Source organism: Pristiophorus japonicus, chromosome 2 (assembly GCF_044704955.1).
Source record: "Pristiophorus japonicus isolate sPriJap1 chromosome 2, sPriJap1.hap1, whole genome shotgun sequence".
Taxonomy (NCBI): Eukaryota; Metazoa; Chordata; class Chondrichthyes; family Pristiophoridae; genus Pristiophorus; species Pristiophorus japonicus.
In genome coordinates, this window is record NC_091978.1 from 350,375,067 (window position 1) to 350,519,245 (window position 144,179).

At 44.3% G+C, this 144,179-nt stretch overlaps 2 protein-coding genes across 2 annotated transcripts; one reads left to right on the forward strand and one right to left on the reverse strand.

Moving 5' to 3' along the window:
- Window positions 1-14,498: 14,498 nt before the first annotated feature.
- Window positions 14,499-81,373, forward strand: polr2b (RNA polymerase II subunit B). The gene is made up of 25 exons (XM_070872315.1): window positions 14,499-14,669; window positions 37,371-37,443; window positions 43,237-43,387; window positions 43,483-43,595; window positions 43,696-43,915; window positions 46,041-46,199; window positions 46,483-46,647; window positions 50,936-51,132; window positions 51,702-51,821; window positions 52,373-52,559; window positions 54,099-54,242; window positions 56,734-56,873; window positions 57,570-57,681; window positions 58,457-58,611; window positions 61,710-61,908; window positions 63,620-63,788; window positions 65,129-65,225; window positions 65,328-65,422; window positions 68,846-69,096; window positions 72,903-72,992; window positions 73,836-73,943; window positions 74,026-74,139; window positions 78,273-78,433; window positions 79,222-79,417; window positions 81,053-81,373. Exons 1-25 carry the CDS (start codon window positions 14,645-14,647, stop codon window positions 81,140-81,142), a joined length of 3,531 nt encoding a protein of 1,176 aa, XP_070728416.1. The 5' UTR covers window positions 14,499-14,644; the 3' UTR covers window positions 81,143-81,373.
- A 2-nt stretch (window positions 81,374-81,375) lies between these two features.
- igfbp7 (insulin-like growth factor binding protein 7) lies at window positions 81,376-115,165 on the reverse strand. Its single transcript, XM_070872323.1, has 5 exons — window positions 114,709-115,165; window positions 91,428-91,537; window positions 86,296-86,412; window positions 84,653-84,761; window positions 81,376-81,724 (listed from the first exon to the last, which is right to left on the reverse strand). Exons 1-5 carry the CDS (start codon window positions 115,148-115,150, stop codon window positions 81,708-81,710), a joined length of 795 nt encoding a protein of 264 aa, XP_070728424.1. The 5' UTR covers window positions 115,151-115,165; the 3' UTR covers window positions 81,376-81,707.
- Window positions 115,166-144,179: the final 29,014 nt, after the last annotated feature.

Consider the following 144,179-nt stretch of genomic DNA (forward strand, 5'->3'; position numbering starts at 1 on the left):
GATTCGGGAAAAAAAAAACACAAGGATTGATTAAGAAAAGAAACAGTAACTGATTGATCAACTACGGTTGGTTCGTGCCAACATACCTCACACACCCAGACTGAGCCCGAATTAAGAGCCTTTTCAGGCCACGTAACGGCCAGGAGAAGTGGGCGTAGAGAACTTGGTTGGCCGAAAGGATTGTGAGATCAGAAACTGTGGAAAATCTTAATCATCCAGAATGGGTGCCGGAGCAAGTTAAAACACCACAAAAGGCACACCAGCCTATGTCATGCTCCAGAATTGTGGTCAGTCTTCAATTGACCAAAGAAACAAAAACCGGTAAAGTGGACTAAGGGTGAAAACAGGCCATTTCCATCCGATGGTTCATTTAATTTAGAGAGAACAACATGTCTAGAGGAGTGTCTTATAAACAGAGATCCAGGTAGAAGAAAAGAAAAGAAAAGTAATAGAAAAGGCCTGGGTTCCGATTCTTCAAGCCCATGTAAAATTAACAGAGGAAGTAAATCAAATGTAAAAAAAAAGAGAACCTGATAGTGACTTATGGATTCAAAAAAAAATAAAGCTAGCCAAAAAAAAAAGCTTTATTGAATGGAGAGAGACTTTTGTGAATGTCTTGTCTTTGAATGAGAGTGCTTCTGTGTTTCTTCCTTGTGTCTGGAAACCTGTTTGGAAAGGTTATGGAGCTGCCTGTTTGTTTTAGCTCCACCCACTTTTTCAAACAAAGTGAAGTTTTTTAACCCTTCATAGTGTTGTCCTGCATGTGGGAAGTTTAAGACATTTTAAGTTAGAAGCGCAGGTGTGGATTTATTCGGATGAGAGGTTACGGAGCTAGGAAATGCACAAAGGATAGGTTTGTTGAGACATGGTCCCGGTGGTTAAAAGTTGTAATGCCTTTTTTTTAAAAGAAAGCCTTTGTGGGTCTCTCGAGGTGCAGGCTGGGGGAATACACTCTCATTGTCCTTGGTGTAAAATCTTGGTACAAAAGCTTCTAGCTCAGTAAGAGGATTTGTTTTTGATAAAGAGTGGCAGTACAATAGTTGAATTGGGATTTTGAGATATTTCAGGTGATCTCCTTGATCAACATTTTGGGTGTATTGGAAAAATCTTGGGTTTGGAAGCCTTTTAATAAGATTAGAAAACAAGTACTTTACATTCTGTGATCTGTGAATCACTATAAGCATAAATGAGAAGTCCGTGTAACACACAGATTCGTCCGGTTCAGAAGCCCACACAAATGGAGGTTTGTCCATGACCTACGAGCTGTGAATGAATCTACTATATTCTCACAATGCTTAAAGGATGTGGAATGATGTATCCCGGAATGCTTTCCAGAGTCTTAAGCAGTCCCTCACTTCAGCACCAGCCTTGGGATTACCAGATTACACTAAGCTATTCAACTTATTTGTGCATCACAAGTCGGGTTTTGCACAATCTGTTTTGACTCAGTTACATGGGGACAGGCAGCAACCGGTAGCATATTTAAGTACCCAACTAGACCCAGTGGCACGCGGACTACCAGGATGTCTTCCTTCATTGGCAGCAGCTTATTATGCTATGCAACAGGCTCAGACAATAACTCTAAATCATCAGACCATTTTGTATATCCCACACTCTGTCGAGATTTTACTTACTAAGTGTGCCACTCAACACCTAACCTCCGCAAGAACCACTAAATACGAGGTCGAACTGTTATCAAACCCGAACCTTATCATCAAAAGATGCACTACCTTAAATCCAGCCACTCTACTCCCCACGGAAGACGACGGCGAACCCCATTCATGTGAAATGGTAACCGAATTAGTGATTAAACCACGTATCAATTTAACAGATGTACCAATGTGTAACCCTGATCTCGTGTACTATGTTGACGGATCAGCCCTACGAAATGATAGGGGCCAACCTAGAGCGGCTTATGCAATTGTAACTCAGTTTAATGTTGTCGAAACAGCCTCTCTTCCAGACTCCTTTTCAGCCCAACAAGTCGAATTGTTTGCATTAACTCGAGCCTGTATTCTGGCTGAAGGACACACAGTTAATATCTACACTGACTCCAGGTATGCTTTTGGGGTATCACATGACTATGGACAAATTTGGAAGATTCGCGGGTACCTGACTTCTTCAGGAACCCCGATCAAAAATGCAGAACAAGTGGAAAATCTCCTGCGAGCCATTCAATGCCCCTTGAAACTTGCCATTATCAAATGCCAGTCGAATGAGGTGGCACTTGGGAATGCCAGAGCTGATAATGCAGCTAAGTCAGCAGCTCTGTCAAAAGGGGGGATGCAGGTGTCATTGAAAAGGGGGGATGCAGGTGTCATTGAAAAGGGGGGATGCAGGTGTCATTGTTCCCACTAAGGAAAAATAATTGCTCAGACCCGCCACCCACTATTAATGACATGCTGGCCTTTCAGACACAGGTCAGTACGGAGGAGGTGGTGACCTGAACGAAGGATCAATGTTATAAAAATCCAGAAGGAATATGGGTTCACCACGACGGCCGTGTGGTGGCGCCCAGATCCTTACTTCCATGGATTGCCCAATGTGTTCATACATTCACACATGCAGGCAAAGGGGGATTGGCAGATTATATTTTGGCAACTTGGTATGCACCAGGTATTTCGGCAATTGCAAAACAAATCTGTGAAAATTGTGTTACCTGTCAGACAATGAATCCGGGTAAGACGGAAAAAGTAGAATCTGCCTCCCACCCAAATCCAGTGGGGCCTTTTGTACATTTACAAATGGATTTTATTGAATTACCTATGTGTATGGGATTCAAGTATGTATTAGTTATTGTAGATGTGTTCTCTAGATGGATTGAAGCCTTTCCATGTAAAAAGGCCGATGCCACTACTGTTGCTAAATGTTTGTTAAAAGAAATCGTACCACGCTTCGGAATTCCTGCTAAGCTTTCTAGTGATAACGGGTCACATTTCACGGGAACTGTTTTAAGAGAAATGTGTAAAGCTTTGCAGATTAATCAACGTTTTCATTGCAGTTATCATCCACAATCAGCTGGACTTGTTGAAAGATATAATGGAATGCTTAAAAATAAGCTGGCAAAACTATGCAATGACACTGGACTGAAATGGACAGAACTGCTGCCCTTAGCTTTGATGGTAATGCGATCTACAACCAACAGAACACCAGGCCTGTCACCGCATGAGATAGTTATGGGACGTCCCAAACGACTACCTTTTACAGCACCATTTACTGCAAAACAGATGGACATCCACAAAATGGAAGAAAATATGTTGAATTATTGTATTGCACTAACCAAATGTATTTCCAGCTTTCATTCACAGGTAAAGGAAGCCCAAGTCAAGCCAGCGGAAGGGAAGTGTCATAACCTGGAGCCAGGGGAATTCGTTTACATCAAGATTTTTAAAAGAAAAAGCAGTCTACAGCCAAGATTCAAAGGACCATACCAGGTCTTGCTGGCGACCAATACTGCAATCAAGGTAAAGGAAAGACCAACATGGATCCACGCATCCCATTGCAAACGGGCACCCGACCAGGAGGAAGGGACGAAGGAATCAGAGAAACAGAAAAATGAAGACTGAATAAGGAACTGTATGGACTATGGGGACTGATGGTGCTGGGCTTGACAGGGTTTTTCTTCGCATTATTGATTACACCAGGGGTATAGACCCGCCACCGAAGGGAATTGCACGTAAACGTATTTATGGCACTGAGTCATAAGTATGCTTAAGAAAGAAACTTGTCGAGTTGTTGGATATGTTCCCATGTACCTGTCCACTCCGAAGGGGGTATTCCCCTGAGATCTGTCCCCTTTAACGAATCAGAAATGGTAGAATGGTTGACAGTGCAAAATAGGACAAACCTAACTAAAGGGCCAGAAACGAAGGAGCAAACAGAATGGAGGTCGGCAGGGTATAAACTTACAGCCTTCCAGGGATGGTACCAGCCCAATTATGATAATAACCATCAGCCTCCCTTCCTAAGCATTACTCCCAGAATAGGAAATCCTGAAGGTATAATATGCCTAGTGAGTAATGAGACTAAAGGACCAGAAATGAGACGCAGCAAGTGTTCCCAAATGATTAAATGGCAAGCCACAACTAATCCCACTGAGAGAAAGATAGCAACCGTTGGCTGGACAACGGTCCATAACAAAGCCCCAGGTAAAGGGTGGGAAGGTGAGACCACTCGAGTAGGGATAGTGCGAAAGGACCAGGAGCTGACGCCCTATAATTGCTTTATTTGTGGCCATAAAGCCTACCCATGGTTACCAGCCAACTGGACAGGGTCCTGTTACTTAGGATATGTGGTACCCCTTATCAAATCAGTAAAGACTCTAAGGGAGGCCTATGGAAGTCACAGATTTAAACGGGATTTGACGTGGCTAAACGGAATATTCAAGGTAATGGTGCCACCCTATGGAATAGCATCGACCGAATGGCAGTTACGGGAACTGGCTAATTTAGTCGAATCAGTAGCCAACGCAACTTCCCAAGCCTTTGAAGGGATAAATGACGAAATGGTAGCTATTCGAACAGTGGCTCTCCAAAATCGTATGGCCTTAGATTATCTCCTAGCCAAGGAGGGAGGGACATGCGCATTAATAGGTGAAGAATGCTATACGTATATCCCAGATAAATCAGAAGATATCAGCAGTCTAGCTGAAAACATCAGGAAAAAGGTAATAGAGTATAAACAGACAGTTGGCCAGGATGGTATCACCTTGTGGGGTTGGGCATCGGGATGGTTGGGAGCCCTTGGGAAATCTGTGGTAAAGGGTTTGACCATATTCCTGCTGATAGCCTTCGCCCTGTATCTATTATTTGTCGTCATTAAGTGTTGCTGTGCCAGGGTGGGAGAAACTATGTTACCTATCGAGACCACGGCTAGAGTTATGGTAGCAACAACTGCTGAAGGCTCTTGTGTGGAAATGGAAATGGAGAGACTGTACAAGATCAGAATGGATTGAGTTGTCCTTGTGAAGGACAAAATGGGGGAATGTGGAAATGTATTTTTATCTAAGCTGATACCATACGGTATTTGTGTGCCCCTTGCAATATATATCAAAATGGAGTCCTGGTCTTTCCAGGACTTTCTGCATTTTAGCAGTCAGCTTGCACAAACAGCTAAACCTGGTTTGAGATGGCTGATGGCCATCAGACAGCTAGGAGACAAGTCATGCTGAGACAAGTACCCCCTCATGGTGCTCTCCTATTGTCTACACTACAAGAGTTCCATGTCACCCCACCCTTTTCTATGTACTCCATTCCACCAGCCACTATCTCTTGTAGAGACCTCATCCTTTTGATGTAAACGATAAACTGACCAGGAAATTGAACAATCCTGACACAATACAAGATAGGTGATAGCCCATTACCTATGACTCATGGAGTAATGGCCGGCTGGCCAACTGATAACCCTGACAAAAGGAAATATCTGTAAACCATGTCAGGACCAGGATATAGTAATTAACTCTTTATCTGTATTCACTGACTGTGAGACAGAGCAATACACAGGGAGAGGCCATAACTTGGGTTTTACTGTATAAATATCTTGTGAAACTGTACCATTTTGGAGGTGTTCACTTAGCCCTTTACTGAGTGTAACCTGCCCCTTGCTAGCAAGCGAATTAAAGAAACTTCTGCCGGAGCTGTAAGTGTCGGAGTCATTCTTTTCGGAGGTCGAGATTTCGACATGTGGGTGCTATCTCATCATGCTCTTCTTCCGCTTCCTCCATGTCTGCACTGAACCTTGTCTTTACTTGGTCCAAGTGTTTGCGGCATATCTGCCCATTGTTTAGTCTGACCACCATGATCCTGTTTCCTTCTTTGCCAATTACGGTGCCCTCAAGCCATTTGGGTCCCAAAGCATGGTTAAGAACAAATACCGGGTCATCTATTTCTATACACCTCCCCCTTGAGCCTCGATCATGGAGCTCGGTTTGGGACTGGCACTTGCCCTCAACAATGTCTGCCAGGGCTGGGCGAATGAGGGACAGCCACGTCTTCAGCGTGTGTTTCATGAGGAGTTCCGCTGGCGGGACTTCCGTGAGCAAGTGCGGCCGGGACCTGTAGGCCAGCAGGAGGCGTGATAGGCAGTACTGAAGGGAGGGTCTTTGGCTTTGTAGCATGCCCTGCTTTATGACTTGGACCGCCCGTTCCGCCTGGCCATTGGAGGCCGGCTTGAACGGCACTGTCTGGACGTACTTGATCCCATTGCCCGATGTAAACTCCTGGAATTCATGGCTGGTAAAACACGGGCCATTATCGCTGACCAGGATGTCCGGCAAGCCATGGGTCGCGAAAACTGTACGCAGACTCTCCACAGTGATGGATATCGTGCACGAGTTTAATATGATGCACTCGATCCACTTCGAGTAAGCATCAACAACGATCAGGAACATTTTTCCCATGAACGGGCCCGCATAGTTCACGTGAATACGTGATCATGGCCTGCTGAGCCAGGGCCATGGGCTGAGTGGGGCCTCCCTGGGGGCACTGCCCAGCTGGGCACACGTCGTGCACCTGCGAACCCAGTGTTCCAGGTCTGAGTCAATCCCCGGCCACCACACGTGTGACCGGGCAATGGCCTTCATTAACACGATGCCAGGGTGCTCGCTGTGGAGTTCCCTGATGAACGCTTCCCTTCCTTTCTGGGGCATGACTACCCGGCTGTCCCATAACAGGCAGTCGGCTTGGACAGAGAGTTCATCCATCCGTCTCTGAAACGGCCTGACTTCCTCGGGGCACGCCCTGTGTGCGGGCGCCCAGTCCCCAGTCAGGACACATTTCTTTATCATGGATAGGAGGGGGTCCCTGTTGGTCCAGAGTTTGATCTGGCGGGCTGTGATGGGGGAGCCCGCAGTGTCAAAAGCCTCAATGGTCATGACAATCTCGGCGCTCTGCTCCGACGCCCCCTCGGTGGTGACCAGTGGGAGCCTGCTGAGCGCGTCAGCGCAATTTTCGGTGCCTGGCCGGTGCCGTATGGTGTAGCCATACGCAACCAGTGTGAGGGCCCATCGCTGTATGCGAGCTGACGCATTAGCGTTGACAGCCTTGCTGTCGGACACCAGGGATGTTAACGGCTTGTGGTCCGTCTCTAGTTTGAACCGTCTACCGAAAAGGTACTGGTGCATCTTTTTCACACCGTACACACACGCGAGTGCCTCCTTCTCGACCATGCCGTATCCACGCTCTGCCTGGGAGAGCGACCTGGAGGCGTAAGCCACCGGTTGGAGTCGGCCGTCATCGTTACCCTGCTGCAAAACACACCCAACCCCGTAGGATGATGCATCGCATGTTAAAACCAGTTTTTTATAGGGGTCATACAAAGTCAACAGTTTGTTGGAACACAGCAGGTTCCTCGCCTTATTGAAAACCCTTTCTTGACAATCCCCCCAAGACCATTCACAACCTTTACGGAGGAGCATGTGTAACGGCTCCAACAATGTGCTTAAATTCAGCAGGAAGTTCCCAAAATAGTTCAAGAGTCACAGGAATGATCGCAACTTCGACGTGTTGCCTGGCCTGGGCGCCCGGCAAATCGCCTCAGTTTTTGATTCAGTGGGCCGGATCCCGTCTGCAGCAACCTTCCTGCCCAGGAACTCGACCCTGGGGCCAAAAACACACACTTGGCCTTTTTCAGCCGCAGGCCTACCCGATCAAATCGGCTTAGCACCTCCTCCAGGTTGCGGAGGTGTTCCTCAGTGTCTCGACCCATTAAAAAGATATCGTCTTGGAACACGATCGTTCCAGGAATGGACTTGAGCAAGCTTTCCATGTTTTGCTGAAAGATAGCCGCTGCTGAACGAATGCCAAACGGACACCTAATGTAAACAAATAATCCTTTGTGTGTCGTAATGGTGGTCAGAAACTTGGATTCTTCAGCCAGTTCCTGAGTCATGTAGGCCGAAATGAGGTCCAGCTTCGTGAACAGCTTACCACCTGCCAGCGTGGTAAAAAGGTCCTCCGCTCTCGGGAACGGGTATTGGTCTTGTAGCGACACTCGGTTGATGGTGGCTTTGTAGTCGCCACAAATCCTAACCCAGCCATCTGCTTTGAGGACAGGAACAATGGGACTTGCCCAGTTGCTGAATTCAACGGGCGAAATTATGCCCTCTCTGAACAGCCTGTCCAGTTCACTTTCAATTTTTTCACGCATCACGTATGGCACCACTCTGGCTTTGTGTTGCATTAGTCTGGCGTCCGGAATGATGTGTATCACTACTTTGGTGCCCTTGAACGTTCCGACACCGGGTTGACAGAATGACTCGAATTTTTGCAATACCTGCGAGCATGAACTTCGCTCCACGGATGAAATGGTGTGCACATCTCCCCATTTCTAATTCATCTCAGCTAGCTAACTCCTCCCCAAGAGCGCGGGGCCATTTCCCGGAACAATCCAGAGTGGCAGCCGGTTCTGTGATCCATTATGCATTACCACCAAGTTTGCACTGCCCAGCACTGGGATGATCTCTTTGGTGTACGTACGTAGCTGTGTCTCAATGCGTTCCAGTTTGGGCCTGCTAACTCTGTGTGGCCATAGTCTCCCAAATTGTTGGGACTGGCTAGCTCCGATATCCAGCTCCATGTGCACCGGGATGCCATTCAGTAAGACTTTCATTATCATGGGTGGCGTTTTGGTGTATGAGCTGTGGACGTCGGTCACATGAACTCTCTGAACTTCAGCATCCATGGTTGTTCCCCAGGCCTCACCCTGCATTACAGACCCCTCGTCTGGTTCCTCTGACTCGCAGACTAGCCTCGCTACTGCCTTTTTGCACATCCTGGCCAGGTGTCCCTTCACATTACAAATCCTACAGGTGTAAAGTTGGAACCTGCAGATTTTTGCAGTGTGTCTGCTCCCACATCTCCAACATGAGCTGAGATTGCTGTTAACAATAGGACTATTCCCAGGCATTCCTCTCTGATGGCCCTTTTGGCTGTTTTTGAGCACTCTGATGGGGGGGTGTTAATTGTCCCATCACAGGGTGTATTGTTCCTCGTGATGGCGTGAATTGCCGCTCCCCTTTCCATTGTCCCTGTTGCCAGGTTGCTGCCTTGGTAGTGTCGAATTGCCCTTGCCTACCTGCCTGGACGGTGTCGAATTGCCCTTGCCTGCCTGTGGGGTTCTGTGTCATTTTTATAACATTGATTCCCTGGTTCAACGCAACTTTAAAACCAGGGCTGTGTGCGTAGATTAGCTTGGTCTCTTCATCCCCTGCCATAAAGGTCTGAGCTATCAACGCTGCCCCTTCTAAAGTCAAATCCTTCGTCTTTATGAGCTTCCTGAAAATGCCGGCATGATTAATGCCCTCGATTAAAAAGTCCCTCAACATCTCCCCCTGCAGGCATCGGAGAACTTACAGAGACTGGCCAAACGCCGCAGTTCCGTCACGAAGTCCGAGATGTTTTGACCCTCCCAACGCCGGTGAGAATATAACCGGTGCCGGGCCATGTGTACGCTACTTGCCGGCTTGAGATGCTCACTGATCAGCTGGCTGAGCTCTTCGAAGGACTTGTCCGCTGGCTTTTGGGGTGCGAGCAGATCTTTCATTAGCGCATACGTCTGTGGACCACAGCTGGTCAATAGATGCGCCCTCCGCTTGTCAGCCGCTGCCTCTTCCAGCCAGTCCTTTGTGACAAAGCTCTGCTGGAGTCTTTCCACAAAGTCGTCCCAGTCCTCACCCACACAGTCGCGTTCCTCTGTGCCACCAGTGGCCATCCTCGTGGTTCGGTGATTCCCGTTTCTCGTCGCCAGATGTGGTGTCTCTGCACCTTGTTACAAACTCACATGAGGCATGGATATATCAGACACGGTCACTCTGTGACCTTCACTTTATTCCCAGGACTAAAGAGTGCTGATCCTGGGTGGGATCTCCACTTTTATACCTGGAAGCCCAGGTGAGGAGCTCACTCCCTGTGGTCAGTATGCATGAGTTACAGTTACATACTTATAGTCATTGCAAGATGGTGAAATACATGACAGGGGCGAAGTTGCGTATCCACTTGGTCCCAGAGGCACGACCCATTCACCACAAGGTGCGAGCGGTACCTCACATGATGAGGGAGAGAGTGGAAATTGAGCTGGACTGGCTGCAACGCGTGGGCATCATCTCCCCAGTGGAATTCAGCGAGTGGGCCAGCCCGATTGTTCCAGTACTCAAAAGTGATGGCACGGTCAGGATTTGCGGCGATTATAAAGTAACTATTAATCGTTTCTCACGACAGGACCAATACCCGCGACCTAAGGCAGACGACCTATTTGCGACGCTGGCAGGAGGCAAGACGTTCACCAAGCTCGACTTGACTTCGGCCTACATGACGCAGGAGCTGGAGGAGTCTTCAAAGGGCCTCACCTGCATCAACATGCACAAGAGACTGTTATTCGACAACAGATGCTCGTTTGGAATTTGGTCGGCTGCAGCGATCTTCTAGAGAAACATGGAGAGCCTACTCAAGTCGATACCACACGTGGTGGTCTTTCAGGACGACATATTGGTGACGGGTCGGAACACCGCCGAGCACCTTCAAAGCCTGGAGGAGGTCCTCCAGCGACTGGATCGCGTAGGGCTGCGGCTGAAGAGGTCGAAATGCGTCTTCATGGCAACAGAAATGGAGTTTTTGGGGAGAAAGATCGCGGTGGACGGCATTCGGCCCACAGACGCCAAGACAGAGGAACGCGTCCAGGCTACAGAACGTCACGGAGCTGCGCTCGTTCCTGGGACTCCTCAACTATTTTGGTAACTTCCTACCGAGGTTATGCACTCTTTTAGAACCCCTACATGTGTTATTGCACAAAGGTGAGAACTCGGTATGGAAAAAAACAAGTAATTGCTTTTAAGAAAGCCAGAAACATTTTATGCTCCAACAAGCTGTTTGTATTGTATAACCCGTGTAAAAGACTTGTGCTAACATGTGACACGTCGTCGTACGGAGTCGGGTGTGTATTACAACAAGCTAACGTTGCAGGGAAGTTGCAACCTGTCGCCTATGCTTCCAGGAGCTTGTCTAAGGCCAAGAGGGCCTACAGTATATTGAGAAAGAGGCATTAGCGTGTGTGTTCGGGGTAAAGAAAATGCATCAGTACCTGCTTGGCATCAAATTTGAGATGAAAACCGATCACAAGCCCCTCACATCCCTGTTCGCTGAAAACAAAGGGATAAATACTATTGCCTCAGCTCGCATACAAAGGTGGGCACTCGCGCTATCAGCATATAACTATACCATCCGCCACAGGCCAGGCACCGAGAACTGTGTGGATGCTCTCAGTCGGCTACCATTGCCCACCACGGGGGTGGAAATGACGCAGCCTGCAAACTTGTTGATGGTGGCGCAGCCCGCAGACTTGTTGATGGTCATGGAAGCATTTGAAAATGATAAATCACCTGTCACGGCCCGCCAGATTAGGACTTGGACCAGCCAAGATCCTCTGCTGTCCCTAGTAAAAAACTGTGTACTGCATGGGAGCTGGGCCAGTATCCCCGTTGAAATGCAAGAGCCAATCAAGCCGTTCCAGCGGCGAAAGGATGAGCTGTCCATTCAGGCAGACTGCCTGTTGTGGGGTAACCGAGTAGTGCTACCAAAAAAGGGCAGGGAGACGTTCATCTCGGATCTCCACAGCACACACCCGGGTATAGTAATGATGAAAGCGATAGCCAGATTCCATGTGTGTTGGCCCGGTATCGACTATGACTTAGGGCCCTGTGTACGGCAATGCAGCGTATGTGCTCAGTTGAGCAACGCACCCAGAGAGGCACCACTAAGTTTGTGGTCCTGGCCCTCCAGACCATGGTCGAGGATCCATGTCGACTATGCGGACCCGTTTCTCGGTAAAATGTTCCTGGTGGTGGTGGATGCTTTTTCAAAATGGATTGAATGTGAAATAATGTCGGGAAGCACCGCCACTGCCACCATTGAAAGCCTGAGGGCCATGTTTGCCACCCATGGCCTGCCTGACATACTGGTTAGTGACAACGGGCCATGTTTCACCAGTGCTGGATTTAAAGAATTCATGACCCGCAATGGGATCAAACATGTCACCTCGGCCCCGTTTAAACCAGTCTGCAATGGGCAGGCAGAGCCGGCAGTACAAACCATCAAACAGAGCCTTAAACGAGTCACAGAAGGCTCACTCCAAACCCGCCTGTCCCGAGTACTGCTCGAGACCCCACTCGCTCACAGGGGTGCCCCCGGCTGAGCTACTCATGAAAAGGACACTTAAAACCAGACTCTCACTGGTTCACCCCAACCTGCATGATCAGGTAGAGAGCAGGCGGCAGCAACAAAATCTAAATGATGGTCGTGCCACTGTGTCACGGGAAATTGATCTGAATGACCCTGTGTATGTGCTAAACTATGGACAAGGTCCCAAGTGGATCGCAGGCACGGTGATAACTAAAGAAGGGAATAGGGTGTTTGTAGTCAAGCTAGACAACTCTTTTAGTGTAAACAAATAAACATGAGGTCAAGTGCCCCCCGATCTGGGGGACACTCCAAATATTTTGCAAGGTCAAACTAGACAATGGATAAATTTGCAGAAAGCACCTGGACCAAACGAGGCTGCGGTTCACAGACTGCCCTGAACAACCCACAGCAGACACCATCTTTTTCGAGCTCACAACACACACTCAAAGGATCAACGACATCACGCCGGACCAGGAAATCGAACTCATCACGTCCAACAGCCCAGCAAGGCCAGGCTCACCTAGCAGCCCTTCAGGGCCAACAACATGCCAGCCCAACGAGGGCACAGCCAACACACCAGAACAGACATTTGTACCGAGGCGGTCCACCAGGAAAAGAAAGGCTCCCGACTGCCTCACTTTGTAAATAGTTTTCACTTTGACTTTGTGGGGGGAGTGATGTTGTGTATCTGTAAAGCATGCACACCCATGTTCCGCCACCAGAGAGCTCATCCCCTGAAGTCCCAAGGGATGCTAGCACTGTATATAAGCCGGCCCCTAAGGCCTGTTCCTCACTCTGGAGTGTCTTAATAAAGACTGAGGTCACTGTTACTTTAACCTCCCTGTGTGCAGCCTCACCTGTGTTGGGAACACAATAACATCAACAATGAGGTCCAACACCGCCTCCAGTATGCCAACGCAGCCTTCGGTCGCTTGAGGAAGAGAGTGTTTGAAGACCAGGACCCCAAATCTGGCACCAAGCTTATGGTCTACTGGGCAGTAGTGATACTCGCCCTCCTATATGGCTCAGAGACGTGTACCATATACAGTAGATACTTCAAAGCGCTGGAGAAATACCACCAGCGCTGCCTCCACAAGATTCTGCAAATCCACTGGGAGGATAGACGCACCAATATCAGTATTCTCAATCAGGCCAACATCCCCAGCATCAAAGCACTGATCACACTCGACCAGCTCCATTGGGCGGGCCACATCGTCCACATGCCCGGCACCAGACTCCCAAAGCAAGCCCTCTACTCAGAATTCCTACATGGCAAGCGAGCCCCTGTTGGGCAAAGGAAACATTTCAAGGACACCCTCAAAGCCTCCTTGTTAAAGTGCAACATCCCCACCGGCACCTGGCAATCCCTGGCCTAAGACCGCCCTAAGTGGAGGAAGAGCATCCGGGAGGGCGCTAAGTACCTCGAGTCTCGTCGCCGAAAGCATGCAGAAACCAAACACAGACAGCGGAGAACCAGACTCCCCACCCACCCTTTCCTTCAACCACTGTCTGTCCCACCTGTGACAGACTGTAATTCCCGTATTGGAACTGTACATCATCATCACATGCAGTCCCTCGGAATTGAGGAAGACTTGTTTCCACTCCCTGAAGTGAGTTCTTTGGTGGCTGAACATTCCAATACGAGAGCCACAGACTCTGTCACAGGTGAGACAGATAGTCATTGAGGGAAGGGGTGGGTGGGACTGGTTTGTCGCATGCTCTATCCGTTGCCTGCACTTGATTTCTGCATGCTCTCAGCATTGAGACTCGAGATGGTCAGCGCCCTCTCGGATGCACTTCCTCCACTTAGGTACGGTCTTGGGCCAGGGACTCCCAGGTGTCAGTGGGGATGTCGCACTTTATCAGGGAGGCTTTGAGGGTGTCGTTGTAATGTTTCCACTGCCCACCTGTACAGTCACCTGAGAACTCACTTTTAGAGTGGAGGCAAGTCTTCCTCGAGTTCGAGGGACTGCCTATGATAATGACGGGGCCCTCCCCCTCTGTGTGTCTGTGTATATATCCCACATACAGGGCCCTACCCCTCTGTGTTTATATCCCTGGTACAGAGACCTACCCCTATGTGTATATATCCACATACAGGGCCCTACTTCTCTGTCTGTCTGTGTATATATGTACCTACCCCTCTGTGTGTCTGTGTATATATCCCACATACAGGGCCCTACCCCTCTGTGTTTATATCCCTGGTACAGAGACCTACCCCTATGTGTATATATCCACATACAGGGCCCTACTTCTCTGTCTGTCTGTCTGTGTATATATGTACCTACCCCTCTGTGTGTCTGTGTTTATATCCCAGATACAGTGGGTTGGAAGCGGCGGCGCATGCGCATTGCTCAGTGAAGCGGGTCGGCAGCTGGGGCCTGCGGATTCAATCTGAGTCCATCCGCACGGTTAGCCCATCGGTTTCAGCCGCTTTCTAGCCGAGCCCCGCTCACTCGCAACAGGGCATCAATATGTATGATCCGGACGAGGGCGAGGGTGAGTCTTGTTCTTGAACTTTAATCCGTGGATTTGTGATGTTGGATAAAGAAAATGGCGGCGGCCAAACCGTCCGGCCCCCGGGACCGCTGGCGGGTCGGAAACCCAGCTCAGCCCGGGGCCCAGCAACCGGTGCAAGCCCAGCCCAGCCCGGCTCTCACTCACTGTTGAGCCTGCAGGCGCTGTCAGTGGGATTGTTTTCCCACGGGGACCAGGAAGGCCACACAAACTGGCAGCCGCCATCGTCACTGAGCTAAGTGCTCACTGACCAGAGAAACCAGGCTATTTGCACGGTTTCGTTGATGACATTTGTAGTTAATTGCATTTTTGGTGGAGTGCAGATCTGCAGAATGGCGTCCAACGCACCCCCTTTTTTGTTGAATGCAAATTTGTAAACTTCCCCCATACAAACATAATCAGCCGTGGCTCAGTGGATAGCATTCTGAGGCAGGAGATTGTCGGTTCAAGTCCCACTCCAGAGACTTGAGCACATAATCCAGGTTGACATTTCAGCCCATCATCATCATAGGCAGTCCCTCGGAATCGAGGAAGACTTGCTTCTACTCCTAAAGAGTTCTTTGATGGCTGAACAGTCCGATACGAGAGCCACAGACCCTGTTACAGGTGGGACAGACGTTCGTCGAGGGAAGGGGTCGGTGGGGCTGGATTGCCGCGCGCTCCTTCCGCTGCCTGCGCTTGGCCGCTTCGCTCTTTGCGTTGAGACTCGAAGAGCTCGGCGCCCTCCCGGTGCACTTTCTCCACCTCTGGCCGTCTTCAGCCAGGGTCTCCCAGGTGTCAGTGGCGATGTCGCATTTTACCAGGGAGGCTTTGAGGGTGTCCTTATAACGTTTCCGCTGTCCTCCTTTGGCTCGTTTACCATGAAGGAGCTCCGCATAAAGCATTTGCTTAGGGAGTCTCGTATCTGGCATGCGAACTATGTGGCCTGCCCAGCGAAGCTGATCGAGTGTGGTCAGTGCTTCAATACTGGGGATGTTAGCCTGATCGAGGACACTGATGTTGGTGCGCCTGTCCTCCCACGGGATTTGCAGGATCTTGCGGAGACATCGTTGGTGATATATCTCTCCAGCGACTTGAGGTGCCTTCTATACATGTCGTCCATGCCTCTGATCCATACAGGAGGGTGGGTATTACTATGGCCCTGTAGACCACGAGCTTGGTGGTAGATTTGAGGGCCTGGTCTTCAAACACTCTTTTCCTCAGACGGCCGAAGGCTGCACTGGCGCACCTGGAGGCGATGTGGAATCTCCGCATCAATGTCTGCCTTTGTTGATAAGAGGCTCCCGAGATATGGGAAATGGTCCACGTTGTCGAGGGCAGCACCGTGAATCTTGATGATTGGAGGGCAGTGCTGTGCGGCGGTGACACCGGCGGTGACTTAAGCCTACCACTGAGAGAGTGCTGCATTGTCAGGGGTGCCGTCTTTCGGAGGAGATGTTAAACCCGAGAGTCCGTCTGCCCTCTCGGGGTGGCCGTAAAAGCCCAAGCCGCACTATTTGAAAAAGAGCAGGAGAGTTCTCCTCTGTGTACTAGCCAATATTTATCCCTCATCCCTCATCACTAAAACAGATTATGTGGTCATTATCACATTACTGTTGATAATGCTACTATTTGTGGGATCTGGCTTCCTGCATTACAATACTCAGCCATGATCTTTTTGAATGGCGGAGCAGGCTCGAGGGGCTAGATGGCCTGCTCCTGTTCCTAATTCTTATGTTCAAAGTACTTGGTTGTAAAGTACTTTGGGACACCCTAAGGCTGTGAAAGGTGCTATATAAATAAAGTATTTTTCCAGATGTATGTGAAGGACCTGTGTGGTTACAGTCAAAATATGTGCCTTATTAGTCAGGTTTTGTTTGCTGTGGTGGCCTGTTTGTTATGGTGCTCTACCACAGGAGCAGACCATTCAGCTCATCATGCCTCGCAACCATCTACCCTTTCGCCCTCCATTCATCATGATACTTCTGCAGCTGCTGATCTGCTCAATCATACACTTACCTCCACCTTTCATGCCCTTGTTCTCAGTAAAACCCTTATCTCTCCCACCCTGGTTGTTCCACTTAGTAAGGCCCCTATCTTTGCTTTCTAAAGTCCAAGGAAATCAGATTTGAACATTTATGGTGCTCAACTGGTTTAGCCATTCACGCCAGATCAGGGTGGACCACATCAAGCACTATCGGGCCAAACTGCAAAAACGTCTTACTGGATCATCCTGAAATGCTCTACTATAAACTGACCATTCAGCTGCCTCTGCCACATTCAGGTGCCTCTGTCATTGAATTACTGTATACAGTATACAGATGGCGCTTGCGTTTGTGCAAACTCGGAGGCCGAACTCCAAACCATCGTTGACACCGTCACTGAAGTGTATGAGAGACTGGGCCTTGCACTAAACATCCGTAATGCAAAGGTCCGCTATCAACCTGCCCCCGCTACACAGTACTGCCTCGTGATTATCAAGATCCATGACGAGACCTTGGACAACGTGGACCACTTTGGGAAGCATTCTGTCAGCGAGGACCGACATTGATGACTAAATCCAACACCGCCTTCAGTATGCCAGCGCAGCCTTCGGTCACCTGAGGAAAAGGGTGTTTGAAGATCAAGCTCATGGTCTATCGAGCAGTAGTGAAACCTATCCTATATGCTTCAGAGACATGGACATCATCATCATAGGCAGTCCCTTGGAATCGAGGAAAACTTGCTTCCACTCCTAAAGTAAGTCCTTTGGTGGCTGAACGGTCCAATACGAGAGCCACAGACCCTGTCACAGGTGGGACAGACATTCGTCGGGGTGGGGGGGGGGTCTGATTTGACGCACACTCCTTCCGCTGCCTGCGCCTGACCACTTCACGCTCGCGGCGTTGAGATTCGAAGAGCTCAACGCCCTCCCGGATGCATTTCCTCCACCTAGGGCAGTCTTCGGCCAGGGACTCCCAGGTGTCAGTGGTGATGTCGCAGTACAGTGGGCACCTCAAAGCTTGGGGAGAAGTACCACCGACGCTGCCTCCGTAAAATCCTGCAAATCCTTTGGCAGGATAGGCGTAACAACATCAATTTTCTCTCGGGCCAACATCCCCGGCATTGATCACACTCAATTAGCCCCGATGGATGGGTCACGTCCGCATGCCTGATACAAGACTCCCGAAACAAGCACTCTACTCCGTTATGGCAAGCGAGTCCCAGGAGGGCAGAGAAAATGTATCAAGGATGCCCTCAAAGCCTCCTTGGAAAAAATGTAATATCCCCACCGACTCTTGGGAATCACTGGCCCAAGACTGCTCAAAGTAGAGGAGAAGCATCTGAGAAGGTGAACACTTTGTTTGAGTTTCTCTGTTGAGAACATGTGGAAGCCAAGTACAAGCAGTGGAAGGAGCGTACGACAATCCAAGCACCTGCCCCACATGTGACAGAGTCCCGTATTAGTCACCTTAGCACTCGTATTAGTGTGGAAGCAAGTCATCCTCAACTCTAGAGGACTGCCTAAGAAGACGACTCCCTTCACCTTGCCCACCAACCCAAGCTTCCCTCAAGGTTTCCCCTGTCCTTGCCCTGAATGTGCATCATTCTCCAGTTTACTCCTATCTCCCCACATGACCTCTCTGAGCTCACCTTGTCCATAAAACCCACCTCCTGCTCTCCCGACCTTATTCCCACTAAACTGCTGACCATGCAACTTTCCTTCCTGACTCCCATGCTAGCTGGTATTGTAAATGATTCCCTCTCCTTGGGTAATGTCCCCTTCCCTTGTAAGTCTATCATCCTCACTATTATTCCCTCTAATTATTTTTCGCGCGCCATCCTTTTAAACTTGCTGCAACGGCCGTGCATGGAGAAACAGTTAATGTTTCAGGTCGGTGACCTTTCATCGACCTGAAGCGTTAACTGGTTCTTCGCAGATGCTGCCTGACCTGTTGAGTATTTCTAGCATTTTCTGTTTTATTCAAGGAAATCTATTGATCATTTAGTCAATGTGCACCACGGTGATACCTCTGCTGACCAAGTCCTGTAGGACATAACATAAAAAATAGGAGCAGGAGTAGGCCATTTAGCTCCTCCAGCCTGCTCCGCTATTTAAGATCATGGCTGATCTAATCTTGGGCTCAGCTCCACTTCCCTGCCTGCTCCCCATAACACTTCACTCCCTTATCGCTCAAAAATATGTGTCTCCGTCTTAAATATATTCAGTGACCCAGCCTCCATAGCTCTCTGGGGCAGAGATTTTACAGATTTATAACCCTCTGAGAAGAAATTCCTCCTCATCTACGTTCTAAATGGATGACCCCCTATTCTGAAACTATGCCCCCTAGTTCTGGATTCCCCATGAGGGGAAACATTCTCTCTGCATCTACCTTGTCGAGCCCCCTCAGTATCTTATGTTTCAGTAAGATCACTTCTCATTCTTCTAAACTCCAATGAGTATAGGCCCAACCTGCTCAACCTTTCTTCATAAGTCGACCCCTTAATCTCAAATTAACCGAGTGAACCTTCTCTGAACTGCCTCCAATGCAAATATATCCCACCTTGAATAAGGAGACCAAAACTGTATGCAGTACTCTAGGTGCAGCCTCACCAATACCCTGTACAGTTAAAGCAGGACTTCCCTGCTTTTATGCTCTGTCCCCCTTGTAATAAAGGCTAACATTTCATTTGCCTTCTTGATTACTTGCTGTACCTGCATACTAACTTTTTGTGTTTCATGCACAAGGACCCCCAGGTCCCTCTGTACTGCACCATTTTGTAATTCCTCTCCATTTAAATAATAATTTGCTTTTTATTTTTCCTGCTAAAGTGGATAACTCACACTTTCCCACATTATATTCCATCTGCCAAATATTTGCCCAATCACTCAGCCTGTTTATATCCTTTGCAGATTTTTTGTAACCTCCTCACATAAGACATAGGTTGCCATAGTGGACCTGAGTCAGGTGGTAAGGGGGCCAGCACAAAGAATGATCCTCACCAACCTAACCTATCACAGGTATATTTGTCCACGATAATACTGGTGGGTGTGATGACTGTACAGTCCTGGTGATGACTCACTCGTCATCAAGGACATCCTTGAACATGTAGTGTACCTAAAATTATGAAGGTTTTGATAGGGTGAATAGGGAAAGACTTTGTTCTCTAAATGGGGCATCATCAATTTGCAATTGTCACTGAGTGTGAGGAGAGGGATTAGGAGAAATGTCTTCACACAAAGGGTCGTGGAGGAAGAGCATCCGGGAGGGCGCTGAGCACCTCGAGTCTTGTCACCGAGAGCATGCAGAAAACAAGCGCAGGCAGCGGAAGGAGCGTGCGGCAAACCAAACTCCCCCACCCGCCATTTCCTTCAACGACTGTCTATCCCACCTGTGACAGAGACTGTAATTCCCGTATTGGATTGTACAGTTACCCGAGAACTCAGAGTGGAATTGCTTCCTCAATTTCGAGGGATTGCCTATGATGATGTTGTATTGTAGACTGATTTTGCTATGGGGTGGGGTGAAATTGGATATATATTTGACTCAGGTGATGGTGCAAGGCTATGGGGTGAGATTAGATTTGGATTGTCCCAGCAATGAGCCAAATGACGACCTCTGTGCTGTAAATTTCTATAGGTTGCTGGACCAGTGCATTTCACAACCTGCTAACCTGGGATCTGTGCTCTATCCCTGGTTAGCTTCCCTCACTGTTGCATACTGTACTGGTTTCAGTGACCTAACCACCAATATTACAGATTCCCCATTTGTGTTATGTCATATAGCCTAAAAACGATTAGTTTGCATTCTTACTGAATAACATTATCGACCAAGAAATTGTCTCGCTCTCAAATTTGCACTCTCTATTTGCACTACCTTCCTAGTAGGTTATTCTGAATATTCACCACCCTCTGTGAAATTATATCTTAAAATGAGAAATGGAGAACACATAGTTAAGCTTGAAGCCATGTCCCCTTGTTCTAGAGCTTTTGTTAATAATGAATATTGCTCTGGGATCCAGTTTAGCGATCTATATATAGTCTTAAGTACCTCGTGTCTGAACCACCTTTTTTCCAGTGTAAGCATCCATAGTAGCAGCAGTCTGTCCTGTTGGTACAGATACCCAATCCCCATTTATCGACTTAGCTGCCCTTGTACTCCCTCCTACACAACAACTTGTATTTATATAGCGCCTTTAAAGTAGTAAACGTCCCAAGGCGCTTCACAGGAGTGTTATAAGGTTATTTAAAAAAAAAAAAAAAAATTTGACACCGAGCCAGATAAGTAGTTGTTACGGCAGATGACCAAAAGCTTGGTCAAAGATTTTAAGGAGCGTCTTGAAGGAGGAAAGAGAGGCGGACAAATTTAGGGAGGGAGTTCCAGAGCTTGGGGCCGAGGCAGCTGAAGGCACGGCTGAGCAATAGTTGAGCAGTTATAATTGGGGATGCTCAAGAGGGCAGAATTTGAGCAGCGCCGATATCTTGTGGTGGGGGTATGGTGGTGGGGTGGGGTGGGTTTGTAAGGCTGAGGGAGATTAGAGATATAGAGAGGGGCGAGGTCATGGATGGATTTGTAAACAAGGATGAGAATTTTGAAATCGAGGCGTTGCTTAACTGTGAGCCACTGTAGGTCAGCAAGCATAGGGGTGAGCGGGACTTGGTGTGAGTTAGGATATGGGCTGCCGAGTTTTGGATGACCTGTAGTAGAATGTGGGAGGCCAGCCAGGAGTGCGTTGGAGTAGCCAAGTCAAGAGGTAACAAAGGCATGGATAAGGGCTTCAGCAACAGATGAACTGAAGCAGGGGCAGAGATGGGCAATGTTACGGAGGTGGAAATAGGCGGTTTTAGTTATGCCGCTGATATGTGACCGGTAGTTCATTTCAGGGTCTGGCCACATATGACACCTAGGTTGTGAACAGTCCCCAGATTCTGGGGAGAGGGATGTAGTTGGTGGCTAGGGAACGCAGTTTGTGGCGGGGACCAAAGACAATGGCTTCGTTCTTCCCAATATTTAATTGGGAAGGTTGATGTCCTGTGCTCACAACTACACATATAGTTCTCTGCTCACCAACATGCCAGTTAGGTAATATTTCTATTGGTGACGAGCCAGCAGAAGAGTTGGCTCTGTAGTAATGCAAACTAGACTTCCTTTTTGTATTTAATTTGTGGTGCAAGGCATTCAGCCTCAAACATGGGAACTGAAATTAGAATTCATAGTAGTTTGATTACAGTTATAATGCATTTTATGTCACTATACATCAATACAAAGTGAGATCTTTGCAATGTGCAATAAACATGTCAAACACACATTTCATAACCCACAGAGTAACCTTCCAAACGTCCTTTCACTCAAAATCTAAGCCTTTTTGATGCGTTCATAATTTTAAAATCAACAAAACTGTGTTTAAATAGATTTGCAATCTGTCATCCTGATCAATTTCCACTCATTTCTCCAGCATTGACGGTCCCCAAAGTTGCACCAAACCTGGGGGTGAGTGTATAGAAAGGCTAGAACAAAAGTGAAGTTTTAAAGAGGTATATATATCATCAATGTAGGAGAGAATGATACAGAAGAATATTGATAATTATAAAAGTATAAAAGGAATCAAAACAACTACGAAGGTTAAGAGGTGTTTCTGCGGCTGCAGACGTGACACCAGGATGGCATGTTGCCTCCTGGTGCCAGGGTCAAGGATGTCACCGAGTGGCTGCAAGACATTCTGGGGGGGGAGAAGGAGAACAGCCAGAAGTCATGGTCCATATAGGTACCAATGACATAGGTAGAAAGAGGGATGAGGTCCTGCAGGCAGAGTTTAGGGAGCTAGGAGAGAGATTAAAAAGCAGGACCTCGAAGGTAGTAATCTCTGGATTGCTGCCGGTGCCATGTGCTAGTGAGTACAGAAATAGGAGGATAGAGAAGATGAATACATGGCTGGAGAGATGGTGCAGGCAGGAGGGCTTTAGATTCCTGAGGTATTGGGACCGTTTCTGGGGAGGTGGGGCCTGTACAAGCCGGATGGGTTGCACCTCAACAGAGCCGGGACCATGATCCTAATGAGAGGTTTTGCTAATGCTGTTGGGGAGGCTTTAACCTAGCTTGGCAGGGGGGTGGGAACTGGAGAATAGATTCAGTGGGGAGAGAAGCAAAGCTGGAATTGGGCAGCGTAGAAGTAGAAAGTGAATTTGGAACACAGAGGAAACGAGGACTAGAATATAGACAACAGGGGAGTTTGGCAATACTAAATGGTATATACTTCAATGCAAGGAATATAGGAAATAAGGCAGATGAGCTGAGAGCACAGATTGACATTTGGGAGTACAATCTAGCTATTACTGAGACATGACTGAAAGGAGGGCAGGTATGGCAGCTCAACATTCCTGGTTACACGGTTTTCAGACGATATAGAGAAGGGGGTAAAAAAGGAGTGGGGGTCGCAGTATTGATTAAAGAAACAATTACAGCTGTGAGAAAGGATGATATGTTAGAGAGGTCATCAAAGGAGGCCATATGGGTTAAATGAAAGAACAAAAATGGGGCGATCACACTACTGGGAGTGTACTATAGACCCCCCAAGCAGTCAGAGAGAGCTAGAAGAACAAATATGTGGGAAAATTGCTGCAAAGTGCAAAAACTATAGAGCTGTAATAGTGGGGGATTTCAACTACCCTAATATTAACTGGGAAAAAGGTAGTGAGGTATAGAGGGTGTGGAGTTCCTGAAATACATTCAGGAGAACTTCTTTAGCTAGTATGTAACAAGCCCAACAAGGGAGGGGCAGTTCTGTACTTGGTTTTGGGGAATGAAGAGGGACAGATAGAAGGGGTATCAGTGGGAGAGCATTTTGGTGCTACTGATCATAATTCAGTAAGATTTAGGGTAGTCATGGAAAAGGACAAAGATGGACCAGGAATAAAATTTCTCAATTGGGGTAAAGCCAATTTTGCTGAGCTGAGATGGGATTTGACCAAAGTGGATGGGAAACGGCTACTTGATGGTAAATGTGTCGGAGCAGTGGAAGGCATTCAAGAAGGAGATCCTGAGGGTACAGAGCAAGTATGTTCCCTTAAAAGAAGGGTAGGGCTAACAAATCTAGAGCCCCCTGGCTGTCCAGGGACATGCAGGGTAAGATAAAGAGAAGCTTATGACAGATACTGGGAATTCAACACTCTAGAGGAGTATAAGAAGTGCAGGGATGCAATTAAAAAAGATATCAGGAAAGCAAAGCGCGAGCATGAAAGAATGTTGGCAAGTAAAATCAGGGAAAACCCAAATATGTTTTATAAATACATTAAGAGCAAGAGGTTCACTAGAGAAAGAGTGGAGCCTATTGGAGACCATAAAGGAAATCTGTGTGTGAAGGTGGAAGACATGGATAGGATTTTTAATGAATACTTTGCATCCATTTTCACAAAAGAGAGGGGCGATGCAGACTTTGCAATGAGGGAGGAGGAATGTGAAATATTAGACGAGATAAACAGAGTGCGAGAGGAAGCAGCTTTGAACGTGGATAAATCCCCAGGCCCGGATTAAATGCATCCAGACTAAGAGAAGCAAAAGGGGAAATAGCAGAGGCTCTGACCATCATTTTCCAACTCTCTCTGGCTACAGGTGTGGTGCCAGAGGACTGGAGAACTGCTAATGTTGTACCTTTGTTTAAAAAGTGAGAAAGGGATAGACAGAGTAATTACAGGCCAGTCAGCCTAACCTCAGTGGTGGAAAATTATTGGAAATAATCCTGAAGGACAGGATAAGTCTTCATTTGGAAAATCAAGGATTAATCAAGGGCAATCAACATGGATTTGTCAAGGGAAGGTCTTGTCTGACTAACTTGATTGACTGTTTCGAGGCGGTAACCAGGAGAGTCGATGAGGGCAGTGCGTATGATGTAGTGTATATGGATTTTAGCAAAGCTTTTGATAATGCCCCACATGGAAGACTAGTCACAAAAGTAATAGCTCATGGGATCCAGGGCAAAGTGGCAAGTTGGATCTAAAATTGGCTCAGAGGCAGGAAGCAAAGGGTAATGGGTGTTTTTGTGACTGGAAGGCTGTATCCATTGGGGTTCCGCAGGGCTCAGTGCTGGGTCCCTTGCTTTTTGTGGTATATATCAATGACTTGGACTCAAATGTTGGGGCCACGATTAAGAAGTTTGCAGATGATACAAAAATTGGCCGTATTGTTGATACGAGGAAGAAAGCTATAGACTGCAGGAAGATATCAATAGACTGGTCAGGTGGGCAGAATAGTGGCAAATGGAATTCAATCTGGATAAGTGTGAGGTAAAACATTTGGGGAGGTCTAACAAGGTCAGGGAAAACATGTTGAATGGTACGACACTGAAAAGTGTAGAAGAACAAAGGGACCTTGGAGTGCAGGTACACAGATCCCTGAAGGTAGCAGGCCAGGTAGATAAGGTGGTTAAGAAGGCATATGGAATACTTGCCTTTATTAGTTGAGGCATGGAATACAAGAACAAGGAGGTTATGCTTGAACTGAATAAAACACTGGTTAGGCTGCAGCTGGAGCTGCGGGTGGATTCACTCTGGAGCGTGCACGATGCTGAGAATGACGTGAATAGCACGTTTAGTGAGTTGGTCTTACCGCAGGAAAAGGATACACAGTCAGATAGGGAATGGATGACCAACAGGAAGAGAAGTGCAGGGGTCCTCTGCGGTCATCCCCCTGCAAAACAGATACACCGCTTTGGGTACTGTTGAGGGGGATGACTCATCAGAGGAGGGCAGTAGCAGCCAAGTTCATGGCACCGTGGATGGCTCTGCTGCATAGGAGGGCAGGAAAAAGAGTGGGAGAGCTATAGTGATAGGGGATTCAATTGTAAGGGGAATAGATAGATGTTTCTGCGGCCGCAACCGTGACTGGTATGTTGCCTCCCTGATGCAAGGGTCAAGGACATCTCGGAGCGGGTGCAGGGCATTCTGAAAAGGGAGGGTGAACAGCTAGTTGTCATGGTGCATATAAGGTACCAACGATATAGGTTTTTAAAAAAAAAAAAGGGATGAGGTCCTAAAAGAGGAATTTAGGGAGCTAGGAGCTAAATTTAAAAAGTAGGACCTCAAAAGTAGTAATCTCAGGATTGCTACCAGTGCCACGTGCTAGTCAGAGTAGGAATCACAGGATAGCTCAGATGAATATGTGGCTTGAGGAGTGGTGCAGCAGGGAGGGATTCAAATTCCTGGGACATTGGAATCGGTTCTGGGGGAGGTGGGACCAGTACAAACCGGACGGTCTGCACCTGGGCAGGATCGGAACCAATGTCCCAGGGGGAGTGTTTGCTAGTGCTGTTGGGGAGGAGTTAAACTAATATGGCAGGGGGATGGGAACCTATGCAGGGAGACAGAGGGAAGTAGAATGGGGGCAGAAGCAAAAGATAGAAAGAAGAAAAGCAAAAGTGGGAGGGCAGAGAAAACTAAGGCAAAAAGCAAAAAGGGCCACATTGCAGCAAAACTCTAAAGGGGCAAAGTGTGTTAGAAAGACAAGCCTGAAGGCTCTGTGCCTCAATGCGAGGAGTATTCGGAATAAGATGGACGAATTAACTGCACCGATAGCAGTTAACGGGTATGATGTAATTGACATCACGGAGACATGGCTCCAGGGTGACCAAGGCTGGGAACTCAACATTCAGGGATATTCAACATTTAGGAAGGATAGACAGAAAGGAAAAGGAGGCAGGGTGGCATTGCTGGTTAAGGAGGAAATTAATGCAATAATAAGAAAGAACATTAGCTTGGATGATGTGGAATTGATCTGGGTGGAGCTGCGGAATACCAAGGGGCAGAAAACGCTAGTGGGAGTTGTGTACAGACCACTAAACAGTAGTAGTAAGGTTGGGGACAGCATCAAACAAGAAATTAGGGATGCATGCAATAAAGGTACAGCAGTTATCATGGGTGACTTTAATCTACATATTGATTGAGCTAACCAAACTGGTAGCAGTGCGGTGGAGGAGGATTTCCTGGAGTATATTAGGGATGGTTTTCTAGACCAAGATGTCGAGGAACGAACCAGGGAGCTGGCCATCCTAGACTGGGTGATGTGTAATGAGAAAGGACTAATTAGCAATCTTGTTATGCGAGACCCCTTGGGGAAGAGTGACCATAATATGGTAGAATTCTTTATTAGGATGGAGAGTGACACAGTTAATTCAGAAACTAGGGTCCTGAACTTAAGGAATGGTAACTTCGATGGTTTGAGGCGTGAATTGGCTAGAGTAGACTGGCAAATGATACTTAAAGGGTTGATGGTGGATAGGCAATGGCAAACATTTAAAGATCACATGGATGAACTCCAGCAACTGTACATCCCTGTCTGGAGTAAAAAATAAAAAGGGGAAGCTGGCTCAACCGTGGCTAACAAGGGAAATTAAATCCAAGGAAGAGGTATATAAATTGGCCAGAAAATGCAGCAGATCTGAGGACTGGGAGAAATTTAGAATTCAGCAGAGGACGACAAAGGGTTTAATCAAGAGTTGGTAAATAGAGTACGAGAAGAAGCTTGCCGGGAACATAAAAACTGACTGCAAAAGCTTCTATAGGTATGTGAAGACAAAAGTAGGTCCCTTGCAGTCGGATTCAGGTGAATTTATAATGGGGAACAAAGAAATGGCAGACCAATTGAACAAATACTTTGGTTCGGTTTTCACGAAGGAAGACACAAATAACCTTCCGGAAGTACTAGTGGACCGAGGGTCTAGTGAGAAGGAGGAACTGAAGGATATCCTTATCAGGCGGGAAGTTGTGTTAGGGAAATTGATGGGATTGAAGGCCGATAAATCCCAGGGGCCTGACCGTCTGCATCCCAGAGTACTTAAGGAAGTGGCCCTAGAAATAGTGGATGCATTGGTGATCATTTTCCAACAGTCTATTGACTCTGGATCAGTTCCTATGGACTGGAGGCTAGCTATAATGTACACCACTTTTTAAAAAGGGAGGGAGAGAGAAAGCGGGTAATTATAGACCGGTTAGCCTGACATCAGTGGTGGGGAAAATGTTGGAAACAATTATTAAGGATGAAATAGCAGCGCATTTGGAAAGCAGTGACAGGATCGGTCCAAGTCAGCATGGAGTTATGAAGGGGAAACCATGCTTGACAAATTTTCTGGAATTTTTTGAAGATGTAACTGGTGGAGTGGACAAGGGAGAACCAGTGGATGTGGTGTATTTGGACTTTCAAAAGGTTTTGACAAGGTCCCACACAAGAGATTGTTGTGCAAAATCAAAGCACATGGTATTGGGGGTACGATACTAACGTGGATAGAGAACTGGTTGGCAGACAGGAAGCAGAAAGTCAGGATAAACGGATCCTTTTCAGAATGGCAGACAGTGACTAGTGGAGTGCCACAGGGCTCAGTGCTAGGACCCCAGCTCTTTACAATATACATCAATGATTTGGATGAAGGAATTGAGTGTAATATCTCCAAGTTTGCAGATGACACTGAACTGGGTGGTGGTGTGAGCTGTGAGGAGAACACTAAGAGGCTGCAGGGTGACTTAGACAGGTTAGATGAGTGGGCAAATGCATGGCAGATGCAGTATAATGTGGATAAATGTGAGGTTATCCACTTTGGGGGCAAAAATGCAAAGACAGAATATTATCTGAATAAGGGGAGGTGCAACGAGACCTGGGTGTCATGGTTCATCAGTCATTGAAAGTTGCCATACAGGTACAGCAGGCGGTAAAGAAGGCAAATGGTATGTTGGCCTTCATAGCTAGGGGATTTGAGTATAGGAGCAGGGAAGTCTTACTGCAGTTGTACAGGGCCTTGGTGAGGCCTCACCTGGAATATTGTGTTCAGTTTTGGTCTCCTAATCTGAGGAAGGACATTCTTGCTATTGAGGGAGTGCAGCGAAGGTTCACCAGACTGATTCCTGGGATGGCTGGACTGACATATGAGGAGAGACTGGATCAACTGGGCCTTTATACATTGGAGTTTAGAAGAATGAGAGGCGATCTCGTAGAAACATACAAGATTCTGACTGGACGGGACAGGTTAGATGTGGGTAGATTGTTCCCGATGTTGGGGAAGTCCAGAACCAGGAGAGACAGTCTTAAGATAAGGGGTAGGTCATTTAGGACTGAGATGAGGAGAAACTTCTTCACTCAGAGTTGTTAACCTGTGGAATTTCCTACCGCAGAGAGTTGTTGATATCAGTTCATTAGATATATTCAAGAGGGAGTTAGATGTTGCCCTTACGGCTAAGGGGATCAAGGGGTATGGAGGGAAAGCAGGAAAGGGGTACTGAGGGAATGATCAGCCATGATCTTATTGAATGGTGCAGGCTTGAAGGGCCGAATGGCCTACTCCTGCACCTATTTTCTATGTTTCTATGTACTGTGTGCAGTTCTGGTCACCACATTACAGGAATCATGTGATTGCACTGGAAAGGGTGCCTGGAATGGAGAATTTTGGCTGAGGAAAGATTGGAGATGCTAGGTCTGGTTTCTTTGTAACAGAGAAGGCTAAGGGGAGACCTGATTGAGGTATATAACATTATGAGGGGTCTGGATAGAGTAGATAGGAAGGACCTGTTGCCCTTGACAGAGGGGTCAACAACCAGAGGGCATAGATTTCAAGTAATTGGGGGGAGGTTTAGAGGAGATACGAGGGGAAATTTCTTCACCCAGAGGGTGGTGGGGAGGTCTGGAACTCACTGCCTGAAAGGGTGGTAGAGGCAGAAACCCTCACCACATTTAAAAGATACTTAGATACGCACTTAAAGTGCGGTAACCTACAGGGCTATGGACCAGAACTGGAAAGTGGGATTAGACTGGATAGATCTTGGTGGGCCGAAATGACCTTCCGTGCTGTAAGTTTCTATGCTTCTATGATAAATACAAAGGGATGGCACCACTAAAAGACACCTTGAGGTAGTGAATGGCAGAGCTGCTTAATAAGCATTTCCTCAGTTTTTACAGAGGAAGGTGACTGTAGGAATACTTGAAGAGGAAGTGGAAGATCCAGTAATGAAGATAAATATTCAAAAGGAAGCTTACTGGGATTATAAGTAGAAAAGTACCCAAGCTCAAATGTGGTATGGAGGGTTGCAAACATTAAACCCGTGTTCAAGGAATGGGATAATCCTAGAGACCATAGATCTGCTGAAGAGAGAAAGACTTGCATTTATAATATTCTTACCTTGCACTCTGAGAAGCCAGTGGACAGAGAGGATAGAGGATTGGAGTTTAACCTCAGCCAGAGTTAGGCATTAGAGGGAGTTCAGTTATGTGGTACCATTAGACAGATTTATTTATTTTTTCTTCCTAAAATTAGTACCTGTGTGAAGTGAAGGAGAGAACTTTTGATTCTTGTGAATTGGTGCTACTGGGTGTTCAGATTAACATTGTTTCCAAATTTAAAATGTAAAGAGATGGCACGGGAGTGTTACATTTGGGCCATCATGGATCCTCAGTGTATGCTTGGAACAGCTCGTTTGCACTATGTGACGGAAAAATGAGTCTTTGGAGCAGAGGATCTCTATTTGAGCAAGATTTTTAAATATTTGTTCTCGTCCCTAATTGCACTTGTGATGGAGCTCATACAATGGCATTAGGTAGCAATTTCCAGGATATTGGCCCAATGACAATGAAAAAAGGGTGATATATGCCCAAGTTAGGATTGTCTTACATTTGGAAGGAAACTTTGAGGTAATTGTGTACCCACATCATTGCTACTGATGTCCTTCTTGATGGTAGAGGTGGCAGGGGAGGATGTGCTGTCGAAATAACCTTTGAACATAAGAAAATAAGAAATAGGAGCAGGAGTAGCCCATTTGGCTACTCGAGCCTAGTCCGCCATTTGCTGTAGTGCATCATCTAGATAGCCACAAACAGCAGCCAAATAGTGCTGGTGATGGAGGGAGTGTACATTGAGTCCAGTGGCAGGGCACTGACCAAGTGAATATTTATATTGTATTCATCCTGTTTTTTTGTGGATAGGGCATATGAGCAATCTTCTGCGTTGTTGGATAGATGCCAGTGTCATAGCTATAGTGGAATGGTTGGCTCTGGCACACGAATGGTCAGCACTAATGCTGAGATATTGGCAGGGCACATAGCCTTTGTTCTGTCCACTGCACTCAGCTGTTTATTAAAATCATGTGGGAGTTGAGTATAGACCACTAAATAATAGTAGTGGTCGCTGGGGCGTGAGTCCGGGGATCAGCAGAGGCCTATAAAGGCTGCGAGAGGCAGTGGGAGTTCGTGGTCGCTGAGGCGTGAGTCCGGGGATTGGCAGAGGCCTATAAAGGCCGCGAGAGGCAGCGGGAGTTCGTGGTCGCTGAGGCGTGAGTCCGGGGATCGGCAGAGGCCTATAAAGGCCGCGAGAGGCAGCGGGAGTTCGTGGTTGCTGAGGCGTGAGTCCGGGGATCGGCAGTGGCCTATAAAGGCCGCGGGAGTTCGTGGTCACTGAGGCGTGCTTGTGCAGTTACAGGGAGAAGGCAAAAAAGTAGAAAGAAAACGAAAGGTGACGTCACAGCCAAGGGGGTAAGTGATTGGCTGGTGATTGGTAAGTAGTTTTTCTTTTTTTATATCAGTAAGTAACCTTTTAACATTGTTGTTGCTAATTTAAGTGTATCCAAGGATTAAGTCATGGCAGGACAGCTCGGCCACATGTTATGCTCCTCCTGTACTATGTGGGAAGTCAGGGACGCTTCCGGTGTCCCTGACGACTGTGTGCGGGAAGTGCATCCGCCTGCAGATCCTGACGGACCGCATTGCGGCACTGGAGCTGCGGGTGGACGAACTCTGGAGCATCCACGATGCTGAAAATTACGTGAATAGCACGTTTAGTGAATTGGTCATACCGCAGGTAAAGGATACACAGCCAGATAGGGGATGGAAGACCAACAGGAAGAGCAGTACAAGGACGGTAGTGCAGGGGTCCCCTGCGGTCATCCCCCTGCAAAACAGATACGCCGTTTTGGGTACTGTTGAGGGGGATGACTCATTAGGGGAGGGCAGCGGCAGCCAAGTTCATGGCACCATGACTGGCTCTGCTGCACAGGAGGGCAGGAAAAAGAGTGGGAGAGCGATAGTGATAGGGGATTCGATTGTATGGGGAATAGATAGACGTTTCTGCGGCAGCAACTGAGACTCCAGGATGGTATGTTGCCTCCCTGGTGCAAGGGTCAAGGATGTCTCGGAGCAGGTGCAGGACGTTCTGAAAAGCGAGGGTGAACAGCCAGTTGTCGTGGTGCATATAGGTACCAATGACATAGGTAAAAAAACGAGATGTGGTCCTACGAGACTAATTTAGGGAGCTAGGAGTTAAATTAAAAAGTAGGACCTCAAAATTGCTCAGGATTGCTACCAGTACCGCATGCTAATCAGAGTAGGAATCGCAGGATCGCTCAGATGAATACGTGGCTCGAGGTGTGGTGCAGAAGGGAGGGATTCAAATTCCTGGGACATTGGAACCGATTCTGGGGGAGGTGGGACCAGTACAAACCGGACGGTCTGCACCTGGGCAGGACCGGAACCAATGTCCTAGGGGGAGTGTTTGCGAGTGCTGTTAGGGAGGAGTTAAACTAATATGGCAGGGGGATGGGAACCTATGCAGGGAGACAAAGGGAAATAAAATGGAGTCAGAAGCAAAATATAGAAAGGAGAATAGTAAAAGTGGAGGGCAGAGAACAAAGAGGGCCACATTACCGCAAAATTCTAAAGGGGCAAAGTGTGTTTTAAAAAAAACAAGCCTGAAGGCTCTGTGCCTCATTGCGAGGAGTATTCGAAATAAGGTGGATGAATTAACTACGCAGATAGCAGTTAATGGATACGATGTGATTGGCATCACGGAGACATGGCTCCAGGGTGACCAAGGCTGGTAACTCAACATTCAAGGGTATTCAGCATTTAGGAAGGATAGACAGAAAGGAAAAGGAGGCGGGGTGGCGTTGCTGGTTAAAGAAGAAATCAATGCAATAGTAAGGAAGGATATTAGCCTGGATGATGTGGAATCGGTATGGGTGGAGCTGCGGAATTCCAAAGGGCAGAAAACGCTAGTGGGAGTTGTGTATAGACCACCAAACAGTAGTATGAGGTTGGGGACAGCATCAAACAAGAAATAAGGGATGTGTGCAATAAAGGTACAGCAGTAATCATGGGCGACTTTAATCTACATATTGATTGGGCTAACCTAACTGGTCGCAATGTTGTGGAGGAGGATTTCCTGGAGTGTATTAGGGATGGTTTTCCAGACCAATATGTCGAGGAACCAACCAGGGAGCTGGCCATCCTAGGTTGGGTGATGTGTAATGAGAAGGGACTAATTAGCAATCTTGTTGTGCAAGGCCCTTTGCGGAGAAGGTGACCATAATATGGTAGAATTCCTTATTAAGATGGAAAGTGACAAAGGGAGAAATTTAGAATTCAACAGAGAAGGACTAAGGATTTAATTAGGAGGGGGAAAATAGAGTATGAGAGGAAGCTTGCAGGGAATATAAAAACTGACTGCAAAAGCTTCTATAAATATGTGAAGAGAAATAGATTAGTGAAGACAAACATAGGTCCCTTGCATTCGGATTAAGGTGAATTTATAATGGGGAACAAAGAAATGGCAGACCAATTGAATCAATACTTCGGTTCTGTCTTCACGAAGGAAGATACAAATAACCTTCCGAAGGTACTAGGGGACAGTGGGTCTAATGAGAAGGAGGAACTGAAGGATATCCTTATTAGGCAGGAAATTGTGTTGGGGAAATTGATGGGATTGAAGGCCGATAAATCCCTGGGGCCTGATAGTCTGCATCCCAGAGTAATCCAGGAAGTGGCCCTAGAAATAGTGGATGCATTGGTGATCATTTTCCAACAGTCTTATCGACTCTGGATCAGTTCCTATGGACTGGAGGGTAGCTAATATAACACCACTTTTTAAAAAAGGAGGGAAAGAGAAAACGGGTAATTATAGACCGGTTAGCCTGACATCAGTAGTGGGGAAAATGTTGGAATCAATTATTAAAGATGAAATAGCAGCGCATTTGGAAAGCAGTGACAGGATCGGACCAAGTCAGCATGGATTTATGAAAGGGAATCTTCTGGAATTTTTTGAGGATGTAACTAGCAGAGTGGACAAGGGAGAACCAGTGGATGTGGTGTATTTGGACTTTCAAAAGGCTTTTGACAAGGTCCCGCACAAGAGATTGGTGTGCAAAATCAAAGCACATGGTATTGGGGGTAATATACTGATGTGGATAGGGAACTGGTTGGCAGCAGGAAGCAGAGAGTCGGGATAAACGGGTCCTTTTCAGAATGGCAGGCAGTGACTAGTGGAGTGCCGCAGGGCTCAGTGCTGGGACCCTAGCTCTTTACAATGTACATTAACGATTTAGATGAAGGAATAGAGTGTAATATCTCCAAGTTTGTGGATGACACTAAACTGGGTGGCGGTGTGAGCTGTGAGGAGGACGCTAAGAGGCTGCAGGGTGACTTGGACAGGTTAGGTGAGTGGGCAAATACATGGCAGATGCAGTATAATGTGGATAAATGTGAGGTTATCCATTTTGGGGGCAAAAACACGAAGACAGAATATTATCTGAATGGCAGCAGACTAGGAAAAGGGGAGGTGCAATGAAACCTGGGTGTCATGGTCCATCAGTCACTGAAATTGGGCATGCAGGTACAGCAGGCGGTAAAGAAGGCAAATGGTATGTTGGCCTTCATAGCTAGGGGATTTGAATATAGAAGCAGGGAAGTCTTAATGCAGCTGTACAGGGCCTTAGTGAGGCCTCACCTGGAATATTGTGTTCAGTTTTGATCTCCTAGTCTGAGGAAGGATGTTCTTGCTATTGAGGGAGTGCAGCGAAGGTTCACCAGACTGATTCCAGGGATGGCTGGGCTGTCATATGAGGAGAGACTGGATCAACTGGGCCTTTATTCACTGGCGTTTAGAAGGATGAGAGGGGATCTCATAGAAACATATAAGATTCTGAAGGGACTGGACAGGATAGCTGCGGAAAGAATGTTCCCGATGTTGGGGAAGTCCAGAACCAGGGGACATAGTCTTAGGATAAGAGGTAGGCCATTTAGGACTGAGATGAGGAGAAACTTCTTCACTCAAGAGTTGTTAACCTGTGGAATTCCCTGCCGCAGAGAGTTGTTGATGCCAGTTCACTGGATATATTCAAGCGGGAGTTAGATATGGCCCTTACGGCTAAGGGGATCAAGGGATATGGAGAGAAAGCAGGAAAGGGTTACTGAAGGAATGATCAGCCATAATCTTATTGAATGGTGGTGCAGGCTTGAAGGGCCGAATGGCCTACTCCTGCACCTATTTTCTATGTTTCTATGAACCAAATCGGTTGAACACTGGTATTTATGATGATGGGGATCCCGGGAAGAGGTTAGATAAGATCATCCACTCAGTATTTTTGGCTGAGGATTCTTAGAAACCCTTCATCCTTGTCTCTTACACTTAAGCGCTGGGCTCCATCATAGTTGAGGATAGGGATGTTCATGAAGCCTCCTCCTTGCATTAGTTGCCTGGTTATCTATCTGGAATGTTATTGGGCTAGAGGAGCTCTGTTGATTATGGGACTGCTAGCTCTCTCTGTAGCTTTTTATTTAGCATGCAGATAGCCCCATGAAATAACTTCTCTAGGTTGGTAACTCATTCTAATTTGCCTGGTACATGCACCTATCTTCTCCCAATTGAACCATGGTTGGCCTCATTTGATGGTGATCAAGGAGAGAGGGATGTGTCAGGCCATGAGGTTAAAGATTGTGGTAGTATTCAATTCTGTTGATGAACATCCCTGTGATGATGTGAGACAGTTTTGGGCTGCTAGATTTGTCCTTAGTCTGTCCCTAATTTTAAGCATCCCCATTAAACCTATTCATCTTTCTTTGTTTCAATAGCAATTGTTATAGTATGTGAAGTCTCTCTTGATAACTATAGTTTCCTCTCCTGGGCATTATCCTGGTGAATCTATTCTGTATGCTGTGGCTTTAATGACTTTTCTATGATTTTCTTTTATAATGGGATTCCCAAAACTGCCTTGGGCCTAACAAATATTTTGTACAAATTTATAATTACTCTTTTTATTTTTATTATTTTGCTCTGTACTTTTATTTATAAAATAGATTTTTGTGGCTTCGTCTACCCGTACTCGTTCTTTCAAGGAATTGTATTTGAACCCCATGGTCTCTTTGTTCATCCATACGCTTCAGCATTTTTCCATTGTGTTTACTCCCATTCCGTGTTTTTCCTCCCAAATGTCTAAGATTATATTTATCCATTTTAACTAGCATGTACCACCTGTTTGTCCATCTCGCTAAGCTATCTGTATTTTCCTGCAGTCTTATCGATCCTCCTTGCAATTTGCCAAAACAACTACTTTTGTGCCATCAGCAAATTTTGAGATTGTGTTCCATATACCCAAGTCCAAATCATCTCTGTACCGAGTGCAAAAGTGGACCCAGCACTGACCCATAGTCTAGGTCACTTCTAATCCTCTCCAATTCAAGCAAAAGGCTACTCTCTGCAGCCAATACTGATAAAACCCCCCCACAGCAGTGGAGTGCTAGTACAGGGTGGTGGCACTGACCTCGCAGGTATCTGCAACACACCATAGGGTTGCTGAAGCAATATTTCTGTTATTTAGACCACTCTGGTGAGTTGCTGCTCCATGGTCCAACTGAAGTCTCTGGTCATTCTGTGCACGGCATTTCGCAGTTTTGCCATCTGACCAAGGATTCAGCAGTCAGTTGAGGAGGGGAGAGCGATACAGCCTTACACTGTCCGCACAAAAGCTAATTGGAGATCAATATTTTTTGAGTGCTATCTACAGTGCAGATGTGCTCAAAACCCTGAATCCCTTTGTGCTTTGAGTGGGAGGAGCAACTGTAGTGGCAGGATACCTTTGGGTCTGTTGGGATGATTGTGGCATTGAACCTCTGGGTGCAGGGTCACAATTACTTTGCAACAATTGGAGCCATTTCCAGCTCACTGACTGTCGGCGTCTGCCCACTCTCTGGCACGGCCACAATCCTTTGAAGAGGTTGGCTGGAATGGGATATATATGAATACTTAAGAGGAAGCCATCTCATCTGCTATACCTCCCCCTCCTGCTATACCTTCTCCTCTTCCCCTCTCGCTTTACCCCCTCCTCACCCTCACGCTTTACTTCTCTCCCCCATCTTGTGCCCGTTTCTCATTCTTTGCTCCCCTCTCGTCTCTTGTTCAAATTACATCACTTAATACATGGCATTTTGTGTTTTACCACTGATTCCGATGCTAACTATGAAATTGTGGAAGGCATCGAATGGTTATGATTTCTGGTTTTGCAATCCCTTTTGTTGGTAATAAATGGAGTACTTTCATCATCATAGGCAGTCCCTCAAAATCGAGGAAGACTTGCTTTCACTCTCAAAGTGAGTTCTCTGGTGACTGCACAGTCCAATGCAAGAATTACAGTCTTTGTCACAGGCGGGGCAGACAGTGGTTGAAGGAAAGGGTGGATGGGGAGTCTGGTTTGCCGCACACTCCTTTCGCTGTCTGTGCTTGATTTCTGCATGCTCTTGCCGACGAGACTCGAGATGCTCAGCTCCCTCCCGGATGCTCGTCCTCCACTTTGGGCGGATTTGGGCCAGGGATTCCCAATTGCCGGTGGGGATGTTGCACTTTATCAAGGTTGCACAATGTTACACAGTATGCTGAATTGATGCAATCTGGTTCCTAGAATCTTGCTAACTGCTTTTACTTGATTTCTAGACACGCAATATGACGAAGATGATGATGAAATCACTCCAGATTTGTGGCAGGAGGCATGTTGGATTGTTATCAGGTAAAGAAAGAGTCTGTTGGACTTGGACCAAAAGAATCAAATGTCAACATAAATGCATTTTGGAAAATGATCTGCTGTAGCAAACTGTTTACATCATATCCTGATGATATTGGCAAGAACTGGCATTCCAAACTATCCTTTGGTCAGAGTGGCTTTACACTTAATTTTTGACTGTTTGAATGAATCTCTTCAGGCACAACTTGTAGTTGCTAGTCAGTCAGCTGCGTGGAGTAGGTTGGCGCAATCATGGGTACTCAGCGATGTAGGTTGTCAAGGATGAGTCTTGCATCCCCTGCTCTAGTGGTTTGGTTGTCACCTGTATTGCCTCAACTCGAACCTGCTTCAAACTCCAAAAGTGGAACACAAGAATCGGGAGGAAGCAGAGAGAAAATACAATCTTGATTTATAAGAACATAAAAAATAGGAGCAGGAGTAGGCCATATGGCCCCTCGAGCCTGCTCCGCCATTTAATACGATCATGGCTGATCTGATCATGTACTCAGCTCCACTTCCCTGCCCGCTCCCCATGAACCCTTATTCCTTATCATTTAAGAAACTGTCTATTTCTGTCTTAAATTTATTCAATGTCCCAGCTTCCTTCCACAGCTCTCTGGCAGCGAGTTCCACAGATCCACAACCCTCTGAGAAGAAATGTCTCCTCATCTCAATTTTAAATGAGCAGCCCCTTATTCTAAGATTTTGCCCTCTAGTTCTAGTCTCTCCTATCAGTGGAAACATCCTCTCTGCATCCACCTTGTCAAGCTTCCTCATAATCTTATACGTTTCAATAAGATCACCTCTCATTCTTCTGAATTCCAATGAGTAGAGGCCCAACCTACTCAACCTTTCCTCATAAGACAACCCCCTCATCCCTGGAATCAACCTAATGAACCTTCTCTGAACTGCCTCCAAAGCAAGTATATCCTTTTGTAAATATGGAAACCAAAACTGCACACACTATTCCAGATGTGGCCTCACCAATACCCTGTATAGCTGTAGCAAAACTTCCCTGCTTTTATACTCCATCCCCTTTGCAGTAAAGGCCAAGATTCCATTGGCCTTCCTGATCACTTGCTGTACCTGCATACTAACCTTTTGTGTTTTATGCACAAGTACCCCCAGGTCCAGCTGTACTGCAGTACTTTGCAATCTCTCTCCATTTAAATAATAACCTGCTCTTTGATTTTTTTCTGCCAAAGTGCATGACCTCACACTTTCCAACATAATACTCTATCTGCCAAATTTTTGCCCACTCACTTAGCCTGTCTCTGTCCTTTTGCAGATTTTTTGTGTCCACCTCACTCATTGCTTTTCCTCCCAGCTTTGTATCGTCAGCAAACTTGGCTACATTACACTCGGTCCCTTCTTCCAAGTCGTTAATATAGATTGTAAATAGTTGGGGTCCCAGCACTGATCCCGGCGGCCCACCACTAGTTACTGATTGCCAACCCGAGAATGAATCATTTATCCCGACTCTCTGTTTTTTGTTAGTTAGCCAATCCTCTATCCATGCTAATACATTACCCCCAACCCCGTGAATTTTTATCTTGTGCAGTAACCTTTTATGTGGCAGCTTGTCAAATGCTTTCAGAAAGTCCAAATACACCACATCCACTGGTTCCCCTTTATCCACCCTGTTCGTTACATCCTCAAAGAACGCCAGCAAATTTGTCAAATAGGACTTCCCCTTCATAAATCCATACTGACTCTGCCTGATGGAATTTTGCTTTTCCAAATGTCCTGCTACTGCTTTAATAATGGACTCCAACATTTTCCCAACCACAGATTTGTGTTGCTTTCCACTTCATAGAAGTTCCTGTTTTATCACAATTTGCAAGGTTATCCTGAGCGGTTGTAGTTACACGGGGTTCCACTGTAAGTCTAAAGTTTTAAGATTAGAATCAAGTTAGAATAGATTGATTTGATCATTTGAAGTTAAAATATTTAAAATACAAATGAGGCAGAAGGAAGGAATGGGAATTAGTGTTTACAACTTTTTCTGTAATAGTATATCTTCTGTATTGTTACTTGCAGCTAGTCTGGGAACACACATGTAGCTTTCTGTGGTTACTGTGGTCCCACAGTGACAAGTTTCCTGAGCAAGTCGAGCAAACTTACTGAAGTAACAACTGACAGCTAAAAATATTCCACACTTTACTGATACTGATTGATGCAGACCTCATAGACAGAATATTTGTAATACTGTTTACCAAACACTTCAAACCTTTGCTTAAGATACAAGCAAATTTGTTATTCGCTCCCCGAAACCTGTCATTCTCTATTACACTATATATTTTTTGCCTGCCATGGGGCATTTGCTTAAAATGTACTACACTACTGATTCCCTCTTTCCAAACGTTATTTTGCTTCCCAGGTTGGACTTGTAGTTCTTGCTGAAGTCAATCAAAAAGATTTTCTGACAAAGTTGAGTTTTCAGTGACCAGGATCTTGAGCATGTGATTATTTGTCATAGTCCTGGCCGAGCTGAATCTGGCTTCAATGGCTGCGCTCCAATCATTGTGCTCCCCAACCTCCGTGCAAACATCAGTCCCCTCAGTCCATCATCATCATAGGCAATCCCTCGGAATCGAGGAGGACTTGCTTCCACTCCCAAAGTAAGTTCTTTGGTGGCTGAACAGTCCGATACAAAAGCCACAGACCCTGTTACAGGTGGGACAGACATTCGTCGAAGGAAGGGGTCGGTGGTGCTGGTTTGCCGCGCGCTCCTTCCGCTGCCTGCGCTTGGCCTGCTCTTTGCGTTGAGACTCGAAGAGCTCAACGCCCTCCCGGATGGACTTTCTCCACCTCGGGCGGTCTGCGGCCAGGGTCTTCCAGGTGTCAGGGAGGCTTTGAGGGTGTTCTAGAAATGTTTCCGCTGTCCTCCTTTGGCTCGTTTACCATGAAGGAGCTCCGCATAAAGCATTTGCTTAGGGAGTCTCGCATCTGGCATGCGTACTATGTGGCCTGCCCAGCGAAGCTGATCGAGTGTGGTCAGTGTTTCAATACTGGGGATGTTGGCCTGATCGAGGGCACTGATGTTGGTGCGCCTGTCCTCCCAGGGGATTTGCGGGATTTCCGTGATCTTGCGGAGACATCGTTGGTGATACATCTCCAGCGACTTGAGGTGCCTTCTATATATCATTTATGCCTCAGATCCATATAGGAGGGCGGGTATTACTACAGCGCTGTAGACTGAGTTTAGTGGTAGATTTGAGGCTGGTCTTCAAACACTCTTTTCCTCAGATGGCCGAAGGCTGCACTGACGCACTGGAGGCGATGCTGAATCTCCGCATCATTGTCTGCCTTTGTTGATGAGAGGCTCCCAAGATATGAGAAATTGTCATTAGCATGGATAGAGGATTGGCTAACTAACAAAAAACAGAGAGTTGGGATAAATGGGTCATTTTCTGGTTGGCAAACTGTAACTAGTGGGGTGCCACAGGGATTGATGCTGGGGCCTCAACTATTCACAATCTATGTTAATGACTTGGATGAGTGTAATGTAGCCAAGTTTGCTGATACATAGATGGGTGGGAAAGCAAGTTTTGAGGAGAACACAAAGAATCTGCAAAGAGATATAGAGTGAGTGGGAAACCATTTGGTAGATGGAATATAATGTGGGAAAGTGTGAGGTTATCCACTTTGGCAGGGAAACTAAAAAAGCAAATTATTATTTAAATGGAGAGCGATTACAGATTGCTGCAGTACAGACCTGGGGCCCTTGTGCATGCAAGTACAGCAAGTAATTAGGAAGGCAAATAGAATGTTGGCCTTTATTGCAAAGAGGATGGAGTATAAAAGCAGGGAAGTCCTGCTTCAACTGTACAGGGTATTGGTAAGACCACACCTGGAGTACTGCATAAGTTTTGGTCTCCTTATTTAAGGAGGAATATACTTGCATTGGAGGCAGTTCAGAGAAGGTTCACTAGGTTGATTCCTGAGATGAAGGGGTTGACCTATGAAGAAAGGATGAGCAGGTTGGGCCTATACTCATTGGAGTTTAGAAGAATATGAGGTGATCTTATTGAAACATGCAAGATACTGAGGGGGCTCGACAAGGTAGATGCAGAGAGGATGTTTTCCCTCGTGGGGGAATCTAAAACTAGGGGACATAGTTTCAGAATAAGGGTTCGCCCGTTTAGAATTGAGATGAGACGGAATTTCTTCTGAGGGTTGTAAATCTGTGGAATTCTCTGCCGCAGAGAGCTGTGGAGGCTCATTGAATATATTTAAGGTGGAGATAGACAGATTTTTGAACGATAAGGGATATATGATTATGGGGATCAGGCAGGTAAGTGGAGCTAAGCACAAGATCAAATCAACCATGATATGAAATGGTGGAGCAGGCTCGAGAGGCCAAATGGCCTACTCCTGCTCCTATTTCTTATGTTCTTGTAGGGACTTACAAGTGGATAAGTTTAAGTATTTGTTTCTTGTAGAAACATTTAAGAAAAACTTTCAATTAATGCAGACTTTTAAGAAAGTGTTAATGCAGCATTTAATAATTTAGTTTTTTAAAAAAATGTGAGGGTTTTCTAAAAGTATGAAGCAGTCCTTTGTCAAACTACAGTTCTTCACAGTCTAAAACTGCAAACTTTACAAAAATGTGCAAGTTTAATTTTTTTGAATATATATTGCAGGTACTGGCTTGAGACAGTTAGTAACTTTATGGTGTTTTTGCATTTGAAGCTCTTCTAGTTCTGTCAAGAACAATGCCCGTGTGTCAACTTCTTGCATTTAAATTGTTAAAATCAGTTTCCTTATCCCAACTGTTGCACTATAGACTCATTGAGCTTCGGGTGGGATGTAAAAAATGTCAAAAATCTCAAACCCAACCCCAACCCACCTCGAACCTGCCCACTTCTGGTTTTAATGGAGGTGGGATGGGGTACGGGCGACAAACCCGCTCCCGGGAGGCAGGTTGGTCATTTAAATATTATAATGAGGCTGCGTGCCTGAGATTTAATCTACCTTTTAAATTTAACCCTGCAGCTAACGGAGGTGAGAACTGCTTAATCCAACAGTCTTTCCACTTACCTGCTTCCGCGCACCTCCCCCCACTCCTCCTGAGTCATGATCTCCCCTCCGGCCTTTCCGATCCCTGGCTGTGGCCTATTGCCGAAGGCTTACCAGCTTCTCAATCTGGCTGGCTGCTGCTGGTAAACCGAGACAAAAAATGTTAGTCATGTCCTGCTGTTGAATTCGGCAGGACCTGAGGGAACAAGTTCTTCCGGGTCTCCCGACTGCAAAACAGCTCCCCGCCTCCGAGCTAATATCGAGGCCAATGTTTCTAAGGGTGACTATAGGCACCACTTTTTAGCAAGTTATACTTTCAATCGACAGCAGCCAACGTGGAAAATGTTCTTTAGGAGAACATTATCTTACTCCACTTTTTGCTAAGAATGACTGCATACTGTGGTGTAGTTAACCTTGAGGTGAGCTATAAAATTCTGTGACCATATGATGCCGAAGCTTGTGCCTGCTGTCCTCTTTGTATATTTTAACCCCATGTCTTCTTAAAAGTGCTTTTAATTCTCACTTCAACTATTTTGCCTCCATGTTGCAATAACTAGGAGAAAGTCTGTCGAGCACATCGGTTGGAAGAAGAATTCTGGGTTGCATTAGCTAGCTGGTGGGAAGATCAGTCGTAGAATGGAAAATGGACTGCATGGTGGATGAAGGAAGGATGTAATTGAATTGGGGGGGGGAGAGAGCGAAAAACAATGTTCTGTGTTTTCCCCATAAATAAATGAATATGTTTTTAGACCATAATTTTGACACTTTGTTTTTCAGCTCCTATTTTGATGAGAAAGGTTTGGTTCGACAGCAGTTGGATTCATTTGATGAATTCATACAAATGTCAGTGCAGAGAATTGTGGAAGATGCACCTCCAATAGATCTCCAAGCTGAAGCTCAACATACAACTGGGGAAGTAGAAGAGCCGGTAAGAAAACTGCCCCAAAAGAGAAAATTTGATTGCATTTTTAGCAGTTAAATTGTGTACGCGTATCATACATATTTGTTTTTCCCCTATTCCAGCCCAGGTTCTTACTAAAATTTGAACAGATCTATTTATCCAAGCCAACACATTGGGAAAGGGATGGGGCACCATCTCCAATGATGCCGAATGAAGCTAGATTGCGAAACCTGACGTAAGCTTCCCTGGGTGCATTGCAGCGCCAAAGTCAATTTTTATTTCAACTTTCTGAAAATGAGAGTGGATTTGGTATGTTGCATTTTACTGTTTTACAGGTATTCAGCCCCTCTCTATGTAGATATAACCAAGACAGTGATTAAGGAGGGAGAGGAGCAAATGCAGACGCAGCATCAGAAGACGTTTATAGGAAAAATTCCCATCATGCTTCGATCCACCTATTGTCTTCTTAGTGGTCTGACGGATCGTGATCTCTGTGAGCTCAATGAGTGCCCACTGGACCCCGGTGGTTATTTCATCATCAATGGATCAGAAAAGGTACTGAATATGCAGTTGTCTCAAAATATTTAGAAAAGTAAGAAAATTGCAAGATGATAATTGATCTAATGAAAACTAAATAAATTGTTTTGAGACATTCAATATCTTGTCAGCTAGATTAATGTGATCCACATGAGGACCAATGGACGAGTTAATTGCAGTACTTTTCATACAATTTCTTTATAATTGTCTGTGATGAATATGCAGGCACATTATAGATGTTTGGTTTATAGGTTCCCTTAATACAAGTTTGAGGACCAGGAAGCACTGGTTAATGTCTGATTAATATCTTTTATTCATCAAAACATTGATACATGCAGTTCCCATCAGACTGGTTCCGAAATAACTCGTGATTCATCGGGTGTCATAAGTGTCATCTTGACTGCTGATGCTAGCCTCATCAAGACTAGGTAAAATACCCCAAGGAGGGTTTCAGTGCACGGTATCTTTATAGGTTTAATTACGTCGCGACATGAGGCTATTAAATCAGCATGTCTTATCTACATCTAAAGAATGTGTAAGTACATCAAGTGATGTTCCTGTGGTCTTCTCTTAACTCGCCTGTGCAACAACATCGATCTGTTCATTGTTCTTTCATGCTTCACACTCCCTTCCAATGCCTAAGCTATCTGGCACCATACCTATTTGTTAATATTTCTTTCTCATCTCTTCATACAGACTGTTACTCAGTCCTGCCTGTCGCAACATTCAGACACTGACTTCATCCTGCTTAATCTCTACAACCACTATAGTATTAGTATAAGGTGTTTTTAAATGGCTATTTTACCTGATGTGCCTACTATTACAATAGGCCAGTGGTTGTGTATTTAGGTCTGTGCTTAATTTGGCAAGCGAATTTGAAAAGGTGATATGTCCTCATTTTCAGCATTGTCTGGCAATCAGACCAACAGCCCATAGACTGCCATTAGAATGGCACTTGTTTACTCTTCGGCCGCCTGAGGAAAAGAGTGTTCGAAGACCAGGCCCTCAAATCTGCCACCAAGCTCATGGTCTACAGGGCTGTAGTAATACCCGCCCTCATGTATGGCTCAGAGACATGGACAGTGTACAGTAGACACCTCAAGTCGCTGGAGAAATACCACCAACGATGTCTCTGCAAGATCCTGCAAATCCCCTGGGAGGACAGGCACACCAACGTTGGCGTCCTCGACCAGGCCAACATCCCCAGCATTGAAGCACTGACCACACTTGACCAGCTCCGCTGGGCAGGCCACACTGTTCGCATGCCAGACACGAGACTCCCAAAGCAAGCACTGTACTTGGAACTCCGTCACGGCAAACGAGCCAAAGGTGGGCAGAGGAAACATTACAAGGACACTCTCAAATCCTCCCTGATAAAATGCAACATCCCCACTGACACCTGGGAGTCCCTGGCCAAAGACTGCCCCAAGTGGAGGAAGTGCATCCGGGAGGGCGCCGAGCACCTTGAGTCTCATCACCGAGAGCATGCAGAAATCAAGCGCAGGCAGCGGAAAGAGCGTGCGGCAAACCAGTCTCACCCTCAACGACTATCTGCCCCACCTGTGACGGGTTTGTGGTTCTCGTATTGGACTGTTCAGCCACCTAAGGACTCATGTATAGAGTGGAAGCAAGTCTTCCTCGATTCCGAGGGACTGCCTATGATGATGATTACTCTCTCAGCCAATCGATATATTAAAGTCGTTATTTTCATAAGATTTTTTCAGATAGTATTTAAAATTAACTTCCTATAATGCACTCTGGTCAAATTTACTCAATTTTTAAACTTACTTTCTGTCCGCAACCCCTTTGTATCTAGTTGCAAGTAAAAACAAGTCATAAATTTTCAGGATTTGGCTGTTTCACTGAAAAAGAATTCTTGTCAATTTTCTTCCACCCCCTCAGCATGAACTTGTTGACTCCATGCTTGGGTAGAATTCCACAAGCCCAAATATGCACTTTTTTTTTGCTGCTTTATTGCCCCTTTTATTTTCATAACTCATTGTATATTTTGTGGCATTGCTGTAGCCTATAACTTTTTGTCATTAGATATGATACTTCAACAAATGGTGCCGGTGTAACTATGAGTGGCAGTAAAATAAATTGCTTGAGTTAATAATAATTGAGTCATTTGGAACTGTTCCAGGTTCTGATTGCACAGGAAAAGATGGCGACAAACACAGTGTATGTGTTCGCAAAGAAAGACTCCAAATATGCATACACAGGAGAGTGTCGGTCCTGTTTAGAGAATTCTTCTCGTCCTACAAGTACCATCTGGGTCAGCATGCTGGCAAGAGGAGGACAAGTAGGACATTTGACGATTATATTCATTATATGCATTTGAACACTGCTCTTAACTGAAAATGCTGGTAACATCCAACTTGTCTTCTCTGTCATCCAAAGTTCTGGGTGCAGACCCTTTCTCAGAAACATTACGGATCCAACCCCAAAACAGTAACTTGTCTATTCTCTCCACAGATGCTGCTTGACCTGCTGAATGTTACCAGCTTTTTCTGTGTTTATTTCAGATTTCTAGCATCTGCATTTTTTTTGCTTTCTGCTCTTAATTGTTTCTGTTTTCTCGTTAGGGTGTTAGAAAAAGTGCAATCGGTCAAAGAATAGTTGCCACTCTACCATACATCAGACAGGAAGTTCCTATAATTATTGTGTTTCGTGCTTTGGGATTTGTGTCTGATAGAGACATTCTGGAGCACATTATCTATGATTTTGATGACCCTGAAATGATGGAAATGGTGAGTTTCGATGTAATAATTCAGATTTTTTTTTAAAACCACTTTCTCGTGCAATTCATTTTAATGCCCTGTTATGGTGGAAGGTCAGTTTATTTCTTGTGGCTAACACCCATTGTTAATAACATTTAAAGCAAATTCTGTTGTCAATGCCATTTCTTATAGTGGTCCATTAGAAATTTGAACATGTGAGAACCCCATTTCAAACTAAACACCAATTTGAGGTTAGACTAAATCGTGCTACTTCTGATTCCATTACCCATTTAATTATGTTCTCAATGCATTGGTTAGATGGTTTATTCAACAACAACACAAAATGATCCACATCAGTGTCTGTTCCTTTTACTTATTTATGGGATTTACTCAGTAAATTCTACTCCTCTGGCACCTTCTCCATCAAGTACCTCACCTTGTTCCACCCCTCGTGCCTCCTTTAAAATGCTCTTACTCTACCGCCTCCGCTCCCCCAGCCCCATCCTGAATTTCTCCCAAAGGTATTCTTCCCTCAGCCTCTGCACTGAGCGACATCTCATCCTCGGTGATTTCAATCTCCATCTCAACGCACCTTGCCCTCACTCTCCTGATTCCACTGCCACCCTGTCCTCCCTATACCTCAACCTCCAAATAAACTCTCCTACCCATATTCACAGCCACCCCCTCGATCTTGCCATCTCACGGGCCTCTCCATTCCTACGTCTATTACAGACAAGGTCATCTCTGACCACTTATTAATATCCATCACCACTCGCATCTTTCCAAGCCCACTTCTTCCGTGTCCGCTCTGAGAAAGAACTCGTGTCAAAGTCACGCAGAATTATATATTCAAACTTCCAATTCCCTAATCTTTGGCCTTCCATTTGCCACAATATTTCTGCAACTGTCGATCAGCTCAGCCACTCCCACACATCTACCTTTGATGCCTTTGTCGCCGCTAAAACCTTTACTCTCGCATCCTGGAATGGCCCCTATCTTTGCTCCCTCAAGTCCAAGAGGTGCAGACTTGAGCATATCTGGCGCACAACTGGTTTAGCCATCCATTGCCAGTTCTGGCTAGATCACATCAAGCGCCTCTTTTTTTTTTTGCCAAAACTGCCCACTACAAGATCATTCTGGAGAGTAAAGGATAACCTCCAGCATCTTTTCTCTGATAACTGAAACCTCTTTTCCCCTGGCTCTTCTACCCTCGACTCCAACAACAATGGAACAAGTTAATGGATTTTTTGGTCACTAACATTGCGATGCCTCTGCTACTTCCCCTCTTCCCCATACCCAGCAAGCCAAACTTCCTCCTGCGCTAGCCCTGATCCCGCACTTTCTCTAGTTTCCTTCCATCTCCCCACATGCCCGTGCTGAGCTCATCTTGTCCATAAAATCCAATTCCTGCTCCCTTGTCCCCATTCCTACTAAACTGCTGACCACCCAATTTCCCTTCCTGGCCGCCATGCTAGTTGACATTGTAAATATTTTCCTCTCCTCGGGTACTGTCCCCATCTCTTTCAAAACCACAATCATTACTTTCTACTCAAAAAAGAAAACCCCATCACTGACCCCTCTATCCTTGCAAACTACTGGTCCATCTCTAACCTCCCTTTCCTCTTCAGAGCAAGGTCCCTCCCAAATCTGTGTCCACCTTTCCTGTGACTTCTTGTCTTAATCTCTCCAGTCAGGTTTCCGGCCCCATCACAGCTAATGACATCCTCTGTGGCTGTGACACTGGTGCATTTTTACTCCTTATCCGCCTCGACCTCTCTGCAGCCTTTGACCTGGTCAACCACACCATTCTCCAATGCCTCCTCCGTTGTGCAGCTCAGTGAGACTTCCCTCGGTTGATTCTCTTTTACATAGCCAGAGCAGCTGCAGCAATGGTGTTGCTTTCTGTCCTGCACTTTGACCTCTCGAGTTCCCCAAGGAGCTATCTCCCCCCTCACCCCCCCCCCCCCCCCCCTCTTCCTCTTCAGCCCTTGGCAACATCATCTGAAGACATGGTGTCAGCTTCCACATACAGTGATGACATCCAGCTCTACCTCTACACCCTCGGTTTCAACCCCTCCACTGCCTCTGTGGTATCAGAATGCTTATCAGGCATCGAGTTTTCCACAATTTCCTCCCATTGAAATCATGGAAAGACCAAAGCCATAGTATTTGGCAATTGCCTTCTGTCCCCACAACAAAATCTGTACCCTTGTTACTGATTTTTATCCCCATTCTGGGCCATTGTTGAATCAGCCTGTTCCTCACCTTGGCGCCCTATTCGACCTCCAATTGAGCTTCCGACCCCAACGGTCACCTACTTTCACCTCAGTAACATCTCCTCTGCACTGTCTTAAACAATCTGTTGCTGAAACTATTATCCATGCCTTTGTCAGCTCCACACCTAAGCTCTCCTGGCTGGCTCCCATACTCCACCCTCTGTAAACTTGAGCTCATCCTAAACTCTCTGTCTATATATTGTTCAGCATCACCTGTTCACTCTGACCTCACTCCTGTCCTTGGTGTGATCCACTTTGGCTTCTGGTTCCCCAACACCTTCAGTTTAAAATTCTCATCTTTATGTTTAAATCCCTTAATGGCCTCACCCATCCCAATCTCTATAACCACCTCCAGCCCTACAACTCCCCCGAGAACTCTTGGTCCTTCCAACTCTAGCCTTGTGCCTTGCACTCTCCCCCAGCCCCACCATTGGCAGCCATGCCTTCAGTCATTTAAGACCCACTCGCTAGCATTCCCTCACTAAACCCCTCCACTCTCGACTCTTGACCAAGCTTTTAATCACCCCTATGAACATCTCGTTCTGTGATTCGGTGTCCATTTTGGCCCGATAACACCTCTGTGAAGCTCTTTGGGATGTTTTTTGTCACACAAGGTACTGTATGCCAGTTGTTGTTGAATTAAAGCCTGGATTGTGGAAGTGGGAATACTTGCTTTAAGCCATTATTCTATCTAGTTTCCCTACTTCTGACCACCATTAACCCCAGCAGGGTTCTGTTTTTGAACTTTTAGACTTGCTGTTTTGGGGAAATTCACTTCTTGCATTTGTGCATGTTCACTTTTTAAATGGCTATGGTATGGAAGAATTTTTCAATCATGTGAAATCAGTGGGCAGCCTTAATTTTAGACACCGCAAATATTTTTGCAGTTTTCATGGTAAGTAAAATTTCTTCAAAGAAATGCTAAGAGTAAAAGCCAAAATGGGAATCTTTTATAGAATTTACAGCACAGAAACAGGCCATTCGGCCCAACTGGTTCATTCCAGTGTTTATGCTCCACACAAGCCTCCTCCCACCTTGCTTCATCTAACCCAAACAGCATAACCTTGTATACCTTTCTCCCTCGTGTGTTTATTTAGCTTCCCCTTAAATGCATCAATGCTATTCACCTCAACTTCTTCATGTGGTAGCAAGTTACACATTCGAACCACTCGCTGGGTAAAGAAGCCTCTCCTGAATTCTTTATTCACCTATTTATAATAAAATTCATTTCCCATTTACGTGCCCATTCTGCAAGTTTAATAATAATGTTGTATTTTGTCGCATTCTTCCTCAGTATTAACTATACTCCGCTAATTTGGTGCCCTCCTCAAATTTTGAGATTTCCAATTTCCGAGTCCAAATCGTTTATGTAAATGTTGAACAGTGGTCCCAGCACCGAACCTTGTGGAACCACCACTTTCTACCTTCCGCCAATCTGTGTAAATATCTTTAACCCCTGCTCTCTGCTTTCTGTTTTGTAGCCAGCTTAATATCCATTCTGCTACGTGTCCCCTGACTCCATATGATCTGACCTTAGTCATGAGTATACTATCGAAGGCCTTTTGAAAATCCAAATATATTACATCTACTACAATACCCTTATCTACACTTTCTGTTTCAAACAATATAGAAATTGGCATTTACACAAGAACCATATCCAACTTGCTCCAGGTTCATTTAGAATCATTAAAGTGAGCTCTACTGAACCAGTTTGGGAGCTACTCCGACAAAACATCTGGAACATGGTCAAATATTTTCATGTCTTGTCAATGGTAAATAAATTCATTTGTTTAGCCATTTGCTCATGTGTTTCAAATACTCTGCGAGAAGTAGCTTTAATTTAACGTAATCTGTATTTAAATACTTAAAACAGAAAATAAAAACGAATAACCATACCTCAGGAACTCAAAACTACAGGCTATTGCACTGCATTATATTGCTGGACAGTCAGTTGCCATCAGAGTCCACAGAGATATATAAAGTACATGTTCTTGTCTTTCCTTCCCGTTCTGTGCATTACAATTCTTGAGTTTTTATTGTAGGTGAAACCTTCTCTGGACGAAGCATTTGTTATCCAGGAACAAAATGTTGCATTGAATTTTATTGGTTCAAGAGGTGCAAAACCTGGTGTAACAAAAGAGAAGAGAATTAAATACGCAAAGGAAATTCTGCAGAAGGAAGTGCTACCGCATGTTGGAGTCAGTGACTTTTGCGAAACCAAAAAAGCTTATTTCTTGGGGTACGTTTATTAAGTTCTTAAGTGAGAATTGGTGTGATCTTAAAAAAAATATATATATATATATATATATATATTATAGTGTACTTGCTAAATATACTAAGAACAGTAGCCTGTCCCAAAATCATTGTTCAGGTGCAATGTACAGAATTAAGAGTGGCTTATATGGATTCTCTGTTAGCAAGTGAGTTGTTAATATGTGATACGTCAATAACAAGGAGCTAATGCAGTAGTGTGTAGTTACAATTTTGATGTGGTCACTACGTTCAACTTACAAAAGATTCTTGAGGTGGTACAGCTGTGCTCACAATCTTGTGGCTATTAATTGAGTTCAAAAAAACTCAATTCAGTGCTCTTTCCAACAATTAAAGTAATACTTCAGAACAATTGATGTTTCCACGTGCAGGAGACTGTAAAGATGATGTTGCATTTTCTACATGTTTTGTTTTCTTCTAACTTTATCAACCATATACCATTTGTGCGTTTTGCATTTATGTCTCAGTAATATATTTGTGAATTAGTATTTTGGAGTGTTAATGTTTTAAAACTAATTTAAGTTTGCTTTGGTTCAGTTACATGGTTCATAGATTACTGTTAGCTGCTTTAGGCCGAAGAGAATTGGATGACAGAGATCACTATGGGAACAAAAGACTGGATCTGGCTGGGCCATTGCTTGCTTTCCTGTTTAGAGGGTAAGAAAAGATGTGTAATAAAGTGTAAATTTATTAATTCTGCCACATACAGTTAAAATAAACTCCGTATCCTATCTCTTGTTTCTCATTCCTATCTTTTCTCTTTTCCCTCTCATTTGAGGTGGGGGGAGGGAGCGGAGGTGGGGGGGGGGGGAGCGGAGGGGGATGACCAGGCCTACATTATAAAACAGCAAATCTTCTGATGCACCACGAGTAACAACATGGCGTTTTCAAATTTATTTAAAAACTTTATGTACAGCTGAATGGTGTGAAGTGATTTGGTGAATACCTTCGGTAATACAGGTACATCTGAAATCCGGCATCCTCCGATCCTCGCCACTCACCGATTCTCTCGGGATTAGGGGGGGCAGCGCTGCGTTTTTTACTGGTTTTTACCAGTTTCCTCGTCCCTAGCTGCCCAATGTCGCCATCTTGGCCGCCTCAAAAAAGTCCGGTTTTTGGAGAATTCCAATTTTCGATCAGCTGGATTCGAGACCTGTAAATGTAATTGTGAACAAATTAAAAGTAGCAATTCAAATTTTCTTCTACAGAATGTTTAAGAACCTACTGAAAGAAGTACGGATATACTCCCAGAAGTTCATAGACAGAGGGAAAGATTTCAACTTGGAATTGGCAATTAAAACACGGATTATTTCTGATGGCCTAAAATATTCGCTAGCAACAGGAAATTGGGGAGATCAAAAGAAGGCTCATCAAGCCAGAGCTGGTGTATCTCAGGTAAAGTTCTTTTACTGTAGTAAAAATCTTTTGCATATCGGGCATAACGACACTTGCGATGGACGGGGAGGAGAAGAGAAGAGAGCTGATGTTTGTGATTCTCGTCTCCTGCTGTGTGTGGTGGTTACTGTGACTCTCAAAAGATTATAGTTCTTAGTGGCAGTGGTGATCAGGATCTGACTCCATACCCGTCAGCATGCTTCCTTCCTTAATGCTCTGCTTAGATCTGATTCCACGACTTTCTGACACTCCCTTGGTCATTGAGGTAAGCATGTAGCCAAAGTAGAGATATGTCCACAGCTGGTGGAGGAAAAGATCCAAGGGGATTGGCTGACATTCAAGTCCGCCAACTGTTGTGGGATTCTGGAGGTAGTGCTTTATCCAGCGATGGTGGCATTAGCCATGCTGAAATCTGTTGGCTAAATTGTGGAAAGACATAGTCTCGCCCTCATGGAAGGACAGTCCTAATCTCTTCCTTGTACCAAGCTGTACATCCACCTGAGGAGTCTTATTCGTAGCTTCCCGTTGTGGGGGAAGAGGGTTACTGGTGAGATCTTTAGGCAAACTATCCTTCTTGACTTGTCTGCAGCCTTTGACACGGTTGACCACTCTATCCTTCTCCAATGCCTCTCCTCCGTCGTCCAGCTGGGTGGGACTGCACTCATCTGGTTCCATTCTTATCTATCTAATCGTAACCAGAGAATCACCTGCAACGGCTTCTCTTCCTGCCGCCACATCATTACCTCTGATGTCCCCCAAGGATCTATCCTTGGCCCCCTCCTATTTCTCATCTTGGCGACATCATCCGGAAACACAACGTCAGTTTCCACATGTACGCTGATGACACCCAGCTCTACCTTGCTACCACTTCTCTCGACTCCTCCACAGTCTCTAAGTTGTCAGACTGCTTGTCCAACATCCAGTTCTGGATGAGCAGAAATTTTCTCATTGAATATTTGGAAGATCAAAGTTGTTGTTTGCGGTCCCCACTATAAACTCCGCTCCCTAGCCACTGACATCCCTGTCCCCAACTTCTTTGAGACTGAACCAGACTGTTCGCAACCTGGCCCGTGCTGCCCCTGGGCCCTCGGCTCTTCTGGGCCCCGTACCCATATTTGCTGCACCTCCGCCACGACCTTCCTGCTCCTCCGCTGTAACTGGGCCCCACTGATGTTCCTGTCCACGCTCCAAATGGCGACCTAGGTTTTAATGATGTCACCCAGTCGCCCAATTCAAAGCCATTGCACACTTGTAGCAGCTCACGCTGGACGCTGCAGTGGTATGTATTGATGCACTCCTTCAGTAAGCACTGTGTAATCAAAAACAGGAAGGATTTCATAAGTTTTTTTTATATATATATATATATATATATATATATATATATATAAACGTACACTTTCAGAAGATGTGTGAATGTACACCTAAATAGACAATGGGTTCCACTATGTACTTAAAAGTATCATGACTTAATAAAATGTGAATATATAGGATATGATCTTCAATAAATTGATTATTGAATGTTTCTCTCATTGTAACTAGGTGTTGAACCGTTTGACCTTTGCTTCAACTCTCTCTCATCTTCGTCGTCTTAACTCTCCAATTGGAAGAGATGGAAAGCTAGCAAAACCGAGGCAGCTCCACAATACTTTATGGGGTATGATTTGCCCTGCTGAGACACCAGAGGTAACATTGAGTTCTCCATTGCATTGCCCATAAAAATGATCAGTCTTTCATCAATTTTATATATCCTTTACCAGTGTGATAAGGCAAACAGTGAGAAAAGCAAGGTTGGGGCAGTTACCAAAATAAGACTCCTGTACACGAATGCACGTAGCATAAGAAATAAAACACATGAGAGCCGGAAGCACAAATTCAGTTTAAAGGATATGATGTGGTAGCCTGGCTACAAGCTGGGTGGGACTGGGAGCTAATGGCTATAGGATCTTTAAAAAAGACAGTGTAATTGGGAAAGGAAGAGAGGTACCAATATAGATAAAAGACACAATTACAGCAGTCGAAAGAAAGGATTTCAGTAAGGATGATTGGGCAGTGGGTAGAACGAAGGAAAGCAACGGATGCAAAACTCTGGTGGGAGTTGTCTACAGCTCGACAATAGTGATGTAGCGAGGAGTGGGATGATGTATAAATACAGAATTCAGGGAAACATGTAGCAGAAACAGTGGTTATAATGGGAGATTTTAATTTTCACACAAACTGGGAGAAGTAGAACAACTCTAATAGTAACAGCAGCAAATTTATAGAATTTATTTCGAGCAGTATTCTGGAACGATGTGTTTTAGAGCGAGACCAGGGAACAGGCCATACTAGATTTAGTGATGAATAATCAACCAGAATTAGTTAACAATCTGATGGTAAGGCAACATCTTGCCAATAGTGACGATAATATGATTGAATTTGATACAGGTTTTAAATTAAAGTAAGGCCAACTTCGGAGGGATGAAAAATAAATTGACCAGTACAAACTGAAAAACTGTTGTGGTTAAAACCTGCAAACAGTGGGAACTATTCAAATAAGTATTTAAGCATACAAAACCAGTACATGCCCCCAAAGGCAAAGGCTCTACTTGTGTATTTAAACAACCATGCTCAACAAATAAAGTAATACAGTATCAAGCTAAAAGTAAAGTTTTACATAAATGCAAGGAAAAGTGGAAATCCAGCATTCTAGGAGAGTTATAAAAAGCAACAAAGAGCTAGAACAAAAGTAATGAGGTGCAAAAAGATATGTGAAGAAGAACTTGCAGGGAATATCAAAGCTAACAACAAAAGTTACAAAAATATATTGAAAGTGCTGAAGGGAAATGTGGGTCCATTAAAGATAGATGCAGGAAAGACTACAATGGTCAATAAAGAAATGGCAAATTTATTAATTATTGTATCATACAGCACAGAAGAAGCCCATTTGGTCTATTGTGCCTCTTTGGAAAAAGTTATCCAATTAGTCCCACTCTCTTTCTCCAAAGCCCTGCTACTTTTTCCTTTCAAGTGTCTATCCAGTTCCCTTTGGAAAGTTATTAATGAATCTGCTTCCACCATCCTTTCAGGCAGTCCATTCCAGATCATGACTCGCTGTGTTTAAAATTTTTTTTAAATCAAAAGTTTCCTCACCTTCTCTCTTGCCAATTATCTTAAATCTATGCCCTCTGGTTACTGAAGCTCCTGCCAGTGGAAACCATTTCTCCCTATTTGATCTATCAAAATGTATATAATTTTGAAAACCTCTATTAAATGTCCTCCTTTTTTGACACCAGTGAATATGGAAAGACTATTTCCTCTGGTTGGATTGTCTATGACAAGGAGTCATCAAGTTAAAGTTGTCACTTGAGTGCAGAGAAAGGTTAGGAGAGGTTTCTTCACACAATGTTGTTGCAACATAGAATGCATTGTCACAGTGAGTGTTTGAGGCACAAAATTGAGAAAATTAGATAGATATTTGAAGTAGATAATGATAGAGAACTATGGGGTTTAGTTTAAGATTGCTTGTATTCCGTGATTATTTGACAATGTAATTGCCTGTTGGAGCTTCTGCTCATTTTGTGTTGCATACTGTACTAGAGCGATGAGCTTCGATGGACTGAATAATCTTTTACCGTCTCCGACTCTTGTGATCTAGTGTTGGGATAAATTACAGGCTGGGGTTTTTTTCCATTTAAATTTTTTTTTTTGAACCATGCTGCTGTCATGAAAGAATTATGTACTGGGGAGGTGGAAAGATAAATGAACGCTATTTGGTTGGAAGTCACCAACATAACACACTGGGTAACGTGCACCCGAGGTCACTTAGTGTGTTATTTTCCTGTATCACTCAGCTTACAAGTTTATTGCTCTTTTCCACAAGTGTTTGGTTATTTTAAAGGAAAATCACAATTGAAAGATGAGGTTATGAATTAGCTTTGTAATTTGGAGGTGATTTGAACTGTAAGTGATCTGTCCTTCCTAATCTATGTCTTGGAGAGAAGATAGGTAATAAAATTCTGGGTTTGTAAGTCAAGTATTCAAACTGAAATTTCAATCCGTTTACCTGTTGGTGCGTTCTTGTGATTTTTATTTGCCATGCACTCTAAAGACTGGTTACTATGGTGACCTGGTCCAAATGGCAAACAGTTGAACTTTTGATGCTTAAAAATGCCAAAGATTTAATATCTTGTTGCAGGGTCATGCTGTCGGATTAGTGAAAAATCTGGCTTTGATGGCTTACATTTCTGTAGGGTCTCAGCCCTCCCCCATTTTGGAATTCTTGGAGGAGTGGAGCATGGAAAATCTTGAAGAAATCTCTCCTGCTGCTATTGCAGAGTAAGTTAAGTTAACTGATTATTGCTTAGAGAAAATAACTTTCACGATTGCTCTTTTCAGTACAAAGTCAGGTAGAATAGCAAAGTTTTGTACAGAATTGTGACGGAGACTGTGTCAGATTCAGTGTTTGGCAAGCATGCATAGCTGTCAAGAGACTTGACATCCAGCAATGGCTTAGACAGGTGCAGTGCCGAAAATCTGGAACCCTCTGGTCCGAGGCCGTTCTGGATTCCGGACTTTTCCGGACTTTCGATTTGTTTCTGACATCACTAATCCGGAAACACCTGAGCCCAGCTTTGGATATTTCAAAATTTCGGAATGTCAAGGGGGCGGGGCCCCACTGAGGAGGTGGTCGTCTAGCGGGCGGGGCCCCACTGAGAAGGCCCCGACGTAAGGACAGCGACAGTGAAGCAAGCAGCGGCGAGGCCCTAAGGTCAGCAGGGTCATCTGGTCCGGATTCCAGAACATTTTACAGATTCTGGACGACCCTGCCACCAATCGATCTGGATTCCGAAGCTCCGGATTCTCGACGCTGCACCTGTATAGGAATCTGTTTCTTTTGGTGGATTGTATCAGTAGAATAGTTGCCTGAGTGACCAAACTTGCATTGAGAAATTAAACATTTTTGCTTCTGGATCCGCAGATCGTCCTGGACCTGTATATTACTCTTTTTTTTTTTCTCCATTTTCTTTTCAGCGCTACAAAAATTTTTGTCAATGGCTGTTGGGTTGGAATTCACAAAGATCCCGACCAGCTGATGACCACACTAAGAAAGCTTAGGCGTCAGATGGACATCATTGTATCTGAGGTACAGTAAATATCTGAATATACTCTGTAGTTCTGGCTTGTCAATTGTACTATAATGCATGAAATCAAACATGATGCACCTCATTTACTTCATTAAGGTTAGGACATTATCCAGGTGACATAAAGGCAACTTTGTTTTGCATCTATGTTGCCCAAGGTGAGCTCGGATACAGAAAATGGAAAAATGTTCTATTTCTCTGTTCCTTACTCAACACGCACGAATCTCCCAAACAATAGAGTGGAATTAAATTTAAATTTTGTTATAATAGCTGATTTTTAAACTTGGAAATTTTTCACATCCATACAAAACACTTTCATTGTGCTGCAGTAGATTTGTTGAATCCTATTTTACTTTTAAAATTATAAATTTTAATTAAGGGTTTTGAATGGCTTGTGTACCAGAAGCCTTAATGAACATCTCATTTTGAAGATGTCAGAAGATCTGATTACTGATTTTATAGTTCCGTAGTATCATTTAAAAATGTTTTAAATCCTTTTAATATTAGCCTGACATGCAAACTAGCATTTTTCTTTCCAATTTTCTCCTTTCTGTCTTGGATCTGCCCTCCCCTGCAATTGGGAAAGGAGCATGTACTCTGTCACCGTGGGCTTGTAACTCGACTGGAACCAGATTTTAAACAAATTAATGAATTTGCCACTGGGGAAAAAGAAGGAACATTTTAATTTAATTCTGATTCAGAACATTTTAAGAGTTTATCATTTTATTCATTTCTAACTTCATTTATTTATTAACAAAGGTGTTCTCTTTACTTTAGGTGTCCATGGTGAGAGACATCCGTGAGCGTGAAATTCGGATTTATACAGATGCAGGTAGAATTTGTCGGCCACTTTTGATTGTAGAAAAACAGAAACTGCTGCTGAAGAAACGGCACATTGATCAGTTGAAAGAACGAGAGTATAACAATTATAGGTATATTATAGAGAGCAATCCTATAAATGCACAGCTAACATGATGTATTCTTTAATTTTGTGTTTCTGCTTGCCATCTTCTCTCACAAAATGAGTGAGTGCATAGAATTACATAGAATGCATTTGGTCCAACTGGACTATGCCAGTATTTATGCTCCACATGAACCTCCTCCCACCCTAACCCCATCAGCATATCCTTCCATTCCTTTTTCCCTCATGTACTTACCTAGCTTACCCGTAAATGCATCTATGCTATTCACCTCAAATACTCCATGTGGTAGCAAATTCCACATTCGAACCACTCTCTGAGTAGACTAAAGAATTTTCTCCTTAATTGCTTATTATTCCATTTATTAGTGACTATGTTGTATTTATGATTCCTAGTTTTGCTCTCCCAAAAATGAAACATCTCCACCTTCTAGCCTATCAAACCCTTTCATAATTTTAAAGACCTCTATTGGGTCAAATAACTGCATTGGTGATTAGGGAGTACTCCAAGAAAATGCTACGGCAGTGACTAAATACCATTCAGCACTCCACTCTAATGTTTCTCAATATCCTCTCTCTTTGCCCCACCTAAAAAGCCATCTACTGGACACTAGAATCAGTGGAGAATCACTTGTGCTTTTTCTCTCAATTAAAATGCTTTTCTGCGAATTTCCAAGGTGGACGTTGTTTTCAAGTTTCTAGATTCCAAATTTTAAGGATAAGGTTGTAGGATTGGGATGCAAGACACCTAAATTACTTCCCAGAATTAACCAAGATTCGGAGAGACTTCAAACTGACGGTTGTTTCCTCAATGTGTTGGGGTAGTGGGGGTTTAAGGAATTTGTTAGCTGAGGCAGAGGGCTTTCTGTTCAACAGGTTACGGTAGAGGGGGGAAAACAATGCCATTTTTGATATAGCCCAGGGTTACCGACTGCAGGTGGGACGGTCATAAAATTGGCACACAGAAATGAACTGTGGAACAGAAGATTTTACAGTAATTGCGTCCAGTCAAGAAAAAGGGAAGCCAATTGTATTTTCCCCTCCTTTCCTATGTTGTTGGGGTACAGTTCCTTGGGTCACAGCTGCCCTCTGGTAACTTTTCCAAGCAGCTATTTTTAATGCGTGAGTCTGGCCAACACATATTGGCTATTTAACCACATTGAGTCATCACAACCATATCTCATCCTATGCTTCTTGTATATCAATATGCACAGCAGGAGTCTCTGAAAAAACAAGCTGGAGTAGGAATCTGCTGATGTACCCTCAACTTGAAAGATGCAGCATATTGGACAGTTCCTTATCCTTCAAAGGATATGCAGTAGGACCCCTTTTTTAATGGTCTATTTCTGCTGCCATCTCTTTTGGGGATGTGATATTAATATGAAGTGATGACACCTGAATATTCTGCTACAGCCAGCAACTTCAGCTGGTCTATCAGTTCATCTGATCACTTAAGGGTCACCATGCAGCTGTTGGACTCATGACCGTTCGATTCTTTCTCTTCCCCCACCACCCCCCCCCCCAAGCTACAGAGGTGAATGCTAATTGCAGCGTCTACTTGTCTTAAGCAATCCAGTTGCCAGCAATGATGTCAGTAGTGTAGGAAGACCGAAGCCATTGTTTTCAGTCCCCGCCACAAACTTCATTCCCTAGCCACTGACTCCATCCCTTTCCCCAGCTTCAGTCTGAAACTGAACCAGACTGTTCGCAACCTTGGTGTGTCATATTTAAGCCTAAAGTGAGCTTTCGACCACATATCCGCAATATAACTAAGACCGCCTATTTCCACCTCCGTAACGTCTCCTGTCTCCGCCCTTGCCTCAGCTCATCCGCTGCTGAAGCGCTCATCCGTGCCTGCTTTACCTCTAGACTTGACTATTCCAACGCACTCCTGGCTGCCCTCCCACATTCTCCCCTATATAAACTAGAGATGATCCAAAACTCTGCTGTCCGTGTCCAAACTCGCACCAAGTCCCACTCACCCATCATCATCATCATCATCATCATAGGCGGTCCCTCGAACGAGAATGATTTGCTTCCACGAGTTCACAGGTGTTTTAGTGAAGGACCCGATGTTCCAGTCCTGAACTCCAATTGAGGAGGTGGAAGATGCCTGTGCGTGAATTTTTTTAACGTGTGGTGACCGTTGCACACCAACCACCACACGGGCTTGACAGAGCTAGGCCTTTATCCAGTGGGAAGGGTTAACCAGGACTACTGGAGATCTGCTCTGCTGCACGGACCTAGCGCGCACACATATCGCAGTGTGGGCTGGCCCGTGCTGCCCCTGGGCCCTCGGCTTTTCTGAGCCCCGTACCCACATTTGCCACACCTCCGCCACGATCTCTTGCCTCACCTCCACCATGATCTCACACCGATCCTCCGCCACAATCTCTCGCCGCACCTACGCCACAAACTCTCGCCGCTCATGTGCCCCGACCTTCCCACTCCTCTGTACCTGGGCCTCGCCGATGTTCCTGCCCACGCTCCAAACGCTCACCTATCGCCCCTGTGCTCGCTGACCTACATTGGTTCCCGGTTAAGTAACTCCTCGATTTCAAAATTCTCATCCTTGTTTTCAAATCCCTCCATGGTATCGCCCCTCCTTATCTCTGTAATCTCCTTTAGCCTCACAACCCCCGCCCCCCCCCTACCACAAGATATCTGCGTTCCTCAAATTCTGCCCTCTTGAGCATCCCTGATTATAATCGCTCAACCATTGGTGGCCATGCCTTCTGTTGCCTCGGCCCTAAGCTCTGGAACGCCCTAAACCTCTCATTCCTCCTTCAGGACGCTCCTTAAAACCTACCTCTTTGACTGTCACCTGCCCTAATTTCTCCTCTTGTGGCTCGGTGTCAAATTTTTTAAACTCGTAATACTCCTGTGAAGCGCCCTGGGACGTTGCACGACGTTAAAGGCGCTATTTCAATGCAAGTTGTTGTTACTGACCTGAAATTGATGTATATGCTGCTTACATTTATTCTTGTTTAATGTAACACTTTTCTGTAACTGGAGGCCCCTGGCTGCTGTCGGGGAGCAGAACACCGTGAGTGAACAGAAAGAAATTCTGAGAGCATATTGACTAAGTCCAAATTTTCCTCCTCCATATAGTTGGCAGGATCTTGTGGCTAGTGGTGTAGTGGAGTACATTGATACGCTGGAAGAGGAGACTGTGATGCTAGCCATGACTCCGGATGACTTGCAGGAAAAGGGCGTTGCATACTGTTCAACGTACACACATTGTGAGATTCACCCATCAATGATTCTTGGTGTTTGTGCATCAATTATTCCATTTCCTGATCATAATCAGGTGGGTAAGACCAGAAGCAAACTGTTCAAGTTGAGTTTGTGGAGGTAAATTGCTGAAATATCACCTGTTGTTTTGGGGTAGGGGAAACTTCTAAGTTAGTACAAAAACATTCCAGTCATAACCAAGATCACCAGAATTGTTACCAACAGAAATCCATTATATTATTTTCAGAACTAAATGCGGCTTTAGCTTTATATCACAGTCCTCAGTCTCTCTTTCCACAAACACATCTATCGTCTCTGGAGCCCGTTTTTATGTTCTGGTTCACTCATCTTGCCTTGTAATTCATTCCACAACTCCAATGACCTTTGGGTGAATAAGCTCTGCCTGACTTCCCCTTCTTATCCTAACATAATTTTGAAATTATTTTTCTAGCACTGGAAAGCTTCATCAGAATTTAATGTTACATTATGTGTGCCGCCTCCTGTAAATGCATTTAAAATGCATCAAACCCCAATGTCGGCTTTACCTTATGAGATTTTTCATTTTAGCTGTGATCTATTTTCATGCAATGCCGATTATGACTGTCAGTGGTATTATGATAGGTGTTTCCAACATTAAATTTCATTAGACATTGGCTGCTAATGCAGTAAGTAGCCTGTATGGTACTCTGTTGATATGGGTCTGTAGACATGTACACACCTTGGCCACTGGGTGGCACTGAAGTAACGTGTCTGCTCAAACCTCATGCCGGTGTATGAGATATGCAAGTCTTTTTGGAATTGAAAAAAATGTTGTGTAATCTCTGAAATTATAACTTTGCTTTACACTCTTGAAACAGGCCCTCCTGATTTGAAAATGTTGCAACTTTTACCCAGTGCTGCAAACAATCTCTGCTTTGACCCTGCAACCTTGCTCAGTCCAACCTACCTGTCACACTTTCTCGGGCCATCCTGTTGTCGGTTATATGAATGCCCTTCGGACCTAAACTCCCAGCCCCTCCCTGGATCACCTTTCATTGTATAAGTACTCAACCTATGAATATAAAACTCTTCCCCTGAGCCATTTCTTTAGGCTACAAACTCATCTCTTTCTCTCTCTCACGCCCCTCCCGATACTGAAATTATGTGCTGTTCTCCCTGTTGGGAATGTTTACCTACATTATTTGTGCTGACTCCTGTAAATGCAACCATGTTCCATTCAAAATGCATCGAATGACGGCTTTACCTTATGAGATTTTTCATTTTAGCTGTGATCTATTTTCATGCAATGCCCATTATGACTGTCGGTGGTATTGTGATAGGTGTTTCCAACATTAAGTTTCATTAGACATTGGCTGCTAATGCAGTAAGTAGCCTGTATGGTACTCTGTTGATATGGGTCTGTAGACATGTACACACCTTGGCCACCGACCCATGTTGAAATTGTTTGTTGGCAACCCTCCTTATTCATTTGCTGGCCAAACTCTCCACTCTCATCTGAGATTGCTTGCCACCACCCCAACTGAGATTATTTTCACTCTCCCACAGACCCTTCTCCTTGCCTCCCTGCCCCTCTAAAGCTAATTACATATTTGGCTTTTACTTGGCTAATGTTGGAAGTGAGCTTTTGGGTATTATTTCAGTACTAACTGCATTTTCAATTTTATAGTGAGGTTGTACAGTATTTTTAGATGTGTAATCTCTGAGCTTTCTACAGATGGGGATGATTTGTGTGAAATTAGATTTCTGACTGTCTCTGATCTCATTATCTAATCCTTTTACTGTTCTAGTCTCCCAGAAATACGTATCAATCTGCTATGGGTAAACAAGCTATGGGAGTTTACATTACAAACTTTCATGTGCGTATGGACACCCTAGCACATGTGCTGTACTACCCACAAAAGCCACTTGTCACAACCCGTTCTATGGAGTACCTGCGATTCAGAGAGCTACCAGCCGGTGAGTGACTAATCGAATAAACAAGCTAAATGTCGGAGGCTTACAGAATCACAGCTTGTCTCCGTGTACTTGGTGGAATTATTGCAATTACATTACCACATTGCAGGGGTAGTCTGTTACGTACTAGACAGAAGGAGGACATATTAAGTACCACACACTAGAGAAGGATCTCTTGCCTAATGTACACTGCTTTCAGTTCAAAACTACTGCATTCTTTCTTCATTGTTTTTCTCAAGTGAGGTTATTTGTGAAATGCTGGAATCGAGCATTAACTGTAAACGGCATCTTTGTATTGGAGTATGTTGAGATTTTTTTTCTTTGTATTAAACCTAATAACACATTTGAGTCTATTTAAGAAGTCTGGAAATGTAATGTCAAACATTTGAAGTGGAAAAGCTGCTGTGGTTTTCATGGGTGGTGGTGAACTGTTAAATGTGGTCTGATCTCGCCACTATGCGGCGACCCTTTTCTTTAAAATAGCTGTCTTTATTACTAAGTACAAGGTAACATTTGATTTTAAACCCATGGGGGTGGAAATTTGGTCACTCCTCGGTTGGTGTCCCGGGCGGAGCACGAAATTTTGCTCCGGCAAATGGTTTGTGCCTGCTGCCGCAAAGTTCATCAGCCGGGCCCGGAGTTTGGAGCGGGTGGTAAGAGAGGTGTTGCATGCCTCTTTTTTCGGGCACTTGGCCGGCTGAGCAAAGGAAAATCCCGAGCTAAAGAGCTGGCCTCAGAGCGCCATAACAGAGCCCTGGGGATGGGGGGGGACAAAAGAAAAACTGAAAAAAACCCACCAAAAACATTCCCAGTACATAGCTCACACCACCACAACTTAAATAGACCCCCAAAAATGTGTAAAGACAAACACAATTACCTCAGATCGACATTACTTGCCTGACTGCAGTCGCTACAGCTTGAAACGCCTGCTTTCACAGGCGTTCCCAGCAGGACAGTCTATGGGTCGGGCGCAATCCAAACATCGAGTCGTGTGTCGCAACCAGGGGCATTGCACACCCAACCCGCTCCCCGGTCTATACCAGCACTGAATGTCCCGGCAGGGCACTGGAAGCTGGCCTCCCGAGCGTACCTGCTTTCGGCGGAGGGGCAGCAGAAGGCCGAATTTCCACCCCAGTATGTTTTAAGATTACAAATCAGTGTTCCTGCCTGTGTTTCACTTCAGGGGCACTCAAGTCAAATTCAATTCAAAAACCGATTGAGTACAGAGCTTAAACCAGACTTAAAAGTTATCTTGGTATTTGAAACGTAAGCAAAGGTTTTTGTGGATTTTGAGGGAGATGTGCCAAAAATTGATGTTTCATCTTTTCAAATTGTTTTTTTAGGCATAAATTCTATAGTAGCAATTGCTTCATATACTGGTTACAACCAAGAAGACTCTGTCATCATGAATCGTTCTGCAGTAGACCGTGGTTATTTCAGGTATGTGTAACTTGTCCGAGAAATTGTTCAAACGTCTTGCTTTTTAAAACTACCTGACATTTTTTTTTTTTGTGTGTGTGTGTTTATTTTCCTGTATGTTAGGTCTGTGTTCTATCGCTCGTACAAAGAACAAGAATCGAAAAAAGGTTTTGACCAGGAGGAGGTATTTGAGAGGCCCACTCGGGAAACTTGCCAGGGTGAGCTAGAATTCAGTTTTAATTTGCCAATTTAGATCTGAATTTTAAAATGTTGCATCTCCACATTTTAATGTTTGGTTTTGTCATGCCGAGTGGGGTAACAAGTCCATTGGAACATTGTCACTTTTAAATATTTTCCATTTGTTAGTTATCACTATTTTGGCACAGCCGTTGGCCCTGACTTCCAATTTTGAATGAGTTTCATTATTTGCAATTAAGTTTGATGAGACCACCAGCTTTTTTGGCTTTGAGTCATTTTTCTAATTGTGATTGGCATACACCCAAATTTATGCTGCCATAGATCCTTTCTAGTGCCTTGTTCACCCCTGGTGTTTACACCTCTGAATTTTGCTGACGTTTCAGGCTGTTTACAGCCACTACAACCTCTCCAAACAATTTTTTATTCATTAACATAGGGTGGCATTGCACAGTATTTCACGAGGCCTTGATGGCCAACTTCGCAAGAAATGAGCACAGTCAATAAAACCATTTCAGGAAATGGAGCAACTTTTGCATTGATACTACCTGGCAGTGGAGCATCAGTAACTATCGAGAGTTACCAGGATATTTGAATTGGTCTTTGGTCATGGGATCCTAAGTTGGTACCTAACTGAGGAATGCCTGCTGTTGTTGATGCACTTACCAATTCCTCAGTACCTGCCATGGTCCAGCAAGAAGTGGTGTTGGTCTTTAATGCCCTCTACTCCTTTCTCTGGGTGCTCGGAGATCAGCATTAGTAGACACATTGGTGCTGGTGCTGAAAAGCTTTTGGATGGGTAGAACTATGCAGGTTTACAGCAGAGGAAGAGGCCATTTTGTAGATTCCGACTACAATCAAAAACTAAAACTGTTTGGCTCTATCCCCATAGCTCTGATCGTCTTTTGCTTTACACGCTCATTCACTTTTCCTTTTTAAAAAATGCAATGGTGTTTGCCTCAACTACTCCCTGTGGCAAAGCATTCCTTCCATAATACGAAACCATGATCGAAGAATTAATGTACGAGAGGAATGAGCTTTTGGTAGAAAGGACTTTTCTCATCCTGACTTTTCTTGTAACACCAATGGGCTAAGTCCTCAAAGATGTTTGATTATATCAGAACAGCTTTGTAAGACTTCACAACCTATTTAGTCCCAAGATATCCAGTGCAAGTATTTGCAGAGTGCACACTATCTGTGATAAGCTCAGCCAGACTTTGACTGTAAAAAATAATTAGATGAATGTTTGTAGAGAAACGGTCAATTGTCCTTTGAATTATATATATCTATCTGCAACTTGGCTATACACCTGCCTTTATTGAGTCATAGTAAGTGCAAAACGTGTTCTGCCTGAGCAGTATTTCAGGACATTTGCACCCAAGTGCCAATTATGTCTGGTGCCAGAATATGGTGTCATGCCAGTGAGTTGTATCTACTTCAGTCTTTTATACATCATTCAATAACAAAATAATATATTTAGTCCTCTGGTATTGTCAGAGGACTAAGTGCCTCAAAGTAATAGACAAACCTCCTCCCCTTTTTTGTCTGCATTTTAACAAGTTCACACCTCACTAATAAGACTTGGGAATTTAAGCATTTTTTCACTAAATCTGAGAAGGTTAAGAGATCTTCAAGATAATGGAGGACTAAGATAATTTAAACAGTGATAGATTGTTTCCAGTAGTTGGCAAGGCTGTAACATTGCATTAAACGAGGAAATGGCAACATGATCAAGTGTCTGTTTTCTGTGGGTAGAGATATCTGATTATCCTATGTTCTGGGCCCTGGAATATTGTGGGCCACCCCGACCTGTGTGAGAACACCACCGCAGGTCGGGGCTATAAATAGAGCTGGAGCGCCGGGCCCTGGAAAATCGTGGTGGAGGTGCGGTGAATGAGGGTACGGGGCCCAGAAGAGCCCAGGGGCAGCACGGACCTGCCCACACTGCGATATGTGTGCACACTAGGTCGGTGCAGCAGAGCAGGTCTCCAGTCATCCTGGTTTACCCTTGCCACTGGATAAAGGCCTAGCTCTGTCCAGCCCGTGTGGTGGCTGATGTGCAACGGTCAACACACATTAAAAAAATCCACGCACAGGCATCTTCCACCCCCTCAACTGGAGTTCAGGACTGGAACATCGGGTCCTTCATTGAAACATCTGTGAACTCTCGTGGAAGCAAGTCATCCTCGTTCGAGGGACCGCCTATGATGATGATGATGAGCAAGAGGGCACAGTGTTTAGATAATCTCAAAGAATTAACTATTTTCTAAATGTAAGTGGAATGTGGAATTCTTTGCCACAAAACTTTGTTAAAACAGAGTCCATAGGGGGAAAATTCGGTAGGGCAGTAACACTCACGAGGCGTGTGACTTTGCACCAGGCTGAGACTCCCTGACCGTCCCAAATCCTTGAGATACAAATTCCATTAGGCATTAATAATCAAAATAACTAGCACCTTCGATTTCTTCTCCATATTTGTTCATTTTGGCCAGCTCCAATTTGAGATAATAACGTATTTAAAACATGAAACATTTTAATGTATAATTTAAACTTTTTTCTCCAGTTTTCCTGAAATCCCCTTTATCCTCTTAACACGTTCACTCCTTGTTGAAGTACAGTCCTATAGTTGCCGGTCGTATTCAAGTGCCCATTATTCACATGTCAAGAGGCTCTTTGACTGTAGGAGTATTGTAGTCGTCGCCCACATAACATGTGTGCGCGATTCTAGCAGAGCTGTCTGGATAGCAGAAAGTCTGGCTAAGGAGAGATGGTGCAAATGGATACATTTATTTTTTTCAGTTTGTAACGATTGATGTTTAGCTTGTTCCTTCACTGATTGATAGAATGGAGGGAGCATCTGCAAGCCGGTGCGAAGCTTAGTAAATCCAATATACCCATGTATTTTCAACCTGTTTATTTTTCTTATGTGCGTTGACCATGTATTTTGATAAGTGGAGGTAAACGAGGACTTGCCACAACAAAGGCAATTTTTATATACAGTTTAAAAAAAAAATTCAAAGACGAATACTCAAACTAATTAATTAAAATTCTTCAGGGTTCTGCATCCAGTGATTGAAGACCTTGGTAATAACTAGATTTTTTTTTTAAAGTTCAATTCATCATCTCACTTCATTAGAAATCAGTCCCAAATAAGTCAAAACTTGCATTTTGTATAGAGCTTCTGGCAGAATGAAGACGTAAAGTAATTGAGTTTGATCAAGAACTACACCCATTATTATACTTTGAAATGCACTGAATTTATTCAGTGAAATCTTCACTGGTAAAACTACAACAGAAACCAATTTAATACTATACTAGTGTGTATATTTTTAAAACTCTTCTTAGCCTGTTTGTTCACCAGTCAAGTCACAGATATGACTGAGAAAGATTCAGCAAGTTAATTATTTATCTTGCGGTGATGTATTCTTTAACCTTGTATTTTATAGGTATGAGACATGCTATTTATGAGAAGCTGGATGAAGATGGGCTAATAGCACCTGGTGTGCGTGTGTCAGGAGATGATGTAATCATTGGTAAAACAGTAACACTGCCAGAAAACGAAGATGAGCTTGAGTGCATAAACCGACGGTACACAAAGCGAGATTGCAGCACCTTCCTGCGGACTAGTGAGACTGGTATTGTGGATCAGGTCATGGTGACATTAAACCAAGAAGGATACAAATTTTGCAAAATTAGGGTAAGTCATCAAAACACTTCATAGCTTTTATTTCTTTGTAAGCCATTATTTCTCTTTATTAAGGCTGAGTTGGTTAAAGTGGACTGGGAAAATAGATTGACGTGTAAGGAGATATTTCACAAGTCTCAAGAAAAATATATTCCAGTGAGGAGGAAAGGGCGTAAGAGAAAAGATAGCCACCCGTGGCTAACTAAGGAAATAAAGGATGGTATCCAATTAAAAACAAGGGCATACAATGTGGCCAAAACTAGTGGAAGGACAGAAGCTTGAGAAGCGTTTAAAAGCCAACAATGACTTTAAAAAAATTATTAAGAAATGGAAGGTAGACTATGAAGGTAAACTAGCACGAAATATAAAAACAGCACGAGTTTCTCTATGTATATAAAAAGGAAAAGAGTGGCTAGAGTAAATGTTGGTCCCTTCGAGGACGAGACTGGGGAATTAGTAATGGGGAATGTGGAGCTGGCAGAAACTCTGAACAAATATTTTGTATCAGTCTTTACAGTAGAAGCCACTAACAATATTCCAACAGTGGATAGCCAAGGGGTTATGGGGTGGAGGAACTTAACACAATCACAATCACTAAGGAGGAGGTACTCAGTAAGATAATGGAACTAAAGGCAGATAAATCCTCTGCACCTGATGGCTTGCATTCTAGGGTCTTAAGAGAAGTAGCGGCAGGGATAGTGGATGCATTGCTTGCAATTTACCAACATTCTCCGGATTCTAGGGAGGTCCCAGCAGATAGGAAAACTGAAAATGTAACGCCCCTATTTTTAAAAAAAAAAAGGAGGCAGACAAAAAGTTAGACCAGTTAGCCTAACATCTGTGGTTGGGAAGATATTGGAGTCCATTATTAAAAAACAGTAGCAGGACATTTGGAAAAGCAAAATTCGGTCAGGCAGAGTCAGCATGGATTTATGAAGGGGAAGTCATGTTTGACAAATTTGCTGGAGTTCTTTGAGGATGTAACAAACAGGGTAGATAAAGGGGAACCAGTGGATGTATTTGGACTTCCAGAAGGCTATTGATAAGGTGCCACATAAAAGGTTACTGCACAAGATAAAAGTTCATGGGGTTGGGGGTAATATGTTAGCATGGATAGAGGATTGGCTAACGAACAGAAAACAGAGAATAGGGATAAATGCCAACCAGAGAATGTACCAATCAGTTAGCAGTGGGGTGCCGCAGGGATCAGTGCTGGGACCCCAACTATTTGCAATCTATATTAACGACTTGGAAGAAGGTACTGAGTGTAACATAGCCAAGTTTGCTGACGATACAAAGATGGGAGGAAAAGCAGTGTGTGAGGTGGACACACAAAATCTGCAAAAGGACATACACAGGCTAAGTGAGTGGGCAAAAATTTGGCAGATGGAGTATAATGTTGGAAAGTGTGAGATAATGCACTTTGGCAGAAAAAATTAAAGAGCAAGTTATTATTTAAATGGAGAAAGATTGCAAAGTGCTGCAGTACAGCGGGATCTGGGGCACTTGTGCATGAAACACAAACGGTTAGTATGCAGGTACAGCAAATAATCAGGAAGGCCAATGGAATCTTGGCCTTTATTGCAAAGAGGATGGAGTATAAAAGCAGGGAAGTCTTGCTACAGTTGTACAGGATATTGGTGAGGCCATACCTGGAATACTGTGTGCAGTTTTGGTTTCCATATTTACGAAAGGATATACTTATTTTGGAAGCAGTTCAGAGAAGGTTCACAAGGTTGATTCCGGAGATGAGGAGGTTGACTTATGAGGAAAGGTTGGGCCTCTACTCATTGGAATTTAGAAGAATGAGAGGTGATCTTATCGAAACGTACAAGATTATGAGGGGGCTTGACAGGTGGATGCAGAGAGGATATTTCCACTGATGGGGGAGTCTAGAACTAGAGGGCATAATCTTAGAATAAGGGGCTGCCCATTTAAAACTGAGATGAGGAGAAATTTCTTTTCTGAGGGTTGTGGATCTGTGGAATTCGCTGCCTCAGAGAGCTGTGGAAGCTGGGACATTGAATAAATTTAAGACAGAAATAGACAGTTTCTTAATCGATAAGGGGTTACGGAGAGCGGGCAGGGAAGTGGACCTGAATCCATGATCGGATCAGCCATGATCGTATTGAATGGCGGAGCAGGCTCGAGGGGCCGTATGGCCTACTCCTCCTATTTCTTATGTTCTTATGTAAAGCATCGGATACTTTGGGTGTAGTGTGGATTATGTGTGGCACATAGATGTCCACAATACTTCTAAACTGTAACCGTAATCTGAATTTACTGCCTCAGCAGAATGAATTTGCATTTCCAAGTAGTCTGTCCTTCTCTATTGTATTGATATTATCATATCCAAGACTACGATCGCAAACACTGCACTGCCTTTGATACCCTTGGCTTAGGTCAAAAAGCTATCTGAGCCCAAGAATGAAGAAGAAACCCAAGGTATTCTCAATCAGAAAAGAACAGCATTCTTTAACTTCCAATGCATGCAAAATATCCACTATAGATTTAAAAAAATGCAAACGATCAGTCTGCCTTGGTTCGGTGGTAGCATGCTTTCCTGAGTCAAGATCAAGCCCTACTCCAAAGACTGGAGTACGTAATCTAGGATAGAAAGACTATCTAATCTGTTGGAATCCCAGCAGAGACATACCAATGTTACTAGCCAGTCCTACAAATTGTATCAAACTATTTGGAAGAAATATCATATCAGAGTTTGAAGGATGCTCCCATTATGCAACAAAAGAGAGATAAATAAGAATACCCAAGCTGGAGAAATCATTGCCAGAATCTCCTAAACAGGCGGAGTCTTGGAGACCATAATCAAATTGGATTTCCAAATGGAGCACTTTTGACATGGTGCTCAAAAACATAAGCAGTCCCTCGAAATCGAGGAAGACTTGCTTCCACTCTAAAAGTGAGTTCTCAGGTGACTGATCAATTCAATACGGGAATTACAGTCTCTGTCACAGATGGGACAGACAGTCGCCAGAGAAAAGGGTGGGTGGGGAGTCTGGTTTGCCGCACGCTCCTTCCGCTGCCTGCGCTTGGTTTCTGCAAGCTCTTGGCGACGAGACTCGAGGTGCTCAGCACCCTCCCAGATGCTCTTCCTCCACTTAGGGCGGTCTTTGGCCAAGGAATCTATTGTTGCCCAATAGATTCAAGAAAACTACAAAGAGAAAAATATGAATCTTTACTTAGATTTGCAGATCTTAGCAACATTTTTGATTCTGTCAACAGCGTGCTGTTGAAAGGTTTCTTGCCAACTTTGGATGCCACTTGCCCTAAATGGAACGTAGACAAATAGGAAATATTAATAGTAACAGCAATATCTCATACCTTGGCCTACTTCTATTTCTTATGTTCTTGTGTAGCTGGTAACATCAATATCCTGCAAATTAATCATTTTTTTTTAAAAAAGTAAAAAGACTGTTAAACACCATCTAAAAACGTGCCATATTTTCAGCAACTCTTGGGAATATGTAACGAAAGTGGAATCAGTGATTGTTGTAAAATATAGAAAGGTGCTTTTAAATTTGAAACATGTACCTGGGTAGTTGAGGAAAAGAGAGAGCGCTTGCAAGACTAAAATGCTTGCTGGGTCAATCACCCCTGCACAGCAGTTTTGGTGTGTGGACTGTTGGCATAATTCACTCCTGGATTGCCTTTACAAAGCATTTCCTTTCCATTAGGATGAGCAACCAAGAATCATTCTAAAAGGCAATTAAGTCATCATTGCAACTACCTAAAACTTATTTCTCAATTGTCTCGTTCCTTCATTAGGTTTTTATAACCCACATGCTCTTTTTGCACAGGTACGATCTGTCCGAATTCCACAAATTGGAGACAAATTTGCTAGTCGCCATGGCCAGAAGGGTACATGCGGTATCCAATACAGACAAGAGGTGAGGAATTTATGTGTGTGAATTCAAGTTTTAAAAAAAAATTGATTTGAGATGCTGGAAAGGCAGTTCAGAATCAAAAAGTGAAATACTGTAGACGCTGGAAATCTTGAAATAAAGCAGAAAATGCTGGAAACACTCAGCAAGTCAGGCATCTGATGGAAATGGGTGCTGCCTGATCTGACTGTTTCACAATCAAATTGCTCGTTTTTTTTTCCAATTTAAGTAGTTTAAATAGGCTTGTAATCCATTTTTGTCACTTCTTTGGTATATGCACAACCTGTATTTTTAATACAGTGGAGAATATGTACTGAATTGTATGTTGCCATACAATGCATTATTTGGTTTGATTGGAACTAGAACGGAAGTTGTGTCTTTTAATTGCACCTTGGAACATAAAGGACAACCCAGGATGCTTCACGGGTAGGTATGTGGAAAACAGATGCTGAGCCAGCAGGAGAGATGAGTTTTGAGGAGGCTACTAAAGGAGGGAGGGAGGTTTAGGAATGAGGGATTAAATTTCAAAGAGTTGGAACGAGACATGTGAAGACACAGCCACCAACGATGGGGTGGTGGGGCGACAACATGTACAAGAAATTTGTGTCAGAGGAACAGAATAATTAGGACTGCAGGAGATTTGGAGGAGTGAGACCATGAAGGAATGGAAGCTGGGCATGGATTTAAAATTTAAGCGGTTGGAATTGCCGAGAGAGCATAGGTCAGAAAAAAAAAACAGGGTAATGGGTGAGCGAGATAGGCCAAGAAGCAACCGGTATTAACCTACACTGTTTAATTATTTACCCCCTCTTTATAATTTCTTTATGTGCTTGCTCTTTTCCTCTGTAGGATATGCCATTCACGTGTGAAGGTATCACCCCAGATATTATAATCAATCCACATGCCATTCCTTCTCGAATGACGATTGGTCACTTGATTGAGTGTCTGCAAGGGAAGGTACGTTTTAATGTGTAAAGATTTAATTGTTGTTATGCAGAGTTGGTGTCTACATTCTCATCCAAGTTTTTTTTTTTCCCAGGTGTCAGCAAATAAGGGTGAAATTGGTGATGCTACACCTTTCAACGACGCAGTAAACGTACAGAAGATTTCTAACCTGTTATCAGAGTATGGATATCACCTCCGAGGCAATGAGGTAACTTGTTTTCCTTTTGTAAATAAGCAGAAGAGTATTTGTGCAACCTGGCGCAACATTTTAGTGGTAGCTGTAGGATGACTATGGCAGTATCTGAGGCTACTGTTCACACGAGAGTGAGCATTGTGTGATATTTGCTTTTCTGCATTCATTCAACTTTCAGATACAAATAAGTACCCCATCACTTAATGGATTGAGGCCCTCAGGACACTCTCCATTTTTGGAGGCAAAAATACCTCGATCACATAAATCTGATGCTTTTCAGTCTTCCATTTTATGAATTATATTGCAGTTGCTTTTTCTTCCATTATTGGCAGCAGTTCGCAATGTTTATGTGCACAGGATAAAATTCTTCTGGTCAGTGAATTTGCATTTAAATAAGTCTTTCCTTCTCTGCTTCTGCTTGGAGTGTGCTTGACTCTTGGATCAGATGTGTATGTGTGACATTGTAATGGCTGTGATGTTGGGGCATTGCCATACACAGCTTTTTGCACAGTACAAGAGCATGCCACAGAATCAGAGTTCCTAAATTTTGGAATAAGCTGTAAGGGTTGCCTCGGAACTAAATGCCAGGTCCTGGTCTCGAGACCTAGTTTGGACTGCACAGCACAGAAGTGGAATGAGCAAAGATGATACAGTTCCCACTCTCATTCTGCTAGCAGTGACTGTAAATGAAGTGCGTAGTTTTACTGCAAGCATGTTTTGTTTTTACTATATAGTAGAAAAATATTTAGTTATTTACATCAGATTTATTGCAGGTGTTAAACTTCAGCATCCGGAGCAGTCTTCAATTTATCCTGATGTTTGACTTGCAGGATCTGTATAGACTGAGAATTTCTTGTTGGCATCGGTGGTTGACACTGGAAGCCAAATGTATCTTTTTGGCATTGCAGAGAGTTGGAAGCTGTTCTGTTTGTGTAGCCTCTCATATAGACTCTGAAAGACAATGACATTCAAAATATACCCTCTTCAGCAGTTCAAGTATTAGTCCGACGCAGTTTCTTTTCTATGCGACCAGAATGCTGGCAGTCAACAAAGTTTCCATGTCAAGGCAGTACTGAAGAATCTTATCCAGCTTTGCCAAATCTTAAATGAAGATATTTTGGAACTTGTCTATAAAGTCGTAATGCTTTATAAACAGTGCTACAGTTTTTAAATGGCTTTTTTAAAGTTCACACTGCTGTAAAACAAAAGGCCTACAATATGTTGCAACTTCACACAAAGATCTCTTTGAGCCTTTGGTTTCAATGTTTCTTACAGCTCCTTTCCAAGATGAACCATTCCATAGTGTCCTCGGCCACAAATGTAGTGAGCTTCTCTTAACATAACGTAAGAACATAACGAGAATTAGGAGCAGGAGTAGGCCATTCGGCCCCTCGAGCCTGCTCCATCATTCAGTATGATCATGGCTGATCTTCTACCTCCCTGCACTGTCCCCATATCCCTTGATTCCCTTAATATTCAAAAATCTATCAATCGCTGTCTTGAATATACTCAAAGACTGAGCCTCTACATCCCTCTGGAGTAGAGAATTCAAAAGATTCACCAGCCTCTGTGAAGAGGTTTGTCCTCATTTCAGACCTAAATAGCTGACCCCTTATTCTGAGACTGTGACCTCTGGTTCTAGACTCCCCAGCCAGAGGAAACATCCTCCCTGCATGTATCCTATCAAGCACTAAGAATTTTGTAAGTTTCAAAGAAATCACCTCTCATTCTTCTTAACTCGAGAGAATATAGGCCTTGTCTACTCACTCTCTCCTCATTGGACAGTCACCTTACTTGTTGCTCTGGGAAAATTTTCACTTCTGTAAACAAACAGGATCCCATTTTCGTGTTTGTGTAATGTAAGGGCATTGGGATCAATATTCCGATAAATATTTGTCAATAGACTAGATCTTAACTCTCATTAAGGAACTGTGGGTTTTACTGCCCAGTTAATGGCTAGGAGTGAATGGTGCTCTTATTTGGCTCGCCGGATTGTCTTGCGTCATCCATTTTTGATTGACTGCACATTTACTATTCCAGCTTCCAATTGGGATACCCACGTTACTGAGTGAATGAAATAACTCTTGTCTAACCATCAAAGAAGTAGTCCAGATTTGCAATACTTGCATTTAACACTGAGTATAAAATTAATTAGTAAATAGGGTTAACTAATTTATTGAGTAACAGTGATTATAAAGGCAGTTCAGTCGTGTCACAGTAATTCAGCTGGATTGTTGATTACCAATTATAGTTGAGATTGCCCATTTAGCTGTGCAGCTGTCTGAAGCTTCCGCGCAGGCCACTTGCCGGTTTCTCAATGGAAAAACTGCACGTGTGCGGAAATTAGAATGGGCCACGCAGCCCCTTAAAGGGGCCCCACACCCTCCAAACAATTACACGATGTTGGTATCTGAGATTGATATTTGGTAGCTCACAAGTCAACAGCGTTGGATAGGTTAGAGTCTATGGGCTCATAATTGGCCCACCCTTTTTTCGGCGCACTCACCAGAGATGCGGCACTTTTCTGCGTTGAAAAGTGCTCCGAAAAAAATCGGTCCCCACTTTGGCCGCTATCCGGCCTCTCCTGGGTCTTCGCGGGTCGAGGGCGGAGCCAGCGTCCCGCGCTGAAAACTACCGGGACATCTGCACATGCGCGTTGGGGTGTGCGCGCATGTGCAGTAGCTCCTGCCCCCAACCTCTGTGCACGTGCTGGAGCGTGGGGCCCGATCATCGTACCGGCTGCTGGTGCGTCCCGCCCCTATCCCAGGCCGAGTGGCCCACTGCACAGGCCGACCCACTGCCTTCCCGGGCTGAAGATGGAGGTAGGGTAGGACTGACTTCTATTTTTTATTTGGATATTTTGAAAAAATTAGATAAATATGTTTGTTTTGTCTCTTGTGAATAGTGGTGACCTTTTGTCAAGCTGGTGCTATTGTGAAAGAAGAACATAAGTGACGGAGGAACACTGAGAGAATACCTTATTTATTGACGTAGACTTTATTTAGATAATATGGGCTCAATTTTGGCCCAATATAATCATTGTAAACAAATAGTTGTTTAAATTAGTTGTGAGATTAGGGCAATTTAATTCAACTATCTTTTACTACTTTTATTTTTGTAGTTTAAGCTTCCATGAATGCTTCTGTTGTATAGTAAATTAACTTTGCGAAGTTTGTCATATGATGTCCTATATAGCTTTTGATCCTATTCACATTCTTTAGTCAAGTCATTAAGTTCTGCTGGCCTCCGATGTACCTACCTGTGCTGATTTCTTAACTCTTCAAGGGTTTTCACAAATGGCCACATACTCCAAACTAACTTAGGCCAACGTAACTATTAGCTGACCAAAGTGGCCTAAATGACCAAAACAGGGTAACGCCCCCTTTTGGAAAAAAAAGTGAAACTTAAAAAAAATCCTAACTAACTCACTCACACTGGCGCAAATTGAATATGCAAAATTGGGATTTTTAATATACTCCAGAAAAATCAAGTTGCTCCCAAAAAAACAGCAATTCCTGGCCAAATTTGAGCCCATAGTGCTGGTGGTTAGCAATGTTTCACAACTTACACGACACAATGAACTGCCCTGTTGTTCTTGCATATCTCTTTGAATTGTCTTCAGATCTCCTCCACTGTTTGTTGACCTGTAATGTGCACCAAGAATTGGACCATTTCCTTCCCATCTTAACTCTATCCATATGGTTTTGTTTTTTGCATAAAGACAGCAACATCCTTACTTTCTAGAGCTGTAACACAATCCTTCAATAGCTAACTCCAGCTGCAGAGCTAGTTCTGGCGCTAGCACAAAGAACTGGATGGCCTCCTTCAGCGCTCTAATTTCTGTTATTTTTAGGAGATTGAGGAGCCAAATCCAAGCAAGAAGGTTGTCTCAGGAGAGACTATGGAATGGGGAATGCAAGGATTGGAAGTGCTAATCACGCGGTCCAATCAGCTTGCTACGATGTAACATCTTTTATTTTTTATATGCAGAGAAAGATGTGCTAATGTTATGGTAGGAATGCTGTAGCCTTGAAAGCCATATGAAGCCCCTCCACTTTCCTGTCAGCATAAATACAGTAGCTACTGTTGTGTTCATTTACATAAGACAAAAATGATCTATTTAACAAGATGTCTCTGCTCTCATTTAGGTTTTATACAATGGATTTACAGGGCGTAAACTCACATCACAGATCTTTATTGGTCCCACTTACTACCAGCGTCTGAAACACATGGTAGATGACAAAATTCATTCCCGTGCTCGAGGACCTGTTCAGATCCTTAACAGACAGCCTATGGAGGGTAGATCTCGGTAAGATGAACTTGGCAAATGTCTTGCATTGTTTTTGAATTTGTAACACTGGAGCTGTTGGCTTTGACCAACCTTCCAATGCAGTGTAGCAGAGGTTACCTACTATTCATGATCTTGAGTCTTCCAAGTCCTTTCAGTTCCAGTTTGAATTATTCAATTTATGTTCAAATTCTTAAGACAATTACTCCAGTAATGCTGGAAGTATTACTGGCCTAGTATATTTGAACATGATTAAAAACATTTTTTTTATTCATTCATGGGATATGGGAGTTGCTAGCAAGGCCAATATTTATTGCCCATCCCTAATTGCTCTCGAGAAGGAAGTGGTGAACCGCTGCAGTCCGTGTGGTGTAAGTAATCACCACAGTGCTGATAGGGAGGGAGTTCCAGAATTTTGACCCAGTGACGATGAAGGAACAGCAATATATTTCCAAGTCAGGGTGGTGTGTGACTTGGAGGTGGTGGTGTTGCCATGCGCCTGCTGCCCTTGTCCTTCTAGGTGGTAGAGGTTGCGTATTTGGGAGGCATTGTTGTCGAGTTGCTACAGTGCATCTTGCAGATGGTACACACTGCAGCCACGGTGCGCTGGTGGTGGAGGGAGTGAATGTTTAAGTTGGTGGGTGGGGTGCTGATCAAGCCCAGGCTCAGCTCCAATGCTTTTACCAAAGACCAATGTACATAATTGGGATGGGGTTGGGCAATGGTTAAATTAGGAGATAACCTGGCTTAAAATACAGAGGGCTTTTTCACTCTTTTGCTCCCCATGAACTTGTGATTTTTTTTTTCAGTGATGGTGGTCTACGTTTTGGGGAGATGGAACGAGATTGTCAGATTGCTCATGGCGCAGCCCAGTTTTTGAGAGAAAGACTATTTGAGGTTTCTGATCCTTATCAGGTGCATGTGTGCAATCTTTGTGGGCTCATGGCGATTGCCAATACCAGGACGCACACTTATGAATGCAGAGGATGTCGTAACAAAACCCAGGTATGTGTCAAACTTTCAGATCCTGTTTTCTGAAGTACGGTCAGTAGTTTTAAATAGATTTGCATCCTGTAATTTGAAAGAAGTTGTGAAGGTTGTTTCAAGTGACGAGTGTGATCGCCTCCCATCTTGTAGACATGTGTATGCTAGATAGACATGCAAACCCACCTTCCACATGCTCTCAAATGACTTCATTTGTCAGATTTTAGAAATGTGTAGTTCTTTATTTTTGTTCGCATGCTGTATATTTCTATGTATATGTCTCATTGTATTGCTGAAGTGCCACATACTGCTCATTCAGGATTCTTATCTCTATACACGCGACTTAGTTCAGATTATTGCCTTATTTTATTTGTGGCCAAGGGATAAGTAAGTGAATTACCCCAATTTTAATTATTTGTATTTTGCTAAGCAAAGCTGCTGTGTGGGAGTCTCCATGCTAAAACTCCTTTCCTGATTAAACAGTGTGTGAATTATACTCCGAAAAAGGTTCAAGTTACTTCAAATTTCCCTACTCTAGTTTTTCATTCCGTAGCTGAACCTTATGAGGAAATCCTAAATTATTGATAATTGTATTCCATTATTTTTAAAGAGTAATAGAATTGTATGGCAGGCAAATCTAGAAATGTACTGTTTCATGTTTACAGTTAGAAAAGACCAGTTATAACCAGAGACTGATTGTATTCCCTTCCCTCCACCCTGAGCTATCACCCTTTCTAGCTCCATGCATCTTCTGGTGGTCCTTGCTTTCAATCTCCTCATCAGTATCTGCCTAAAACACCCCTTGCAAAACCAGTTGCATGGTTTATGCACTGTCTTTCATTACTGGAACCTCAACTGAAATCCATCCAGACTGATGGAATGGAAGTCTGTCTGTCTGTTGCCTGCAAGAGTCCTATATCAAATGTGTTTGGACAGTTTCAATCTAGTTTCTATTGCGCATGGGCCAAAAAAACAAAACTGGCCTGAATTGGCTCTCTAAGGGGCCACTGAGTGGCTTTTGTGAAATGTAAGAATCTGATAAATGAAACCCCAGGAATATGTTTCGGAGTGCCACAAACTCTAGAATCTGGGGACACGACTTGAGCTTTAAAAGGGAAGATGCACAGTTTGGATTTAACTACTTTACGCAGAGGGTGGTGAACATGTGGGAAGGCAGTTGAGGTGAAGAAGTGGATAAATATGAGGGAGTGGACGAGATGTGAATTGGCTTTCTTGACTGGCCTGATGTACTGTATTGCCATTTCTGGTCTTGGATATTCCTACGTTCATTCTGTACAGTTCAGGCTGAGGCATATTCTTGATGCTGGTACTTTAATTCTTACAAATTGAAAAAGTTTGTAAAACTGACATGAACCAGTGCTTTAAAAAATACCATTTCAATGCAGCAAAAAAACTAAAATGAGTTTTACATGAAGTTTGACTGAAGTCAATGGCTCTGATTTCTCCAGAGTGACTGGGAAGACTTTTGGAGGAAAGACTCAAAACCATGACCAAGTGATTTTAAGCAATGAGGATAGACTGTAAATAACCAGGAATGTCAGTGGAACAGTGTTGTGGCAAGTAAAAGGTTAATAAATGGAAGTGTGGTTTTATGAAATTGATGCTTACTGTTTATTTATCATCTTTGATTTACAGATTTCATTGGTTCGGATGCCCTATGCCTGCAAACTTCTCTTCCAGGAATTGATGTCAATGAGTATTGCACCACGAATGATGATTTCATGATGGACTGTAAATGATGAGCTTTGCTCAGACACGGCAAAATATTGAAATAGTAAAATATGTGACTGGCAGAATTATTTGCAGCATTCAAACGTCAGGTCTTTAGCCACACTTGTTTTGTGGCTGTTCTTCATACGTTTACTATTCTCACTGCTGACTTGATCAGTGTTTTATCTTTGCCAGCGTTGTAAGTAGATTTTGTTGTGAAAACAAAAATAAAATTTTGTATTTTAAGCTTCGTATAAACTTGATTTTTTTATTTCATAACTTTATACAATTTATATCTTGATACAGAATGGTTTGTACTCCTTTACCCCTATATTTGATTTACAAAACATCTCATTGTAAGCAGAGTAAAAGTGAAAAGTACAACAGCAACCATAATTACGAGAAACTAAACTAATACAGCATACATGCTTGGGAAGATCCCCTGCAAAGCTCAATTTGTAATGTATAGAAAAAAGTACCACACAGATAGTCTGCGCTTATTCCCAAAATTCCCCGTCAGTAGATGAGCTCCATGCTGAGCTTGTGGTTGGAACTGTCATTGATTCCTTCCATTTATTTTTCATATTTTCTCTTTCACTGTAAAAAAAAAACACCAATGTTAATAGGAAGAAACACTCCGTTTTACTCTGCATACAAGAGTCCTGTCCCATTAGTAGATTTTTCACTGAATTATTTCACCTTTTCCATGTGCATCCTATAAAATCATCATCCATTGGTTTTAGTTTCCTTCTCCTGTCTACTATAATACAGCTCTTGTAGTAATCTCCACTTTATATGCTAAATACATTGTGCTTCTGCAGGAATCTTGCTGTGCAAGCACACCTGGCTGACCCAAGGAAATATTTCTTCAGGAAACAGTCACCATTCCTATCTGAATTTAAGGCTAGGAGGTCAGCAAAGGGCCAGAAAATGAGCACAAGCATCAGTGAATTAATGTCAGTTGTCTGCAGGTCAGAACTGTGCAAAAAATGATCTGCATGTGGACCATGTACAGTAGACACCTCAAGTCGCTGGAAAAATACTACCAACGATGTCTCCGCAAGATCCTACAAATCCCCTGGGAGGACAGACACACAGACATTAGCGTCCTCGTCCAGGCCAACATCCTCAACACTGAAGCACTGACCACACTTGATCAGCTCCGCTGGGCAGGCCACGTAATTCGCATGCCAGACACGAGACTCCCAAAGCAAGTGCTCTACTCGGAACTCGTTCACAGCAAATGAGCCAAAGGTGGGCAGAGGAAACGTTACAAGGGCACCCTCAAAGCCTCCCTGATAAAGTGCGACATCCCCAACGACACCTGGGAGTCCCTGGCCAAAGACCGCCCTAAGTGGAGGAAGTGCATTCGGGAGGGCGCTGAGCTCCTCAAGTATCATCGCCGAGAACATGCAGAAATCAAGCGCAGGCAGCGGAAGGAGCGTGCGGCAAACCAGACTCTCCACCTACCCTTTCCTTCAACCACTCTCTGTCCCACCTGTGACAGAGACTGTGGCTCTCGTATTGGACTGTACAGCCACCTAAGAACTCATGCTAAGAATGGAAGCAAGTCTTCCTCGATTCCGAGGGACTGCCTATGATTTGATGATGATGACAAAACCTTCTATCTATATACATTTTCAAATACTATCGGGTCTCGCTCTCCCCTGCCAAAACCGTTCACTACTCCACGATCATCCCGGAGAGCAAAGAAAACCCCCAGCTTTTTTTCTCCATTACCAACTATCTCTTTAAAAGCCAATGCCCTGCCCCCTCCACCCTCGCCTCCAACTACAAGTGCAAGGAACTCATGGATGACTGTCGCTAAGATTGACAACATCTGTTCAGCTGCCTCTGTTGCTTCCCTTCTCCCTCTTGCTCAACAAACTAAACCTCCCCATCCAACCTCGTGCTGATTCCATATCCTTCGCTAGTTTTTCTCTCATCCTGTGCAATCTCTGTAGCCTTTGACAGGATCAACCATACCATCTTCTAAATGTATTTCCTGTGTTATCCAGCTCAGTAGCCCTGCCCTCACTTGATTCCACTCTTGCCCATCATATTCAAGTCAGAATATCTGGGAAGGTTATGGGAAGCGGGCGGGGAAGTGGAGTTGAGGCCAGGATCAGATCAGCCATGATCTTATTGAATGGTGGAGCAGGCTCGAGGGGCCAAATGCTCCTGTTTCTTATGTTATGGTCTTAACTCCAGCAAAGGCTTCTCTTCCTGGCTGCACTGTTACCCATGGGGATCAACCCCTCTCCCCTGTCTACATTGTGCCCCTTGGCAACATCTACCACAGATACAGGGTCAGCTTCCACATGCACACTGAGGGCACCCAGCTCTACCTCTCTTATCTTCCTCGAACCCCTCTACCTGACGTTCGGTCTTAAGTGAGCCACAAATTCCTCCGGTTAAACATTGGGAAGTCTGAAGCAATCATCTCGGGCCCTTGCCAGAAACACTGTATCTTTGCCACTGATTGCATCCTCCTTTCTAGCCACTGTGGCAGGTTTGAAACCTCGGCATCTTATTCAGTCCTCAGACTCCATATCCTCTCCATCATAAAGACTTTCACCTCCGTAACATCCCCCACCTCCACCCTATCTGCTGCTGAAACTCTCATCCATGCCTTTGTCACCACCTGACTTGTTATCCAATTCTCTCCTGGCTGTATTCCCATTCGCCACGTTCTATAAACTTCACGTACAAAACTCTGCTGCCCGCGTCCTATCTTGCACCAAGTCCTGCTGATCTACATTGGCTTGCGGGCTTCTGACACCTATCTAAAATTCTCATGCTTAAATCGGTTTGTGGCGTTGCCCCTTCCTATCTCTCAAACCTCTAACCCTACAACTCTCAAACCCCCACCCCACCCAATACAACACACTCTTCCTCTGATTGGCCTCATACAGCCCTCCCTTTGGCTGTCTCTTCAGCTGAGTAGGCCCCATGCGCTAGCATTCCCTCCCATTAACCCATCCGCCTCTCCTTTAAGACCACAATTCAAACCTACCTCTTTGACCAAGCTTTTGGTCACCTCTTCAAATATCTCCTTTGAATCTCTGTTTTTGTCTGAAGCGTCTTGGAAAGATTTTTTTCTACATCAAGGGTGCTATATAAATGCAGGTTGTTGTGTGTGCTGCATTCTCTGTCTCCTTTTCTTCCCATACTCCCTTTCCCATTTTCAGGAGCCAAACTAATGGACCAAGCACGAGTGCACGCAGCCACACATATAGGAACAAGAATTCCCCAAACTTATCCGGGATAAAAATGTATCTGAAGATAAACGTATGCACTGAATGTTCAGGTAAATATGAAATGAGCCTTGTTTATAAGATAACTTGTCTGTTCATTTCTGATTTCATTAAAATATCCCATGAATTATTAGCAGGTATAATTCACTTCTATAACGGAATATACACAACCAGCAAAAACCACTGCAGTCTTTCTAGCAGTCACAAAGTTCAAGTAGTATCTGATATACTTTGTTGCATGTCTACATTATTTATATAGAACACTCACTTGTTAGTTCGTCAACCACGTTTATACTTCCAGCAGCCGCAGCCTCTCCCTTGATGTTTGATGCATGACACTCGTATTCTCCAGCATCTTCCTCAGTGAGAGGAGAGATCTAAATATAAATAATAAAGATGCATGGAGGCATGACACTTTAAAAATTCTGTGCAGAATTTGCATGTATTATGGTCTCCCAAAGTTTCAATTTTTTTTTTAAAAACCTTGCATTTCTATAGCGCCTTTCACAACCACTAGACGTCGCAAAGCACTTTACAGCCAATGAAGTATTTTGAGTGTAGTCACTGTTGTAATGTGAGAAACATGGCAGCCAATTTGCACACAGCAAGCTCCCACAAACAACATTGTGATAATGACCAGAAACTTTTTATGTGGATTGAGGGATAAATATTGGCCAAGACACTGGGGATAACTCCTCTGCTATTCTTCGAAATAGTGGCATGGGATCGTTTAATGTCCACCCGAGAGCAGACAGGGCCTCGGTTTAACATCTCATCCGAAAGACAGCACCGCCGACAGTGCAGCACTCCCTCAGCACTGCACTAGAGTGTCAGCCTAGATTTATGTGCTTAAGCCTCTGGAGTGGGACTTGAACCCACAACCTTCTGACTCAGAGGCGAGTGTGCTACCCGCTGAGCTAAAGTTCAACAACTCTCCATTCCTCTGACTCTTGAATCTTGTGGCTACCCCCTTACCCTTTACCCTAGCATTGACAGCCAAGTCTTCAGCATACTAAGTCCCACATTCTGGAATTTCATCCCTAAACACCTCAGTGTCTCCACCTCCCTCTCCTCCTTTAGAGCCTCTCTAAAGCCCAAAGGGTGGAAATTTGTTTTGGCCTTAGATACTTTAAAATTACATTAAGCAAAATAGATAATAAAAGGAAACTTCTGGCCTTTCAGATTAAGGAAAGCTACAATGCATTTGCTTTAAAATATTTAAACTTAATATGTGAAGGACACAGTCCTTCCCCCTCCCTCCCCCCCCCCCCCCCCCCCCCCCAATCTATGGGTTGGACCACACTGGTGACATGAATGTCTCCTCACTCAGTCTTCAGACGGGACTAGGTTTGGGTATTTTCAACCTGGTTTTTCACCCTTGTGGAGATGGGAACTAGCACAAAATGTGCAATCTCAAATCCAGAGGGGCTGTCGCAGGCTAGTGTGTGAAATGGAAACACTCCACCTGGTGAAGTGAGGGGTACTGTTCGGAGGTTCCAGTTAATCTGTTGTTTGCGAGTTTGCAATTTCATTACACACATATTCTGTCCTGTGACTATGAATAGGCGGCCAGAATAGACCATTGTGCACAAAATAAATCTTTTCTTCACTTCTGCAGTAGAGTTGAGAGAGTGTTACTCTGTAGGTAATCAGGCCATAAAGAAAGAACTTGCATTTACACAGCACTTTTCATGACTGCAGGATGTCCCAAAGTACTTTATAGCCAATGAAATACTTTAATTAGTCACTGTTGTAATGTAGGTTGGCTGGGGATTGTTTTGTGTGTTAAGATCTGGAAAGGTATTCCATTCCTCACTCTGAGAGGCACAATAAATGTAAATGTAAGATTTACTTTTGTAGAGATTACATAAATTCCTAATTAATATTCTTACACCTCGAATAAAAGCTTACCAGCACCCATCCTGTCACCTCATGCTTCTCTGGCCCGCCACGAGTCTGGATGGCAAGGTTGTCACGGTCACCAGGCAGCAACTCCATCTTTTCCACACCAGTCGCGGTTTTCATTACCTATTGTTTAAAATAGCAAAGCATCAGACTCTGAATCATAAATATACTCTTATCTGGTACTTTAGATTGTTGAAGAACCGTACCATCTTGAGAATATTCATGATACTTAGCACGAAGAGTATCATGGTATGTTGAGTATTACCCCCGAGACATGTTACACCATGTCAAACTGCTTTGTGCATTGAATGCTATTGCCTGCAGTTCACAAACGGCACAAATCGAGCTAAAAAATCTCTTCTAAATTATTCAAAAGCTTCAAAAGGAAAATATTTAGTTAGCAACAACAGTTGATTTCCTCACACATAATGGCTCTTTAGCAAATCAAAGTTTTAATTTAAGTCCACGATAACAGCAATAGACCCTCTAAGCAATTACTGGGTTTTTGTTCTTTCTAAGCTGTCAGTACAGACTTGTGTAACAAAGAGCATATCAATGTTAAAATTGTGGGGAAAGTATTTTTGAACTTAGGCAGCAACAAAAACTCAGTTTAGATGCAATCAGTCAACAAAATGTATTGAATTCCAGATTCCTCATGTATCAGATTTTGACACCACTTCTCAAACAAACTGCTGAAACCTCAATCACATTTTACCTCAGTTACTTTTCCTAAATAAAATCCACAAAACAGATCTAAAAACAAATTCGGTCATTTAAACTAAATGTTGAAACTTGAATTTGCATTTACATCATTACAACTGTACAGGTCATTGAAATTAAATTATCGAACAGAGGGGTTGGTAATGCGATGGCAGCTATTTGCTTCCTGTATAATTGGGCATAGAGGTCTGAGGGTCAATGCGGCCAGGCAGTGTGAAGGGCATAAACTGTTTCCATGGGTTATTAGGGCCTGGAAAACCATTCAGATTAGGGGACCTTATAATGCAACTAGACCACCTCATTTGCACTTTAGATGTACAGTGCCCTTTTGTAAGAAGTGCTTACAATGGGGAGACCCTGAACTCAGTTTAAAAAAAAAAAAATTCCCCTGACTGGTCCATTCTATTCCTCCATATTCCATACCCCCCAATCTATTTTCTTCTCTGCCTCTTTTTCCCCATCCCCACACTTACTACTTCCATGTTCCCCTGGAAAATCTGGTGCTCCACAGGCTGCTGATACCTGAAGCTGTGGGCCCTGACCCCAATTACCAGATTCAAATATACTGAAATCATAGAATGGTTACAGCATAGAAGGGGGACATTCGGCTCATTGAGTCTGTGCCAGCTCTCAGCAAGAGCACTTCAGCTAGTCCCACTTCCCCGCCCTGCCTTGTAGCCCTGCAAATTAATTTTCCTTCGGGTACTTATCCACTTCCCTTTTGAAAGCCACGATCGAGTCTGCCTCCACCACCCTTTCGGGCAGTGCACTCCAGATCCTAACCACTCGCTGCATGAAAAAAAGTTATCCCTCATGTTGCCTAAGTTGAACTCATGTTATTAAATGACCATCAACTTGGCTTAATTGAATTCAGGGATATGAGTTTATGTTCTACAGATAGCAACGTTTGGGCTTGATGCCCTTTGGTATTAATATGGCGGTTTAGTCAATAGCATAAAGCAACAGAGTGACTTTCTGGAATTGATTGAGGGTGGAAGGACAGGCTCTAAGCACATGTTTGTAGCACATGTTTAAGTGAAATGGTGTAAAGTTAACTAGTAACTTACCAATTCTTCAAAGACAATAGCCCATGGCCGTTTTCGCCACTCCATTATAGAAAAGACATTAATGCCATTGAGAATGTACAGCATGATGCCAAGAATTGGAAAGAATAGTTATGAGGAGTGACTTGAGATACTCAGACAGTATCCAACTAAAAGAAAAGGCTTACACAAGTGCAAGGAAAAGTAGAAATCAAGGGGACTGGGTAAGCTATAAAAAGTAAGTAATGAGGACAAAGAAGAATATGAAAAAAAACTTCCAAGGAATAACAGGATAAGTGTTTATAAATATATTGAGAAAGGGAGTGGTAAAGGGAATTGTGGGCTCATCAAATAAAGATGCAGGTGAGAATATAATGGACAAGAAATAAATACTTTATATCCATTTTCAGTGGAGAAAAAAGACAACATTCAAAGAAAGCTAAATTTAAATCAAGGGGTGGAACTTAGAGGATCTTAATACAAGATTTAAAAATGGTAATGGAGAAAATAACGTGACTTGAGAAAGACAAATCTCTAGGACCTGATTGTTTCTATTGTAGGGTAGAAATAGGTATGGTAATTGTAGCTGTGTTAGTCTCAATGTGTCCTTAACATTACAAAATAGTAAATGTCATTCCATTGTTTAAGAAGGGAGCAAGAGAGAAACTAGAAAACTGCACATCTGTCAGGTTGCAGTAACTTCCCCAAACTATCATCAGAAAAAGAGTGACTGAGCACTTGGACAAATATGAACTGATCAAAAAGAATCAATGTGGATGCACACTGAATTTGAGGTAACCTTGTGACATGGGTTGGTAATTAGTTGGAGATAGGAGACAGAGAGTAGGAATAAAGGGAACATTTTCTGATTGGTAGAATGTGACTAGTGGGGAACCCCAGGATCTGTACTGGGCCCTCAGCTTTTTATTAATGACTTGGATGAAGGAATAGGAATATCCAAGTTTGCAGATGAAACTAAGTTCGGAGGCACAGTAAGTTGTGTAGATGGGAGGAGGAAGTTACAAAGGGACATAGACAGACAAATTAGGTGGGCAAAATTGTGAATGGCAGGTGGCATTCAATGTGAGGTCATCCACTTTGGATCCAAGAAAGACATATTGGAATATATTCTTAATTGTGATAGACCAGAAACTGTGGAGGAGCAAAAGGATTTGGGTGTCCATGTGCACAGACCATTTAAAAACTACTATACGGTACAAATTTAATCAACAAGGCTACTGGAATGTTGGTCTTTATCTCAAGGGGGTTGGAACATAAAAGTGAGGAAGTGCTTCTTCAGTTGCACAGAGTCTTGGGTCCGATTCCCATCTGGAGTACTTACATAGGATTACGTAGGATATACAGTACAGAAACCGGCCAGTCAGCCCAACCAGTCTGTGCCAGCATTTATTCTCCACTCGAGCCTCCCCAGTCTTTCCTCATCTAAATCTATCAGCATAACCCTCTATTCCTTTCTCCCTCATATGCTTGTCTAATCTCCCCTTAAATGAATTCATACTATTCGTTTCAACCACTCCCTGTAGTAGTGAGTTCCACATTCTCACCACTCTCTGCGTAAAGACATTTTCTGAATTCCCTATTGGATTTATTGGTGACTATCATGTTGATGGCCTCTAGTTTTGCTCTTCCCCATAGGTGGAAACGCTCTGTATCTACTCTATCAAAACCTTTCATAATTTTAAAGACCTCTATTAGGTCACCCCTCAGCCTTCTTTTTCAAGAGAAAAGAGAGACAGCCCATTCATGCTTTCCTGATATGTATAACCTCATATTTCTGGTATTGTCCTTTTAATCTTTTTTGCACCCTCTCCAGTGCATCTATATCCTTTTTATAACATGGTGACCAGAATTGTACGCAGTACTCCCAAGTGTGTTCAAACCAAGGTTCGATACAAGTTTAGCATAACTTCTCTACTTTTCAATTCTGTCCCTCTAGAAATAAACTCTAGTGCTTGGTTTGCTTTTTTTTGTGGCCTTGTTAACCTGTGTTGCTCTTTTTATGATTTGTGTATTTGTACTCCCAGATCCCTTTGCTCCTCAACCCCATTTAAATTCGTATTTTTCAAGTAATATGTGATCTCCCTATTTTTCTTACCAAAATATAATACCTCACGTGTTCAGTTTTAGGCACCAAACCTGAAGAAAGATATATTAACTTTGAAGGGGGTGCAGCACAGTTTCACCAGAATGATACCAGGGCTTAAAGAGTTAATTATGAGGTCAGGTTGCATAAACATGGTTTGTATTTCCTTGAGTTTAGAAGATTGAGGGATTACCGAATTAATATCTTAAAATATTTCAGGGATTTGATAGGGTCGATACAGAGTCTATGATAATTAGTTCTAATAAAATAATTAGATTGAGTAGATATAGTGAAGCTATTTCCTCTGGTGGGGTTATCCAGTACAGGGGGCATATAATCTTAAAATCAGAACTAGACCATTCAGGAGTGAAATCATGACACACCTTTTCACAAAGGGTAGTGGGTGCTGGGTCAATTGTAATTTTCAAGACTGATAGATTTTTGTTATGTCAGGGTATTAAAGGATATAGAGCAAAGGTGGGTAAATGGAGTAGAGGTACAGATCAGCCATGATCTAATTGAATGGTCAAACAGATTCAAGGGGCTGAATGGCCTACCCCTGTTCCTATATTTAAATGCTAAGAGAATATTTAATGAAGTATTTTTTTTAATTCTGAATGGTTTTGATAGGCTAAATAGGGAAAGACTATTTCCTCTGGTTGGGGAAGTCAATGGCAGGGTTGTCATCAATTTAAGATTGGTATTAAGAGAGTGAGGAGAGAGGTTAAGATAAACTTCTTTACTGAGAGTTTTTGGGGCATGGGATGCTTTGCCACAGGGAGTGATTGAGGCAGTGACACATTGCATCTTTTAAGGAAAAATTGGATAAATATTTGAAGCAGAGGAAGATACTGGACTACAGGGAGAGAGCTGGGCAGTAGGATTAGCTTTGGGTACTCTAGCAAAGAGCTAGCATGGATATGATGGGCTGAATAGCTTCCTTGTCTGATTTATTGCATGGCGTAGCGAACAGGTGATATGTCACTGGTCAAAATCAATTGGGATTGGTAAGCAAAGGGCTTATTGGAAATCTTGTTTTATTTCAACATAAGTGTTGATATGTACATATTCTAATTAGTCAAATGATTAATGTAAATAGACTAATCGATTCTCAAACACAAGTTCAAAACTTTAATTACATTCGGGGAACATAACTGTTAATTTCCCCAAAATGCATAAGATGATTTAGAAAGATCTGAGGAACTTCTTTTTCTAAAAGTTCTAAACTCTGAAAACTGAGTAAGAACAACTGCTGTTTGAAATTTGCTAACCTTGTTCCAGGTGAGTACAGGAGTAGGTACTCCAATAACTTCACAGGTAAGGTAAACTTGGGATCCACTGACATTCCAGATCTCCTTAGGCTGTGTCACAATGACTGGAGCTGCAGAAGGAAAATATGTCAATTTAGTTTCTCTCTTGTTAGCACTGGACAATGTGGACCATTTTCCATACCTCGGCAGCCTATTATCAGCAAGGGCAGACATCGACGACGAGGTTCAATACCACCTCCAGTGCACCAGCGCAGCCTTTGGCCGCCTGAGGAAGAGAGTGTTCGAAGATCAGGCCCTCAAATCTGCCACCAAGCTCATGGTCTACACGGCTGTAGTGATACCCGATCTCCTGTATGGCTCAGAGACATGGACCATATACAGTAGACACTTCAAATCGCTGAAAAAATACCATCAACGATGTCTCTGCAAGATCCTGCAAATACCCTGGGAGAACAGACGCACCAACGTTAGCGCCCTCGACCAGGCCAACATCCCCAGCATTGAAACACTGACCACACTCGACCAATTCCGTTGGGCGGGCCACATTGTTCGCATACCTGACACAAGACTCCCAAAGCAAGCGCTCTACTCGGACCTTCCACCCGGCAAGCGAGCCCTAGCTGGGCAGAGGAAACGTTTCAAGGACACCCTCAAAGCCTCCTTGATAAAATAGAACATCCCCACCGACACCTGGGAGACACTGGCAAAAGACCGCCCTAAGTGGAGGAAGTGCATCTAGGAGGGCGCTGAGCACCTCAAGTCTCATCTCCGAGAGCATGCAGAAATCAAGCGCAGGCAACGGAAAGAGCGTGTGGCAAACCAGTCCCACCCACCCTTTCCTTCAGCGACTATCTGTGACAGAGACTGTAATTCCCGTATTGAACTTGTACAGTCACCTGAGAACTCACTTTTAGAGTGGAAGCAAGTCTTCCTCGATTTCGAGGATCTGCCTATGATGATGATGATAGCACTTACTAGAGAGGACTAGCATCGGAGGTCAGCTCTTCTGTGACCAGCAATGGAGGGAAAGCCTCATATGATAATTATTCATCTTAAGGTGGTATTACTCAACATTTTTTTTACAAAGTCATTATTGGCATGTGGAACTCTGTTAATTCAGCATAAGAAAGGTGTTCATGTTTAGTTCATTCGATATAGGGGAAAAATGTGGTTGGTATCATTAGCGAGAGAGACACACACACACACAGATTTCACTTAGCAACAGCCGGTGTTTGCAACCAACCGGCCGTGGATATTTTCAGAATAGAATGTTTAGATTAGAAATATTGGGCTCAATTTTCCCCAGTGATTTGCGCCGTTTTTTTTTTGGAGCAAGCTGCTCTTTATGGCCGAAGTTGAAAAAACACAGTTTCCCCAATCAAGTTGCACCAGTGTAACTCAGTTTTTTTTTTCAGCCAAAGGGGGCGTAACCAGACATCTACACCACTTCTGGTCATTTAGGAAAGTTTGGCCAGAGAGAGAGAGAGAGAGAGAGAGAGAGTGAGTGAGTGCTGGGAGACTGGGGACCGAGAATGGGACCGGACCAGCAAGCCCTTCGGGCAGGGTTGGAGGTAAGTTGGTGCTATGTGTTTTTCAATTCTTTTAATGTGTTGGGAGCTGGCTGTATGCTTCACTTTGCAGCCTCAGCTCGCATTGAGTCTCTAGTTACGATGGCAGCCTGATCTTTTTGGCGCAGATCAAGGCACCACCTCCAAAACTGAAGGTCGGGTTAAGCCATGCCAAAATGAAGAAATCCAACGGGGAAACTTAGAACATTTATTTTTTGGCGTACTTAGGCCCCCAAAAAATCGGGCGTAACTCTTCAAGTACGCCAAAAAAATGCTTTGGGGAAAATTGAGCCCTAAGTTAGGATAAGAAAGTCTTGAGACTAGAAGGTTTATGCTTACCATAGCAAGACCACGATGTTTTTATGTGCTCCTAACGTTGCTGATGTATGTTGATGTCGTGGGCCGCCCCAACCTGTGTGAGAACACCACCGCAGGTCAGGACTATACATAGAGCTGGAGCGCCGGGCCCTAGAACATCGTGGGCGAAGGTGCGGCGAATGAGGGTATAGGGCCCAGATGAGCCGAGGGCCCAGGGTCAGCACGGGCCTGCCCACACTGCGATATGTGTGCGAACTAGGTCCGTACAGCAGAACTGGTCTCCAGTTGTCCTGGTTAACTCTTGCCACTGGATAAAGGCCTAGCTTTATCAAGCCTGTGTGGTGGCTGATGTGTAGCAGTCACCACACGTTAAAAAAAATCCATGCACAGGCATCTTCCACCCCCTCAATTGGAGTTCAGGACTGGAACATCGGGTCCTTCATTGAAACATCTGTGAACTCATGTGGAAGCAAGTCATCCTTGTTCGAGGGACTACCTATGATGATGATGATGTTGAAGAAAATACAAACTTGTGTCCCTGGACTATGAAGTAGCCAGAGACTACCATATTAGGCAATGCCTGCTCCAGTTTGATAAGAAAACAGTGTATGAGTATAAGCTTTTTCCTTTGTTCAAGCAGCACGAAAAGGCCCATGCCCACGTCCATGTGCTCTATCTGACTTTCACCAGGCCGTTGCTCCACATAGATACGAGACCTGCCATGGGGCTTATTATAACTTACTTCCACATCAGTGGAGGGGATGGAAACAGAGGGGATAACATTGTGGCTTTCCATGAATAGAAGCTCCTAATGGAATTCCTCTAGGTGGCTGCAGATTTTTGGCTAAGCTTTTTTTCTTGAGGTGGACTTCAAATTGCCAGAGTGAAACACTGGTTGCCTCAAACTTTCTGACCACCACCAATAATAAAGGCTACAAATTATTGTGGGTTTCCCAACGGGGAATCCGTCTATGTGCAATATTGATGGAAGCGGAGGAGGAGACTTGAAGTAAAAAGAAAAGGAAGATTTGCGTTTATGTAGCGCCTTTCACAACCTCAGGCTGCCCAGAGTGCTTTACAGCCAATGAAGTGCTGTTTGAAGTGCAGTCATTGTTATATCGTAGGAAACGCAGCAACCAATTTGCGCACAGCAAGGTCCCATAAGCAGCCATGTGATAATGACCAGGTAATCTATACATTTTTTTAGTGATGTTGATTGAGGAATAAATATTGACCAGGACACCAGGGATAACTCACCTGTTCTTCAAAATAGTGCCATGGGATCTTTTACATCCACCTGAGAGAGCAGATGGAGCCTCGGTTTAACGTCTAATCCAAAAGACGGCACCTCCGACATTGCAGCAATCCCTCAGTACTGCACTGAAGCGTCAACATCGATTTTTGTGGTCAAGTGTCTGGAGTGGGACTTGAACCCACAACCTTCTGACAGCGATAAGAGTTCTACCCATTGAGCTAAAGCAAAGGACAGTATGGCAGCATCAAAACAGGATGAGACTAACCCATCACAACCCCTCTCCCATCCCATGAGTCTATAGGACCAGCAGCTATTATGAGGATATGAATAAAGAGATCTGCTTCCGCAGATTTAAGTTCAGAAAGGAAGCTCTGGATGACCTGTTCCAGCGTCTGCACCCTGACCTGTAGCCCAGACCAAGTGCCTGCCAGTATCGGTCTGAGTAAGCACAGCTCTCAATCTTTTATGCTTCATTCCAGGCTGCAATGGGGGAACCACATTCACCAAGCTAGAGGGTCAGAAAAATGAATGCTCCTGTCATTTTGTGGGCTTGGCTACTAACACATTTGGTGGATTATCAAATTTGTTATAAAGTACCACTAAGAATAAAGATTAAACTTTTGAGCCATGTATCAAGGCGACAAGTGTTAATTTAAAACAGGATTACGGTAAATCATAAAGAAGGTTGCGGGTTCAAGTCCCACTCCTGGGACTTGAGCACATAAATCTAAGCTGACACTCCAGGTCAGTACTGAAGGAGTGCTGCATTCTCAGGTGGATGTAAAAGATCCCATGGCACTATTTCGAAGAAGAGCAGGGGAGTTATTTTCGGTGTCCTGGCCAATATTTATCCCTCAAACAACATCAGTAAAAAACAGGTTATCTGGTCACTATCACATTGCCTTTTGTGGGAGCTTGCTGTGTGCAAATTGGCTGTCACGTTTCTCACATAACAACAGTGACTACACTCTAAAAGTACTTCATTGGCTGTAAAGCGCTTTGAGATGTCCGGTGGTTGTGAAAGACACCATAAACATGGCAAGTCTTTTTAAAACTGCAGAGCCTTAAGGAGGTGAAATTAGTATGCATTGCGCCCATTTTTCTGGCATAAAACAGGCGCAAAGCATGCCAATTTAGCAGTGGGACAGGCATGCGCAATCTGTGCAGGTGTTGGACTCAATGCTAAATTCGTGCGACCCGGACGCCTAAAACAGTCATTAGGCCCTGTAAGTTAGGGGTCCAACGCCTGTTGAAGGACCCCTCGCTGAAACTTAATCACCAATGAGTGGGGCAGGCCAGGATTGTTCGCTTGCCCCTTGAGGTAAGGATGCCAGCTTACCATGGTGGACACCAATGAAAGCCAAGTTAAAATAATGTTTCTTTGAAGTTCCTGTGGAATGGCCCCAGACCAAAATTTACCTTTTAATGTCATTCGAGCAGGCAGGTTTGTCCAAGTCTTTTCTCTCTGTGGGAATCATTGGTGTGCAACACAAGAACCTTAGGAGTCACACACAAATTGTAAATCCATGTTCCTATCAATTTTCCTATGAATAGGCCTTGGTATTTAGGATTTATACAGTGAGCTGCAGCAATGCTAAAAACGGTTCTTTCCAAGCCTCTAGGTCCACAAAACTCAAAGAGGACACACCAGCAAATGGAGTCAACAGTGCAAAAATTATGCAGCAAAAAAATAAATCCAGCTGCAGTGAAAACATTTATTCATAATGGGATGAAATATTCACCATAGAAAGGTTCAGCAACGCCAGCGAAACCTTTCAGAGAGTAATCTGTGCATTCGGCTGTGGTTATTATTAATCCAGTGCTTAACAGAACCCCACAAGAACCAATGGTTAAAAGTCACTTCTACTGATAGATCAACCTCAGCAAAAAATTTACAGAGTGCAACCATTAAACAGAACTGGCTTGACATGTCACTGCACGCGGGCTGTTAATAAGATTCGACGTGCTACTGCATAGTTTTAAGGTGAATTATAAAATGAGTAATGCAACACAAAGCTAACACTGATCCATTGCAAATGAGCACAGCTATGTTGCTTTGTCTCGACTTATTGCAAGGACTCTTACGCTAAATTAAAAATGATCAAAGTAATGCTAAAAGGAGGTGGGGTAGCATTGCTGGTTAAAGAGGAGATTAATACAATAATTAGGAATGACATTAGCTTGAATGATGTGGAATCTATATGGGTAGAGCTGCAGAACACCAAAGGGCAAAAAACGTTAGTGGAAGTTGTGTACAGACCTCCAAACAGTAGTAGTGATGTTGGGGAGGGCATCAAACATGAAATTAGGGGTGCATGCAATAAGGGTGCAGCAGTTATAATGGGTGACTTTAATATGCACATAGATTGGGCTAACCAAACTGGAAGCAATACGGTGGAAGAAGATTTCCTGGAGTGCATAAGGGATGGTTTTCTAGACCAATATGTCGAGGAACCAACTAGGGGAGAGGCCATCTTAGACTGGGTGTTGTGTAATGAGAGAGGATTAATTAGCAATCTCATAGTGCGAGGCCCCTTGAGGAAGAGTGACCATAATATGGTGGAATTCTGCATTAGGATGGAGAATGAAACAGTTAATTCAGAGACCATGGTCCAGAACTTAAAGAAGGGTAACTTTGAAGGTATGAGGCGTGAATTGGCGAGGATTGATTGGCGAATGATACTTGAGGGGTTGACTGTGGATGGGCAATGGCAGACATTTAGAGACCGCATGGATGAACTACAACAATTGTACATTCCTGTCTGGCATAAAAATAAAAAAGCGAAGGTGGCTCAACCGTGGCTATCAAGGGAAATCAGGGATAGTATTAAAGCCAAGGAAGTGGCATACAAATTGGCCAGAAATAGCAGCGAACCCGGAGACTGGGAGAAATTTAGAACTCAGCAGAGGAGGACAAAGGGTTTGATTAGGGCAGGGAAAATGGAGTACGAGAAGAAGCTTGCAGGAAACATTAAGACGGATTGCAAAAGTTTCTATAGATATGTAAAGAGAAAAAGGTTAGTAAAGACAAATGTAGGTCCCCTGCAGTCAGAATCAGGGGAAGTCATAACGGGGAACAAAGAAATGGCGGACCAATTGAACAAGTACTTTGGTTCGGTATTCACTAAGGAGGACAATAATAACATTCCGGATATAAGAAGGGTCAGAGGGTCTAGTAAGGAGGAGGAACTGAGGGAAATCCTTATTAGTGGTGAAATTGTGTTGGGGAAATTGATGGGATTGAAGGCCGATAAATCTCCAGGGCCTGATGGACTGCATCCCAGAGTACTTAAGGAGGTGGCCTTGGAAATAGCGGATGCATTGACAGTCATTTTCCAACATTCCATTGACTCTGGATCAGTTCCTATCGAGTGGAAGGTAGCCAATGTAACCCCACTTTTTAAAAAAGGAGGGAGAGAGAAAACAGGGAATTATAGACCGGTCAGCCTGACATTGGTAGTGGGTAAGATGATGGAATCAATTATTAAAGATGTCATAGCAGCGCATTTGGAAAGAGGTGACATGATAGGTCCAAGTCAGCATGGATTTGTGAAAGGGGAATCATGCTTGACAAATCTTCTGGAATTTTTTGAGGATGTTTCCAGTAGAGTAGAGAAGGGAGAATCATTTGATGTGGTATATTTGGACTTTCAGAAGGCTTTCGACAAGGTTCCACACAAGAGATTAATGTGCAAAGTTAAAGCACATGGGATTTGGGGGTAGTGTGCTGACATGGATTGAAAAATGGTGGTCAGACAGGAAGCAAAGAGTAGGAGTAAATGGGTACTTTTCAGAATGGCAGGCGGTGACTAGTGGGGTACCGCAAGGTTTTGTGTTGGGGCCCCAGCTGTTTACACTGTATATTAATGATTTAGGCGAGGGGATTAAATGTAGTATCTCCAAATTTGCGGATGACACTAAGTTAGGTGGCAGTGTGAGCTGCGAGGAGGATGCTATGAGGCTGCAGAGCGACTTAGATAGGTTAGGTGAGTGGGCAAATGCATGGCAGATGAAGTATAATGTGGATAAATGTGAGGTTGTCCACTTTGATGGTAAAAACAGAGAGACAGACTATTATCTGAATGGTGACAGATTAGGAAAAGGGGAGGTGCAACGAGACCTGGGTGTCATGGTACATCAGTCATTGAAGGTTGGCATGCAGGTACAGCAGGCGGTTAAGAAAGCAAATGGCTTGTTGGCCTTCATAGCGAGGGGATTTGAGTACAGGGGCAGGGAGGTGTTGCTACAGTTGTACAGGGCCTTGGTGAGGCCACACCTGGAGTATTGTGTACAGTTCTGATCTCCTAACCTGAGGAAGGACATTCATGTTATTGAGGGAGTGCAGCGAAGGTTCACCAGATTGATTCCCGGGATGACGGGACTGACCTATCAAGAAAGACTGAATCAACTGGGCTTGTATTCACTCGAGTTCAGAAGATTGAGAGGGGACCTTATAGAAACGTTTACAATTCTGATGGGTTTAGACAGGTTAGATGCAGGAAGAATGTTCCCAATGTTGGGGAAGTCCAGAACGAGGGGTCACAGTCTAAGGATAAGGGGTAAGCCATTTAGGACCGAGATGAGGAGAAACTTCTTCACCCAGAGAATGGTGAACCTGTGGAATTCTGTACCACAGAAAGTTGTTGAGGCCAATTCACTAAATATATTCAAAAAGGAGTTAGATGTCGTCCTTTCTACTAAGGGGATCAAGGGGTATGGCAAGAAAGCAGGAATGGGGTACTGAAGTTGCATGTTCAGCCATGAACTCATTGAATGGCGGTGCAGGCTAGAAGGACCGAATGGCCTACTCCTGCACCTATTTTCTATGTTTCTATGTTTCTAAAGTTAAAAATATTTTGATTTTAAATACATTTTAGTCACATTTGATAGAGATGATATATTTGAATGATCACTTTGGTTAAAAGATGTATCATTGACTTCTCTTTTTAAAATAAAATAATTCTTGGGATATGGGAGTCGCTTGCAAGCCCATTGATTGCCCATCCCTTGTTGCCCTCGAGAAGGTGGTGGTGAGCCACCTTCTTGAACCGCTGCAGTCCGTGTGGTGAAGGTACTCCCACAATGCTGTTAGGGAGGGAGTTCCAGGATATTGACCTAGCGAAGATGAAGGAACGGCAATATATTTGCAAGTCAGGATAATGTGTGACTTGGTGGGGAACTTGGAGGTGATGGTGCTCCCATGCACTTGCTATCCTTGTCATTCAAGATGGTAGAGGTTGCAGATTTGCAGGTGCTGTCGAAGAAGCCTTGACGTGCATCCTGTCGATAATACACACTGCAGCCATGGTAACATCGTGATGAAGGGAATTAAATGTTTAAGGTGGTGGATGGGTTGCCACTCAAGCGGACTGCTTTATCCCGGATGGGGTCGAGCTTCTTGACCCTTGTTGCAGTTGCATCTATCAAGGCAAGTGGAAATTATTCCATCACATTCCTGACTTGTGCCCTGTAGGTTAGGGAAAGGCTTTGGGGAGTCAGGAGGTTAACCACTTGGCGTAGAATATCCAGCCTCTGAACTGCTCTAATTGCCACAGTATTTATGTGGCTGGTCCAGTGTGTGTCTGATTAATGGTGACCCCCCTCCCCCCCCCCCCCCCCAGGATGTTTATGGTGGGGGATTCAGTGATGGTGATGCCAATGAATGTCAAGGGGTGGTGGTTAGACATTTTCTTGTTGGAGATGGTCATTGCCTGGCACTTGTGTGGCGCGAAGGTTATTGGCACTTATCTGACCAGGACTTGCTGTATGCGGGCATGGACTGCTTCATTATCTGAGGAGCTGCAAATGGAAATGAACACTGTGCCATCATCAGCGAACAACCCTACTTTTGACCTTATGATGGAGGGAAGGTCATTGTTGGCAATCAGTACCCAGGGGTGCCACAGGGATCAGTGCTGGGACCCCACTATTTACAATCTATATTAACGACTTGGAGGAAGGGACCGGGTGTAACGTTTGCTGTCTACAAAGATGGGAGGAAAGCAATGTGAGGAGGACAGAATAAATCTGCAAAAGGACATAGACAGGCTAAGTGAGTGGGCAAAAATTTGTCAGGTGGAATATAATGTTGGAAAGTGTGAGGTCATGCACTTTGGCAGAAAAAAATCAAAGAGCAATTTATTATTTAAATGGAGAAAGATTGCAAAGTGCTGCAGTACAGCGGGACCTGGGGGTACTTGTGCATGAAACATAAAAGGTTAGTATGCAGGTACAGCAAGTGATCAGGAAGGCCAATGCAATCTTGGCCTTTATTGCAAACGGGACGGGATGGGGTAAAAGCAGGGAAGTCTTGCTACAGTTGTACAGGGTATAGGTGAGGCCACACCTGGAATATTGCGTGCAGTTTTGGTTTCCATATTTACGAAAGGATATACTTGCTTTGGAGGCAGTTCAGAGAAGGTTCACTCGGTTGATTCCGGAGATGAGGGGCTTGGCTTATGAGAAAAGGTTGAGTAGGTTGGGCCTCTACTCATTGGAATTCAGAAGAATGAGAGGTGATCTTATCGAAACGTATACGATTATGAGGGGGCTTGACAAGGTGGATGCAGAGAGGATGTTTCCGCTGATAGGGGAGACTAGAACTAGAGGGCATAATCTTAGAATAAGAGGCTGCCCATTTAAAACTGAGATGAGGAGAAATTTCTTCTCTGAGGGTTGTGGATCTGTGGAATTCGCTGCCTCAGAGAGCCGTGGAAGCTGGGACATTGAATAAATTTAAGACAGAAATAGACAGTTTCTTAAACGATAAGGGAACAAGGGGTTATGGAGAGCAGGCAGGGAAGTGGACCTGAGTCTATGATCGGATCTGCCATGATCGTATTGAATGGCAGAGCAGGCTCGAGGGGCTGTATGGCCTACTCCTGCTCCTATTTCTTATGTTCTTCTGAAGCAGCTGAAGATAATTGGTCCTAGGATGCTGTCCTGAAGAACTCCTGCAGCAATATTCTGGGACCGGAGATGATAAGCCTCCAACAACCACAACTATCTTCCTTTGTGCTAGGTACTGGCCATTAGAGTTTTCCCCTTCAGTTTTACTAGGGTCGAATGCTGCCTTGATGTCAAGGGGAGTCACTCTCACTTCACACCTGGAATTCAGTTGTGGAATCCTGCCAAAGTACACCCTGTACCGTGTGAGTGCATGACTGCGCTTGTGGAAATCCAGCTTTAAATAAATATTTTGCTGAGTTGAACTGCTGAACATAAGCACAATATTTAACTGGAAGAACTGCTTGGAGCACAATAATGTTGTAACAGGGAAAGGCACACTTTTTTTTACTAAATAACACCCCCTTCACAAACTCTCTACTTTTGAAAGACAATACAGCCGTACTTTAATAATTCCTAAGGATTTTAAAAGACTTTCTGCACAATTTTCTCCCCTCTTCTGCTGTGGGGTATGCGACCAGTAGTCCCACTCTCTCTCCACTCTCCCAAGTGGCCATTACTGAGCAGTGACAGTGAGTGTCACACCAAATCCTAACCTGTCCAAACCTGCAACTTCTGCTTCGATTGTTTATCCACCTTTCCCTTAAAAGATGCATTGGTCTCTGCCTTAACCACTCCCTATGGCAAAGCATGCGGTGCTCCAACAACCCTCTGTTACTTGACATACACTTCCGTGCACTTCCTCCAGGGGTCGTTGGATAATGATCAGAAACAGGCAACCTGGCTGATTTTCCCTTCACTCACCAAGGCTGCTGGAGCCAATTGTAGCTCCCCTCCAGATGCCACATATGTGATCAGCTAAATCAGCACAAACCAGGGATCAAACTGTAGGGGTGCTATAACTGGGACTTTTCTTGTGTGTGTGGTGTGTACATGTATCAGCTATTCACTGGATAAACTCTCTCCGCCATCAGCGAACCCTCAAAGGATAGTGCAACACAAATTTCCTGGACTTTAATGCAGTTGCATCACTACCTGAAACAACGCCAGATAATGTGACATTTTCCACTGGAGCTTTTTCTTTATTAATTCTCAGGATGTGGGCACCACTGGCATTAGTTCATCATCTTTGGTTACCCCGGGCTGTCTTCTTGAACTGTTGCAACCCAAATGCGGATTCTTTGTGGCCGTTTATTACAACTGAGTGGCTTGCTAGGCCACTTCAGAGGGCAGTTAAAAGTCAACCACATTAACTTTCATCTTTCGGATGAAATGTTAAACCAAGGCCCCGTCTGCTCTCCGGTGGAAGTAAAAGATCCCATGGCACTATTGCAAAGAAGAGCAGGGGAGTTATCCCTGGTGTCCTGGCCAATAATTATCCCTCAATCAACATCACAAAAACAGATTATCTGGTCATTATCACATTGTTGTTTATGGGAGCTTGCTGTGCGCAGGTTGGCTGCTGCGTTTCCCACATTACAACAGTGACTACACCCCAAAAGTACTTCATTGGCTGTAAAGCACTTTGAGACGTTTGGTGGTCGTGAAAGATGCTATATAAATGCAAGTCTTTCTTTTATTGGTGCGGACTGGAGTCACATAGAGGCCAGATCAGGTAACGGCAGCAGATTTCCTTCCCAAAAGGACAATAGGGAACCATGATCACGTTTTACCGATACAGGTACCAGCTTTTCATTTCCAGATTTTTAAAAAACTGGACTAAAATTCTCAGATTTGAAATATGAAATTTGAACTGACATGCCAAAGCATTTGATGCTCCAGCCAGCCTCTATGTAAAATAAATTCTCCTATTCTCCTTATTCATTTAATGCCAATTTTAAATTGATGACCCCTTGTCATGGACTTCCCAACCAGAGGAAATTGTATCTTCCTATTCTCTCTTTCAAAACCTTTCATAATTTTAAAATGTCTTTTAAGCCTCCACTTAGCCTTCTTTGCTCCAGTAGAAATGGTATCTTAACTCTTTCTACATAACTACAACTTCCTATCCTCAGCATCATCCTGGTGAATCTGCACTGAATGCTCTTTATGGCTTTATTGGGCCTGAAATTCCGGCCTCGCCGGGTCTGTACGGAGTGTGTACGGACCCGGGGAGGCATTGTAAAAGCCGGTTTTCCGCGCATCGTAAAAGCCGGTTTCCGGCGTGCGATGCGCATGCGCCGAAAACGAGCTTTTCCAATCTGTCCGGTTCTGGCTTGACAGATCCAACGCATCTTGGGGAGAAGGACATACGTACGGGCGGGATTGCACTATTTGCCCATCTCTTACCCAGTGAATGTCTTTCAAATTCTTGCGCCTGGTAAAAGCAGGCACATAGCTTACTTTTACCAGCATAAGAGTTTTAAAACATATAAAAAATAACATTTTAAAACACATTTTTATGTTAAAAACCCTGCCCACTAAGGTAACTTTATTTTAAACCCTAATTACAAAACTTTTTCAAAAATCCGAGAAATATATATTTTTTCTAACACATTTATTAACTTTAATTTAAATCAATGTTAAATGTGAGCAATTAAAACATTTTTAAATTTGTGTTTGGGAGGAGGGGGTTTCTCGTTCATAATGGGAACTCCGTAAATAGGAGTTATGATGTTGAATGAGAATACTGTACCTTCATTGGCTGTCCAGTGCCATGTGACTCCAGCTTCTCCTTGCGCATCTCCAAGACATGAACACGCTCCGATGTGCAGGAAAAGGAGGCCTCAGACCGGGATCGCTGGAGGGTGCAGGAACAAAAGTAGGTGCGGATCGTTTTTTACTATTTTCAGGTGAGCGCCCGCGGGAAGCACAGCACCAGGTTTTCAGGCCCAATATATTTTCTACAATGCCCAAAACTGCACAGTGTTTTAACTGAGGCCTAACCATTACCTTGCACAAACTTACCATTACCTTTTTATTCTTGTATTTTATGTCCCATCTATAACATATGTGGTGGGCCTTTTTATGGCTTTTTCTACCTACACTCATCATCATCATCATCGTAGGCAGTCCCTCGGAATCGAGGAAGACTTGCTTCCACTCTTAGCATGAGTTCTTAGGTGGCTGTACAGTCCAATATAAGAACCACAGTCTCTGTCACAGGTGGGACAGATAGTCGTTGAGGGGAAGGGTGGGCAGGGAGCCTGGTTTGCCGCACGCTCCTTCCACTGCCTGCGCTTGATTTCTACATGATCTCGGCAACGATCCTCAAGGAGCACAGCGCCCTTCCGAATGCATTTCCTCCACTTAGAGTGGTCTATGGCCAGGGACTCCCAGGTGTCAGTGGGGATGTCGCACTTTATCAAGGCGACTTTGAGGGTGTCCTTGTAATGTTTCCTCTGCCCGCCTTTGGCTCATTTGCCGTGGACAAGTTCTGAGTAGAGCGCTTGCTTTGGGAGTCTCGTGTCTGGCATGTGAACTATGTGGCCTGCCCAGCGGAGCTGATCAAGTGTGGTCAGTGTTTCAATGCTGGGGATGTTGGCCTGGATGAGGACATTAATGTTTGTGGGTCTGTCCTCCCAGAGGATTTGCAGGATCTTGCGGAGACATCACTGGTGGTATTTCTCCAGCGACTTGAGGTGTCTACTATACATGGTCCACGTCTCTGAGCCATACAGGAGGGCGGGTATCAGTACGGCCCTGTAGACCATGAGCTTGGTGACAGTTTTGAAGGCTGCACTGGAGGCGGTGTTGGATCTCGTCATCAATGCCTGCTCTTGTTGATAGGAGGCTCCCGAGATAGGGGAAGTGGTCCACGTTGTCCAGGGCCACACCGTGGATCTTGATGTCTGGGGGGGGGCAGTGCTGTGCGGCGAGGACAGGCTGGTGGAGGATCTTTGTCTTACTAATGTTTAGCGTAAGGCCCATGCTTTCATACGCCTCAGTAAATATGTCGACTATGTCCTGGAGTTCAGCCTCTGTGTGTGCACAGACGCAGGCGTCGTCCGCATACTGTAGCTCGACGACAGAGGTTGGAGTGGTCTTGGACCTGGCCTGGAGACGGCGAAGGTTGAACAGCTTCCCACTGGTTCTGTAGTTTAGTTCCACTCCAGCGGGGAGCTTATCAACTGTGAGGTGGAGCATGGCGCTCGTAACTTTCAGCGAATTACATATTTGCTCCTTCGGACCTCTCCGAAGGTTTCGCATTTCTTGTTTTGCCTCTCAAAATGCATTGCATCTCACTTCTCCACATTAACTTGCAACTGCTACCATTCTGCCCATTCCACTAAGCTAGGTCCTCCTCACTGTTTGCTAATCCCCTCACCACCTCCACTTTTGTGTCATCAACAAATATCGATGTTCTGCTCCCTATGCCCAAATCATCTGGAAAGACTGAGCCCTGTTCGACCACATTTGGAGTACTGTTTTCCGTTCTGGGCACCACACCTCAGGAAGAATATACTGGCCTTGGAAGGAGTGCAGCGTAGGTTTACCAGAATGATATCTGGACTTCAAGGGTTAAATTACGAGGAGAAATTACAAGTTAGGTTATATTTGCTGGAATTTAGAAAGTTAAGGAATGATTTGATCAAAGGTTTCAGGATATTAAGGGGAACTGATAGGGTAGATAGAGAGAAACGATTTCTGCTAGTCGGGGAGTCTAGGACTAGGGGGAGAAGTCTAAACGTTAGAGCCAGGCCTTTGAGGAGTGACGTTAGAAAATATTCCTACATGCAAAGAGAGGTAGAAGTTTGGAACTCTTCCGCGAACGGCAATTGATGCTACTTCAACTGTTAATTTTAAATCTGAAATTGTCAACCAAAGGTATTAAGGGATATGGGGCAAAGGCGGGTATATGGAGTTAGGTCGCAGATCAACCATGATCTCATTGAATGGCGGAACAGGCTCGAGAGGCTAAGTGGCCTACTCCTGTTCCTATGTTCCTAATAAAACTGACAAAGGGTCATCGACCTAAAACGTTAACTGCACGTTTCTCTCTGCACACCTGCTGAGTATTTACAGCATTTTATATTGTTATTTCAGATTTCCAGCCTCTGCACAATCTTACTTCTGAACCATAGACTTTCTAACAATTAAACATACCGTTGCTATGCTTCAGGTAAATACAGAAAGTAAATAATTGGACAAACAAAGGTTGTTTTTTTCTGCCTAACTGAACATAAATATAGATTCACAACAGTGGCTAGATTAAGTTCCATACAGAATGGGATAAAATGTACTTGAATTTGGAATGTTAAGCTTATTACAAACAAGATCAGGCATGAATCAGTTTGGTACAAAAAAAAATTTTCATTAACTGCTTCTGTAGGTTTTATAAAAACACACTGGACCCTGAAACCCGGCAGCCTTTGATCCTCGTGTAAATATTGGGGATCTGCCCACCAATAACTGCTAATGCTGACCCTACTAAAGTTGGTGAGGTCAGAGGGAGGTCAACTCTTTTAAATGTGAATGGTAGGCGTCTGCACCATTAGTGATGAGTCTTGGGATTGGAAAATCTTCAGGAATTCCCCAAATCCTCAGGGCTCTTGGCTACAGTTCAGGCCCCACATCTGCTGTTGGATGGGCTGCTATGCTTGGTCCCACGCTGTGTACTGGCCCCAATGCTCGTGCAACCACTCCTCGCTGCTAGCTTTGTTTGGTCTGCCTTTCACAAGGCCCCGCTGGAACTACCGAAGAAGGGCATGAACCCTTCCCCGGCACAATCCACAACCCTTCGGTCGCACTCCTGTCAGACACGACGGGAGGGTAGTGAAAGGGCTGTAGAATTTACGCCGCTATGTGCTTATATAATGATGCTGACTATTAAAAAACACGATGGCACTAAGTTTGCTTGGACATTTCTTCAATTTTTAAAAACTACAAGGTAAAATAAAGGTGCTGGAAGAATGTATTTGTGAATTCCTATTTGCTTTGAATGTGCTGTCATGACCCACTCCCAGGATGATAAGCAAACAATCAAATTACTTTGCAACAGCTTGTCTGCAATCTGGCGTGAGTATCAGAATTAAAAAGATATTTCTCTTCCAAACAGCCTCAGGCGAGGATTTAGACCCCATCACGATCGGTGAGCACACGCTTCAGGTTGTGGATCGTTTCACTTACCTGGGTAGCTCCGTGTCGAGAGAATTACACATTCATTCAGGTGTCAGCCTTGGCTCAGTGCTAGCATTCATGCCTCTGAGTCACTCCAGAAACTGGGCTGACATATCAGTGCAGTACTGAAGGGGTACTGCACTGTCAGAGGATGCTGTCTTTCGCATGGGACATCTACCCTCTCAGGTGGATGTAAAAGATCCCATGCCAGTTTTTGATGAAGAGCAGGGGAGTTCTCCCTGGTGTCCTCACCAACATTTATCCTTCAAATCAACATCACTAAAACAGATTATCTGATCATTGTCTCATTGCTGTTTGTGAGAACTTGCTGTGCGCAAATTGGCTGCCGCTTTTCCTACATATCAACAGTGACTACACTTTAAAAAGTACTTCATTGCTCGTAAAACACTTTGAGATGTCCCGAGGTTGTGAATGGTGCTACATAAATGCAAGTCTTTCTTTCGTTCAGACACTTGAGAAGTACACCATTGTTTTTGGTCCCTGCCACAAACTCCGTTCCCTGACCACCATTTCTATCCCTGGCAACTGTCTTAACCTGAGCAAGACTGTTCGCAACCTTGGTGTTGTGTCTGACCCAGAAATAAGTTGCTGACCACATATCCGTTCCATCACCAAGACTGCCTACTTTCACCTCCGTAAGATTGCTTGACACTGACCCAGCCTCTGCTCATTTGCTGCTGAAGCCCTCATCAATGCCTTTGTTACCTCTAGACTTGATTATTCCAATGCCCTCATGGTCAGCCTCCCATTTCCACCCTACTTAAACTTGTGCTCATCCAAAACGCTGCTGCCTCTATCTTAACTCGCTCCAAACCTCGTTCACCCATCACCCTAAACCTCGTTCACCCATCACCCTGTGCTTGCTGACCTTCACCAGCTCCCAGTCCAACAACACCTCAATTTTAAAATCCCCATCCTTGCTTTCAAATCCCTCCATGGCTTCCTTCCTCTCTATCTACGTAGACTCCACCAGCCCTACAAGCCTTCGAGATCTCTGCGCTCTTCCAATTCTGGCCTCTTATGGATCCCTGATTTTAATCGCTCCACAAGTGACGGCTGTGCTTTCAGCTGCCTTGGGCCTAAGCTCTGGAATTCCCTCCCTAAACCTCTCCTCCCCTCTCCTCTTTTAAGACACTCCTTAAAACCTGCCTCTTTGATCAAGGGTTTCGTCATTTGTCCTAATATCTCCTTCTGAGGCTTGATGTCAAAAAATTTTTTTTTTTAATTGATATCTCTCTTGTTAAACGCCTCGGGACGTTTTACCAAGCTGAATATGCTATATAAATGTAAGTTGTTGTTGGTGGCTCCAACACCCACTGTAAATATGTAAAGTGGGAATCTCCTGATACTCTGCAGACACTGGCAGATTTAGCATTGGAGGCTCCTGGTATGGGCATCCTGGCGCTTATGTCAAGATGTTGCCCCTGCAGATTTTTAGGACCAATGCACATGTACCGTGACCCTCACTATAAACAATGGAATAGGCCGTATCATCTTTTGATCAACCCATTGGTAACCTCTGCCACTGACTCTGCCAGATTATCCACTGTCAGGGGGCGGTTCCTGTTTGTGGTGGGCTTCCGTATTATGGGAAAATCTTGAGTGCCTGCCAATATCAAGGGGGTAATGTAGCATTTGTAGCCACTTGTTGGTGCCATCAGTACGAGGACATTTTCTGGGTACCTTGGCACCCTATGCAAGGGGGCAGGGTCGCCCCACTAACATGCCACTTTTTCCTCCAGGAGTTCAGACCGAAGCCTGGACCCTCAGATGGGCATCATCTGCTCACCATCTGGCAGATCCCTGGCTAGAACTGAGGATACTTCCAGCCACGCAAACCCCTGCCCTGATGCAGGGGAGACCATGTTTGGGGCAGACACAAATTCACTATGATATCATTTTAATTATACATAGGGAAAATACATTGCAGATGAATAATTGAAGATACAGTGGTAATTCTTTAAGAGCAGTGTTGCTTGGGACTGCCATTGACAGCACTATTAATTTGTCCAGAATTGCTCAAATTGAAATCCTTATGGACAATGTCCCAGAACAATTATGGCTTGTATAAATATTGAATAATAAAATGCTTCTCATTCTGGGTTTTCTGAAGTCACTTTCTGAAAACATTCCCAGCTCAGAAATCATGATAGATGAGTTGATCAAGACCAGCCCCTAATTTCTTCGCATGCAATGAACTACATTCAAAAATGGACCTTGCACATACAGTTCTGAACTTGCACCAACTAACTGAATCACGTCAAGTATGTGCAGTTCTTTAGTACAATGAATATGGTACAGCTGCAGTCCTAGTAAGTATAATTATAGCATTCACAGCACAGAAAGAAGCTATTTGGCCCATCGAACTGGGCCAGTGCTAGCTCTTCAACTTGTGTTATCTATTCATTTCCTTACCCATTCACCGGACCCTTTTATGTTCAACATTTTGAAATATGCATCAGATTCCCTTTTAAATGAGTCTCTGTCTCAGTATCTACTTGTGGGAAAGCATTCCCTATTCTAATAATCCTCTGTGTGAAAAACCTCTTGTAACCTCCCCCCGGAGTTCTTTCTGTGATAATCCTGAGTAAATTCCCTTTTTGTTAATGATTCACCAATCAATGGAAACAATCTTTCACTAATTACTCTCTCAGATTACAAATTTTTTTAAACGGTTCTCATTTTGGAATAGGCCACAAGAACAAACTTGTATTTACATATTAACGAATCGTACCCTCGGGCCTCCCAAAAGGTTTTAAAACTAATGGACTACTGTTGAAGTGTCACTGTTGTTATATAGACAAACATGGCAACCAATATGTGCACAGTGAGTGAAACGAATGAACGGATAATCTGTTCTTGGTTGAGGAAGAAATGTTGGGTAGGACAATGCTCTTCAAACAGTGCTATATGGAATCTTTTTCCTCAACCTGAACAGTTTATGGTCTCATCCAACAATAGTGCCTCTAACAATTCAGTACGGTGTTGAAATCTCAGCCTGGTTTATGTGCTCAAATCCGTAGTGAGGTTTGAACCTACAACTTTCTGAATCAAAAACTAGAGTGCGAACAACTAAGCCACATTGTCCTTTAGTCCCATTAATCATTCCAGCATTTTCTGTTTTCATTTCAAATTCCAGCATCCGCAGTATTTTGCTTTTGTAGCCCTTAGTCTTCTGAGCTGCACTAAAAATACATCAGATTTTTCAAGGTTTCCTTTGTAACTATAATCTTTCAGCCCTGATATAATTCCAATAAATCTTTACTGTTCCCTTTCCAAGACTCGAATATTCTTCCTATAATGGGGTGCCTAGAACTGCAGAAAATCCTCCAATGGTAGCCTTACCAATTTCTTCTACAAATTCAACATCAGTTCCTTGCTTTTATATTCGATAATCCAGATTCACTTGACTTTTTGATGGCCTTTTCTACCTGTACTCCCACGTTTAAAGATCCATGTATCTGTACTGCTATACCTCTCTGTTCCTCCACACTGCTAAGAATCTTATCATTTAGGATATACATCCTTTCATTGTTCTTTTCCCTAAAATGTACAGCTTCACATCTCCCTGCATTAAACTGTATCTGTCACCAATCTGACCACGCCACTAAGCTACAGCATCTGCATCTTCTGTGTGCTTCCTCACAATTTGCCATGGCCCCTAATTTCAATATCATAGAAACATAGAAAATAGGTGCAGGAGCAGACCATTCGACCCTTCGAGCCTGCACCGCCATTCAATATGATCATGGCTGATCATTCAACCTCAGTACGCCACCCCCAGCCTTCTCCCCATACCCACTGATCCCTTTAGCCGTAAGGGCCACATCTAACTCCCGTTTGAATATGTCCAACGAACTGGACTCAACAACTTTCTGTGGTAGAGAATTCCACAGGTTCACAACTCTGGGTGAAAAGATTTCTCCTCATCTCGGTCCTATATGGCTTACCCCCTTATCTTTAGACTGTGTCTCCTGGTTCTGGACTTCCCCAACATCAGGAACATTCTTCCTGCATCTAACCTGTCCAATCCTGTCAGAATGTTATACGTTTCTATGAGATCCCCTCTCATTCTTCTAAATTCCAGTGAGTATAAGCCTAGTCGATCCAGTCTTTCCTCATATGTCAGTCCTGCCATCCCGGGAATCAGTCTGGTGAACCTTCTCTGCACTCCCTCAATAGCAAGCACGTCCTTCCTCAGATTAGGAGATCAAAACTGCCCAAACTCAAGGTGTGGTCGCAGCAAGACCTCCCTGCTCCAATGCTCAAATCCCCTCGCTATGAAGTTTTGATCTTGTGCTTATGTTCCATTCAATTATATAAAGAGGTCATCATTGAGCCAAAGGACCCTTTTAAGAACAGCAGTTGGCAATATTTTTGGAACTTTAAACTAAGTAGACTAAAACATTAAAAACTTTTTTACAAAAATATGCCCCTCAGTTTTAAACACCATTGGTGGTCGAGACTGGGAAAACAGCCACCATTATGTGATTCTGTAATCTCACTGCTAATAAACATCAGTGCAAATGGAAGTTTAAGAAATACGCCATTGAAAGCGAAGGTTTAATAAATATGTCGGTGAAAGTGAAGGTTTAATATACTTCACTGTAGGCGATTTAAACTAAAATGATAGGAAGGTGGGGAAAAGTCTACGTTTGGGTATCGAGAGAGAGCAGGATTAATGAACCTATTGGATTAGAAGCAGAAAGCTTACCTGAAATAAACAGCGAGAAAATACTATAGAGAAGCAAAAGAAACAGGCTACAAGGCAGTAAGAGATACGGGCCTGGAGTTTCTGCTAGGTTGTGCTGTTTTTTCAGCGCAATTCACGCGAAGTCGGCCAAACCAATGCAAAAAATCGCGGAAGTTTAAGCGCAAATTACGTCCAGCACACTTAAGTTTCTGCAATCTTTTGCACTACTTTAAAAAATATTGGGCTAGAAGCTGACCCCACCCACAAAACTGGCCACGCCCCCAGATCAAATTAATCGCCTTTGCAAGTTTCCGCTATTATTTTTTTACTAAGAAACTGACTATGTATACCAATGTAACTAGCAATTGATTTTGTTTAGCTTTTCAATGTCATTTTCAGTTATTTAAAATTGGGTTCCTCACAGGTGGTGGGCGGTGATTAAAAATGTTTATTTTTTGTGATAAACCCATATTAATATAACTGCACCAGGTTACCATTCTTAAATATACCAGGTAATATTTTTTAATGCAAAAATGTTTTTTTTTAAATTTATGTTCGAAAACACTGCCCGATTGTGCTGGGTCAAGGAAGATTTTACATTCGGCGATATGCATTTGAGTGGAAACTTGAGACAAAAAACCCACTTCTTACAACGAGTGCAATTTTGAGTGCAATTTGCCCACGGATTGCCGACTGCGCCCAAAGCAGAAACTCTTGGTGACAAACACTGTGGAGATGGGGCAAGGATACAAAACATTACATGAGAAAACCAGGACAAAAATTAAGGGTTAATGTTGTGGGAGGGCAGTAAATCGGCTGGCTGTCACACTGAACCAGGTAGGTGGGGTCTGGGAAGGGGATGGGCGAGGGTGGAGCTGATCCCAATGGGGGTCGTGCCCCCCAAATTTTGGGCCTTTTCTTGAGATTCTTTAAAATACTCTTTAAAGGCCGTTGGTTAGGTCGCTCACCTACTGGTCCAATTGGGCCGAGTGTACGCAGCATATACAACCGGCAGAGGATTCCAATGTGCATATTTAAGCAATCTCCCGCAGGTCTGTTGCTCTCATATTTACAGGGCCGCCCCGACATCACACAAGGCAGGTCTCGGACATTTCTCCCTCTCTCTTCATCCATTCTTCCCTCTTTCCCCCCTCTTTCTCTCTCTCTTCACCCATCCCTCCCTCCCTCTCTCTTCACTCATCCCTCCCTCTTCACCATCCCTCCCTCTTTCTCTGCCCCTCACTCCTCTCTCTGCCTCTGCCTCTCTTTCTCTCTCTCCCCACCTTTCTCGCTCGCTCCTTCTCTCAATCTCTCTACTCTCTTTCTTCTCCTCCTCTCCCACTGCCTTCTTCCTCTCTTTCACTCCTCTTTCTCTCTCTCACTCCCCTTCTCACTCTCTCCCTTAGCTCACTCACCCCTACTCTCTCCCCCTTCTCCGCCTGTTCCCCTCTCTCTCACACTCTCCCCTTGCTCTCACAGTCATTCCCTCTCCCCACTGTCTTCTCTCTCTTTCCCAATCTCCCCTCTCTTTTACTGTCTTGTGTCATTGTCAGCTGTGGCTCAGTGGGTAGTACTCTTGCCTTTGAGTTGTGGGTTCAAGTCCCACTCCAGAGACTTGGGCATAAAAATCTAGACTGACATTCCACTCTGAGGGAGCACTGCACTGTTGGAGGTGCCGTCTTTTGGTTGAGATGTTAAACGGAGGCTCCGTCTGTTCTCAGGTGGACGTAAAAGATCCCACAGCACTATTTCGAAGAGCAGCAGAGGTATCCCCAATACTTACTCCTCAATCAACATCACTAAAAGAAACAGATTATCTGGTCTTTACCACATTGCTGTCTGTGGGAGCTTGCTGTGCAAAAACTGGCTGCTGCGTTTCCTACGTTCACAACAGTGACTATACTTCAGAAAGTACCTCATTGGCTATAAAGCGCTTTGGGATGTCCGCTAGTTGTGAGAGGCACTATATAAATGCAAGGCTCCCGAAACAGGCACTCTACTACGACAAGCGAGCCCCAGGAGGGCAGAGAAAACGCTTCAAGGACACCTTCAAAGCCTCCCTGAAAAAAATGCAACATCCCCACCGGCCCTTGGGAAGCCCTGGCCCATGACTGCTCAAAGTGGAGGAGGAGCAATTCGGGAAGGCGTTGAACACTTTGCGTCCCTTCGCCGGGAGCACGCGGCAGTCAAGCGCAAACAGCGGAAGGAACGTACGACAACCCAAGCACCTCACCCACTCCCCTGCCCAGCCTGTGACAGAGTCTGTAGATCCTGCATTGGTCCCATCAGCCACCTTAGAACTTATGTTGGTGTGGAAGCAAGTTATCCTCGACTCAGGCGGACAGCCTAAGAGAGATATAGATGCAAGTCTTTCCCTTCTCACTCTCTCACTCACTCTCTCTCTGTCTCCTGTTACAGGAGGCGGTGTGGGGAGGGGGGGGGGGGGGGGATACCTCTCACCTTTCTCACACGCTCCTTTATTCCTCCTGGTGACCGGGGTGGCTCCCTCCCTCTCCGCCCGGGTGGCCGCGGCTCGCAGCTCGCAGCCGTCGCGGTAGGTGATGCTGTCGCTGCCGCACACCTGCTCGGGGAACTTGCACTGGCACAGCCCCGGGCTCCGCCGCTTCTTGCCCTGCCGCACGCACTCGTAGCCCTGGGCGCAGCGGCCGTAGCGGTACTCGCGGCCGCCGCAGGGGTGCCCCGGGCCGGCGGCACACGCGGCGCAGCAGCCGCACGGCTCGGTCAGCTCTCCGTGCGGGCAGCCCCCGGCGGGCAGGGCCGGGCACTCGGACAGCACGCAGGGAGGGCACTGAGTCGAGCCCGGCTTCTGCTTGGCAGCGGCCGGCAGGAGCAGCAGGAGGAGCCCGCCGAGCAGCTGAACAGCCATCCTGACAGTTAACATTGCAAATAACTCGAGCCGGTAAGACCCGGGGCCACTTATACAGCAACTCAGGCTCCACCCAAACTATCCTCTCATTGACACACACGAAACAGAAGTCCCATTGACACTAAACTCCCATTCACACAAACTAAACTAAACTGCCACGCACATAAACTAAACTAAATTAAGCTACCATTCACATCATCTAAATTAAACTCCCATTCACACAAACACAAATTAAACTAAACTCCCATTCACACAAACTAAACTAAATTGCACTACCATTCACAATAACCAAACTAAACTATAATACAAACAAACTAAACTAAACTCCCATTCACACAAACTAAACTAAACTACCGTGCACACAAACTAAACGAAGTTGCACACCATTCACACTAACTAAATTAAACTACCATTCACACAAACTTTTAAAAACATTTTTTATTCGTTCCTGGGATGTGGGCATCGCTGGCAAGGCCAGCATTTATTGCCCATCTCTAGTTGCCCTTGAGAAGGTGGTGGTGAGCCGCCTTCTTGAACCGCTGCAGTCCGTGTGGTGACGGTGCGCCCACAGTGCCGTTTGGTCGGGAGTTCCAGGATTTTGATCCAACGCCGATGAAGGAACGGCGATATATTTCCAAGTCAGGATAATTTGTCACTTGGTGGGGAACTTAGAGGTGATGGTGCTCCCATGCACTTGCTGTCCTTGTCGTTTGAAGTGGTAGAGATCGCAGATTTGGGAGGTGCTGTCGAAGAAGCCTCGATGAGATGGTGCAGTGCATCCTGTCGATAATACACACTGCAGCCACGGTCAGATAATGGTGGAGGGAGTGTTTAAGGTGGTGGATGGGGTGTCAATCAAGCAGGCTGCTTTGTCCTGGATGGTGTCGAGCTTCTTGAGTGTTGTTGGAGTTGCACTCATCCAGACAAGTGGAAAGTATTCCATCACACTTCTGATTTGTGCCTTGTAGATGGTGGAAATGCTTTGGGGAGTCAGGAGGTGAGACACTCACTGCAGAATACACAGCTTCTGACCTGCTCTTGTTGCCACAGTGTTTATGTGGGTAGTCCAGTTAAATTTCTGGTCAATGGTGACTCTCAGAATGTTGACATTGGGAGAATCGGCGATGGTAATGCCATTGAATATCAAGGGGAGATGGTTAGACTCTCACTTATTGGAGATAGTCATTGCCTGGCACTTGTGTGGCGCGAATGTTACTTGCCACTTATCAGCCCAAGCCTGAATGTTGTCCAAGTCTTGCTGCATGCGAGCATGGACTGCTTCATTATATGAGGAGTTGTGAATGGAACTGAACACTGCAGTCATCAGCGAACAACCCCATCTTATGATAGAGGGAAGGTCTTTGATGAAGCCGCTGAAGATGGTTGGGCTGAGGTTATTGCCCTGAGGAACTGCTGCAGCGATGTCCTGGGGCTGAGATGATTGACCTCCACCACAACCATCTTCCTTTGTGCAAGGTATGACTCCAGCCAGTGGAGGGTTTTTCCCCTTGATTCCCATTGACTTCAATTTTACTAGGGTTCCTTGATGCCACACGCGGTCAAATGCTGCCTTGATGTTAAGGGCAGTCAATCTCACCTCACCTCTGGAATTCAGCTCTTTTGTCCATGTTTGGACCAAGGCTCTAATGAGGTGTGGAGTCGAGTGGTCCAAACTGAGCATCGGGGAGCAGGTTATTGGTGGATAAGTGCAGCTTGATAGCACTGTTGATAACACCGAAGAGTAGATTGATGGGGCGGTAATTGGCTGGATTGGATTTGTGGAGAGGACGTATCTGGGCAGTTTTCCACATCGTCAGGTAGATGTCAGTATTGTAGCTGTACTTGAACAACTTGGTTAGAGGCGTGGCTAATTCGAGAGCACAAGTTTTCAGCACGACAGCCGGGATGTTGTTGGGGCCCATCATCTTTGCTGTATCCAGGACGCTCAGCCTTTGCTTACTATCTCGTGGAGTCCTCAGGAAGGGGCTGAGATGAATCATTCCACTTGGCACCTCTGGCGAAAGATGGTTGCCTCTAATCTAACTAACCTAAACTAAACTACCATTCACACAAGCTAAACTAAAATCTCATTGACACAAAGTAAACTGAAATCCCATTGATACAGACTAAATTACATTCAAATTGACACAAGCTAAACTAAACTAAACTGAGTATTTTCAGCATTTTCTGTTTTTATTTCAGATTTCCAGTATCCACAGTATTTTGCTTTTGTATTGGTGTTTAATTCACTTGTCTTCTAGGAATGTCCACCTTGAAGAAGTTCTGCTCTTCGCTCCGGTGGGATTTCCGTTTGTCTGTTTTTAACCTTGTTACCTTTTTTTTGTCTTCTAATACTCCTGTGAAGCGCCTGAGGATGTTTTACTACATTAAAGGTGCTATATAAATACAAATTGTTGTTAAAACCTGTTACATCTCTAACTTTTTCCAGTTCTGACAAAAGATCATTGACCTGAAACGTTAACTCTGTTTCTCACTTCACAGATGCTGCCTGACCCGCTGAGTATTTCCAGCATTTTCTGTTTTTATTTTAGATTTTCAGAATCCGCAGTATTTTGCTTTTGTAAACTAAACTCCAATTGATACAAGTTAAGCTAAACTAAACTATATTAAACTTCCATTCACTCAAACTAAACTGCAGTCCCATTGACAAAAGCTAAACTAAACTAAACTGCCCTCTACACAAACTAAATTTTCATATTTACAAACTAAAATATACATTCATCACAATATCTGACTGTTATTAGATTATATGACTAAAATGACATTTGTATCTGATTGAAATGAGATTGATTTTACACTGATTTGAGATAAAAGTCTAGTGCCAGGCTGATACTAGATTAATATTAGACTAGTATGAGGCTCACATCTGATTAATATCTGACTAATAAGAAAATAATTTCAATCTCATACAAATTTCAGACTAATATCAGAATACTATCAAACATATATTATATTGGCATCAGTCTAACATCTGACTAATATCAGACTGGTGTAGACTAATTTTGAGACTAATATCAGACTGATATGACCGATACCAGACTCATCAGATGGATAGCAGACTAATATTAGTGTTAGACTACGGTCAGACTGACTTCAGAATTGAATCAGACTGATATCATCAAATGGATATCAGACTAATATCAGAATAATATCAGACTTATATTGGTCTATATTGAGATGAATAGAACACGGATCAGATTGATATCACACTAATATCAGACTAGTATCAGACTGAACATAGACTGATATCAGACCAGTCTAATTTCAGTCTGAATACAGACTGATATCCCACAGACTAATATAGTACTAATATAAGACTAATATTAGTATTTTCAGACTGATATTAAAATCATATCAGACTGATATCAGATTAGTATGAGACTAATATTAGCCTTGCATCAGACAGATATCAAACTAATTTAACACTGATGTCAGTGTTAGTTTCAGATTAATTTCAGCTGGATATCACTAATTTCAGACCCGTAGACTTGAAATCAGACTGTATCAGATTAATATCAGACTTACATTAGACTAATCAGATAAACTTCATCCTAATAATATTAGACTAATATAATGGTGCACCATGAAATAAGAGTGAAGAAACAAGGATATTATTTTGTTATTACTAGTTAATAGAGGAGATTTTCCAGAATTATACCAGGGATAAGAGGCTTCAGCTATGTGGAGAGACTAGAGAAGCTGGTATTGTCAGGAACATTAGGCACGGGAGGAAGCCATTCAGCCTCTTGGGACTGCTCTGCCATTCAATTAAATCATGGCTGATCAGCATCTCAACTCAATTTTCCTGCCTTTGCTCCATATTCCTTGATACCTTTATAGCGTGGTGCCCAAAACTGGATGCAATACTCCAGATGGGGTCTGACCAAGGCTCTGTACAATTGAAGCATCACTTCCTCTTTGTATTCCAGCCCCCTTGAGAAAAAGGCCAATATTCCATTAGCCCTTTTGATTGCTTTTTGTAATCATCAACTAGCTTTTAATGGTCTCAAAATTCTCATCCTTGTTTTCAAATCCCTCCATGGCTTCACCCCTTCCTATCTCTGTAATCTCCTCCAGCCCCACATCTCAGTCTCTTAATCCAATCTTACTTTCCATCTCCTTATTTCTTTCGGTACCTGATTTGCCATTTAATTCATCCTCGCTAATGTACACTTCCTTCTCAGTCAGTGTGCTGTTAATTTCACAATCCGATTGCTTAAGGAGATACATGGTTGTTTGCCCTGTTCATGCAGGTCCCAGAGTCCCAGAGGCCCAGTTTCCCTCCTCGGTATGCCATTATCAGCGCGTACATTCAGCAACTTGCCGCGCAAAAAATTAAAAAACATAAACGTGCATGGGTAAGTCTAACAAACAGCAGACGCCTTTAGATGCCCTGCTACAGCAAATTATGGGCCAATGAAAACTAGAATATTTTCACTTGCATCATGAGAAATGTGCTAAAGCTGTGAGACACAGAAAACCCTGATACTTGGTATACTTGTGAGGTCTGGAATGTGGTGGGTTAAAAGACAATCCTATTAGTGCTGTTAATCAGTGCTCTAATCCAACCCATGCAGACTCTTGTGACTTATATTTTCAAAGTGTTGATAATTTAATCACACCCCCAGTACCTTGTGATAAATGGTAGGTCTGTCAGTGAGCTATCACCATGATCTATTACCCCGCCAATGAGGATTTAACATGGAGATTATTAATGAATTAATAATCCATTGTAGCTAATAATTGAGGGGAAAATTGCACTGATTTTAGCAAATTTGTCCTTGCCAAGGCTGGACGGTTCCTCGGAGACGTTCCTACTCTGCCAAGGTTACTCCGAAGCACTTTGGCAAAGTGACAGCAGCACCGAAGAATTTCCCAACCCAAATTTTTTAAGTCTAATGATACTATAGGCTAGAGATTGATGTTGGTGATTATCTGTCTGGCATCCTTTTTAAAATAAATGGATGTATGCCCCCGTCAAGCTAGATGGCAGGAGGAGTGCATTAAGTATTCCTCTGTTAATATCACTTAAGGAATCTTTAGTCTCATGAGTCATATTTTAGCTCATTTTTAATCATTGCTTAGCAGAAGAATGTACCCAATTTTTACAAACCATTTTGCACAATATACCTTGCTGCAGCAGCCTCCACTACAACAACAACAAGAACAACAACTTTTATTTTATATAGCGCCTTTAATGTAGTAAAACGTCCCAAGGTGCTTCGCAGCAATGATATAAGACAAAACAGACAAATTTGACACCGAGCCACAGAAGAAATTACGCAGATGACCAAAAGCTTAGTCAAAGAAGTAGGTTTTAAGGAACATCTTAAAGTAGCAAAGAGAGGTAGAGAGGTGGGGAGGTTTAGCGAGAGAGTTCCAGAGCTTAGGGCCCAAGCAGCTGAAGGCATAGCCATTGATGGTTGAGCAGTTATAATCAGGGATGCTCAAGAGGGCAGAATTTGAGGAGCGCAGACATCTCATGGGGTTGTGAGGCTGAAAGAGATTACAGAATAGGGAAGGGGCGAGGCCATGGAGGGATTTGTAAACAAGGATGAGAATTTTGAAATTGAGGCGTTGCTTAGCCAGGAGCCAATGTAGGTCAGCGAGCACAGGGGGATTGGTGAGCGGGACTTGGCGCGAGTTAAGACATAGGCTGCCGAGTTTTGGATGACCTCAAGTTTACGTAGTGTAGAATGTGTGAGCTAGGAGTGCATTGGAGTAGTCAAGTCTAGAGGTAATAAAGGCATGGATGAGGGCTTCTGCAGCAGTTGAGCTGAGGCAGGGGTGGAGATGGGCAATGTTACGGAGGTGGAAATAGACGGTTTTAGTTATGCTGCGGATATCTGGCCGGAAACTAATTTCAGAGTCAAATATGACGGCTAGGTTGCGAACAGACTGGTTTAGCCTGAGTTAGATGCTAGGGAGAGGGATGAGTCATTGGCTAGGGAGCACAGTTTGTGGCGGGGAGCAAAGACAATAGCTTCAGTCTTCCCAATATTTAATTGGAGAAAATTTCTGCTCATCCAGTACTGAATGTCGGACAAGCAGTCTGATAATTTAGAGACCATGGAGGGATCGAGAGAAGTGGTGGAGAGGTAGAGCTGGGTGTCATCAGCGTACATGTGGAAACTGACTGTGTTTTTGGATGATATCGTCAAGGGACAGCATTTAGATGAGAAATAGGAGGGGGCCAAGGATCGATCTTTGGGGGACACCAGAGGTAATGAGGCGAGAGTGGGAAGAGAAGCCATTGCAGGAGATTTTCTGCCTATGATTAGATTAGATAAGAATGCAACCAGGCGAATGCAGTCCCACCCAGCTAGACGATGGTGGAGAGGCGTTGGAAGAGGATGGAGTGGTCAACTGTGTCGAAGGTTGCAGACAGATCCAGGAGGTCGAGGAGGGATAGTTTATCTTTGTCACAATCACAATGTATGTCATTTGTGACTTTTATGAGAGCCGTTTCGGTACTGTGGCAGGAGTGAAAACCAGATTGAAGGGATTCAAACATGGAGTTCCGGGAAAGACAGTCATGGATTTTGGAGGTGACAACATGTTCATGGACTTTGGAGAGGAAAGGGAGGTTGGAGATGGGGCGGTAACTAGCAAGCATAGTGGGGTCAAGGGTTGGTCTTTTGAGGCGTGGGGTGATGACCGCAGATTTGAAGGGGAGGGGAACAATACCTGAGGGGAGAGAATCATTAACAATGTCGGCTAACATGGGAGCCAAAAAAGGAAGTTGGGTGGTCAGAAGTTTAGTGGGAATGGGGTCAAGGGAGCAGGAAGTGTGTCTCGTGGACAAGATGAGCTTGGAAAGGTCAAGAGGGGAGATCAAAGAGAAACTAAAGAAAGATGCGAGTTTAGGGCTAGGGCAGGGGGGAGCCTCAGAGGAAGTTTGATCCGGTGAGCTAGGGGAAGGAAGGGAACTCGCAGAGGCACTATTCTCTTGAAGTAGCAGGATGAATGGGAGATGCAAGGTAGGAGAAAGAAAATGCTCAGGCGACCACAGTCAAGTGAAAGGCTGCATAGGCCGAGGTAGGATTACTTCACATCATCTGAGCGGCAATTTCGAAAGACCTTTAGACCAACCTAGGCGTTAGTATGATAGACATCTAAATGATAGACCAGCCCCATACATGGAGGTATAAAAACAGGCTGACGCTTAGATGTGCCTGAGACAGTTACATGGCCTTTCCAGCCACTTGAAAGAGATGAGAATGGTATTGATTAGGGACCTGTCTATGTCCAGTTAAATTCAGTGAAAGAGTACTGCAGGCGAAACAGCTTCAATCTCAAAATGCAGAGAACAGTCGCCAACACAGATTGACAACATTCGAGTAGCGTGCAGCTCGCACTCTAATGACAAACCAACAAAAGACAATTCAAAAAAAGTAATTCATTGGCTGTGAAGCACTTTGGAATGCTCTGAGGATGTGAAAGATGCTATAAAAATGCAAGTTTCTTTCTTTACGACAATTGAAAGCCCCTCCATGCTGCTGACCATTGTACCTATAAGGTAATATATAAATACAAGTTGTTCTTATTATTAACACAATAGGGGAGACTTTCAACTACCGGTCTTCTGTTTCTCATCTGCAAAAAGGGTCACCTGCTGTTGAAAATCAGGTGGGGACCTTGCACACCCAATTGCCGGCCTGAATCAATGTTCAGGTAGGCTTTAGAAACATAGAAACATAGAAAATAGGTGCAGGAGTAGGCCATTCGGCCCTTCGAGCCTGCACCGCCATTCAATAAGATCATGGCTAATCATTCCCTCAGTACCCCTTTCCTGCTTTCTCTCCATACCCCTTGATCTCTTTAGCCGTAAGGGCCATATCTAACTCCCTCTTGAATATATCCAATGAATTGGCATCAACAACACTCTGCGGCAAGGAATTCCACAGGTTAACAACTCTCTGAGTGAAGATGTTTCTCCTCATCTCAGTCCTAAATGGCCTACCCCTTATCCTAAGACTATGTCCCCTGGTTCTGGACTTCCCCAACATCGGGAAAATTCTTCCTGCATCTAACCTGTCCAGTCCCGTCAGAATCTTATACGTTTCTATGAGATCCCCTCTCATCCCTCTAAACTCCAGTGAATAAAGGCCCAGTTGATCCAGTCTCTCCTCACATGTCAGTCCAGCCATCCCTGGAATCAGTCTGGTGAACCTTTGCTGCACTCCCTCAATAGCAAGAACATCCTTCCTCAGATTAGGAGACCAAAATTGAACACAATATTCCAGGTTAGGCCTCACCAAGGCCCTGTATAACTGCAGTAAGACCTCCCTGCTCCTATACTCAAATCTCCTAGCTATGAAGACCAACATACCATTTGCCTTCTTCACCGCCTGCTGTACCTACATGCCAACTTTCAATGACTGATGAACCATGACACCCAGGTCTCGATGCACCTCCCCTTTTCCTAATCTGCCGCCATTCAGATAATATTCTGCCTTCGTGTTTTTGCCCCCAAAATGGATAACCTCACATTTGTCCATATTATACTGCAATGGCCATGCATTTGCCCACTCACTTAACCTGTCCAAATCACCCTGCAGCCTCTTAGCATCCTCCTCACAGCTCACACCGCCACCCAGTTTGGTATCATCTGCAAACTTGGAGATATTACACTCAATTTCTTCATCTAAATCGTTAATGTATATTGTAAAGAGCTGGGGTCCCAGCACTGAGCTCTGCGGTACTCCACTAGTCACTGCCTGCCATTCTGAAAAGGACCCATTTATCCCGACTCTCTGCTTCCTGTCTGCCAACCAGTTCTCTATCCACGTCAGTACATTACCCCCAATACCATGTGCATGGATTTTGCACACCAATCTCATGTGCGGGACCTTGTCAAAAGCCTTTTGAAAGTCCAAATACACCACATCCACTGTTCTCCCTTGTCCACTCTACTCGTTACATCCTCAAAAAATTCCAGAAGATTCGTCAAGCATGATTTCCCGTTCATAAATCCATGCTGACTTGGACCGATCCTGTTACTGCTTTCCAAATGTGCTGCTATTTCATCCTTAATGATTGATTCCAACATTTTCCCCACTACTGATGTCAGGCTAACTGGTCTATAATTAACCATTTTCGCTCTCCTTTTTCAAAAAGTGGTGTTACATTAGCTCCCCTCCAGTCCATAGGAACTGATCCAGAGTCGATAGACTGTTGGAAAATAATCACCAATGCATCCACTATTTCTCGGGCCACTTCCTGGATTACTCTGGGATGCAGACTATCAGGCCCCGGGGATTTATCGGCCTTCAATCCCATCAATTTCCCAAACACAATTTTCCGCCTAATAAGGATATCCTTCAGTTCCTCCTTTTCACTAGACCCTCGGTCCCCTAGTACTTCCGGGGGGTTATGTGTGTCTTCCTTCGTGAAGACAGAACCGAAGTATTTGTTCAATTGGTCTGCCAATTCTTTGTTCCCCATTATAAATTCATCTGAATCCAACAGCAAGGGACCTACGTTTGTCTTCACTAATCTTTTTCTCTTCACGTATTTATAGAAGCTTTTGCAGTCAGTTTTTATGTTCCCTGCAAGCTTCCTTTCATACTCTATTTTCCCCCTCTTAATTAAACCCTTAGTCCTCTGCTGAATTCTAAATTTCTCCCAGTCCTCAGGTTTGTTGCTTTTTCTAGCCAATTTATATGCCTCTTCCTTGGTTTTAACACTACCCTTAATTTCCCTTGTTAGCCACGATTGAGCCACCTTCCCCGTTTTATTTTTACTCCAGACAGGGATGTACAATTGCTGAAGTTCATCCGTGTGATCTTTAAATGTTTGCCATTGCTTATCCACTGTCAACCCTTTAAGTATCATTTGCCAGTCTATTCCAGCCAATTCACTCCTCATACCGTTGAAGTTACCTTTCCTTAAGTTCAGGACCCTAGTTTCCGAATTAACTGTGTCACTCTCCATCTTAATAAAGAATTCTACTATATTATGGTCACTCTTCCCCAAGGGGCCTCGCACAACAAGATTGCTAATTAGTCCCTTCTCATTACACATCACCCTGTCTAGGATGGCCAGCTCTCTAGTTGGTTCCTCGACATATTGGTCTAGAAAACCATCCCTAATACACTCCAGGAAATCCTCCTCCACCGCATTGCTCCAGTTTGGTTAGCCCAATTAATATGTAGATTAAAGTCACCCATGATAACTGCTGTACATTTATTGCACACATCACTTATTTCTTATTTGATGCTGTCCCCAACCTCACTACTACTGTTTGGTGGTCTGTACACAACTCCCACTAGCGTTTTCTGCCCTTTGATATTCCGCAGCTCCACCCATACTGATTCCACATCATCCAGGCTGATATCCCTCCTTACTATTGCATTAATTTTCTCTTTAACCAGCAGCGCCACCCCGCCTCCTTTTCCTCTCTGTCTATCCTTCCTAAATGTTGAATACCCTTGGATGTTGAGTTCCCAGCTTTGGTCACCCTGGAGCCATGTCTCCGTGATGCCAATTACATCATATCCGTTAACTGCTATCTGCGCAGTTAATTCGTCCACCTTATTCCGAATACTCCTCGCATTGAGGCACAGAGCCTTCAGGCTTGTCTTTCTAACACACTTTGCCCCTTTAGAATTTTGTTGTAATGTGGCCCTTTTTGTTTTTTGCCTTGGGTTTCTCTGCCCTCCGCTTTTCCTATTCTCCTTTCTATCTTTTGATTCTGCCTCCATTTTATTTCCCTCTGTCTCCCTGCATAGGTTCCCATCCCCCTGTCATATTAGTTTAACTCCTCCCCAACAGCACTAGCAAACACTCCCCCTAGGACATTGGTTCCAGTCCTGTCAAGGTGCAGACCATCCGGTTTGTACTGGTCCCACCTCCCCCAGAACCGGTTCCAATGTCCCAGGAATTTGAATCCCTCCCTCTTGCACCACTCCTCAAGCCACGTATTCATCTGAGCTATCCTGTGATTTCTACTCTGACTAGCACGTGGCACTGGTAGCAATCCTGAGATTACTACTTTTGAGGTCCTACTTTTTAATTTAGCTCCTAGCTCCCTAAATTCGTCTCGTAGGACCTCATCCCATTTTTTACCTATATGCACCACGACAACTGGCTGTTCACCCTCCCTCTTCAGAATGTCCTGCACCCGCTCCGAGACATCCTTGACCCTTGCACCAGGGAGGCAACATACCATCCTGGAGTCTCGGTTGTGGCCACAGAAACGTCTATCTATTCCCCTTACAATCGAATCCCCTATCACTATAGCTCTACCACTCTTTTTTCTGCCCTCCTGTGCAGCAGAACCACCCACAGTGCCTTGAACTTAGCTGCTGCTGCCTTCCCCTGGTGAGTCATCCCCTTCAACAGTACCCAAAGCGGTGTATCTGTTTTGCAGGGGGATGACCGCAGGGGACCCCTGCACTACCTTCCTTCCACTGCTCTTCCTGTTGGTCACCCATCCCCTTTCTGGCTGTGTACCTTTAACCTGTGGTAAGACCAACTCACTAAACCTGCTATTCACGTCATTCTTAGCATCGTGCATGCTCCAGAGTGAATCCACCCACAGCTCCAGTGCCGCAACGCGGTTCGTCAGGAGCTGGAGGCGGATACACTTCCCGCACATGTAGTCGTCAGGGACACCGGAAGCGTCCCTGACTTCCCACATGGTACAGGAGGAGCATAATACGTGTCCGAGCTGTCCTGCCATGACTTAACCCTTAGATTAACTTAATTTGGCAACAACAATGCTAAACGGTTACTTACTGATAAAGAAAAGAAAAAAGAAAAACTACTTACCAATCACCAGCCAATCACTTACCCTCTTGGCTGTGACGTCACCTTTCGATTTCTTTCTCCTTTTTTGCCTCCCTGCTGCAGCTGCACTGGCTGGGCCTTTATAGGCCTCTGGGTGCTTGATGTCCTGCCTCACCGACGCACCTCGAACTCCCCGACTCCCGACTGCTGGCCTTTATAGGCCTCTGGGTGCTTGATGTCCTGCCTCACTGACGCACCTCGAACTCCCCGACTCCCGACTGCTGGGCCTTTATAGGCCTCTGGCTGCTCGATCTCCCGCCTCACCGACGCACCTAGCATTCCTGGCCCAAACAAATGGGAGGCTGTTTAAATATTCAAATCGGGGTCCTACACATATTGTAGGACATCAATTGCTACTTTTAAGGAGAAAGCATGCATGGCACATGCCAGTCCTTCTTTTTCTGTCATCTGGAGGTGTAACTGATGGTCCTAAAAGGCACCGCTGAAAGCTTTTCCCAAAAAACCCAGTTTTGTGCGACCAAGAGGAATAGGAATAGGAATGCTCCTCGGGTCGCCACAAAAACTTCCCAGCCTGCTGCTGGCCCATTCTCCACCAGCATCCACTACCTCCACTCCCCCACAACAGGCCTTGCCTACCAGGCTGCATGCAATAGCAGGGCGATTTTACTCCTGATGAGCTTCAGTGGAGCGAGCGTCTTTTTTTGGGTTTGTAGCTCAACGAAACAATGTTAATGAGGCCGGAACCTGATGGTGGGTTGGGCCTCTCGACTATCGCATTAGGCGGGTACCAGGGGCACACGTCCAATATGGCACCCATTCAGCGCCCAACCCAAAAGTCTCCCCAATGAAAATGGCAACTTTGTTCTCACAGTAGCAGTACCTCCATTACGTTGGTCTACATTTGATGAACTTGTTAAGAAATTCATATAGAACAACTGACAACAAGTTGGCTGTAAACTGACAGGGAGTTGGTTGGAGCTATTAGAGCTGGAATCTCTGCCGATTAAACAGAGACAGAACTACAGAAATAATAACTGCATTTTTGAACTGGTGCATTAGATGTTTAGACAAGCATACAGAACTATGATGGAATGTCCAACCTCTTGGCACGGAAAGAAGCGGGGGAAGAAAGATTATTAGCTGAAAGGCAAGAACGAACAAACAGACTCTAACTATGTTATTCTCACAGTGCACTGGTGACCTTCCCATCCCTTCAGTAAATTTAGGACTTGGCAAACAACCAGCGTTTGTGCTGCACTCAACTGAAGAGGTTGTTGACGAAAAAACATGTAACTTATATAAATCCAGTGATGACTGTATCTAGAATGCATCCCGGAGGAGGAGACAAATAAACATCCTATATCCCGGATTCAGAGGTCCTGAAATTCATGGATTGGGAGGAAGATGCAAAAGAAGATTTCTGCCTGGAAGGAACCAGATTTTGGAGCACAACCCAGTTCTCCCAGGATTCTACCCCTTTTATTGTGCCCCTTTGAGGTTTGGTAAGGGGGGAAGGTGAATCTTCCCCCTGCCCCTGGCTCTCGTCAAGTGGGCAGGTCAACGGGAGTTTCTCTCACTTCTCCACATAACTATAGCTTCTCATTCCTGGGACTGTTTTGGAAAATCGCTTCTGTGCTCTATGGACTTGGCACCCTTCCTAAGGTAATAAGCCCAAAACTGGACACAATGGCCCTGATGTTGTTATCCCTAATGCCTGGGCTATACACAGTCCCAGGTGCTAGTGAAAAGAAAAGAGGGTGGAGACCCAGTACATTGGGTCTCTGGTCACATCATATTGCACTGGAATTTCTAGGGCTTCCCCAAAATGGGAAGAGCAGGGCTTGCATTAGGTAATGCAATTTTAAGAAGGCTGAAGGAAATATTCCGAAGCGTCACACCTCAATTTAATCCTCATGAGTCCCGCAGTGATGCCACAAGAAGCTGGCTGAGGTTTAGTGGCTGTTAGCCCCCTTATATCTGATGGTTTTACTATTCTCAGCCGCAAGGCAACGAGAGCCAAGCGGGTAAGTGCCTAACCTCTCATTGAAGAACACGGTATTTGTTCGTGCTTGGGGACCTTCTGACTGTTGTTTCCCAAGGCTGGTAGCTAAGCTGCAGTCTTGATTGCACATCCAATTCTCTATTAGCGGGCTGGCCCGCACTGAGAGTGTTACTGGGCCATGCTAATAGCAAGACCCACAAAGTTCAGGCATTGTTAACTGTAGCTTAACCAATGATTTGTGTAAGTAGTCAAAGTTTTTGCTTTGTACTCAGTACTCTTTTTATAACACCTAGGATACCATACAGGTACATTTACAGCTTCCTTGTTCCCCCACTTTTAGAAATTTGTGCATTTGAGCCTAAAAATCTTTCTCTAATACATTTAAAGTTTTACCATTTGCTGTATAGTTTAACTTCTTAATCTTCTTCCCACATTTTCTTGCTTTAAATTTAATCTGACATTTATCAACCCTATCTACGGAAATATCTCTGTCCTTCTAAAGTCACTTACTAACCTCGTCACAGTTAATCTTGCTCTCTCTTTTAGTGCCATATGCAAATTTTGATATTGTGGTATGGTATAACAAGAGGGAATCAACAGGAATTTATGGAGGAGAGGGTTTGCCTAACAAATTTACTGGACTTAAATTGAGAAAATGACAGAACTTGCGATGGTAAAACAATCTGCGGATGTGACATATTTAGAAGCTAGCAAAGGCTTTTCCACCATCAAGCGGGAACTGAACCAGTTACTGACTGGGGCAGAGATCGCATCATATAGAAGGTAAGTGTCTTTATAGGATATATATGGTCACTATGACCTCCTGGACTGGTTTCAATCACTTGAGAATTGTCAGAGAGGAATTTTCCAGGGTATCTTTTCGCTTATTGACCCTGGGTTTTTCTCTCTTGTTTTGATCTCTCCCAGGAGATTTCATGGATGCGGGGCGAAAAGAAGTGTCAAGTTATGACGCGGCAGTCATCATGAGTATGGGGCAGGCTTGAGAGACCAGCTGGCCATTTCCTGTCCGCCATCTTGGTAGTCCACGAGGCAGAACCGCACGAGATTGAAGGCAGGGCAGCATGAGATTGCAGGCAAGTTTCTGAGGTAGATGAAAACTGGCTAAAGAGAGAAAGTAAAGGGTGGTGGCGAATGGAACTGCATCAACATGGCAAAGTGGGTGTACCACAGGCTGGGGCCATTGCTGTTTACAAAGTATATAAATGATTCACAGCTGGAGACAGAAATAAGTTGTCTGGGGAAAATGATGATCTGTCATGTTGTTTATTCCTTTTTATGTTCAAAAATCTTTCAAGGTTTTTAAGATATAAGAGTGTTTACCATCAACCAGCACCGATCATTTTTTATATAAAAATTCTAAATCCCCCCCTCCCCACCCCCAGAAATGCAGCATTAATTTTATGCCTTCAACGTTTAGATTTCCCCCTTCGGGCTTTCATGTTTTTATTCCTTCAAAACAAGTGAAGGAATGCTAAGTATATTGGCAGCTTAAGTTGCAAAGTCCATGAAATACTTGTTTTCACATGTCACAGAATCATGGAGGTTTACAGTGTCGAGGGAGATCATTCAGCCCAAGATGTCTGTGCTAGCTTTTTGCTAGAACAATCCGAAACTAATCTCACTGCTCTGCTCTCTGTCCATACACATATATCTTGCGCTGCTTCAAATGTTAATCTATTTTTATCCCTTAAAAGAAGCAACAGGCACGGCTTGAACTATTCATTCTGGCAAAGCATTCCATTCTCTAAAATCCCTCTGCATGAAGACATTTTTCCTAATATGTCTCTTCATTCTCTCAGAGACAATTGATGAGCCCTCATTACTGACTCCCCAGACAGAGGAAATAGTCTTTCCTTAATTAGACCATCAAAATCCTTCATATAATGTCAGGAACCTTTGTTAAATCTCCCCTTAAACTTCTCTGCCAGTATCTCAAATCTTTCCTCATAACTATAGTTTCTTATCCCTGTTGAATTGACAATGCTCATTTTCTATGGCTTTAATGGCCCTTCTATAATGGGGTGTTCAGAACTACACATAGTAATCTAACTGTGACCTAACCAATGCCTTATTACAGGAAAGATGTGATTGCACTAGAGAGGGTAGAGAGAAGATTTATGAGGATGTTGCCAAGACTGAAGAATTTTAGCTATGAGGAAAGATTGGATATAATTATAGAAAAATTGCGACACACAGAAGGAGGCCATTCAGCCATTGTGTCCATGCCGGTCGAAAAAGAGCTATCCAGCCTAATCCCACCTTCCAGCACTAGGTCCGTAGCCTTGTAGAATACGGCTCTTTAAGTGCATGTCCAAGTACTTTTTAAATGCAATGAGGGTTTCTGCCTCTACTATCTTTTCAGGCAGTGAGTTCCAGACCCCTACAGTGAAGAAATGTTTCCTCATCTCCCATGTAAGCCTTTAAACTACTTTAAATCTATGCCCCCTGGTTATTGACCCCTCTGCTAAAGGAAATAGGTCCTTCCTATCCACTCTATCTAGGCTCTCATAATTTCATACACCTCAATTAAATCTCCCCTCAGCCTCCTCTGTTCAAAGGAAAACAATCCCAGCCTATCCAATCTTTCCTCATAGCTAAAGTTTTGCAGTCCTGGCAACATCCTCATAATTCTACTCTGCACCTTTTCTGGTGCAATCACATCCTTCTTGTAATGTGATGACCAGAACTGCACTCGGTACTCGAGCTGTGGCCTAAGTAGTGTTGCATACAGTTCTAGCATAACTTCCCTGCTCTTGTATTCTATGCCTCGGCTAATAAGGGAAAGCATTTCATATGCCTTTTTAACTAACTTATCGAACTGTCCTGCTACCTTTAAGGATCTGTGGACATATGCTCCAAGGTCCCTCTATTCCGCCACACCTCTCAGTATCCACCCATTTATTGTGTATTCCCTTGCCTTGTTGCCCCTCCCCAAATGCATTACCTCACACTTTTCCAGATTGAATTCCATTTGCCATTTTTCTACCCAACTGACCAGTTGATCGATATCTTCCTGCAGACTAGAGCTTTCCTCCTCATTGTCAACCACATGGCCAATTTTTGTATCATCTGCAAATTTCTTTATCATGCCCCCTACATTTAAGTCTAAATCATTAATATATACTACAAAAAGTAAGGGACCGATTACTGAGCTCTGTGGAACTCCATTGGAAACAACCTTCCAGTCGCAGAAACTTCCCTCAACCATTACCCTTTGCTTCCTGCCACTGAGTCAATTTTGGATCCAGTTTGCCACTCTCCCTTGGATCCCATGGGCTTTTACTTTTTTGATCAGCTTACCATGCGGGACCTTATCAAAAGTCTTGCTAAAATCTATGTAAACTACATCTAAGGCACTGCCCTCATTGACACTCCTTGTTACCTCCTCAAAGAACTCAAACAAGTTAGTCAGATACAACAAATCCATGCCAGCTGTCCTTGATTAATCTGTGCCTTTCTAAATGAAGGTTTATACTGCCCCTCAGAATTGATTCCAGTAATTTGCCCACCACTGTGGTTAAACTAACTGGCCTTTAATGGCTCGGTTTATCCCTTCCTCCCTTTTTAAACAATGGTACAACGTTAGCAGTTCTCCAATCCTCTGGCACAACTCCTGTAGCTATGGAGGGTTGGAAAATGATGGTCAGAGTCACTGCAATTTCCTCCCTTGCTTCTTTTAATAGCCTTGGATATATTTAATCTGGTCCTGGCAATTTATCTACTTTCAAGGATGCTAAACTCCTTAATGCGTCCTCTCTTACTATGTTTATCCTATGTGGATAGGCTGAGGTTGTTTTCTTTGGAACAGAGGAGGCTGAGGGGAGATTAATTGAGATTTAATTATAAAGGGCCTAGATAGAGTGGATAGGAAAGACCTATTTCCTTTAGCTGAGAGTTCAATAATCAGGGCATAGGTTTAATGTAATTGGTGGAAGGATTAGCGGGGAGTTGAGGAGAAACTTTTAACCCAGAGGGCAGTGGGGGTCTGAAATTCACTGCATGAAAGAATGGTAGAATCAGAAAACCTCATCACATTTAAAAAGTAGTTGGATAGGCACCAAGAGCTGGAAAGTGGGATTAGGCTGGATAGGTCTTTTTCAGCTGACACAGACATGACGGGCCAAATGGCTTCCTTCTGTGCCGTACATTTCTATGATTCTTGTACGAATTTATCATAATCTCTTTGGTTTTCTACTCTAAATGGCTGATTTTCTTTGCTTATAGAATTGTCACTGAAGGAAGATTCCTAGCTGCTCACCCAAGGCAGGGACAGGCTCAGCTGATTTAGCAGGTTCCACTTCATTTGCATGTAGTGGTTGAGCTGCAATGTGAACTGTGCTTGTGATAGGCAAGTTGGCCATTGCGGATTGGAAATCAGGTGCCGCTGCACTTTCTTAAATGCCCACAGGAGTTTAAAAGGGTGGTTCCTTTTCTTGTCAGTCAACAACAGTAACAATTCTTAAAAGGTGGAGAAAGATATCTGGGGCCAATGGGTGCCTAGGTTCCCAAAGACAGCATGAATATCTTGGTGGAGCAAGCTGGGGGAGAGGACGGTCATTTGCTCCGCCTTGGATGGTCAGCATTACCCATGGCAAGGTATGGAATAGACATGGCAGGATCAGGATCTGGTCACAGTGCCAAAAGAACAAATTCAATGGTGTGCTAAGGTAGGAACCTCTCCTTCACATCTCTTATTCTTTCTACTCAGCAGGGCCTGACCCTCAACCTCACCTCTCCACAATCTGTCAGCTCCTTGCCTATCCTTGCCCCTCCCTATCTCTGTAATCTCCAGCTCCACAACCCCCCAAGATGTCTGCACTCCCTAATTCTGCCGTCCTGAGCATCCTTGATTATAATCGCTCGATCATTGGTGGCCATGCCTTCTGTTGCCTAGGCCCTCAAGCTCTGGAACACCCTGTCTAAACCTCTCTACCCTCCTTCAGGATGCTCCTTAAAACCCACCTCTTTGACTAAGCTTTTGGTCACCTATGCTAATTTCTACTTATGCGGCTCGGTATCAAATCTCACGTTACTCCTGTGAATCGGCTTGGGACGTTTCACTACATTAAAGATGCTATATAAATGCAAGTTGTTGTTGTTTGCTTCCGATGGTTACCCATTTTAAAACAGGAAAAACTTCACTGCTCATACTCTGAAAGCTGCTCCCTCCTCACAACTCCTTCTATCCCTTGCCCAGGTTTGATGCCTCTCTCTGCCATCTTGCACACGAAGGTTAGCACTGTATTACACGGTTAAGGCTAGAAGCTATTGCTCATAATGAGAGGGAGACAAGTTGCACAGGGGGAGGGGAGGGCCTACCGAACTCCTGACTAATTCCTTCTGAAGAGGCTGCCCTTGAAATCTTGGACAGAAACAACAGACTCGCAATTGGAGATGGTCCCAAATCATGGTTTGTGAACAACTGTTTTGCCTCTCGTCTTTGTGCCTCACACCTTCACTCGTGTCTTGACTCTTCACTTCATGCCCATGCACACTTTGTCTGGCCTAGCACTGTAAATGACCTGCATGTGTGCTTGCCATACAAATGCATCCTAACACTTTTCCCTCTTCTCTTTCTCTGGACCAGATAGATGACTCACAATTGGGGGCAGGAGAGGGATGAGGAATCATCTGATCACGACGCAATGTCACTTGATCTTCATTGTCATCATCATCATCATCATAGGCAGTCCCTCGGAATCGAGGAAGACTTGCTTCCACTCTCAGCATGAGTTCTTTGCTGGCTGTACAGTCCAATTCGAGAGCCCAGGTGGGACAGACAGTGGTTGAGGGGAAGGGTGGGCGGGGAGTCTGGTTTGCCGCACGCTCCATCCGCTACCTGCGCTTGATTTCTGCATGCTCTCGGCGACGATACTCGAGGTACTCAGCGCCCTCCCGGATGCACTTCCTCCACTTAGGGTACCCTGCCAAGCACTAGCTTGGATTCCCTGTGAGGCTTAGACAGTGACTTGGAGGGGAATGCACCAGATAATGCATGAAGTACAAGTGAGCAGGAGCAGGTGGTGATGATAAAAGAGGGCGCAGTCAGGAAGGCCAGCTCACATCCTATCTCTGCTGAAGGGGACCAAGATGTGCACCTCAGGGGCTCACAGTTTAAAAGAGCATTGGAGATTGAATTGGACTTTCTTTCAAGAAGCTTTCACTGCATGCTGGCTTCCTACATTACAACAATGACTACACTTCAAAAGTACTTCTTTGGCTGTCAAGCACTTTGGGACATCCTGAGGTCATGAAAGGCGCTATATAAATGCAAATCTTACTTTATTTTCTAGTATGAAGGAAATCACCAGCCGCATGTACTGGTTTCGAAATGCAGCAGCATTGAAATTCTGAAATCCCCCCACCCCAACCTATTGTTGTGGGAAAAAAACTCCACTCATAATCACTTATAGTCCATGATATGAGAATTCTTTAATACAAGCATGTAAGGGAGAGTGTTCGGCATCCCGAAATCAAGTCCCGAAGTCTCTCAACTTTACGTTTCATCATTACCCATTACCTCTGTAACAAGGTATCATGAAACGTCTTTATACCAACTGTTACGTATTAACTGCTCACAATATGCTTCTGTCTGTTTTGGCAAAGCTTCCCATCATGCCTTGTAACATAGCTACAGTGTTTCAAAACAACGTTCATGCAACTGGGAAAACATGGGGTTAATGTGAATGTTGTTTTAAAACCTTGTGACAGAGGCAATGGGCAAACAGAAGACAGTTGAGAAAATAGAATACATCTGCTGAGAGCTTACGTGATGAACAATTGATAGTTGCTCGGTTGTTGATCGCGTAAGGTCTTAGCTTGTCAACTGTTGAGTTTTGCTTCTGCTTGATTATGTATAAATACATTGCCACGACTACTGTAAAGCTGAGAGACTTCGGGACTTGATTTTGGGATGCCGAATGCTCTCCCCTGCATGCTTGCATTAAAGAATTCTCATATCGTGGACTATAAGTGACTTCGAGTGCGTTTTTTCCCACAACACTATGACACTCATAGGGTCACCATTCAGGTTATAGGCTCAGTTCTGTTCTCTGCCTTGGACCAGGCTAGTAGGCCACATGTGTAGGGGCTTCAGCCAGATCAATACCCTCCTTGAGTTTGCTGTCCTACTGATTAGTAGGTGTGTTGAGCCAGAGCATGTTAGCAGGGGCAAACACGCAATGGGCATGGATGACGTTGCTGTCTCACTGGACGATAAGGCCTCTGTAACCTGGTGCCCTGCCAACTGATGACTGCACAGGTGACAGAAGGCATTCTGGGCCAGACTGCCCTGCAGCTGCTGAAGTGGTGTAGCCTGCAGCTGGCCCCTCTCAGGCCTGTGCTCACATATGTTGACCGCTATCACTATCTCGGGAGCTCTTCACTGAGACTCAGCGCACTGTTATCTTCCATACTCCAGTCTTCATGGGAGCACCTTGTAGAAGTACCAAGGGGCACTGGAAACAATCACCAGGACAAAAATATCCAGATCTGTAGTTGGACGATTACCTCAATATGTACTTTATTCACATTGTGCAAAGAAAGCATTCTGTAATGGCTTGGAACTTTGAAATGTTTTGGGCGATGAATAGCTATGCTGGCAGTTAGGCATTAGATGTCGCTTATGACATTTGTTCAGATTGTTCAACGAACAGCAGGGAAAATGTCGTGGATAATTTTACTTATCCCACTGGGATAAAGGTACTGCATGTGTCAATGTGGAGAATACCCTTTAGAGTATCCTAAATCAGTATGTTTCTAGTCCAGTAAAGAAAGAAGCATTGCTTAATTGAATCTGACAAAGGAAGTGGAGCAAATAACTAATATAACAGATGAAAAACAATTGGGAAATAGTAAGAATAGTGAAGGACAATAAAGTAAAAGTGACGGGTGCTGAATTTCAAAAAAGCTGAATTCAACCAGAAAAAGGACATCTGCTCTCTGGGCAGTAAAATAGCATCTAGAGTAAAAATACTTAATTTGTGGAAGGCAAATTTCAGTGGGTTGAGAACGGATCTGGCCCGGGTAAATTGGAATCAAAGATTGTCAGGCAAAACTTAGTGGAACAATGGGCTGCCTTTAAAGAGGAAATAGTTTGGGAACAGTCGTGGTGCATTCCCATTGGAGGGAAAGGTAGGGCAAGTAAAATCGACGCTCCCTGGATGACAAAAGAGATAGCCAATAAGATGAAACAAAAAAAGAGCGTGTATGACAGATGTCAGGTTGAGAATACATCTGAGAATCAGGCTACATATAGAAAGTTCAGAGCAGAAGGGAAAGAAAATAAAAGGAGTAAAGAGAGGGTATGTGAATAGAATGGCAGCTAACATAAAAGGTAATCCAAAGGTCTTCTATAGGCATATAATTAGTAACCGGATAGTAAGAGGAGAGGTGGGGTTGATTAGGGGCCTACGCATGGAGGCAGAGAGTATGACTGAGGTAATAAATGAGTACTTTGCATCTGTCTTCACCAAGGAAGAAAATTCTGCCATAGATATAGTAAAGGAGGAGGTAGAGGAGATATTGGATGGGATAAGAATTGATAAAGATGAGCTACTAGCTGTGCTTAAAGTAGATAATTCACCAGGACCGGGTGTAGATTTCCAAAAGGCGTTCGACAAAGTGCCACATAATAGGCTTGCCAGCAAAGTTGAAGCCCATGGAATAAAAGCGACAGTGGCAGCATGAATACGGAATTGGCTAAGTGACAGGAAACAGAGTGTAGTGGTGAACAGTTATTTTTCAGACTGGAGGACCAGTGGTGTTCCCCAGGGGTCAGTACTAGGACCACTGATTTTCTTGATACGGCAACTCTCAATTATCCGGGTCCCTCGGGGATTGGGCTATTCCGGGTAAACGATTTTGCCACTAGGGCGAGTGCATATCTCAGAGCTGAAATTTGACGGTGATAGAACCAACCACGAAGACTTTGTTTGTGTTATCGTAGCGTGGACGTAATAAAATACATGACAATGGATTCATATCGTCTCGAAATTATAAATTATTTTATTATGTTAAAAGAGTTAAAAGTGTTAAAACTGAGCTTGATTTTATAAAAAGCAATCTTATATCTGCTTGTTTAAATTAATTCATTTTCTTCTTTCATTAAACTGTGGATGATATGAGTTTGCAGAACCTTGTGACAAGTGAAATGAGAATTCTCCTCAAAGAAACCTACGACATATTTCATTCCTTCTTCAGCACGTGTCCAAGTTTTATTTTCTTCAATCTCAGTCTCTGAATCGCTCATCTCTTCGTCAGATTTCTCTTTATTGGTAACTCTGCCGATAAGTTCCTCGTCGGTATAAGATTGTGCTACACCTGTGTCGATGTCAACATGTATCCACTGAGCAATCTCATCTTCTTTAAGTGCGTTTATATCGTGAGCACTGCTGACAATCTCCAGCCTGTTTTGTATTCCTCCATCAAGATACGCACACGTCTGCCAGCTTCATACTTCTTTATCATTTCTAACTTCTGCTGAATGCACAATACCTTTCGTTTCCTTTTAGTGCCTCCACAAGACATATTAAATTGTGCACCTGACTGCTTGAACTGCTTTCAATGCGTGTGGCAGTTGCAAAGTGAGAAAGAAGTCCACGCCTGCTTCAATTTATGTGTGCTTGCTAGTTGATGTGATGGAGATTTTCACGTGTGTGACAGCTATTTAATGCCTGTGTCAGTTGCTAAGTGAGTAAGGAGTGCAGGCCTGAGTCAATTTATGTGTGATTGACACTTGAGGTGATCGAGATATTCACGTGGCGACATTTTTTTAAAACGGTGTTACAGCGGGTTCTCCGTTAGATCTGTGTACGGATATTCGAGAGTTGCCCGTATATATTAATGATTTGGATGTGGCTGTACAGGGCACAATTTCAAAATTTGCGAATGCCACAAAAGTACAGTGAACAGTGAGGTGGATAGCGATAGACTTCAAGAGAACATAGACAGGCTGGTGGAATGGGCGGACACATGGTAGATTAAATTTAATGCAGAAAAGTGTGAATTGATACATTTTGGTAGAAAGAATGTGGAGAGGAAATATAAACTAAAGGGTACAATCCTAAAGGGGGTGCATCAACAGAGAGACCTAGGGGTACATGTGCAGGGCAGGTTGAGAAAGTGGTTAAAAAAGCTTACTGAATTCTGGGCTTCATAAATAGAGGGATGGAGTACCAAAGCGTGGAAATTATAGTGAACCTGTATAAAACACTGGCTCGGCCTCAACTGGAGTATTGTGCCCAATTCTGGGCACCGCACTTTAGGAAGGATGTGAAGGCCTTAGAAAAGGTGTAGAAAAGATTTACGAGATTGATTCCAGGGATGAGGGACTTCAGTTACGTGGATAGACTGGAGAAGCTGGGGTTGTTCTCCTTAGAGCAGAGAAGGTTGAGAGGAGATTTGATAGGTGTTTCAAAATCATGAGGGGTCTGGACAGAGCAGATAGAGAGAAAATGTTCCTATTGGCAGAAGGGTTAAGAACCAGAGGACACAGATTTAAGGTGATTGGCAGAAGAACCAAAGGCAACATAAGAAAAAACATTTTTACACAGCAAGTGGTTCGGATCTGGAATGCACTGCCTGAAAGGGTGGTGGAGGCAGACTCAGTCACTGCTTTCAAAAGGGAGTTGGATAAGTACCTGAAATAATTTTTTTTACAGGGCTACAGGGAAAGGGCGAGGGAGTGGGACTAGCTGAGGTGCTCTTGCAGAGAGACGGCACGGGCTCGATGGGCCGAATGGCCTTCTGTGCTGTAACCATTCTCTGATTCCATTCTATGATTCAAACTTTCCAATAAATCAACAATTGGACCTATTCAAATATACCTATCTAACTTTTAGTGATTTGTGCAAATGGATACCTAAATCTTTTTGTTCCTTCACAGTTCCCAGTTTCTCTCTATTTAGAAAATACACCAATATGTCTTTCTTGGCTCCAAAATGGATCACCTCACATTTCCCCACATTGCCACAGTTTTGCCCAGTCGCTTAATCTGTTTACGTTCCCTTGTGACATCCTGCCCCCATCTTCACTGCTTACTGTCCCTCCCAATTTCTGACACAAAATTGACGATACATCTCTCTATTCCATCATCACTGTCATTGATAAATATGATGAAAAGCTGAGCCACCAGTACAGATCCCTGGGGAATACCACTTGTCACATCCCGCCCAATCAGAGTACCTGCCCTTCATTCCTGTTTTATGTCTCCTACATCCCAACCAGTTTCCAACATAGATGTAGTAGAGGATTGAAAACGCAAGATAGGCTCGGAACTGATTCTCAAAAAATGAGCAGACCGTAAGGTGAAAATGTCATTGGGCCCCGCTGGCATGCACTGTAAGCTGTTCGAAATGGTCAGAGAGGGAATAGCAGAATGGGCAGAGAGGTAGTACGTACGATTTAATGTGTAAGGGGGCGAGTTGATGTTCTGGGTGAGGGTGGGAGTATGGGTGGGGCAGCTCCAATCAGAACACTGCTGGTACAGTGCTCCACTTCTTTGGTGCCAACCTGTTTTTCCTCTTCCACTAGGCTCCTGCTCCACTACAGCTTTTTCCCCTTTGTCAGCTTTTCCTGCTTCCCCTTCTACTTACATACTCCCTCACTTAGCTTTCCCCCTTTAGCTATTCACATGCTCCCAGTGTCTCATGTGTCTTTTCTTTGATTTCTCTCATTACACCTCCTTTTGTTTCTTGCAACTATCGGTACTCACATTGAACTATTCCCTGTTCCCCCCCCTAGGAAACGTCACAGGCCATTGTGTGTGGCTTGTTGAGGTGTCTTATTCCCCCTTCCCCTTATCCTTGTTCTATTCCTTTCATCGGCAACATGTTCCAGTTCTGTGTAAGGATCTATACCCAAAATGTTGACTGTTGTTCTCTCCACAGATACTGGGCTGGATTATCCGTTAGTTTGCGCCTCGTTTTGTGACACGGCAGGGTGACAAATGGTGTTTCTGGGCATCAAATGGCGTGTCCAGGATTTTGCGCCTGGGCGGAACGTTCGGCATTGGTTTTGCGGTGGTGTTAAAAGTTACTGCCCCGCTCTCCGTTTGGACCGTCACGATGACATAAATCGTTGTGCAACGCCGCGCCAGCGTCCCGGGCGGAACTTTCGGGCATTACGCGTGATTTAGCATCCGCCCGAAAAACCGACAGGAAAAAGCTGGCGGTGCAGGCTCGAAGGGCCGAATGGCCTGCTCCTGCACCTATTTTCTATGTTCCCATGGTGCAGCAGGTGCTATAGCGGCATCTTTGAAATGAAGTTGGACCATCTCATATCGGAGTTGTCACACACTCCGATAGGTTAGCACCGAAGGCTGCATGAATCTACAGGAGCCTTTCATATGAGTTGACTGCCGGATCGCAAGGGTACAGCACGCACGGCGAATGGAATTTCGAGTTCCCAATGAACAGGGACTGCCAGACTGAGAGGGCTACAGGCTCTGAGCGCTTGGCTTGAATGGGGAAGGGGAGCTTTGAGCGAAGCCTCGCTACTCAATGCCACCATGCTGGCTATTCCCCCACTTTCTCTGCAAATGAGACACAAGACAGCAATGCTTAAGCTGAAGGAAATATTTTATCAAAAATGTAACAGTGTAGAAACATAGAAACATAGAAAATAGGAGCAGGAGCAGGCCATTCGGCCCTTCGAGCCTGCACCGCCATTTAATATGATCATGGCTGATCAACCCTCCCCCGCAACAAAACCCAGAATAATTCAACGGATACACAAATATAAAAACACAAATCTCCATCCTGCAGTCACCATGAAAATAAAAACACAAATCTGTATCCTGCAATCAACAGCATGAATAGAAAAAGAAAAACTGCATCCTGCAGAAGACAATATGCAGCATTCATTAACAACGCATTCTGCAGTGCACTACATTTTTGGGACACCCTACTGTTTATGTGTAATGTTTTTACCCCCCCCCACCTTCCCTTCATCCCCATCCCATGCCTACTGCTCCTCCTCAATGTGGCATCAGGGCATGCAGCAAGGCTGCTAGAGGGCTGCTGTCTTGGGAGCTCAGTCAATAGAAACGGTGTCTGAGGATGCATTGCTCCTGGTCTGGAAGGCTCGGCTTCTGACTGGTTCACCTCTTCCTCGGCGTTGCCAGTCACAGTTAGTTTGGGTGTCAACTGTCATTGGTGCTTGGTCATCCTGAGGAATGCCAGCACCTCCCATCTCCCAGGAGTCACTCTGTCGCCTACGAGGCTGGGCTGTAGCAACTGGAGTACGATGTAAAGGACCACCTTGCTGGTTTGCTTTGGCACCGTCACTTCCCCGTGGGACAGTGGAGAATGCAGAGAGTATGGAGGCAGACATGGACTGCGTCACTTGCCCAAGCTGAAGCAGAGCTTGTGCCTGTGATGCGCCTGAGTCTGCTACGTGTTCACGGGTACGTGCCACACTCTCTGGGACTCCACTGTGACAGCTCGAGGCCACCGGCCTCTGAGTGTGGGCAATGGTGGTCTCGCTGGACTCACGACTCGCAGCGACAATCTGCGACCCTGTCTCCGTAACAATCGCAGTGAGCTTGCCGGGGATCCATCCCCATGCATCAATGAGCTCACGTTGCATTGCTGTGCTTTTCCTGGACATTGCCACCAGGTCCAGGTCTAGGTCTGCCTGTCTGTTAGCAGACCGACTTTGCCGATTCACCCTCCGGAGAGGTGGCCTGCGGGACTCCATCCCAGCACTGCGTTGCTGCACGCCACTGGAACCAGCAGCCTCCAAGTCCTCAAACCCCGGGAACGCAGCCTCGTCCCCAGATGAACTTTCAGGTGGGATGGGATGCTCCGCCGGAGTTGTCTCATCCAGTTCGTCGTCTTCACCATAGCCTGACGTGGAGGGCTCCCTCGAGGGATGTGGCGCCTCTGGCTGGTCATCTGGAAATAGAAATCAACAGACGAGTGGTTAGCAGCAGAGGAGGGGGCAGGGTGATATGAGGAAGGTCGCTTAGTACAAGCTCATTTGAAGGACAGCCGCTACTCCATTAGATGTCTCAATGTAGTGTTTTGAGTTGTGTGATCCATTTACTTACCCTCAGTACCCGAAGGGGGCTCAGCATCGCCCCCGGCAACTGCCCGACCTGTGGCGCCGATAAAGGCTGACACGCTCTCCTCCACATCAGTCAGTGGAAGTGTTTGAGGCGGCCCCCGCCTGTCCGCAGTCGCTCCCTACGGTTGTGGGAGTGCTTCGACTGAAAAGATAAAAATGGGAATGTTTAAAAAAGGGTCCATCTGCTATTGTGGCACAGATGGCCACCAAAGTAGTTTGGGCCATAGTGTGTGAATGTTCTCCGGGCCTCTGTTTAATGCGTTTGGATCTTGCATGTGTTTTGTCAGGAGGTTACCAAAGTCTACAGGCATCTAACATGAGGTGTGTAAGAGAACGTTCAGAAAGCAATAGGAGCAGTTGCCGTGCATTGCAATGAACGATGTTAATTATGTGCATAGATCATTCAATGCAAATCGAGTGCCAAAGTAAGCCTTCCTTTGTGTTATGCATTGTGGGAGGCAACCAACAGAGTGTTGAGAGGCACAAAAAGCATGAGAACAATCACATAATCTGTCAGATTTATCCTTGAAGTCATGGAGGAGTGCATATATGAAAATGTTACTCACCCTAACAACCCTCGTGAGGTCGTTAAACTTTTTTCGGCACTGTGTGCCAGTCCTGGGCACAGTGTCTGTAGCAGAGATGTCTTGAGCTATCTCCTTCCAAATATGCTTGAAGACGGCAGGCAATTCTCTGGATCGCCCTCGAAGATGCAGTGCCCCTTACTTCCTCTCCACCATGCCCAGCAACGCTTCATTGGCCTCATGGGTGAAGTGCCTGGCACGCTGCCTTCCCTCCTGCTCCTCCATCTCAGCAGACGTGGCTGAAGTGCGGCAGTTTAAATGCGCGTGCGTGCAGGAAGTTGCTGCACCCTGCAGTAGCATCTGCGCCCGGAAACGAAGCCAGGAGGTGGGAAAAAAATTCAAAGCGCATACACAAAATGGCCGCCTCCTTCAATGCCGGAAGTTTCAACTCTGGTGCACAGACTCTGTCGTGCAACGCCGGACTTCACGCCAACGTTCCTCCAGAGCTTTCTGTTGATGAAAGTTCCTTGCTGGGCCGCTAACGTTTTCCCAGCGCAAACTTTTGTGCTCCGCTGCGAATTGTGCGGAAATCCTAAAACCCGAAAATCCAGCTCAACGTCTGGCCTGCTGAGTGTTCCAAGTGTGTTTGTTTTTA

What these genes read in the sequence shown, in the direction of transcription:
- igfbp7 (XM_070872323.1), bottom strand. Translation starts at nt 115,150, where the DNA reads ATGTTAACTGTCAGGATGGCTGTTCAGCTGCTCGGCGGGCTCCTCCTG. An exon ending in TAAAGGAGCGTGTGAGAAAG is followed by an intron (nt 91,538 to 114,708) that starts GTGAGAGGTATC and finishes TTCCTTCTGCAG; the next exon opens with CTCCAGTCATTGTGACACAG. An exon ending in AGGTGACAGGATGGGTGCTG is followed by an intron (nt 84,762 to 86,295) that starts GTAAGCTTTTAT and finishes ATTTATATTTAG; the next exon opens with ATCTCTCCTCTCACTGAGGA.
- polr2b (XM_070872315.1), top strand. Translation starts at nt 14,645, where the DNA reads ATGTATGATCCGGACGAGGGCGAGG. An exon ending in CACTCGGGAAACTTGCCAGG is followed by an intron (nt 65,423 to 68,845) that starts GTGAGCTAGAAT and finishes TGTATTTTATAG; the next exon opens with GTATGAGACATGCTATTTAT. An exon ending in GATGTCGTAACAAAACCCAG is followed by an intron (nt 79,418 to 81,052) that starts GTATGTGTCAAA and finishes TTTGATTTACAG; the next exon opens with ATTTCATTGGTTCGGATGCC.